Source organism: Tachypleus tridentatus, chromosome 1 (genome assembly GCF_004210375.1).
Source record: "Tachypleus tridentatus isolate NWPU-2018 chromosome 1, ASM421037v1, whole genome shotgun sequence".
NCBI lineage: Eukaryota > Metazoa > Arthropoda > Merostomata > Xiphosura > Limulidae > Tachypleus > Tachypleus tridentatus.
Genome location: NC_134825.1, coordinates 54,839,577 through 54,973,723, shown reverse-complemented (window position 1 = coordinate 54,973,723; position 134,147 = coordinate 54,839,577). Strand labels below are relative to the sequence as shown.

At 33.0% G+C, this 134,147-nt stretch overlaps 3 protein-coding genes across 19 annotated transcripts; 2 read left to right on the top strand and 1 right to left on the bottom strand.

The window, feature by feature from the left end:
* Positions 1–465: 465 nt before the first annotated feature.
* LOC143249175 (uncharacterized) lies at positions 466–59,385 on the top strand. 3 transcript variants are annotated; one of them, XM_076498653.1, is made up of 4 exons: positions 466–723; positions 17,358–17,414; positions 34,400–34,801; positions 50,794–59,385. In XM_076498653.1, exons 1-4 carry the CDS (start codon positions 654–656, stop codon positions 51,429–51,431), a joined length of 1,167 nt encoding a protein of 388 aa, XP_076354768.1. In that variant the 5' UTR covers positions 466–653; the 3' UTR covers positions 51,432–59,385. The 3 variants fall into 3 exon arrangements, with proteins under 3 accessions (XP_076354768.1, XP_076354753.1, XP_076354760.1); XM_076498638.1 differs by having other exon boundaries at positions 468–723; positions 34,400–35,107; XM_076498645.1 differs by lacking the exon at positions 17,358–17,414 and having other exon boundaries at positions 469–723; positions 34,400–35,107.
* A 9,908-nt stretch (positions 59,386–69,293) lies between these two features.
* On the top strand, positions 69,294–101,537 carry LOC143249163 (E3 ubiquitin-protein ligase znrf2-like). 4 transcript variants are annotated; one of them, XR_013027617.1, is made up of 7 exons: positions 69,294–69,484; positions 76,223–76,550; positions 84,765–84,860; positions 89,848–89,953; positions 90,438–90,514; positions 94,710–94,774; positions 100,148–101,537. XR_013027617.1 is itself a non-coding variant. In XM_076498624.1 (6 exons), exons 2-5 carry the CDS (start codon positions 76,232–76,234, stop codon positions 90,493–90,495), a joined length of 579 nt encoding a protein of 192 aa, XP_076354739.1. In that variant the 5' UTR covers positions 69,294–69,484; positions 76,223–76,231; the 3' UTR covers positions 90,496–90,514; positions 100,148–101,537. The 4 variants fall into 4 exon arrangements, 3 of the variants coding, with proteins under 3 accessions (XP_076354739.1, XP_076354721.1, XP_076354731.1); XM_076498624.1 differs by lacking the exon at positions 94,710–94,774; XM_076498606.1 differs by having other exon boundaries at positions 94,710–101,537.
* Positions 101,538–102,592: 1,055 nt separating this feature from the next.
* LOC143249135 (docking protein 5-like) lies at positions 102,593–133,786 on the bottom strand. Of its 12 annotated transcripts, none has more exons than XM_076498498.1 (8): positions 133,627–133,786; positions 128,047–128,179; positions 110,388–110,494; positions 109,443–109,665; positions 108,550–108,666; positions 107,182–107,371; positions 104,598–104,745; positions 102,593–104,092 (listed from the first exon to the last, which is right to left on the bottom strand). In XM_076498498.1, exons 3-8 carry the CDS (start codon positions 110,451–110,453, stop codon positions 103,844–103,846), a joined length of 993 nt encoding a protein of 330 aa, XP_076354613.1. In that variant the 5' UTR covers positions 110,454–110,494; positions 128,047–128,179; positions 133,627–133,786; the 3' UTR covers positions 102,593–103,843. The 12 variants fall into 12 exon arrangements, with proteins under 12 accessions (XP_076354613.1, XP_076354624.1, XP_076354642.1 ...); XM_076498509.1 differs by having other exon boundaries at positions 128,047–128,175; XM_076498527.1 differs by lacking the exon at positions 133,627–133,786 and adding an exon at positions 130,514–130,639.
* Between the last annotated feature and the right edge of the window lie 361 nt (positions 133,787–134,147).

The window sequence follows — 134,147 nt, the reverse complement described above, 5'->3', positions numbered from 1 at the left end:
CAGCAGGGTACAATATTGTTTTTAAAAATATAGTATGTATATTACTATTATCTTATAACAAATAAAAATTATCATTTTCATTATCAGTGACTTTTGTTCAAATTAGTCCACTTCATCAGCGTTTATCACCTTTTTTTAATAGTGTCAATTTTCTTTTTCAAATATTGAGAGAAAATAATAAAAAAGAAGGTCAACTTTCACTTTTGAAGCTTTTATTTGTTTTTTGTTAAACACAGCTCCACGTAATGGGTTACTGTGCTCTGCCTTTGTGTATATCTAAATCCGATATTTTAGTATTACAAGCCTGCAGACTTATTGTCGACTCACCAGTTTGATCTTTTTAAAATAAACAGATAAATATTTCTCCTTCTACAATTTGAAACTTATATAAATAAAATCGTTATGTATTTGATCGACTAGAGTAAATCAGATAAACTATCAAATGTGCAAATTCTTCCCAATACCACTTCAGATATGTAGTTCTCCATATTTATTAAAGCGCTCTGGAAATATACATTGTAAAACGTAACGAATTATTATATAAATATATAAAGGTTTTTTTTATAATTGCGCCATATAAGATCGAAATGTCAAAATAAATTTGCATAGCTTTTATCGCACAAAATTAGGTGGCAGCATAATTAAAATGTAAAATGGCTTCTACTTCTACGCCTGAACATGTTGTTTGTACACCGACTTTTGTTTTTCCAGCAATCTTTCCAGGTATGCAAATATAATTTGTTTTATTCATGATAGTTTTATGCTTTTTGGTATTCATATGTTCATTGTAAAATAACTATTTTGAACTTCGGTATTTTTTAAGTATCGTATTATGTTTTGAATTTAGCAATTACTTACAATACTAGTACTGCAACTGTAGTAGTGGCACTGGTATTACAAGTGTAACACTTGTGAAATCTAACTAGTTCATGTTAACTTCTTTTAATTTTTTAAACCAGGGTATACTGTATAGCTTTTTTATGCTATGAGTTACCCGTTTTGAGTAAAGTATTGCCGTTAAGAGCAGGAATATATTTTAGAAGCCCAGTACAGATTTTTTTACTAACTTTCTTTGTAGTGTGGCTAGGTAGTAATTGATTGGGTTTTTAAATTGTAAGCTGAGTAGCAGGTGTCAGTTATCTACATAGTGGCCACACATACTACAACAGGTGTTTGTTAAGATTGTACAGAATAAGGTACACAGCCAGAACTGTTTTTAAAATGTTATTTATATAATAGCCTTGTTGTTGAGTTTGTACTGTTAATATGAAAAATAACATACATTGGTTTTCCATAATATGTTTTAGGATGCTAGTAGGACTATAACAAAAGGCAGATTTTAATTTCAAATCTGTGATAATAATACCTTGCATAATTTACTTGTGACTCACTTTATGTTAGGAGTTAATCCTTTTGTTTTATAGGTAATCAACTTAAGTATTATATTCACATGTAGTTTTAAAATATGTTACATAGAACAGCAGTTATGTTTTTATATTTTTAAAAAGTGCAGTGTTAAATGTATTTGATGCTATGTGCAGTACTTATAGTTACACACTCGGTTAACTTGCACTGTATGAACACCCTGTTGTAGCTATTTAAAAGAACCACAGCTGTCTTAAATCTTTATTTAACAACCACCTTTTCAAGCAGGTAAGCAGGTGTAGTCTTTTTAATGTAAAATTGTTGATAATTAAACATTTGTAAACAATAAATAAATGGTAAACATAAGAGAGTAACATTAACCATTTTAATTAAAAAATGGATATAAACATCCAACTACAAAAAAAAGTTACAATACTTTGTTGTTCTCAGTTGTATTTTAATAACACTGTTGATAAAATAAATGTTTGTCTTGTACAAAAGTGTCAGACAAATTAATAAATAACAGTTACTGATAAGAACCAGAACAGAGTAACGGTAACAATTCATATAGAAAATTAATAACAATCTTACAGTATAACAAAACATAGAGAAACAACACAGATGTTAAAAGAATCTGTTATTAAAAAAAAATTCTATTGTGTGTAAGCATTCAATACATTTTATTGAAACTATGCATCCAGTAGCATGTCCCCTTGTGCTTCACCATTATAGCCTGCTACAATGCACAAAGGGTACCGTTATGTATAAAGCCTATTACTTAAGTCAAAAGTTCAAATTCTTTTTCATGAGTTACATTTAGTTTTTGAATACTATTTTAAAATAAAGTGGTTTCAATAACAATAAGAAAAAAGAAAATCTAACACTACCTGAATGTTTTATGATCCATCTTAATACGTTTAAACTATCAGGTCATCCCATAAGTAATGTCCAAAAAATTTAATACAGAAAGTGCATCATCATTTCTTTGTAGAAGGTTTTAATGACTGAAATATGTAGTAGGATGTGTATGAAAATGTTCAGACAACTGAAAGAAACTAATACAACTCTTTTTTTAGATCATTAATCAATTAAACCCTTATGAAAATGATGTGTTTGAGGAGTACATTAGGCATATAATGCTTTATGAGTTTAAAAAAGGCAGTAGTGCAGCAAAACTACATGAAACATTCTAGGTATTTATGGTGAAGAGTCTCTCAATGAAAAAAAATGTTGAAGGTGGCTTCAGAAGTTCATATCAGGTGACTACAGTTCAAGTGATGCACCACATTCTGGTCATGTTGAGTTAAATGGCAACTTGCTGCTGGCTGAACTTGATGAAGATTGTGTTGTAACAGTTGAAGAACTAGCACAGAAGCTTAATTCAACCCATTCAACAGTTCACTGTCATCTGTAACAGCTTGGAAAGGTAATAAAACGTGGAAAATGGGTTCCCCATGATTTCACAGAAGCCAACCTTACACCAAGAGTGGACATTTGCACTCTCATGAATGTAACTTGCATTTTTTGGACAGGTTAGTGACTGTATATAAAAAAATTAATATTTTGTAAAAATGTTAAGTGTCGCAGACAATGGCTCAGTGTAAGTAAACTAACTAAAGCACAGTCTAAAATGGACCTCCACTCTAGAAAAGTCTTGTTAAGTGTTTGGGATATTGTTGGTGTGATCCACTTTGAGTTGCTGCAACTCAATGTAATGAATGCATCAGATTTCTCCTGTCAACAGTTAGAGCGCTTCATTGTTACAGTGAAAGAAAAGAGGTCTGCTTTTGTTCACTCATAAAGGTGTTGTGTTACACTAGGATAATACATGGCCCCATACAACAAGGATCATATCTGCAAAGATTGAAGATCTAGACTGGGAAAACCTCCACATCCTCTTTATTCTATAGACCTTGCCCATCTGGTTATCATCTATTCCAAAGTTTGCAGACCTACGTTGATGAAAAAGAGCGTGAAACACATGAAAATGTCAAAACTACCCTTTCTACATTCTTTTCCTTCAAACCACAAGAATTTTATAGAAGTGACATTCAGAAGCTTGTGAATCATTGGCAGGAAGTAATTAATAATAATGGAATGTACATTATTGATTAAATAACATTAAAAGTATTTGAAATCCTTTCTCTTTTTCTGAACCTCAAATCAGACATTACTTAAAGGATGACCAGATATCTTTGAATTTCTGGCTAGCAAACAAACCTTTAAACACAAACTAGGTGCTAATGTCCATATAATGCTTCTAAGTAACATCAGTATAATGAAACATACATGTTCTTTACATTCTTGAAAATGAGAAATTTATATGCAAAAACGGCTCGTTTGGGTTGTGAAAATATTTTACATAGAAGAGCGTACAACGTTTAGACCTTCTTTGGTCATCGTCAGGTTCACAAAGAAAGAGGTAACTGACGGAAGCTGACCACATGTTTGAAAGGGGTTGTGTAACTGTGTGTCGAAATGTAGAGGGCGGTATTAGATGTTTGAATATATAATTTTATTTATTTATTATATAATATATATAATAATTATATAAATATAATATATATAATAATTATATAAATATAATATATATAATAATTATATAAATATAATAATTATATATATATAATTATATTAACAACCCTTTCAAACATATCAGCTTCCCGTCAGTTACCTCTTTAATGAACCTGATTAATGACCAAAGAAGGTCGAAACGTTGTTCGCTCTTCTATGTAAAATATTTTCACAACCCAAACGAGCCGTTTTTGCATATAAATTTCTCAACAAGTGGGTTTCTCGACATCACTGATTCTTGAAAATGATTGTGTTAAATCTGTTTGAAAGCTACTAAAATTTTTTTCTGATCAGATTTTTAACCTGTAATGGCTATAGGATACAGATCTATTTATTACATTTTACTGTATTATTTATTTTTGCTGATTTTCTCTCTAATAATTTAATAGTAAAACTTTCCTTAGAGCTATATCTAAGTGTGGTGTATTTTATTTTTGTCTTTTGAAAGTTTCTTTAATCCCATGGTTTTTAAGTATAACTTATTCTTAGCATCTGTTGCATCCTATTAATTCCACATCACTTATTCCTAAATTATTTCTAACTATGTTGAAGTTTTAGTATTGTTTAATATGCTGCAAATGTACTTAGGCAATACTTGTACATTTTAATTAAGATTAAGCTATTTCAAAGTTTATAGATTAAATTGTAGATAAATCTAACATTGAAATTCTCTATTCACTGATGCATACTGATATTATTTATTAGTACTACAGCTACAACATTATAATGTATACTACATCTCTAGTTACACTTAAATAATTCAGTAATGGACTAAATTGTCAGCAGCTACTAAATAATAATAGAAACAATAATTTTGATTCTTCATACTTAGCTAAGAAAATTACATTGGCAAACATTTGGAAAGGCTAGTTAATTTGATTTTAAGGTGATTGGGAGGAAACCAAAGGATTTTGTTAATGGAGTTTAATCAAACTGGTCCCTTGTTACCAGTGGTAAACCTCAGGAGTTTGTGTATGGACCTTTACTCCTTCTTATATGCATTAATGATAGAGATAGGGATATAATTGGTAAGTTAATAAGGTTTTCTAATGATTTACAACTCTTCAATGTTTATTGAGGTATTACAGCACAACTTGGATCAGTTAGTAGTTTGGACAAATACTTTAGCAATGTACTTTAATAATAGCAAATACAAAGTGTTGCATTTGGGTTATCATAATTTAAGTCATAAATATAAATGGGGGAAAAAGAAAAAAAAACTTAATCTGACTGGAAAAATGGATCTTGGTATTGTGGTGAATAAGTCACCATCAAAGCAGTGTTCTGTTGCTTCTTGTAAAGTTATTATAGTTTTATGGTGTATTTATAAACATACCAATTACAGGGCAAAAGAGGTAATTGTTGCATTAGTTAAGCTCACTTGGAATACTCTGTATAGTTTTGGTTTTCCTTGTCTAAGAAAGGGTGTTGACTTACTGGAAATAGTTCTGAGTCAAGATTTTAGGAAGGAAGGGATAGGTTTAAAATCATGATGATCTCAATGTTGTTGTTTTTGTTTTTTGTGTGTGTGCTATATTATGAAGTTAGTAAGATGAGGGGACAACAAAATGGACCTGTTGGTCTGTTTAAGCTATCACATCCACTAAACTTAAACTCTTATCCTTTAAATATTTATTAAACTTCTTTTAGTTTACTGCCTTCACCACATTTGAAAGATTCTCATTCCAAAGTCTAACCGTCCTGTTTGCTAAGGTACCTGGGAATGTTTTTTTGTTTTATTGAAAATGTATCTCAAATGCTAGAAAAAACAGTTGAGGGTCTTGAATAAAAATAAAAAAAAGTAGAGACAGAAAATTTTAAATTTTGCCAAACCATGTTGAAAGAAAGAATGAATTGTCTGTCTTCAGTAAACCAATGTATGGTTTGGTGGTAATGGTATAGTGTAATAAGAATCATTCGAAAGAATATCAACTTTTTTCTCTTCCTTATCTCCTGCATGTATCACATTTATTACAGAATATGCATTAGCTGAAGATACAGTCTCTGTAAGTTTTACAAGTTTTTGAAGATTTGCAGGTAATTGTGCAGGAGCCTACATTTACACAAGGAAAAACCTTTGCCAAACTAAGTTATTTAATGAAAAACAGAAATTGTATTGCTAGTTTTGCAAAAAGGTGTGGCCAGCTGTTGCAAGGAAATATTTTATTTCTGGAACATTTTTTAAAAAATACTGAAAAAGTGTGGTCAAAGCATAAAAGTTAGAGGGGATGTGTTATGACACTGAAATCAATGCAGAAAAAAGTTGCAGAGAACTAAAAATGAAATTCAATGCTGCATATATGATTGCACTAGGAGAAATTGCCATTCACCAAATTTAGTTTTGTGGATTGCTGTCATAAACAATGTTTTGAACACATCTAAAATATGTGACAATAATATAGTATGTGCTAAATTTATTGCTGTCATTGGTGATGAAATTAAAACATTTGCAGAAACAGTTTCTGTTTTGACATTTCTGTTGACTGCAGAACAGATGTAGCTGTTGGTAGTGAATTATGTTTTAGACATAGCTGAATGAAATCATTATCATGCTCCCAGAAGCTTAAGTACAACCGAAAACATTGCTTTAGAGTTTGACAAAAAATGTACAGATCAGTGACAAGAAACTGAGTGTTTTTGGAATAGATGGTGCCAGTGTTAATATGGAAGTTACAGATGGGTATGTGCTTTCTTGTGCAAGTTCATTGCTTGCTGTGTAAACTTGAAGTGGCAATGTTATTGTTTAAAGATAGGTTCCAGCTGGTATAGAAAACCTACCACTTCAGCTCAAAAAGCAAATGCAATTTGAAAGCCTTTGAAGCTTAGTTAGGCTGTACAATTAGGACATATTTGGCTGTTAAAATAGTGTTGGCTGTCCCACATTTATTGGGCATTGGTAGCTCTCAGTTAAGTCTGTCAGTGATTTTATTTGTATTTTGCAATGGAAACATACATTCTGTTCAATTCTGTTCTTCCAGCTGGCTTTGAGGTTGCAATTGAGGTGATCCTGAACATTTTGGAAAGGATTTAGATTTGCTTTTTCCTGTATCTTCCTTTATTCTGTTGGCTTCTCAGAATGCCACTTTGGGAGCAGCTGCCTTGGGCTTCTTCAGTTGGTCCATCAAGTGTGTTATGTTTTGAGTCTTTCTGCAGTTTTTTTGAGTCTGGATGAAAGGTCTGGAATATTGCAGTTTATGCAAGAAGATTTAATGCTCAATTACATGAAGGGATAGGTGTGTCTTGTCTGCCATGGTTATTAGAAATATGTGATTTAGCCAACCACCACAAGGTGGAAACATATTTCAATTCTCAAATAATGCATTTGTTCTTGGAAATTTGGGATTATAGCTGGATTAAGTCTGTAATTAAACTGAATAGATTACAACTTTTCAGAATTTGTGTCATCCTGTATATGGTGCTGAATTATTTATTATCCCTCTAAACTTTGTAGATAGACTAAGGATCATCACATTTATTGATGACAAGTTGGGACTGTAGTTAACATGCACATTGGTTCAATTGTCAGTTTCTATATTCATTTCTCTTAATGTCTCAACTTTCCTTGGATCCTACAGGGGATTTAGGCCCCTGACATCAGCCCTTCAGTCCCTTTGAATATGAACAGAATCTGTTCTGGATAAAGGTTCTGCCACTCCATCAGAACAACATCAGTGGAGTCTGTGACAATTTTATGCCTTTGGGATCTGTGGGATCTCAGTCCTGAGAATTCCTGAATGTGTGATAAATCTCATAAATTCATGGACATTACAGGTCCTTGGGTCAGCATTGATCATTCAGCTTCACATCTTCACCATAATTATCCACCCATCCGATAGTGTTTCTACCTTCTAGGGCTATTGGTTTTTTGTTGGTGTGAGGGCAGGAAGAGAATCCTCCCAGTGTTTTGAGGGTTTTAGTCCCATCTGTTTATCAGGCCCAAGAAGACAGAACATTGGCTTTCAGTTCTTCAGTTCTCAGTTGTTCCTGTCTGTGTCAATTTTGTAAATCCTCCAATGTTTGTAAGTGAATCATTCCTCAGTCTGAATTGGCATATTTTACTAGCAACCATTATTTCAATATACTTTATATAGATTACAACAGGATCTGTGGGAATGAGTTTTTCCACCTGAAGGCTGACTGGGATGGTATTGCTGTATTATACCAGACTGCTATTCACGGACTATCATGAGTAAAGCATAAGCAGATCAAGCTCATCCCTGCTAATCATTGGGTTGAATTATTCAGGATCAGTTTGCCTTAAGAAATTTAGCAAACTTTGTTCACCTATTGCACTGTTTTCAGAGCACTGTTTCTCAGGGCACCCCCATGCACATTATCTCCCATCCCCTAATTCTACTGGTGGATCCAGGAAGTCTTTAATACACTCATTTTTCAGTTGCTGGGTAGTGGGCAGAGGGAATTCCTCTACTCTTGGAGATAAGGCCAAAGTTGGGGACCCTGGATATTTTTTTTTTCCACGTTTCTAGGAGAGGCACCAGCCTATGCAGGAGCCTACTCATAATACTATTTCAGATTTAATGCTAAGCTATTTGCCTGGGTTGATCAATATTTTTATTATAGCACTATTATTTGTTTTGTCTTATCTAACCTTAACTAACTTAGTTTTATATTCTTAATTTTTTGTTATTTTTACATAAAAATAAATAAAGAACGTGCCTGAGAAACAAGAAATAAAGTACGTACCTTGGCTTCTTTTGCTGTTGATTCAATGAAACTTAACCCTACTTTTTTATGCTAATGGTAGTAGTTGCTAAATGTTTGTTTATTTAAATAATGCCCTAAATAACATTGAATAATAACAAGCAAAATGTAGGCAATGCCCAATAATTACCACAGTTTCTCTGGCTTTCTATCTCCCCAACAAGAGCCTTTATAAATTCATCCAAGCTTACCAAGCAATTTGTGTGAGAAGAAAACTTGTATTAAAATAGGAATTAACATTTTTCTGTACAGAAAACAAAATAATGTAATATGTCGTATGATTAGATGAAAACCTTAGCTTTCTAGTGCTTAAAAATAATATAGCATTAAATGTAAACAAGTGTTGTTGTCAAATCCTGAAAGCGAGAATGTGACAGTGTGGCAAGAAGGGTCTGATTTTCTAGTTGTTGAAGGCAAAGAAGAGTTTTCTTCATCTGAGTGATTAAAATACTATAAGAAGTAATTTATATTAAATTTCATACTTCTTGGAAGGATGGTAAATACGTCAGAGAAGAGGGGATGCCTAGAAAAGCATATTTTCCACACTAGGAGAAATTTAAGATCTTTTTATTTAATTCCTGTTTAAGAACTTAAAACTTATTTAAAATTAAAATATGGATGTCTTAACAAAGGGTTAAGACTTTAAATGTTGGATTTAGTTGCCATAATGTGTTAAAAAGATACTGAACAATATATGCTAATTGCCAATCAATTTAAATACTGATTAGCAGTTTATGCTAATCAAATCCACCAAATTATTTTTGTCCCCTGCAATTTCACTTCAAAATTTTGTTTTATTACATATTTAATTTGTCAAATAATTCGAGCTTTTATGTAAATGTCTATAATCACCATTCTTTGTTATCAATAATGAATTTTTGTAAACTTGATAGGTTGTATTCTTGCCTGTGATGATAATTTTTTAAATGTTTTTATTATTTAATTTACCATTAAAAAAATTTACTAGTCTATAATCACTGTTGGCTTTTCTTTCACAAAGTTATTACTTGCTGAACTGTGCTAAGTGTTTATGAGTACCACGTGTAACTTTCTGGGAGTGGGTGTGGTTGGAGTACAAAATTTACCAATTTGTAGCTTACATCTATGAATGTAACTGTAATAATGATGTGGATCTTAATGTCTATCCACCACTTATCAGTGCAGCCTCTAAAAATAATGGATCTTTAAGGCATTAAATACTGCAACTGATCTTATAAGGTTTACCACCAAAATATTGAAACAGGCATAATTTTTAACACAATTATAAAATATCAGTAATATGTTAATGCTATTACTAGGTACTTATTTTATCTTTTTCGTATAATTTCGTATGTCTTAATCTTTCTTAAATTCTGTGTCACTGTAGGTTAGATAAATTATATCATTGAAATATATGTGATGGGCTACCTTATGGCTTTTCAAGACTTCTGGCTTAACTTCCTAGTACATCTCAGGAATTACTACTTCTGAAAACTTCTTTCTTGAAGGTTAATTGTGTATATTGGATTTAGAGTGGTGACAATCTTTACTTTCAACAATGAGATAATGCCTAAAATCATTTTTACTATGAATCTGGTCATTCCACTTGAAACATCACTCACCCTCTGTGATGTTCACTTGTATTTTTCACATTCCCAGACATACTAATGATTATCTATTAGGTTGTTTGGTTTCAGTTTTGATTGCTAAAGCTTGTATCAGCAATGGTACTGTCACAATACTTATTGGATGAAGATTGAACTTTACTGTTTTTATATGAAAAAGTTCATTTTTCATCAACAGTGGATAATATCTACAAATGTATGCTGTTAAATTTGAAGTTTCATTGCTAAAAGATTTCACAGCTGCAACATTCTCTTCAATTATATTATCAGATTTCTTTTTTTGACTGAAAATTACTGTCAGATATTGTTGTGTTCTGTATCAATTCATATTGCTTTGTTTACTTTGCTAAGTCATGGCAATTGTGGAAGATACAATAAGTACAACACATATTCTTGTAAAAGCAGAGGTATTCTTTAAAATTGTCTATTCATGTTTTATTTTCTTAATAGCTTGAAAAATGCATTTAGCTTCATAAAACTTGCAATTTTTTTTTCACTCAGGATTTTTTTATAAATTCCTCATCTGTGAAAATTATTAAAGTTCTGGTATAGCTCATTCATGTATTAATTTAAAATCTGATGGTTATGTTGTAAACATGGGAAATTAGTAAATATAAATTATCCCATATTATCAAATACAACAGTTACTGTCAAGTAAAATAATTAATGTGATTTAATTAATTTTATGAAACTAGTCAACTAATTAAATCAGTATTCTTGGTTATTACTGTTTTTGATTATCCCAAGTATTTAAGTAATTGAAATATTGTCATTATGGTGTCTCATTATTATTTTTATTTAATTTAAACTTGCTTAACTTAATTGATAGGAGTATTTTTGGTTATTCTGACAATCCATATTAATAATCAAATAGGTGAATGTAATCAGTTGTCACGCTCTACTAATCACAAATTGTCACATTTGATAGATATGTGCTAATGTAAGCACAAAACAACAAATCTCATTCATGTGCCAATGTGAACATTAATTACTGCTGTTTCAGATCAGATCTTCTGAGGTTTAGGAAGGTAACTTGTGTTATTCATACACCCTTTAAAATCACTACATTTATACAAACAGTTTTGTGAGTACTTTTATACCTAAACATACAAGAATTACTCTTGTTTTAGGAGAAATGTGTATAGAGTACTGTTATAAATTTTATTTTGCTCTTATATAGTTTTGATTCTTTAATAAACTAACTGTTACTGTATTTTTTATATGTAAAATTCAGTAAGTCATCTTTCCCCAATTAACTTTTAGCCAACTCCACCACCCATTTATTTTTTGTGTAAATAGAAAAATGCTTTCAAAAACCACATATCTGTTTCTTTCAGGCACTGTTATAGGATTAAACACAGAAACAAAGATATCGTAGCAAATAGTGGAAAAAAAATTCAGTCAGTAGAATTGAGTGCTGATTATGGTATATCATAATAAGAATAATATAATTCAATCTAGTATTGTAAGTTTATATATTGTTCAAGAGTGGTGATAACATTTGTATAATTTGATATGTTATGTTAAAAGCTACCAGTTAAATTTCTTTGTGATATTTTTACTGCACTACAATAAGTTTTTAGGTTTGATTACACATTCACTTTTATATATTATTTCTAACAAAGAACAGAATTATATGATGCATAATGTAACAAACAGTAAAAATTAAAAATCATACTCTTTGTAGTAATTGCATTACATCATGTAAAATCTTTTGCTGATTAGTATTAACTGTACCTTCCATAAAAGGAGAATACTGTGAACTACATAAACATTAGTAACATTAAGGACTAGGACAACTAAAACTATTTCAACTATGTAGTATTCTGGTTTTTTAAATACTTTTTTAACACAAGCAAATGGTAAGTTGTTATTAATGACTCTGCAAGGCTGCTTATCCTTATTCCTGCTGGTACCAGTGATATTGGTGTATATATTCTCAGTTACTTGCCACTGGGATTTTGAGAACATGTTTATATCTTAGTGCATAAAATGTTTGCAAGCCCTTTTTTTCATGTTTTCTTTTAAAATGTAGCTTTTTAGTTGTATTTTTTTTAACACATTTTCAAATCATATTGACTATGTTTATTGTGCCGTAGACCTAAGTAGCTAACTGATGAATGATTGTCCATGTGAAATAACTGTTCTACAAATTTTAAGCTTAAAGCTTTGTTGATTTCAAATGCATTATCTGTGTCTGCTAGGTTTCTCAAACAAGATGTCATTATTAAGCCTGTATTTTGCTGCTTCCTTTTAACATTTTAAGAATTTCCTTTGAGAAAAGTTTTATTAAAATGGGTGTAAATCTATTTCAGAGATAATTTTGCAGGAAATCATATGATGTATACAAACACACACACATAATATGTGTATCTTAAAGAGTGAATAAAAAAATCAAAAATAAAAAAATCAAAAAGGAATCTAAGTTGATTATTGCTTTAATAAGATTTCTCCTTCAGTAGAAACATGAATAAGAGCAGAGGGAAGGTAGATATAAAGGAATAGCAAGATAGCATGAGTCAATAAATGATAAAATTATGAGAATGCTGTTAGTTACTTAATATGCTTTTTTTTTCAGTATGTGCGAATGACTAAATGATTCAAGAGCTATATTTGATAGGTTAAAGAATTGTTTGGCTTATGAGCTGCATGTTCTTAATCCCTGACCTGTAATAAGACTATCCTTCACATAATATTCTTATTTCTTGTAGTAGTGTATGCTTAAAATGAATTAATGTGCACTATTAAAGGTTATCATTTTATCTTTGAAAGCATTAGTGTATGTTTTTGATGTTCAAGTATTTTGTTTCTCGTTAGCCATTTTGATTTTATTTTTTAGAGTTTGCTTTAACCTGAAATTTGTTTATGCATTTTTTGTCAATTTTGCTTTAAAATGAACACAATACTTTAGCGTCTGTACCTGTTGAAACCTCTCTTTGTTTGATTCTTGCCTATAGTTCTCAACCCACAGTTATTCTTCAGTTCTTGTGCAGAAATGTTTATCTTTCATAATTTATTGAACATTTCTAAAGATTTTTTTCCCACAGACTTGATAAGTTTTATGATTAGATATTTGCTTTCATATAGACTGAACTTATTTTTTTACATGATCTTGGGACCATTCTGGTGCTTCTGAGTGAACTGTCTGCTGCTGTTTGTCATTTTTCCAGGTTTGATTTCTTTTCCTGATGATAATGTAAAAGTCTTTCTGAAATCTAGAAGTTTACAACTTTTTCGAAAAGAAGCTATACAGTTAATTATTAGTTCTCTTTCAAGAGTTTTTGTTGTTCTTTGGTAGTGGCAAAGAAAATGTACCATGACTGTATATTAACTAAGCAGTGTTAGAAAACAACCATCTCTTTGTTCAGATTTCCTAGATTTAAAATCCTAGAAAGAAGGAATATAGGAAAAAGATACCTTGAATTCAAAGGTAATAAGACTAATCAAAGAAAACTTTAGGTGATTATAGCTCCTTGGTGTATACATTATAATCTGAGGGTCGCGGGTTCAAATCCCCATTGCACCAAACATGCTTGCCCTTTCAGCTGTGGGGCATTATAATGTGATGGTCAATCCCACTGTTCATTGGTAAAAGAGTAGACCAAGAGTTGGCAGTGGGCGGTGATGACTAACTGTTATCACTCTTATTTTACACTGCTAAGTTAGGGATGGCTAGTGCAGATAACCCTTGTGTAGCTTTGCACAAAATTCAAAACAAACCACCCTAATTAATAATGCAAATTATTTTATTTGGATTCACATGCTAATGAAGTTGGTTTCAGATGATCTAAACACACAGTGTAAGAACTAATAACACTACTCAACTAAATTATACATCAATTTAAAGCTTAAGATGAGAGGAAAAGCATGAACCTAATACCATAAATTTCAGACTATCACAGAAGAAAAGAAAAAAATATTTTCAACACTACAAATCAACCCTCCACTTACAAACCTCTCATAGTTAGGGTGTAACATTTTACAACCTATGTTTTGCATTGAGTTTGTGTCAAAAAGAGGTTGCAAATTACCAGGACTTCTGTTGGTAGAGTGGTTGCTATGGGAGCATTTTAATTTTTGATTTGTAATTGTTTGTCTGTACTATTTTTGAGGGGTGTATAGAAGTGTTTTGCCAAAAGTCCAGATAATGGAAGGGTTGCATACCATCTGCCCTGAATCTATGTGTGCCCAGTTGGAGGAGTGTTCTGCAAGACCACTTGAAATATCTTTATGATGTGTGTGTGCATTCACTCATTAGTCTGGACTACCATGTAAAAAATCTAGCACCAGAAAAATGTTCTGTCCACTTCTCTATCTTGTACTTGCTGTCTTTTAATGAATTGGGTTTTGTGATTACCCTTTGCACTGTTTATGATATCAAACTGAAGGACTGATGGAAATCTGTACACTTTTCTTTGGGTCTCCCCAATGCCAATTTTCCATTACTTTTTGAGCAGAGAACTGAAGACCCTTGGCACTTGCCCATTTCTAACTGTTGGTACAGAGAACCATGAATAATCCTCACTAGCTAGGCTCAGTAAGTAGGGCTATACATAAGAGTATCAGTATAATGATAATTGCAGTGATGGTGATGCTGTTAAGATAGTGCTGGTCACCCCTTATATTTTTCATTTGTGCTTCTTATGCCCTTCTCTTACAGAGAAGTTTATGTTAAGTCTATTCAGTAGAGTTGAGGTGAACACATACCATGATACTGTGCTCTCATCCTGAAAATGGTATCTCTTCAATAAGGTTATCATAAGCATACAGTATATGTAACTGTACTGCATGCAGCATTGTCTGTTCAGTTCAGTTCAGTTAATGTGTGCACATGATATACAAGTCACAAAAGTACGAGTACAATGTCCTCTTGCAGCTGGAGCCTGTTCTGTAGAGTCTGATGGTAATATTGAGGTGTGCACACAAGGTAGGTCTGAACATGCTCCATCCATACTACACTTGTTGGTTATCTGGTCACTTATGTACAAGTACTTGGATGAATATGTTCTCATTCTGCTCACCCCTGCATACAGGAGGCTTGTTTGCCTCTTCCTCCTTTCATTTATGAATGAAGAGCATACCCTTGATGAAATAAAATGTGATATCCCATAGGTGTGTCTGTATGAAGCTTCTGCCATTCAATGTCACATTTTATGGTTCAAGTAACATTTGCATCAGTCTCTCCACTACTACAACATGGGATTCTGGCTATTTTGTGTGAAGAGGGAAGTTACTGTCTCAGAATGTAACAATTTCCTTACCTGAAAGTGTATTACCAATATATATCTCCTTACATTTCCCACCCATCCTTCCCACTTTTGGTGCACCTTTGTTTTACTTGCTTTGCTAAAGAATGAAGTTACCAAGAGTGCAAGTTGATAGGGGGTACTATTGGGTATTGAGATATTTCACACACACACACACACACCCTATTTTTGATGGGCTTTTTTCACATGATGGCATCATCATCAATGTTACAGTTCATGTGAAATTAAGTGGGAGTTGCCTCAAGTCTAGTGGCATGCAAATCTCTATAATAGGCATGCTGTGTATCAGAAATACACTTTTAAGTAAGGAAAATACCTTTTTTCTTCCTTTTCATTCTACGAGTCATGCTGGTCTGGATAGGTAACTTCACCCCAATGTGAGCAATGAGCTAATATTTCAATTGCAAAAAGTCTCTGACTGAAACAACTTTGTTGAAAAATTTTATCATCTCTTATGATGATTTCAATAGAACCTATTAGCTTTTTCAGTACACTATATGCTATTTGTGCTCAATATCCTTCAAAAGAGATTTTGTCTGTCATTTTTTTGGAATGTTTATAGATTCATTTAATTTTCAAAATAATCTACCAAATAAAATCTAGTCTCATTCCATATATTTTTAACACACACACACATATTGAAGTTGGGCAATTAATTGATTACCCATGAGCATCAATGATTGCTGTATAATCATCTAACTGTAGTTAGTGGTTCTTATCATTAGTGTTTTCAATTATTCCAAATATCAGAGTAATTAAAATATTGTCATTATGATTTCTGAATATTATTTTCTGTTAAATCAGGATTTTTCAGCATAACTGATTAGTGTCACAACTCATGAAAATAATCAACTAACCAAAGTTAGTGTTTCCAATTTTTACTATTTTTTTTATTATTCCAAGTATCCAAGGTACTACATACTATTGAAATATATAGGAAACTAGTATTGTCACTCTATAAAGAGAGATACTTTATTTATAGTTGATTTAACCAGTACATCTTTGAGACAAGCATAATTTTCATGCACTGGTCTGTCTTTGACATTTGTAGATATCCCAGTTTATTCTTCTGAATTCTAGGAATTTTAACCTGTCCATTCTTATCTTACTTCTAAGCCACCAGTTAGGTTTGTCATGTAGTTATGTTAGTTTTTTTTCCATTATGGACTTCACTTTGGGAACATTTGTCTCATCTTTTTATTTTCCATAAACTTTCAAGCCTGGGCAGTTTTTGCATTGGTAGTTATACTGGGCTTTGATATTCATATATCACTAATTTTCTGTATTAAAAGGATGCTTTCCCCTTTTACTCACTTCCTTTTTAGCTTTGTATTCTGACTATTACAGATATAGAAATTAAAGTGTTTAGTTCTAAATTTTAATGAGTGAGATTTTACAGATTTATCGCAAAGAAGCACACCCTCCATTCTACACTACTTTCAGTGAAGTGATGTTGATCATATTCTGGTTGAAAGCATTGAATGGGAGCTAAGGTTGGCTTGGCAATCAACATGTCAGAGAAAGCTGTTTTGTGTGTGTATATATAAGTATACATATATTTGTACAGAGAGAGAGAGAGAAGAGGTGTGTATTTGAAATTAACTATTTCTGAAAGTGGCAAAGTCTGAACAATGATTGAGGAAATATTTCTGTGTTTATTTGATTACTTCAAATGTTTTTGTTTTAGCAAAAAACTTGTATGTTGCAATCAGTATAATTTTGAATTAGTGTAAATTTTATATTAAACTGCATCTTTGCAAATTTGAATGCTTATTTCAAAGTACACTTATTTAAAAAGAATAAATGTAGTTTTTGTTATATGTAGGTACTGTTGATGCAATGAGAGCAAGAGGAACACAAGGCATAAGTATTGAAAAATATGGTAATTAAGATGTATTTTTATCTGAATTTAAAATATCACATATTTTATTATAAATATCTTAAAACTGTTTTAGCATTTGTAACTAATTTTGTAGTTGTTACATAATGGCCAAAAATTTGGAGATGACATTTATGTTGTAATAATATAAGGTGTGAAATTTATGGATTCTTGTGTTCTTATGGGTTCTTATAAAACTCACTGACTGTCTAAAATTAATAATCTCTACTATTTGCTGTTTAAAATCAGTCTTTCATACTGCATGCATGATGGATGGCCAAGACATTATATGCCCTCAAGATATAATTGAGGGCATATAATAAAGTTTAAGCTCCCTAGCCATGAGAAAAAAATTACAATGACATCTGCATCTTTATGTTTAGGTCTGCTTTAGAGCCTGTTTCACTTCTTCTGATACTATTTTTCCCTCCCACTGGACCATTTCCTACCACTATAATTGGCACTGCCAATGGTACTAGAACAACCAATGAAAACATCAAAGGTTGACCTTGGAGACTCATGAAGTAGAAGCCAGTAAAAGAGAGTAAAGAGGAGGAGGAGGAGGAGGTTGAGTCAGATATAGTCAATGAGGAAAGAGAACTGTGCAAGTGGGTAGATTCAACTTTGGATTATAATGATTTAGGAAGGTTTGCAAAGAATCTTACCTTTTGAAAGCGAGTCAAACAAAAGTCTAATAAGATGGTTAGGGGTAGAGAGACATGATACAAAAGGGCATCCAAATCCTAAAGATCCCAACAATTTAGGAGACAGATTGGGAGAGAGAGAGAGGGTTAGAGTGGACAGATATGCTCCACTGATAACCTCTCAGGGAAATGATTAAGGGCTCCAGATAAAAAATGAATGAATGAACAGAAGAAGAGAGGATAAGGTGAGGCAGAAAGAATTGGAAAAACATGACGAAAGTATTAAGATACAAACCTCACTGATGTAGAGGAATATTTAGCTGCTAAAGTCCAAAACAGGAAATTCAGATTGATGGTAAAGCAAAACAAGGGCTTATATATTTTGTGGGGTTCAAGCCATTCTGAACCCAGAATGTATTTGGTCCACAAACTTATTGGCATTAACTCCAATGTCAGGTGATAGTGGGAGAACAGGATACTGGTCCAAAGGTGTTTCATTTAACCCTGTGACTTGCTACTACTAATTCACTAATCACTCTTATCATATTTCATTTCCAAAACTAAAACTAGTGGACAAAATTGGCTACAATTTATAAGAATGTTCATAAAAGATGTAGTTTCAGAAAAGAAATTAATTTTGAATTTTTCTACTATTTCAATTAAAAATTCATATTTTGATATATTTATTTTTACAGTTATTAATATAGTTATTTACATGTCATCTTGTTTATAACCTTTTAAAATTTGGATGAAAAGTTAAACTTGCAAAAATTAAACCATTCATGTTTGATTTTTAAAATAAACATACTTTTCAATTTTAGTTAATTATGTATTAAGACCTAAATACAATTTAAATATATCATATTCAGGAAAGAAAACCGCCATACATGCTATAGTCAGTAAAGCAGATACAATATGAACAGCAATTACAACTATAAAGAAAATTGTATGCCAATTTCAAATTAACCATTAATAAAATATAGTGTAAACAGAGGTCTTTCTAATGATTATATACACTTGTTTCAACTAACCTTGTACATTGTAGATTTCAAGGCAAAGTATAGAATACAGACATGGCAACCATCAAGGGTTGGAAAATTTATATCTGTTTCACAGACAACCCAGTTTGCAAACTATAGATCTCATGACAATTATGTCAAACAAATGTGTTTAGTGTGTAAAAACTCCTGCACATTCCAGCTTATATGTCTAAGAGGAAGAGGTGCAAAAATTGAGAATTTTCAAAGTGCATGGATCACATGACACAAAAACTGCATTTTAATTTATTTTTTGAAAGGTTTCCTTTGAAACAAGGTAATTAAAACTTAGATAATATAAACTTTCAAATCATTACATGTAATACAATATTAATTTCATTTTCATATATTGACAGTAAAGTTGTTTAATTAAATTTTAAATGTAATGCAGTACTATATGCAGAAATAAATTTAAAAATGGTGCTGGGATCTATATGGTTAGAAGGAAAGGATAAAAATCAAAGAAAATGAGAGACAAAACATAACAAAACTGGTTATTTAACTTCTTGAAAGTCTGTGTGCATTCACTTGAACAACATGTGACTGTATGGCATGAGATGTGGGTAGATACAGACTGTCAAAATCATTATCCTCTTGTTCAAGCAATCCTGAACAAGGCATGTCAGGATTACCTGGCATATCTGAAGCCTACGTAAACATAGTCAACTCTCAGCAAGCCAAGACCATAACATCTTTGCTCATAACTGTAGACCCAAAGCCATTGTAGATTGTGTTAAGCAACTGTGGTAGTAGCGACTCTGAATTTATGATAACAAAGAGTGGAAGTAATAAAAACTCGACAGAAGGAACTAAAAAGGTTAAAGAAATGAAATGTAACAACTAAAAAGAAAACTAAGTACTCCATAAAACAAGTAAATGATCAAAATTCCATGTGTAAAACTCAAGTGAAAAACATGTCTAAATACCACAAGTGCTAATCAAGGAGTGAAGTTGATCTAAGTTGCATAGAGAAAGTCAGATGTACTAGTTTTTGTTGCACTCTTGTTGGTATAAAAAAAAATCTACTGTTACCTAAATATTGAAAAACAATAACTTTAGAACAGACACTTGCAAAAATGTTTCAGTTTCTTTTCAAACTGTCTGCTTTTTTGATGTTGCATTGTTGAATAGCTGGCCTAAGCAATTTCTGTGAAGCTGTGTGGTTTGACAAAGAAACTCAGGCTGAGTCACCAAAGATTAAGAATGATGAGCATTTACATAAACTGTTCATGTTTGTTAGTTATTTTTATCTTCACTACATCAGTCCAATGTGAAAGGCAAGTAATGTTTAGTGCTGCATGTAACACAGATGCTTTTTTTTTCTTGTTTTAAAAAATGCTTATATAAAGTCTGCAAAAGTTATTTTCCACCATCACATGAATTTGTACTAAACTTAGCAAGTATGGTTCTTAAGTTCAAACAAGGACTTTGTTGCATCATATATTGTAGAGATTGGTGTTTTTTGAATGCATTTTATTTGCTGTTGTATGTTGGAAGAAAAATAAATGACATTTAAGTATTTATTTGAAAATATTTAATTATATATACATATGTAATGTATCATGGGCCCCTTTGTTTCTGTACTTTACAAAGTAAGAACTTGTCTTTCTACTTACTTACATTAAGGTTGAATTAAAACATTATACAAAACAAAAGACAATTCAGGAGAAGTTTTATATAATTTCTGAAAGTCATTTAAATATATATCACTGATAAACTGATCTTAACATATGAAAAGGAACATATTTACATTAAAAGTGTATTGGTCAAGGAAGATTTCTATAAAAAAACAATGTTTCAACACAAAACTTATTTTAAAATAAGAAAAATTTTAGAAAGTATTTGTCTATTTCCAAATAAAAAGTAATTGCCTGTATGGGAAAATAATGTACACACAAACAAAACTATTAAAAAGTTGTAACATATCAGAAAATATTTTACATTTAAACAAAAAATACTCACTTGTGTCGAGAACAGTTTTACGTAAAACTGTATAAGGTAATGAAAAGTTGTACAGATTTGCATAAATAATGAATTGGAACATTATTAATATACATAAAGTGAATAAATCAATAAAATCTTGTACAAAATATTTGAATTTTTTATCAAAGACCAAAATTCAAAGGACATGTCCATGTTTTTTTTTACTTGCATTCAAAATTTTAATGAACTACTGCTTTATGAATTTATGTCAAGTTTAATATGAAATTGTAAATTATAATTTAAACTTTGTATTATATTGAGATAATTTTATAATAATAAATATTAGAAGAACAGGAACACATTTATACTCGTGGTGTGTTGAATACAGCATTGGTTAAAATTAGATGTTCATTATTTTATAGTATAAGAAAAATAAGTTTAATAACTTATTTATAAACAGTAATAATCTATATACTAATGGAAATGTGATTATATATTACAAAATACTAGTCTGCTAAAACAGTCAAACAGGGTCACTTTGTAAAGACTAAAAGTCAATTTTTTATTGGATGCAGTAACATGAGTGCATGTGCATAGCGTCAATGCAAATTATTTAATGTCAGTCAGACGTGAGTAGATGGTCAATATAATAGAAAAGTAATAAACATATAACATTGAGACTTAAGCTACTTAAACTAAACATTTTCATTTTCATGTTATAATTTTTAGTCATTATAGCATGAAAAAAAGCATAATTTCTGTTTATTTCCTTCTGTTTTTGTGATTGTTACTAGGTTGGTCAAACTGGCAGATCCCACACATTTAGACTATAGAATATAAAATATCTTACTAAAAATGTTTGAAATGTATTCAAGTTTTTTTTTATCATAACGTGAAATCACTTTGCACTCAGGCTAGTAACAAACAGACTGTATTTTCACAAACAAATCTTTAGAAAAAATATTTCAGTAAATAATCTGCTTTTTCTTGTGTACAAAAAAAACTTGTAATTTTTATTCTGTCTCCCAAACTTTGTGAAGGTAGAGATACTGCAGTTATTGTATAAATACTTAATGTGTGCAGTTGTGTTCACAAACTCGTATATATTATTCCATGCCTGTTGCAAAAAGGTTAATAAAAATAAAGTAATTAGCAGAGGAAAAAGAAACTGCAGAAACTTCTTTGACAACAGCACTAGTATTATATTCTTCAGAGTGTTTAACATAGAAACTTACTAGAGTTTACACTTCATTTGGGTCTTGTTTGTAAGACAAAATTTGAATCTTTTCTGATCATGTTTCTCAACAAGTGTGGGGTAATGCTTTCCAACAATTAATTTCAGAGTGAAGAGTCTGGAACAGTTCTTGAAAGTGGTTCACTTTTACCAAAAGGAACTGATCTACTTTGAAGTAGAGGTTGAACAAGCTGATCGACAAATCCATTGGTTGGTTGGTTGGTCTGCATTTTGTAAACTATGTGAGCATTTTCGGTTGTCAAGTCCAAAAGTTGAAACCTCAGTGGTCACAGTTGGCATAGTATTAGAATGGAGAGTGATACGGGCATAAACGTCTTGTTTGTCAGTCCTCTTTACAGTTGTCAAATTTCCACATTTAAAAAAATGTACTTCTCCTTTGCACAAGTTTGTAGCTGCCAGTTCCTGTTGGAAATACAATCTGTCTTTCCTATATATTCCATGAGCATAGGTTCCAACAGACAATACTTTGTCAAATAAGTAAAGGGAAAGTGTAAAAATTTTCCTTGACAACCCTGTGTCCTAGTCTATTGTTCTTTTCCATTAGTTCTATCTTAGTGTTGTCTGTAATACGTCTAGCTTACATTTGTGTCTTTGCATTTTTATATTTTAAATTTGAAACAGTATCTACTTGCAGAATTTGCCAGGACTCACAACTTGATATCCAAGTGGATGGGTTTCTTGGGTATGTACTGAAGGAAACCAATTCTACATTTTATGCCTAACATTTGGTCATTATATATATAGTTCTCTGTCAGGAGAATTTCAGAAGAAAGTCAATGAGTAGGTCTTACTTTGAAAAGTTTATCATGGTTAGGACCAATTTTAGGTAAAGCATTGGTATTGTTATTGAAATGTATCTATGAATAGCAAAAAATTTATCCCAAGATAAGATATTAGTAAACCCAGGAGTATGAAGAAGAGAATATAAAAACCATTAGTCAGAAAGATAATTAAATTTGTTTGTTTTTTAAACTAAAGTTTTATTGTCTCCAGTAAACCTATGTCTCGTTGATGATAAATTGTATATTTTCTGTCATAAATAAACTTTTTAAAAAATCATTATAATCTATAGCATAAGCAACCTGTCGGGAAACAGGTTCACCTCTGATAAATGTAGATTGTTTACTTCAATGATTTCTCTCCACGTCCATGTATCACTGTAAGAGAAAGGCCTCTGCTGCTTGGAAGGAACAGCTTCGATGGAACTTTAGCTCTCTCCTCCTTGTCCTGACTCTTTGCAGTAGTGATGGTTCTTCAAGACCATCTTACATTAGTTAATTTACACCAGCTGCATCCCAATATCTTTACAAGACAGAAACAAGAAGAACTGGGTCCATATTTTATGGGTATCTACTTTTGTGAAGAACTTCTTTTGGAGATATTACAAGAGAAGGATTAACTTCAAATGAAGTTCTTCATCAGAGAAAAAAATATGTTTGAGGATCTCGGTTTCCTCCTGTGTTGGAACCTTCTTCTGCAGTTTTTTGCTCTTAAGGTCAGGTTCCATTTCTAGAAGGAAAAATATGAGGATTTACAACACATTTCCAATTTTGTATCATTATATATATGTTATACACTGTATAACATCAAATTTCTATTGATTAGAGATTCTTTATATATTATAAATTATGATTACTTGTTTGCTGGTAATACTATATAAACACCCAGTTTAACTTGCAGTTGTATGGTGAGTAATTTGTGTCTTAAGTTGCAATCAAGAAGGTTAAGCCAGGAATAATAGCCTAACTAAGATGAGTCATATTTATATTAGTAGAAACTAAAATTTATTGATTACTGTGTAAGCATTGTAATGTAGGAAACAAAATGTCCATAAGCACTTACATACATCTACACCAACCATCCAGGAATATTGCCAGTTTATTGGATCAGGTACAACTTGTACTTTCTACACAGCCATGTAATAAATATTTTCTCTCACTTTTATGAAGTGTCTTGGACAATTCTTGTAGCAACTACTATCCTGTAAAGAACATTTTATAATACTTTAGACAATTGTCATTATAACCATTATACCAACAACTAGTTGATAAATTCTATCCCACTGTGTTTTCAAAGCAGGTAAAGTTCTGGAAACTGTGCTTCATAAGCTTATTTGATATTGACAGTGATAAACTGTGATAATACCTAAACAGGGACTGATTTATTGCTTTATATTTAGTAGGTTTCTACTTCAGCTGCTAATGGTAGAATAAACATAGGAAATAAGTGTAAGAAGATTATAAAAAACTCAGAAGACTTGATTTAACCTTTACTGTTTATACTGAAAAGAACAGAGTACTATTCATTTTGATTTTCTAGTTTCTGAGCCATCTGCTAGCAATAAAATAACTGAAGAAAATATGTGAAAATGTGAGACATGTAAACTCTGACAATAAGTACTTTGAAATTTTGTGATCAGTATAAAAACACTACACATTTTAATTTTTCCTGCAAAATCTGTACTTTCATTAAAGTTTGATTACTTACCTACAACATGGAAAATCGAGTGTAATGTTGTAGCAAAAAAAATAACATTAAAGTATAAAGCTTTACTGAAAATAAACATGTTTGAAATTTAATTATGAGGATTTTATTTTTCATTTGTTTTCACTATTTGTTGCTATAAAAGTAATTAAAATGATAAAAATAAAAACTTTTCGATAAGATAATGAAAGGAAAATAATAAATCTTCATGAAGTACACATGCTAGCAGCTTGTGCATTCTCTATTCAAAACTATAACAAGATGCACATTAATGAGCATCATAATTTTTCAACTTGTGGTGTTTTTAGTCAGACACAGCTCAAAGGTCAATACAACAAAAATTAATAGATATGAATAAATTTATACTGTTACAAGATTATGCTATTTAGAATAAACATTTATGGTTTCCTATTACAATTTGCAGTTTGTCTAGAAATAAAATAGGTAGTTTAAATGCATTTATGTTGGTTTTGATGTTAGTTAAATCAGTCATCATATAAGAGTTAAAATTTATAAAATAAAATATTAAATATAAAGTTTTATGCAAATATCATTTGATCATGTAGGAGGATATGCAGGTTATGCAAATGAAAGTTCACAAATTTCAGATAAAGAAAAGTATTTACAATCTTAAAATCAAATTTACTTTTCATGTTGAATAGTTAGCATTCTGAAAGAAGTTCATGAACAAATTTTTAATAAAAAATCCTGACACTTAATACCAGACCCTGATAATTTAGTATATGGAATCATTGTAATGTTTACTAACAGTCTCAAAAATTTTGTAGAGATTTGCAAACATCATCAAAAATCATCATACAGTTACTCTTTTAAATAATTTTATGGTTACGATCTGGGTGTATAACACCCAGGCTGTACTGGTAGGGTTAGCATAAAGTATACAAACTTCTATGGTTAAAAAGAAAAGTGCAATCATATATTGAAGGGTAATAAGCATTTCTTTGCATCTCTGACAGTTCAAAATTCACAAATGCACATAGGTATCAGAAATAGTAGAACTTTGTATTAAGAAAGTAAAATTATATTGCATTTAATAAATAGTAGTTTTGTTGTTTGGCATGACAAGAGTTTAAAATCATGTGATAAGCAAATAAGCACACCTATGAAATTTCTATCCAAAGCTTTAGAACAGTCTTAGCAGTATAAAAAAAAAAAAAAAAAAAAATTGAGTAGAGGAATTGTTGATTTTTAGGGTTTGAAGTAAAGTGTGTTAGATGTACGAGACTGTTTAGGCCTTATTATTTAATTTACTCTGTGAATTGATATTTAATAATTATTTATGACTTGTCATAAGTGAGTTGAAGGTAATTTCTTTAAAAGCAATAGTTATGATAAGTTGCATAACTGTAAAACCATGTATGTTGTAAGTGCATTTCAGTTGCATTATTGTTGCTGCTTAGTTATTCTATTTTGGTATTTTTCTTGCTATCTAAAGTATATTATAGAGTTGTTCACAACACTTACAGAAACTCTGAGGCCTCAGTGGTCAACATAAATATAGGTGACCAAGTAAGTGCAAATTTCAAAATAAAGAAGCAGAGAAAAAGTCAGAAGTTCAGTCAGAAAAAAAAAGTTAGAAAATGTAATGTTAGCTGACATGTGAGTGATTTGCCTGAAGAGATTATATCTTAAAGTGAGTTTCACAGTTTAATAAAGATGAGAATAATTTATCTTATCAAAGGGCATTCTAAAATTGAACCCATGTGTGTGAACTTTGACAAAAAGGAGACAGTTATCTAAGGCTCTAGATACAAATATGGTAACCAACAGTTATAATGGTGACTTTGAAGTGAATGTTTCTCAGATTGTACTGTAAGAAACATAGTAAAGAAGAATAGTTTGTCTTGTCAGTTGACAACCAATAGTTTAACAAAATTTGTTTTACATGATTGATTTTTTTACTAGATCATACTTAACAGAGGATAATTTTGAGCAGCCACTTCCAGCCTCTTTTCTTCAGTTGCATACTTGAACTTGTAAGGTTTGGGTGGTCTCTCCTATGCAATTAACTCTGTTCCTTCCCCTTTAAAAGAAAGGACAGTGAGTTACTACATGGTTTTTCTCCATCTCCTTATATTGGTGTTTGTGCTGAGAGATTTGCCACTCAGTTGCTTAATGGGATAGCTATGCCTTGTCCCCCTTGTTTATCAGATCAGCATACTTTGCTTCATCACCACCAGGAAGTGGCCTATGTAGATTCTCAACAGACGGGGACCCCCTTTTGGACCTGTGGGGGATCTAGATTGGAATGTGTGATCACTTTAAACAGGCCATAGTTTTATGGATTCTCCTAACTCTTAAGACTGTCCTGAGGTAATTGTTTTCCATCCATCTTTTGTCAGATTGTTTTCTTTTATTCTTTCTTTGGTTTCCTGGCTGGTTTGTTGTTGGGATTTATAGGGTAGAAATGCCTTGTTAGAAATGGTTTATCATCTTCTCCCCTTAGGGAGTTAGGATAAGCTGCTTTACTTCATCCCATGTTATTTGCTGGAATTCCAGAGATGTTAGAATCCCAAATTGATATTGCCCATTTACATTCTTTATCATCATTTGCTTCTAATCATTTTGGCTCTGATTTGGAAGAAACGGCTTGGAGTGTATCGCAATCCCTTCCTTCAGTTTACAGGTCTTTTGGTTCCCATACTAGAGTCCATCCATATTTTTGAGGATCTTCAGTTTGAGTGGATCAACAATAATGACATCAGTAACTAACCTGGGAGTGGAGGGAGAATGAATACATCACTTTCTGGACATTTGTAATTCTCTCATCAGATATCCATGGTTACTCCACATGCTGATTTCAGGGTTGGTGTTTCTTTTTATATCACCTCTACCATTATTTGCTCAACCTGTTGCTTTTTCACCTTCAACAGATTCATGGTGAATGGAGCTCCATTCTCAAGCCATAAGAAAGTTGTTGATCAAAAAGGCAGTTACGAGGGCTGATTCCATTCTTCCAAGATTTTATTCCCATTTTATCCAAGATGACAGGAGAGTGGTATCCAACCATCAATCTGTCTTGACTCAACCAATGTTTAGATCCTCCTTTCTTTACAATAGAAAAGCTTTTCTCAACATACAATGACACTTTGTACAAGAGCTCTAAATGACCAATTTTGATGTTACTGACACATCTCCATATTCCCATTACAGAATTTTCCTGAATGTGTCTCAGGTTTGCGTGTACACAAGGGTCAGGTGCTACATCTCTGGGCTTTTCCTTTAAGTTTTGCTCTAGAATCTTACCTCTTCTGAAGAGTTGTTCAAGTTGTCCTGATTAATTACATTTCTTGAGCCTGTGCACCCATTACTGTATGGATGACTGGCTCTTTCTGGCTCCATCCTGGTAATTAGCAGAACAACACTCAAAGTTTCCTATCAGAAGCCACATAAGCAGGCTTTTTTAATTGGATTGGAGAAATCTGTTTTCGTCACCAATGCAATATCTTATCTGTTAGAATGTGTTTTTGAATACTAATTTGCATTTAATCAACCTTTCTTAAACTTCAAACTATGGAAAGAGCTATGAGGCCTTTACTTGGTCTCCTCATACTGCACAGATAGTTCTCTCTCTTTTTGAGGAAGTGATCATCTCTTAAGCTTTCCCCTTGGTGCAGATTCCTGTATGTGTTGAGGGGACCTCTCAGGGAAGGTTCTGTTATTTATGGGATCTAACATCCACCCACATATTTGCCATGCATGGTGGCACATGAAGGAAAGGAGAGAATCTTGGTGGTTGAGAGGTCCAACCCTAACACACCACTTTGGCTTTGAATTCTTGTAGACAGGCAGCTTTGTGGTGGCCCCTTCAGTCAATTGGTTAGTCCATTTGGGCTGGATGAACCAAGCATCAGTGTTGGATGTTCTTAACAAGTGTTGTGGACATTGTATCTGATGCTGGTGTTTGAGTATAGTGCTCATGAAACCCTGGCAGTGTTGCAGTATCCTTGTTTGGCATTGCAGCGCATCCCCTTGTAGAGCTTCATGGTGAGTGGGGTCAGTGAGCACCAACACATTCTTTTTTATTATGGATCCTCCAAATAACTTTAATAAAATAGTGAAAAATCAGTCCACAGGTAAATGATCATGTGTTGAAGATTCTGAACAGCAATCTTCAACATCTGTAACACCTGTACCTCATTTTCTTATATTACATTCTCTTTCAGACAACCCTTTAGGGCAAATGTCTCCCTTTTTTATTCAGGAGGGACTAGAAGGACTTACTGGCTCTCCATTGTCAGTCTAAAAGCTTCACTCTTGTGACATATTGGTGGAAACATCCACATCTAAACACAGTAAACTCCTTTTACATTCAACAATTAAGGATATAGCCATTGAGGCTACCCCTCATGCTACTTTGAATTTGTTATGAGGGGTTATTGTTGAAAGGGATTTGAAGAACATCCCTGAGTTGGAGATTCTCGCTGGTTTCTCCACCCAAGGAATTTCTGCAGTGAGGCATATCTCCACTCGCAAAGATGGAATTATGATGCCAATTAGTGTCCTCATTTTAACATTTACATCACCATGTCCACCTGCCAACATTAAGGCAGGTTATCGTAATTGCAACGTATGACCATACATTCCAAACCCTCTCAGATATTCTAATGTCAGAGGTTTGGTCACTCAGTGATATTACATCATGGTTCCTTGACATTTGCTCATTGCAGTGGCAAGGACCATGATGCCTGTGAGTGTGAAACAGACCCTCATTGCATCAGTTGCAATGACTCTCACCCATCCTTCTTTTGTTCTTGCCCTAAGTGGTTGGAAGAAAAAGGGGTGCAGTGTTTAAAGACGATTCAAAATATTACTTACCCTGAGGCTCGAAAGTTGCTGTCCACCACTTCATTTCGGACGTATGCTGCTGCACTTCATTCCACTACTACAGTGGAAGTGCAGACAGATCTCTCTGTGCTTCCAAAAGAATCATTCTCAAACCATATGAAAAGTCTGTTGACCTCCATTGTTAAAAAAGATTACGAATCAATGTCAATGCCCAACTCTTTCCCTAACATTCATTCCAGCAAACCCCAATATTCATTTCCTTTGGTTTTAGGTATGGGCATTTCCTTGGGTGCATCTTCTTCTCCTGCCCCAAGGTTTAAAACAATCATTCATTCACGTTTTAAGTCACTGGAATCCTCTTCCAACAACAACAACCTTCCCAATTGACCCAGAGAAGGATCCATTGAGGTTGACAGGCCTTCTTCAAATAAAGAGAAAGAGATGCTTAAAAACAGAAGGACTCTCCACCCAATTATCTTGCACATAATTAAAAGTGACCACCTTGATACAGTAGAACATTTAAGTTTTATGTTCTAATCTGGAAAACATCAAAACACTGACTGCTTCATACCATCTTGTATGTCTTTTCTTAAAGAAAATATTTCTGAAACCTGCTGATACAGTCACCTTTTGGCAGATTTCTGTGTACAGAAATGACAGGCTGTGTGCTGGACGAGTGTATGTAGGGGGGGGACTGTTGGTTGATCAGCATGTACCCACTTTGTCTTTGCCATTCGACACACTCTTGGAGGCCATAGCCATCCGTGTTTCCTTTGGTCATACCATCACTGTTTGCTCTCTCTATCTACTTCCTGAGGAGACATGTGATTAGTCAGAGCTTAATGCTCTCATTGAACAGTTGCCATCTCCCTTTTTAATCCTGGGAGACTTTAATGGACATAATCACCTTGGGGAGGTACTAATATTGATGGGAAAGGTGGCTCCTTACAGAAGCATATACTTTCAGATCACAACCATTCTCTTTTCAATACTGGTTCTAATACTTATTTTCATGCACCTAATCAATCCTTTACGGCTATTGATCTCTTAATTTGCACCCATTCACCATTTTCCCACTTTTCATGGAGGGTTGATAATAATCCATAAGGCAGTGATCATTTTCCTATAATTTTGAGAGAGACTGGCCGTGGTCAATGTCCTGGTAGAAGCTTTGCCAAGTCAACTGGCCCTCCTTCACTGCTCTTGCAGAACTTGATCCTGCCATCGTCTATAAGCCATCAGTAGATGACTGACTGTATTATACAAGCAGCTGCTTAGTGTATTCCTTAAACCTTGACACGTTTTCCACAATATCCTCGTCCATGGTGGAGTCGTGCCTGCCAGATGGCACTGAAGATTCAAAAACAGGATAGGGATATTTTTCATAGGTATCCCACATTCTCGAACTGCATCTCTTTCCAGCAGGCCAATGAAGGTGCTTGGTGGGTAAAACATCAAAGCCAGAAGGAATCTTGAATTAAGTTCACAACCACTACATCTACCACCAGTTTCAAAGTCATATAAGACAAGATTCCAAAGGTCAGTGGGCAATATACTTCTGTCCCCCCTTTTGATCTTGCTTTCTAATGGCCAGGAAGTAGTTGATACCCTGGGCATTGCCAATACTCTAAGTGAAAGCTTTTGTCAAGTATCAAGCACTTCTGCTTCCTCCTTCACCATCTTAGCCATCAGGACTTGGGCAGAGCAATCACCTCTTTCCTTTTGAGCTGATTGTCTCTGACTATAATCATCCCTTTACACTGGTGGAACTCAAACTGGCCCTTCATCGGTCTGGCATTCCATCAGTCAGACCTGATGATGTACACTACAAAATCCTGTGCCATCTATTTCCTGCTTTTCTTGTTATTTCTTCTGATGGCTTTTAACTGACAGGAGAATGCTTTTCCTGATTCCTGGCACCAGACTATTGTCTGGCCTTTCTCTAAGCCTAGGAATGGTCCCAAGATTCCTTCAACTTACCATCCAATTGCTTTGATGAGCTGTTTCTGTAAGACCTTTAAGAGGATGGTTAATACTTGTCTTGTTTGGTTCCTCGAATCAAACAACTTCCTCTCACCTACCCAGTGTGGGTTCTGACAACAGCTATCCACCATGGACCACCTGATTCGACTTGAAATACCAATCAGAGAAGCCTTTCTCAAACAACAACATCTTGTATCAATATTCTTTGACCTTGATAAGGCTTATGATACTACTTGGTGGTATGGCATTTTGCCAGATCTGCATTTATATGAGTCACATGGTCATTTGCCCATTTTTAGTTTAAAACTTTTAATGGACAGGCAATTCCAAGTTCGTGTGGGTTTGACACTTTCTTGTTCTTTTCTACAGGAACTTGGAGTCCCTCAAGGCTGTGTTTTAAGTGTCATACTTTTCAGTATAAAAATTAATGCTATCACAGAATATCTCCCTCTTACTGTTGAAACGGGCTCTGCGTCGACAACTTTTATATCTCATGTCAGTTGTCAAACATGAGGTATATTGAGAGGCAGCTATAGATTGCCCTCAATTGTTTACTGAAATAGACCACAGCTGATGGTTTTAACTTCTCTTTTCTAAAATTGTTTGCATGCATTTTTGCTGACAATGGGGTATTCATCCTGATCCTGAACTCTGTATCAGTGAAATTGTGCTTCCTGTGGTCCCTGGAGACAAAGATTTTGGGGCTTGTCTTTAACTCTAAGCTGACCTTCATACTACACATCAAGCAGCTACGAGTCAAACGTGCAAGAGCACTGAACATCCTTCATGTCCTCTCTTCCACCACTTATGGAGTGGATCAATGTTCTATGCTAAAGATATATGGTGCTTTTATTTGATCAAAACCAGACTACAGGTCACTGGACTATGGCTCTGCCAGAACCTCCTCCTTGAAGATGCTGGACCCCATTTATCATCATGGACTTCAGCTTTGCACCAGGGCTTTCTGCACTTCCCTAGCCCAGAATTTACACAGGGTCTTGTGAACCTCCTCTACACCTCCACCATTTGAAACTGTCTTTACTGTATGCTTTGAAACTTTGATCCTTACCATAGCATCCCACCTGGGGTTGTGTTTTCCTTCCTCATTGGGCCATGCTTTTTCAGAAGAGGGAATCTTCCATTGTTCCTTTTGGCCTTGAGTGAAGGCATAGTTGGATGAATTGGGTCTGTCCTTGGATAGCTTTGATGTAATCACTGGTCAGCCCATTCCCACCATGGCTTATTACAAATATCAAATTTAACCTTTCTTTAAGTCATTTCAGAAAAGCAGATAATCCCAGTTGAAGTACCATCTGTTATTTGCTGAACATTTTTCGAACCATTTTTCCATTCCTATTTTTATGGATGGCTCAAAATCAGGTGACTGTGTGGGCTCTGCCAAAGTTTGTTGTGGTTTGGTGGTTGCGCACAAAATCACCTCTTCAGTTTCTGTGTTCACACCTGAACTGTATGCCATTTCTCTTGCCCTGGATCACATAGATGCTAGGCAGTACTCCAGCTGCACTATTTATACTGACTTCCTTAGTTCTCTACTGGCCCTGGAATTGCTTCATGTTAATTCTCACCCTGTTCTTGCCAATATTCAAAACTGATTAGCCCAGTTCTCTTTAACATCTACTTTTATCCAGTTTTTCTGGATACCAGGCCACGGTGGTATTCGTGGGAATGAGCTCACTGATACCAAAGCTAAATCTGTTTATTCTGACACTGTCACTGCTGGTGCCTGTTCCAAAAATGTACTATGGCCCTGTATTCAAGGCTCAACTCTGTGCAAGTTGGCAGTCGACTCGGAGTGAGCATTGTGAAAACAAGCTTTTCAAAATAAAACCCTTGGTTGGATTTTGGCCATCTTGCTTTTGTAAGGATCGTAATTAGGAAGTTGTCCTAACCAGACTACGCATTGGTCACAGTTTTTTAACTCATTGTTTTCTTTTATCTGACTGATAAACCAATGTGTTGTCTATGTGATACTAGAGTCACAATATGCCACATTTTACTGTCTTGCCATCATTACAACGCTTAATGATACCACCATTTTAAACATGTTTTGTCCCAAGGTTTATCCATAACATTAGACAGTGTCATTGGCGATGTTGACACTGTCTACCTTACAAATCTTTTTAGTTTTTTGAAGGCCATTAATCTTTTTAATGCCATTTAAGTTTTTACTTCAGAAGTTAGATCTTTTTTAATGTGATTCGCTTTTAAGAATTAAAGTACAATTGGTTTGATTTGGAATTAGAAAATGGCTGTAACATCAAATAACTCTAAACCAGGACTAGAAAGTCCAATTTCAGGTGTCTAATGCTGATGTTTGAACTACCTGTTATTCTTCCTGGTGAGTTTTAATAATTAAAATTATGCTGCAGAAAGTCCTTTACAACTTTTATTACTGTAGTTTCTCTTTTACTGCTGTAAACTAGATAGAAAATTGGATTTAATGCTATTTATCTTTTTAATTCAACAGTTAAACTTTGTTTTGTTTTACTTTAAATAAATATTAATATTTTTACTTTATTTGCACCATGAAACACCAAACCTTCAAGCTTCTCGTTCCTCCTCGTTGACTCTTAGTAAGGTACATTAAATCTAAAGTAGTGAATGAGACAGTTATAACTTAGATAGTGAGTTTGTTATTTAAGTCAGTTTTGTAAATAGTCAGATATGTTTTGATGCAGAAATAAAGATGAGAATTATTCGTGGAGTTTCTGCTAAATGTAGTTTGTGTGAAATTAAGCCAAACAATTGAAGAAATAACATTCTTGTAATTAAATATTTTGGTGATTGGAGGATTCTGGTTTAGTTTTTTTTTTATCTTTTTCAACTTTTTAGGTTTTAATCCACATTCACATCTGACTAATCTTCACCCAAATAGTGGATCCTCAGCAACTTCTCCTTTAAAATCTCAAGAAATCCAAAAACCCACGACTTCTAGTCATGGTTCAGATGTAAAAACCCATACCCTTTTTGCTAACAATGACTGTGCCACAACTAGCCGAAACTTTATGGTAGTTGCTAAGAGCGTCTCTACATCTGCTGCTTTCCCAACTGTTGATCCATGCAAATTGGTTTCTGCAGCATCAATAGTAGCAGCTGTAGAAAAGCAGGAAGACATGAGAGACAAGTTATGGCCCTGTCCAGCATGTCAGGTCTCTTTCAAGACAGCATCTGATCTCCAAGCACATCTTTCTCATCACACGAAAGATGATAGAACAACTCCTTGTGAAATCTGTGGTAAGTTTTTTATTTCAGCAGAAAGAGTCAGGATTCATGTACGTGCAGTTCATGGAAGAAAGTCTTGTTCTTGTGATGTTTGCGGCAGTGGATTCAGCTACCGTTGCAAGTTATTGGACCACATGCGAACCCACACAGGAGATAAGCCATTCCACTGTGATGTCTGTGGAAAAAACTTTTCCCAGAAGAATCATTTGACTCGGCATTCCATGATCCACACTGGGGAACGTCCCTACCCATGTGATTTTTGTGGAAGAGGTTTCTACCGGAAGGATAAGCTATCCCGGCACAGGCGTATACACACAGGTGAGAAACCATATATCTGTTTAGCCTGGGTAAAGCATTCTTCTGCAGGTATAAGTTAACACATCACATTAAAATGCATTGTGCAGAAAAGCCTTTCACTTGTGCCATTTGTGGAAAGATATTTGCTGAAGAGAGAAGTCTGAAGAGACATAAATGCTACTCTCCCCATTCACACAATTCCAGCTACCTCAAGTACTGGATGGCAGTCCTGCACTGTAGGCAGAATTCAGCACTATCATGGCCATGTGTTCAGAACCAGTCTGACCATACCAAACCAATGGCCTGACCATGTCCAACAGCAGTTCCAACAAAAAACTTTTCCATCTCAGTCTTGCCACCAACAATGTGAAGCAAAATCTGCAACAAAACTCTAACCATTTCATATTCTCTCCCTACAAGCACAATTGTCAAAGTCCTCCACCAGGGAGTCAGTGAACAACTTCAGCTTTCATTGGAAATACTTATTAGTATCAAACCTAGTCAGGCTCACATTCACTTGCATTTTCTTATTATTATTGTTGTTGTTTTTTTATCATTTTAGTAGTAGGAACCCATTAGATCTGATCCTAAGTGTAATTAAGCATGTATTGTATGTAAATACATATACATACATACATGTATGTTTTTAATTTTGCAGACACCATTCTTGAGGTGTTTAAGGTAGTATCATACACCATTTATTTGTAAGATCATAAGATAAGATAAGTTTTATACGGTAATTAGTTTATTTCTGGGGCTTTTATAAAAATATACAGCTGCTATTTCATACAGCTGTATACATATTTTATAACTTATTATGGCGTAGAGATAAGAATCATATCTATTGAGTGTATTATGATAATGCAAGTTAGGTGTATTACTCTGTCCTAAATGTTTCAATGTATATGGTGGAGTTTCTGTGTTATTCTTTAAAATTCTGACTTTCTTTACCGTGCACTAAATATATGTAGAAAACAATTATCACATTTAAATACCACATAATCAATCATTTAATGAAACTGAACAGAAGTACGAAAGGAAATTTTTATTTTGAGAACTATTTCAGCTATTACATTATTTTTTCTTCAATTAGAATACGTAAGAAATATTTTTTTATTGAGTAAGTAACATTTTAAAGTTACTGTAATTGATAATTCAGCACTTAAATATCATTAAACATTAATTTTATAAAACTTAATAGAGTGTGACATATTTCATGTATAGTTATTAGTAACTTATGATCAACAGCTAAAGAAAAAAGGCTACATTTGTTCTTGGTTGTCCAAGAATTTTAAGACTTTTTACTGCTCAGGAAGCACAAAGTGGCTTAGAAACTACAGCCAAATGGCTAAAGGCACAACAGGATTTTGAGCCAGTGAAACTTTTGCAGTTAACATCTGAAAATTTGATCTTCCAGGAAAAAATATTATTCTGTAAAAAATTGAAAAAGTACAAGATAAATTCTGTGTACTGACTTTCTGTTGATGTCGGTATTTCATTGTTTGTAGCAAATAAATTGTAGCGATACGATTTTAAAGTTGTGTGTACATGCTGTATTGGGTAATACAACAATTTCCTCAATTACAGTTTATCATTTTATACTTATATGAATTATGATGTTGAAGTATGAAAATGAGATGAGGTAGCCTTAGTTAAGCCATTTTACACTTGACCATATCAAGTTTCATTTCACAGACAAGGCTGTGTGTTAAGTTTTGTTTGCATTATCAATAAGACTAAGTAACTACTTGAATGTACAAAGAAAATTGCTGAGAACTTCTTGAATGTCTAACTTCAATATTTATATCAATCTGAACAATATATATAACAGGTTTATAATTTAGTTCAATTTTTCTGCCCCTCGGTGTGGATTCCTGTACATGGTGAGGGGACCTCCCAGGGAAGGTTCTGTTCTATCTCGTTACCTTCTCTGGGATCTAAACATCCACCCACGTGTTTGCCGTGCGTGGCGACCCATGAAGGGGAGGAGAGGATCCTGGTGGTTGAGGGTTCCAACCCTAACACATCACTTTGACCTCGAATTCCTGTAGACGGGCGGCCTTTGGGTGGCCCCCCTTGGGTCACTTGGCTGGTCCACTTGGGCTAGAGTCAACCAAGTACCAGTGTTGGAAGTTCTCAACGGGTGTTGTAGACATTGTGCCTGATGCTGGTGTTTGGGTATAGTGCTCACGAAACCCTGGCGTTGCTGCATTGTCCTTGCGTGACTTTGTAGTGCATCCCCTTGTAGGGCTCCATGGTGGGTGGGGTCAGTGGGTACCGAAATTTTTTCTTTTCCCTATGGATCCTCCAAAAAATTTAAATAAAATTGTAAAAAAACAGTCAATGGGTAAGCGACCACATCTTGAATACTCAGAACAGCAATCTTCAACATCAGTAACACACGTACCTCATTTTCTTTCGGAAAAACCTTTAGGGCAAATGTCCCCTTTTTTTACTCAAAAGGGACTAGAGGGACTTGCTGGCTCTCCAAAGTCAGTAAAGAAACTTCGATCTGGTGACATATTGGTTGAAACATCTACATCCCAACACAGTGAACTCCTCTTGAATTCAAAGGCAATTGGGGATATACCTATTGAGGTTACACCCCATGCTACCTTGAATTCTTCACGAGGAGTTATTGTTGAAAGGGATTTGAAGAACGTTCCCGAGTCAGAGATTCTCGCTGGTCTCTCCACTCAAGGAGTTTCTGCAGTGAGGTGCATCTCCACTTGCAAAGATGGAGTTACACTGCCATCAAATACCCTCGTTTTAACATTTACTTCACCACGTGCACCTGCCACCATCGAGGCAGGTTATCTCATTTGCAGGGTTCGGCCATACATACCAAACCCTCTTGATGTTTCCAATGTCAGAGATTCGGCCACTCAAAGACATCTTGTCGTGGTTCCCTGACATGTGCTTGTTGTGGAGGCAAGGACCACGATGCCTATGACTGTGACATGAACCCACATTGTGTAAACTGCAATGGTTCTCACCCCTCTTACTTTCATTCTTGCCCAAAATGGTTGGAGGAAAAAGAGGTGCAGCGTTTGAAAACGACACTTAACATTAGTTATCCTGAGGCTCGGAAATTGCTGTCCACAACTCCATCTCAGACATATGCTGCTGCACTTCATTCCACAACTACAGTGGGAGTGCAGACAGATCTCTGTGCCTCCAAGAGAATCGTTTTCAAAACAAATGAAAAGCCTTTTGACCTCCGTGGTTAAAAAGGTTGATGAATCGACTTCCACACCCATCTCTGTTCCTCCCATACCTTCCAACAAACCTCAAGATCCATGTCCTTCAGTTTCAAATACAGGCATTTCTTTTTCTCCCACCACAAGAGACAAAACAATAATTCGTTCACGTCCTCAGTCACTGGATTCCCCTTCCAATAACAAAAACCTGCCCACCCGACCCAGAGCAGGATCCATGGAGGTTGAGAGAACTCCTCCGACTAAAGACAGTAAAGAAAAAAGACGTGGTCGTAAACCGAAGGGTTCTCCAGCCACTTCACCTACCCGTTCTTAAAAATGGCCACCTTGATACAATGGAACTGTCGAGGTTTACGTTCTAATCTGGATGATATCAAAACGCTGATTGCTTCCTACCATCCTGTTTGTCTTTCTTTACAAGAAACATTTCTCAAAACTGCTGATACTGTCTCCATTCGGCAGTTTCTCTGTACAGAAATGACAGGTTGTGTGATGGTCGAGTACATGGAGGGGTGGCACTGTTGGTTGAAAAACACGTGCCCACCCTGTCTTTGTCACTCAACACACCCTTGGAGGCTGTAGCCATCCGTGTTTCCTTGGGTCATACCATCACTGTTTGTTCTCTGTACCTGTCCCCTGGAGAGACATATGATCAATCAGATCTTGATGCTCTCGTTGAACAATTGCCATCTCCATTTCTAATCCTAGGGGATTTTAATGGACATAATCCCCTCTGGGGAAGTGCTATTATTGATGGGAGGGGCCGATCTGTAGAGCGGATGCTCTCTGATCACAATCTTTCTCTTTTCAATACTGGTTCTTCCACTTACTTTCATGCACCTAGTCAGTCCTTTACCGCTATTGATCTCTCAGTTTGCTCCCCTTCATTATTCTCCCATTTTTCATGGAGGGTTGACAGTAATCCACTAGGCAGTGATCATTTTTTGATCCTTTTGAGAGAGACTGGCCGTGGTCGATGCCACCCTACCTGCGTGCCCCTAAACTAAACTAAACTAACGTGGTAGGGGTTCAGTTTAGAGAGAGAGAGAAATCAGAAGAAGTCTCTCCCCAGCCGGGGTGTTCAGGAGCGTTGTGGTTCCTCTTCGTCCCCTTTCGTGGATTGTTATTAAGATTAAGTGGTGGTTTTTTTGGGTTTTTTTATTTATTTAATAAATTAATTATTGTTATCATTCTTGACTTTTGGGTGGAGGATGTCTCTCTAAATGTTGTCTTGGGTGGAGGCAAAGGCAGCAGCGGAAAGAAAGGCCGGGATCTGTCTCGAAAGGAAGAAGTTGAGCAGATGTGAACATGAATATGATTCAAATCCAGATCAAATCAAACGGCACGATTCAGGGTCTGGCAAAAGAGTTGCCTAGGCTGGGATCTAGAAATCCAATGCCTAAAGATTTTGATGTGGGGGGAAACGGGAGTGCCTCGAGAAAACCCACTTTCACAGGACAGGCGCCGAAAGTTCTGCCTGTCGTGTGCCCTGTATCTGAAAAAAAAAAAAAAAGGATTCACGTTAATGACATGGATTTTATTTATTTAGATTCTTTGTTGAGTGGATTGTGATTCTTGAAATATGTTGTAAGGTGATATGTATTTTGTTGATGCACTTGATAATTTGTGTAGTGATGCCGTTAGTTTGTTTCTATTTTCTGCTTTTAGATAATATTTGAGAGAAAGTTCTGTTATTCTATCTCTTATAGTTGGTAAATTGCTAATTTGGTGTAGATAATTTGTTGGCGTAAATGATGGTAGGCTGAATGCAGATTTTAATATTCTGTTTTGTTGCACTTGGATTTTCTGGAGTGTGTTGTTTGACATTGTATGTAACTTGACATCCGTACTCTATTAGTGGACGGATGTAAGCCTTGTATATTTGTATAATGGTGTTCGGTGCGCATTTCGATTGTTTACCAGTTATAGTCTTTAGATATGAAATCCTTTTCTGATTGATGAGTGTATATTGTTTATATGTTTTTTCCATGTTAGTTTTGTGTCGAAAGTGACGCCAAGGAATGTGATGTTTTTGCTCATGTTAATGGCTGTGTTTCCAAGTGATAGTTTTATTTTTTTTAGATTTTTTCTTTGCTTCTTTAGTTTTCTATAGAAGGTGATTGCTTGTGTTTTTGTTGGATTTAATACGACTCTCCACTTGTTGCTCCATGTTGAGACGTTGTTTAGTGATTCTTGTACGCGAGACATGGCCATTACTGGGTTTCTGGAGGTGCTCCAGATTGCGATGTCGTCTGCGTATTGTGAATTGTGTGTGTATTTTAGATTTGGAAAAGGTATGTCACTGACGAAAATTATGTATAGAAGTGGAGAGAGGACTGATTCTTGGGGCTCTCCTGCCGTTATATTAAATAATTTGAATATAGTTTTATTGACTTTTACTTGTGCTATTCTATTGGTTAAGAAATTTGAAATCCATTTGACTATCGTGGGATTTATTTGCAGGTGATTTAGTTTGTATATGATGGCGTTGTGCCATACGCTGTCGAATGCTTTTTTGACATCTAGGAATACCCCGATAATTACTTGATTGTTGTTGTAAGCTTTGTAGATTGATTCGGTGAGTCGTGTGAGTGATCTGTTGAGGTGATCTGGAAGGATGTTTTCGTCTCGCGAAAATGGAGGAGACGGTTTTTCTGGAGGCATTTTGAGTTTCTGGAAGGATGTTGTTATGATGGCGATTACCCGATCGAAAATGGAGTTTGTGAGGTGGTTGGAGATAATTTTTTTCAGAATAATCCATCAGTTTGCCTGTTGATTGAACTTGAGTATGCTTCTAGTGTCTCGCCAGGGAATCGTGGTGAGAATGAAGCTTGGTTTGTATTTATGAAGTTGTTGACATGGTGTTGGTGTTGTGTGTCGAAATCTACTGAGTTTAAATCGCTAAAAGAGGATTTGTAATAGTCAGCTAATAAGTCAGCTTTCTCTTCGTCCGTCCTTGCGATTTTATTGTTGTGTGTGATATGTTGTAGCATGTGATTTGTGTTTTTGTCTGAAGCAATACTCTTGAATTTTTTCCAGAATTATTTTGGATTGTTCTTGGTTTTTTCTAAGTTTTTACAGAAGTCATGCCAATTGTTTTCTCTTACTTTTTTAATTTCTTGTTTAATTTTTGTATTTGTTCTATTGATTTCTGTTTTAATGTGTGGATCGCGTGTGACGTAGTGTGTTCGTCTTAATTGTCTGCGTTTGATTATTAGTGCGTGAATTTCTGGTGTTAGAGTCCATTGAATAAGTGATTGTTTTCTTTTCGATTTAGGAATTGTGTTTTTATGGCTTTCTTTATGGCTTCTGTAATTTGATCAACGTAGTTGTCTAGTTCTGTTTTGTTATTTACATGTTCAATTGGATGGGGTAGGTATGAGTCCAGAGAGGCATTAAAAGTGAGCCAGTCTGTTTTGGTGTAGGTGTATGCGGAAGGAGTCACGTATGCCACAGCAGGGTGGCGCAGGTGAATCATACATGACATGGGGAAGTGGTCACTGGTGATTTCATCATGCACTTTAAAGTTAGATATTCTGTTTACCATGTCCTTGGGTGCGATGATGAAATCGAGTACATCGTATGAGCCGTTAGCGGCTGAGAAGTGTGTAGGTGTATGGTCATTGATTAGGTGCATTTTAATGCTAGAGATAAAAATTTTATGCGCGATCCTCTGCGTGTGTCTCTGTTACCCCTTAATTCTGTATGCGGTGAATTAAAATCTCCAATAATAATTGGTTTGGGTTTACGATTAACACATTTTTGAAGGAAGTTAATGTCGATATCTTTTGTTGGTGAGCAATATAAGGCTAGAATCGGAATAGTTAGCCGGTTGTTAAAGTGTATATTACAGAAAATGGTTTCATTAATGTTAGATTTAAAGGAATCTTCTATCAAGATTAAATGCGATATTTTCGTACTAAAGTAAGTTATTATACCTCTGTTGTTTTCTGAGTGAGGTATGCTGTGTGTGATGAATCCGGGGATTGTGGTGTTTTGTTTCTCTGTGCAAAGTGTTTCTGAAACGATGATCATGTTGCCGTTTATATGTTTGTTTATGTTGTATATTTCTATCTTTTTGTCTTTGAGATTTCCTTGGCAGTTGATGTGTAAGATTTTAATGTGTTGTATCATTGTGTTGTTTTATTTCCCATGCATGAATTTTGAGTGAAAGATGGTGTGGTTTGAGGTGAGGAAGGTTAAAATAATAACTTGCAAGGCTGCAAACAGCCTTGAGTGACTCGTGCCTCGATTCGAATGAGGAGAGATCACTCAATTCTATCAGCATTGCTAGCAAGTTTGTGGTGAAATCTGTGGGGTTGAATGCTTGTGTTATTTTCGGGCGTGTTACGTCCGCGTAAGTACATGTTGGTTGAGGTTTAGAGTGTTTGATTTGCGAGTCAGCTGGAGTTTGTAGTAAAGGTGCCCTGGTGGAAGCTAGATCAGGCAGACTGGTCCTCTTTCACTGCTCTCGCAGAACTTGATCCTGCCATTGTAAATCAGCCATCAATAGACGATTGTGTAGCAGCGGTAACTGACTGTATTACACATGCAGCTGCTCAGTGTATTCCTAAAACCTCGACACGTTTTCCACGATATACTCGTCCGTGGTGGAATTCTGCTTGCCACTTAGCACGGAAGGCTCAAAAGCGGGCCTGGGATACTTTTCGTAGATATCCGACACTTTCAAACCAGGTTGGTTTCCAACGGGCCCGTGCACATGCTAGGTGGGTAAGATGTCAAAGCCAGAAGGAATCTTGGATTAAGTTCACAACCAGCATATCTTCTACCACCAGTTCCAAGATCATATGGGACAAGATTCGAAAGGTTAATGGGCATTACAATTCTGTCCCCCTCTCGATCTTGCTCTCTGATGGTCAGGAGGTGACTGATGTTCGGAACATCGCTAACACTCTAGGTGAAAGCTTTTGCCGGGTATCTAGTACTTCTGCTTGTTCCTCCACCTTCCTGGCCATCAAGTCTTGGGCAGAGCGATCACCTCTTTCCTTTCGAACTGACTGTTTCTTTTACTATAATTGTCCCTTTACCCTGGTGGAACTAAAAATGGCCCTTCATCGGTCTGCCAGTATGTCTGTTGGACCTGATGATATTTATTATGACATGCTGCACCATCTATCTCCTGCTTCTCTTGATGTCCTTCTGATTGTTTTCAACCGAATCTGGCAGGAGAATGTTTTTCCTGATGCCTGGTGCCAGGCTATTATTATACCTTTCTCTAAGCCAGGGAAAGATCCCAAGATTCCTTCAAACTACAGTCCAATTACTTTGACAAGCTGTCTCTGTAAGACATTAGAAAGGATGGTTAATGCTCGTTTTGTTTGGTTCCTTGAATCAAACAACCTACTCTCGCCCACCCAGTGTGGGTTCCGTCGACAGCACTCCACCACAGACCACCTAATTCGTCTTGAAACATCTATCAGAGAAGCCTTTCTCAACCGCCAACATCTTGTATCAATATTCTTTGACATATAGAAGGCTTACGACACAACATGGAGGTATGGCGTTTTGCGAGACCTCCATACATATGGGTTACGTGGCCATCTACCCATGTTTATTAAAAAATTTTTAATGGGCAGGAGATTCCAAGTTCGTGTGGGTTCGACACTTTCCCGTTCTTTTGTACATGAACTTGGAGTCCTTCAAGGCTGTGTATTGAGTGTTACACTCTTCAGTATAAAGATAAATGCCATCACTGAATAACTCCCTCTCACTGTTGCAAATGGGCTGTATGTCGACGACTTTCACATCTCATGTCAGTCGTCAAACATGAGATATATTGAGCGGCAACTACAAACCGCCCTCAATTGTGTGCGGAAGTGGACTCTGGCGAGCGGCTTTAATTTCTCTCTCTCCAAAACTGTATGCATGCACTTTTGCCGTCGGCGGGTATTCACCTTGATCCTGAACTTCATATCGGTGAAGTTTTGCTGCCAGTGGTCCCTGAGACCAAGTTCTTGGGGCTTATCTTTGATCGTAAACTGACCTTTATACCACACTTAAAGCAGCTTCGGGTCAAATGCACAAGAGCACTGAACATCCTCCGTGTTCTCTTTTCTACCAGTTGGGGGCAGATCGCTGTTCAATGTTAAAGGTATATCGTGCTCTTATTAGATCGAAACTTCGATTATGGATCAATGGTCTATGGCTCTGCCAGACCCTCAGCCTTAAAGATGCTGGACCCCATTCATCACCAAGGACTTCGACTCTGCACTGGGGCTTTTCGTACCTCTCCAGTTCAAAGTATATACATTGAATCCCATGAACCTTCTCTACACCTTCGCCGTTTGCAACTATCTTTACAATATACTTTGAAACTTCATTCCTTACCAAAGCATCTCACCTGGAAATGTGTTTTCCTTCCTCGGTGGGCAGTACTTTTTCAGAACAGACGATCTGTCATTGCTCCGTTTGGCCTTTGTATCCAGGCGCAATTGGATGAATTGGGTCTGTCCTTGGATAACATTGCAGATTCCACAGGTTGGCCCATCCCACCATGGCTTATTACAGCCCCCAAATGTGACCTTTCTTTCAGTCACCTAAAAAAGGCAGATACTCCAGATTGGAAGTACCGTCTTTTATTCAATGAATATCTTTCAAACAATCATTCAGTTCCCATTTATACAGATGGTTCCAAATCAAGTAACTCAGTGGGCTCTGCTATGGTTTGCTATGGGTCAGTAGTTGCACACAGAATCCCTTCTACAGCTTCTGTGTTCACTGCTTAACTGTATGCCATATCTCTTGTCCTGGATCATATTGCAGCTGAACAGTACTCTAGCTGCACTATTTATACTGATTCGCTTAGTTTTATACTTGCCTTGGAATCGCTACACATTAGCTCACATCCTATTCTCGCTGATATTCGAAACCGACTGGCCCATTTCTCATTAGCAGCTACTTTAATCCAGTTTTTCTGGATACCAGGCCATGTTGGTATTCTCGGGAACGAGCTTGCAGACATGGCAGCTAAATATGTCTGCTTCAGCACCAACACTCCTATGCCTATTCCGTACATGGACTATGGTGTTGTCTTCAAGGCTTGGCTCCATGCCAGCTGGCAGTCCACTTGGAGTGAGCAACGCGACAACAAACTTTTTCAAATGAAACCCAAAATTGGACTTTGGCCATCTAGCTTCCGTAAAGTTCGGAAGGAGGAAGTTGTTCTCACTAGGCTACGCATTGGTCACAGTTTTTTAACTCATTTTCTTTTATCTGGAACTGATGCACCAATGTGTAGTTTGTGTAACACTCAAATCACTATCAGCCACGTTTTACTTTCTTGCCATCGTTACAATTCTCAACGACGGCAATATTTTAAACATATTTTTTCCCAGGGTCAGTCTGTAACATTGGACAGAGTTATTGGTGATGGTGACTCTGTCCACCTTGATAATGTTTTTAATTTTTTAATGGCCATTAATCTTTTTATTCTCATTTTAGTGTTGCATATTTATTCATTACACCTTTTTAATTGTGGTTCCTTTTTTACAGTTTTAATCTCTCTCCTTCAATTTGACATTGGACAATGGCCGGAACATTAAATAACTTGACACCAGGACTGGAAAGACCAACTTCAGGTGACTGATGTTGGTTTTTATACTTACCTGTTAGTCTTCCTGGCGGGTTATGATCATTACCATTCTGCTACAGATAGTTCTTTACAACTTTGTTGACTGGATGTCAACATTGGTTTTTTACGCCATTTTCTGTTTTAATTGCCGTTTTGCTTTTATCTTCAATTACTTTTACAAATTTTACTCAATTTACTTGACTTTTATCTTTTTACTGGACATTTGGCTACTCATTATTACGATTTTGCGGAGTGTCTTTTAAAACTTTTATTTTTTTACATTTTGATAATAGCTGCTATGACACATAACCCGGAACCAGGACTGGAAAGGCCAACTTCAGGTGATTGACGGTGGTTCTTGAACTTACCTGTTAGTCTTCCTGGCTGGTTATGATCTTACCTATATTGCTAGAGTAAATACCTTACATCTTCTTATACTCTGCCTTCTATCTTAACATTGTAGACTGGGTGTCAACATTGGTTTTGTACTTTTTTGTTTTACCTTCATTTCCATTTATGTCTATTACTACATTTATTTTTATTTTTTATTTTTTTTACATTTTTACCGAATGTCTGGTGCAGATAGCCTCGCTGCTTTGTGCCATAAAACACTAAATCAATCAATTTTTCTGTTTACTGTTGCTGTAAATCACATTACATAAAGATTGGTTTTTGGAACATATACAAAATTTCTATCACTGATGCTACTATTATCAAGTGTACAAGTTATTAAAGTAAAGAACATATTTTTACTGTTAAAACTTGCGTACTTGATAGTGGTTACACTGGTGATCAAAATGTCATATCTTTTCTAGAAACTAATCTTAATTACTGTAAAAGCTGTAAATTATTATAAAATACTTTATCAGTAAGTAAACTCATAATGAAACTTAAGTACTATTAATACTTATCTTTGAAGTATTAATCTCCTTTCTTGAAACACAAATACAGGTGTTATATATAATTTAGGTAACATTCTTAAGAATGTTTTGTACATTTATGAATTGCAAGGTTTTTACAATGAAAGAAGTTCTTTCTTCTACTGTGAAAAATTAAGATTATCTCATGCTTAATATATAATGTGAAAGGTCATTTTGAGAGTGTATAACATATGTTTAATTCCAGTCCCAAGGCAATATACTGTTTACAAAACAAAATAGTGGAGTCAGATATTTCTGGGATATTATGACCATCTTTTGTGTAGGTAGATCAGCATGCATGTTGTGAAAACATAGTAAAAATATATTTGTCCTGATTTTTATGTTCATGGAAGTTTAAAGTGCCCACAATATTTCAAAAACCACATTCTTCAAATTTAGCCTAAATCAAAAGTTTAACTTTTTTACATAAATAACTCATTTTTGTCTTAATGATTATTTCCTTAAAACACAATTTTTACTGGGGTTACCAATTTATTAACATTCTCAAAGTCAATATTAGTATGAAATTTATCACACTTGTTGATACTACTCTTCCATAGAATCCTCTAAAATTCAAAACTTTTTAACTTGTTATGAGTCTAATTACAACTAATGAAGGTATCAATTAAAATTAATTGTTCATAATTTGTTAATCTTGCAGAAAATTTAAGTTTTTAATTCAGGATATGAGGATGTTGACAGAAAGTGTGTGTTATCAATTTTCACATGTTTTTATCATTCGTAAGTAATGTTATGATGTTAAAACAGTTCATGTATATCTTTATCCCTGCTGTATTAATTATACATATAATATATTACTGAGAGCATACTATCAGATTGCAACATCATACATTTATTTGTTGTTAACTTGAAGGTTATAAGAAGTATTTAATAGTGTTTCCTCTTTCTATGAGGTTTCCAATTTTTAAAGATCAGTGCTACTTTAATTAATAATATTTGTGAGATTTGTGCTTTGCCTTTTGCCCTTACATACACACACACTGAGTATTGACACTAAATAATCCTAAATGAATGTTTTCTTAAATTGTATCATTGGTGAATTAGCTGCAGTTCTTTACTTTTATCATTTACAAAATTCAACTTTAATTTTGTTTATTTGGATAAACTGCCTATAATTATTTTTGGCCTATTACAGTTGTCATTCAAATGCCTTGTTCCATTAAAAGCTCATGTTTTGTCTTGTCTTTCCTCATTTAAACTCATTACTTACTTGGTTTTATGTTTTCTAAATTTTGTGTAATAAAAGTGGTTGTGACCATCTGACTCATTCATAACAAATGAATTTAAATGTGAAAAGCAGTCAACAAAAGTCCCACAGAGGTCAGAGTTTGAACAGGTTATCACAGCAATACTTCTAATAACAAAAATGCAGGTCAAATCCCAGCTCTTACCACAGTATATAGTCTTCTTCAGCAACTTGTTGAAGACAGAGTAGATTAGCAGCTGAAATATACAGTAATTATTAACACGTCAGTAATTTTTAATTCATCGTATAAGCTACTAACTATGATAATGATCTGTATCTGATTGTTTCAATTGTATCATGTGTATTTCATATCTCAAATATTAATTCTTATATATACACACACAATTTTCTAATTCTACCATTCTAAGCTGAGAATCTGTAATGACCTTTTTTTTCCCCAAGCCCTTATTTCAATTATATTTGTCAAAAGGATTTTTTTTCTTTTATGTACAGTATCAGTCACACTCTTTGATGCTTCCTGACTGAGACTAAATACAGACTCAAATTGTTTTTTATTTTATTGTTACTTTTCTTGAACATTTGAGTAGATGCGCTCTTTTCAAACTTCTCTCCTTTTGGCTTCAAATCAGTTGATATTTAACTATTGACTGGCTAGTTTATATCCATCTGGATCCTCTTGAACTTTTCAGTATTTATCCTTTGTTGTGCTGTATTCTTCCTAGCTTCGTTTGTAACATTAAACAAATATTTTTCTTTTTTATATAATACATTAAAGGGTAGAACACTGCTCCATCTATGCATTCTGCTTTTATATGGCTCATATTTTGGTCAAGATTTTTGAAACTGATCAGGAAATTCAGAAATCTATCCTAACAAAGGGAATGAAAATAGAACCTCAGGCTAATATAAACATCATAGTGCATTGACTTTTTAATGTTGTATATTGGTTATTTCTTTATATTCAGTTTCAATTTTTAATCAACTGTCTCTACAGTTTGGTTGAAAATTTTATTTATTGTTTGCATTTGTCTTTTGGTGCTGCTTTGTAGCAAGATTACCTAGTAACACTATGTAATACGAATTTTGTTCCTGGATAGTATGTGTTATTTCTTAATTGCTTAAAGTTGTAAAAGTACAGAAAATGGCCATTATTCCCTTCAAACTTTGCTTTTGTGACCTGGATAATGAAATTTAGAAATTAACCTATTTTCTATGTGAAAATGGACAAATTTGCACATTTTCATTTACATAAGGTCTGAATAAAACATTTGAATCAAGATTTACATATATTTATACTAAAGTTATACAAAAATGTTTAGAAGCGAGTAGTTTTTTGGAGATTTGCGACTGTAATGTAAATCACTTTCACGTATCAGCTCCCAAATATTGTCTCCCATCATGTTTTTGTTATAAGCTCCCAGGTCACAAAGCAAAGTTTGAAGAGAAAAATAGGTCTTTTCCATTTACTTTAGGCATAAGCAATTGAGAAATAACACTTTCTGCCCAGGAACAAGAAAAGGTAAAAAGTTTGTTAAATAGTGTAATGCATTCTGTTTCAAATCTTATACAATGTTATACAATGGGTTTTGTTCTGTACTTTGGTTCACATTAATTCATAGTACTGATTGAGAATAAGACAGTCATGTCATACAGAATTATAAGTAGTGGGAGGAAGCTTACTGCAATAGCTGTTACGAATATTTAGCTTCTTATACAGATGAATTTATCTATTAATCATTGAAGTATAAATTACATTGTTTTATATCCACTTTTGTATAACTTTTTTATTTTTACTGATTTGGAGATTGAAGTTTATGCAGTTAGATGCTGAAAGAGGAAAGAATTATTGTTGATGTTGAAAAAAATATATTAATTTGAATATTTAAGTTTTTTATCTTAATAAAATATAAGCTACTTCTACTTATCACAAAAGCTGTAAAATGTATTAACAGGTATATTATTAAAAGTGCATTAATTTCTTCAATATTCTTGATTATAATTTATTGTCAATACAGGGACAATCATGTTATGTTCATACTGTTTGTATATATTATGTTGATTTAGACTTTGTCCTCTCACCAGAGAAATGTATATGGAAATTAAATATTCAAATACCTAACACGTCATCTTTGGTACCAACCTATTGTCTAAAGTGCAGTGAACCATTCGTAAAAGTAAACCAATTTCTGTGTTTGTGTGCATTTAGAATTTTAAACTAGAATGTATAAATGCTAGCTGCACATGTTGTATTCTGCAAACTGTACTAAAATCTTATATTTTTTAAATTTATTATAACTGTATAAATATATGACAGGATATAGTGTGCTGGGCATAACTCTAGTCTTATGGTTGGTTTTTCCTAATGAATTTGGAGAAGTGTTAATACTAAACAGTAAATGCACTTTTTGTAGAAAATAAAAGTGTAAAGCCACTTTTTAGTAACAGTTTTACCACCAAATTCTTCTATTATTTGTTTTTTTTCCTTTTTTGAAATTTGCTCATTAACAAGTATCATACTTTGGTATACAAGCAAATGCTGGTAAATTATGCAAATATCTTCATCTTCTAATTCGTATCAAAATGCATTCTAATTGACTTTGAATAATAAATTATGAAAATGTAACTGGATTGAAAGATTTAGTCTTTTATATAATAATTCCATTCATATGTAGATACTAAACAATTTGTGCAGGCTTTTTACCAAAAGCTGATTATTGTTTTTAACATGACATTTGTTTTTATTTTCATAGATAAGCTTGAGATTCACATTCCTTCATCACAAGAACAAAAGTCCTGCTCTTGTGGCATATGTGGAAGTGGATTCAGCTACCATTGCAAGTTATTGGACCACATGCGAACCCACACAGGAGACAAACCATTTCACTGTGATGTCTGTGGAAAAACCTTTTCCCAGAAGAACCATTTGACTCGACATTCTATGATTCACACTGGGGAACGTCCCTACCCATGTGATTTTTGTGGAAGAGGTTTCTACCGGAAGGATAAGCTGTCCCGGCACAGGCGTATACACACAGGTGAGAAGCCTTACATATGTTTAGCCTGTGGTAAATCATTCTACCGCAGAGATAAGTTAACACGTCATATTAAAATGCACAGTGGAGAAAAGCCCTTTATGTGTGCTATCTGTGGAAAAAGATTTGTTGAAGAAAGAGATCTGAAGAGACATAAGTGCCCTACTCGTCACTTGAACAATATTACCTCCCAATGCCAGATGACAGTTCCATGCTCTGGAATCCAGCAGCAGCTGTCTGACCATCCTAAGCAACAGTCTGATCACTCCCAACAAGAGCAACCTGATGATCACACCAAGTCCCTGGACCAAAGTTTTGAAACTCAACCTTTTCACAGCCTTTCCAATCAAACCTAATTGGCAGTATCTTCCACTTAGTAGCTTCAACATACTCTGATAGCAGTGATTATCAACAACTTCAGACATGATTACATTCCTTTTTTCCTATTTTTCTTCACTCAGTCTCTCAGATGAGAACATTGTTATTCTACGTAGAAATTACCTGTGAAAAAAATTTGCAACAAGAAATTTATTTTTAGTTATAACAGTTAGTGAGCTATGGATTTTATGCCAGAATTCATACAATTAAGAAAGTAGACAATTTTATAAGAAAAATAAATTCAAGAAAATAAAAAAAACTTAAATGTTTTGTTAACTGTTTTTGTTTTTAATTTGTGGGCTTATTATACACTTCATAATACATAGTATGGTGGCTTTTGTTAGTACATTGTTATTCAAATATTTGTGAGAGCTAGTTATTGAATTGGATTATATAATGTTATGATTTTGTTGCAAAGATTTATTATATTTTACTCACCATGCATTATAAAATCCTATATTTTTCATAAGTAATTATTTGACTTAAATAATGCAATATCTTTTTACAACTTTGTTTGATTGAGACCAAATATGAGTAGTTCACCACTCCTGACACGGCTTTATTTTTGAGATATCAATACTCTTTGATGAATATGTGCTCGTGTGTATATATAATTTTGTGTTAGAAACATGAAAGAAACATGGTGCTTTAGTTATTACTGCAGTTTATCATTTTCAAATTTGAAAAAGAAACTTGCTATTGGTGGTGAACTATTTTTTGGCAAATTTAATTTCAGAGTTGTAGAATAGCTGCAGTGAAGTATTTACATGAAGTATTTTAAAAATAATTATATATCCATAATGGATACATTAGGTCTAGGGTTATTCCAATTGTTTGTCATGACAGGTTTTACAATTTTGTTTAATTCTAATAGATTTAATAAAATGACTGTTTTACAAAACTTTTAAGGTAACTTAGGTTACTTTGTAATTTTTAACACAAAATTAATTTAACAATAGGATGTAGTTTAATTAAATTAAATATGTAAATTTCATCATATTAACCCTGTTGCGATGGGTTATAGGCCATGTCATTATGTTTGTCGGTTTGCATTCAAAATTTATTATTACTTACAGGTTTATTTCTTAATATAAAAGAACACACCTAAATATTGATTTTTTTTTTTTCTGTGTCACATGGTATGTTCAATGAAGCATTGGTTCAAATTATGTTTGTGATGTCCAGATATGAAGTCTATGGTTTAATACAAATTAGGAACTCAAATTACTAATATTGAAAAGCATGAACTGATTTTTTTTTCTATTTGTTGAGATATGTCTTGTGTACTGGATCAAACACAGTGGCTATCTATGCCACCTCTTTCCATTTTTTAGAAATGATCAGTGATCAATTGAAAGCTTAGAATGGCCCCTTTGTAGCTTTTTCAGCCATTTTAAAGTTTTAGGAAGTGACTTTGTTCTTTCAAACCAAGATATCAAGCATGTAGGTAGTGTCTTTAGCCTGCTCAAAATTATTTATTTTTTATTGACAAAATACATCTGTCATCTGCAAGATTTGAAAAGGCTTAGCCACTTATGGCAAATAGCAGATGAGTACAAAAGTTGTCTTAACTAGAAAATATAATTGTTTGCTATACTTATTTATTTAATGTTCTATGTTTTAAGAAAAATAAGGTTAGAAACTTGTTTATAAATGGCAATAATCTGTATAAATATATAATGTATAATAATTGAAATGTGAATGTATTTTATAAAATGCTAGTTCACTGAAGCCCAGCCAAGATAGTTCACTTTGTAAAGAGTACAGTTCACTTTTATATTATTGGATACGGTAACATGCGCTGCACGTTCTCTGAGTTAGTGCAACTTCAGTAATGTTAGCCAGGCATAACTGGAAGGTCAATATAATAAATGTAGAATATATTGAGATTTAAGCTATTTATACTAAACATTGTATTTTTGTGTTATAAGTTGTAGTCATTATAGAATGAAAAATATAATTTATATTTATTTCCTAATTTTTTATGGTGATTATGAGGTCAGTCAAATTGACATACTCCACATTGTTGGGTTATAGAAAATAACAGAAAAAATATAAAGTTTTACTGAAAACGAACACTTGAAATGTATTAGGTTTTAGAGATCACATAAATAATTTGAGATTTTTGTGGTGAAGAATAATTTTATGCCGAGCCCATCGCAAAAGGGTTAATAATATTTTATGTATATGTATATTATTTTATTGTACACTATTTTTTCTTGTTCAATAAAAATTAGTTTTAAGAAATTTGGTTTTGGAAGATTTAAGTATATTGCTTACCTTTTGCTTTTGTACTTAGAATTAAATTTTTCATTGTTTTATGTTTCACTAATGCTGAAAGAAATCCTCACCAGCACTGATATTTACCATTCTGGCTTTAACAATTCTGTATACATGTATAACCTAAATATTTGTAAAATAGTAGTTATTGCTGCCCATTTTTTTCCCACATTATATCAAGTAAACTGTAATTATGTGAATAATGTGTTGAAGAAACATCAATATACAGCTTAAATGAATTCACAAAAGCTGGTGAAATTAGTATGTATTTAATTTGGTCATATGGCTAGAATGGTAGAAATTGCTTTCATGTTTTAAATGCCAAAGCTTGATTTTATTGTTGTTGTTCAGTTAATTAAAAATAAACTGGATAAGTTTTGGAGATATTCTGTCTTTTCTGTCAGGAATCACTTTGAGGGATTTGTTTTTGACTCAGTAAGTAGCACAAGATGCATTTAAAAAGATATGATTTAGTCCATAACTCAGATAGGGTGATTAGTACCACCTGGGGTGGCAAGTCCACATGCTTATATTTTGAAGACTAAGTATCTTTACAAGGCATCTGGCTAGAATAGTTTTTTGTATTTTTTCACTGCCTTTATATATATATATACCTTGTCTTCTGTGATTTGCAAATTTTAAGAATCTTCAAAGCAAATTTCATCTCTAAATATTAGTACTAACCTTCATCCAGTTTGCTTCAAACTTTAGCACCAGATAAAATTGTGTAATGACAAAAAGCTTGAAGTTTTATGTTGATATTTGTTATAACTTGGGAGTTAAGTGAAATAAAAATCTACAATTTCAAAAGTCCATAAAAATATACCTTTCAAATTCAATGTCTTGCTATATTTCAATAAAAAGATCAATTTGAAATGTATTTAAATACCAAACATTCACAGAACAAAAACTTTTTGTAGCAAAAAATCAATTACTTTGTCTAAATATATATTGTTTCAACTGAATTTCACATCAAAAATGTTATACAGAGTAGTCACAATCCAAAAATATTTCAAGAACCAAAAATGGTATAGTGGTAAAAATAAATGCAAATGTTTACTACTTGAACTGGTTAAGAACAAGGTGTTTGCACCTTCTACTGTTGTCATCACAAAGTTCTTGAATATTTTAATCATCATCATCATCATTCTGGTCATCAACTTCAGGATCATAAATGTGCTCTTTCATATTGCTGTCACTTTCACTACCAGGTTGCTGGTTGTTTATGCCTGAAGCCTTTGTATTTCTGTACATGACAATCTGTTATCAATACAAACACATGGTCTTGTTGTACATCAGTTTCTCATCATCTCACATTGCATTCCTCCCTTAGTGATACAAGGCTCTTCCAAATCCTCCCCATTCTTTGATTCATCATGAAATAATAAATTATTTGCATCATTATACTTTATTTTTACAAAGGTAATTAATGAAATTCAGTTAGTCTACAAAACAAAACAATTATTGTGTAATAATTAATTAAAGGTAAGTATTTGATCAAAAATATAAAGAAAAAAGAGGTAATTTTTATTTTCATAAAACAAAACTTAACGAGTAATTAAATTAAAGGTGATTATTTAAAAAAAAAATTGAAGAAAAAAACTTTGAGTTCAAAATTGTAACTTAATATCACATTTCCATTTAAATTGTACAACTTTAATAAGAACCTCGAGCCTTATGTTGAAAAACTAAACGAGAAAATCGATGAATAAAACAAGTCTTGAAGATTGCCATGCTCGCATATATTGATGCATCGTCTTTTTTGTCAAATTATTTGTAACAACACTGAAGGCACATTCAATCAAGCATGTGGTCAGAAATGGCAGAAGTACTTGCTGGACCTCTATAGCTAATTTGTTATATATGATGCTGACTTGGGGATCCAGCCACATCTTTTTTGAGGCATAGATTGGTTTTATGATGATGTCATTTTGTTTGTCCATCAACTCATCGATCCGATCAGAGTCTATAGCCAAACACTCATTGTTTTCACAGTTAAAAAAGAAATGGCAGAACAATCAAAGAGGGAAATTAGTTGTTAGAGATTGGTAAATCTATCATTCATCTCAACTTGAAGGTTGGAAAGATGTTCAGTGAGGATTCTCCCTAATTTCTCCTCTGGGGTCCAAGTGGACCTCTTTGAGAACCAACACTGTGCAAGAGTGGGAACATTCACACTTCACCAACTTAAGTACAGCTTTTGTTGCTTGGGGGTCCAGTTATTCAGAGAATGTATAAACCACATTCAGAGTTATTTGTCCATACGTAACTTGTCGGTTTAGGCATGTTATATCCTAGTGCCTCTTTCTGAATATTGGTTTGGTAATTTGCCCACAAACTATGTTGGAAGAAGTGGGTTTTGCAAGGGGTAAGTTGGCTAGAATCTAATTCATCTCTTTTGGCTACAAAGATTTTGGTAATGACATTGGTTTACATCTAGTGTTTGATTAGAAATGAGTCTTCCACCTTTGCAAAAAGTTCATGATATAGGATCCAGGAATGGCCACAGTTTTGTGTTCCAGATTTTATGTACATGGGGTGATGGATATCTCTGTTGAAGCTCAAACAAAGATTGAGAACATTGGTGTCCTTTGCTGATAAAATGTCTTATATCCTGCTGTGACATGTGCATCTTATAAAATCATGAGTGTTTTTCCTCTCTGTGGGATGACTTGAGATAATCTATCATTGTTATTTTAGCTTTGTTCAATTTGTAATATGTACTTCTGCATGTTACATATAGCTCTTTGTCAAGTATGTTGCAGTATTCTTTTTTCTTCCAATTGGTTGTCAAAAATGTAGTAAGACTTTTTTGTGTGTAATGAGCTGCACAAGAATTTCTTCACTTTTACACTTTATGACCTGCAGCAAGGCTCTGGAATTGCTTGCCATAGTTAGATTCTCTTAATAGATGTCTCGTAATACACATGAAAAAGATGTCAGTTCTGCAGGTAAATGTGCTTTTGTGTAAAAATCATTGATGCCACATATTCTGCTGGTTTCACAAAGGTCATCTTGTCTTTTTTCATCATTTGAATAATAATCATTTCATCTATGATACAGATGGATGGTCCTGCTATATTTTCTGCTATAACAAGTTCTTAACTTCTCTGCCAAAATCTGTATTGTTGGTCTTCCATGGCAATTCATGAAAAGTGGATAGTGATCATGGAATTGGATCCAATGGGAGCATCAATACCTCTTTTAATTTTGAGATTTCTGTTCTGTGTATTTATAATTATGTGATTAAACAATCTGTCTGCTTTAAGTTGCACTTCTTTTTCAATTGGTTTCATGTATTCTTTCCTTTTGTTGGGGTTAGAGAACTTATTTGTCTTTTATTTAGTCATTTTATCATGAAATTTGTAAGAGATTTGTGGTTCAAGTTGATTTTTTTTTATTCTTATGTTTTTTATTCTGTTTCCTGTGTAAAATTGGAGTTGATCTTTGACTTCAAAAGTTATTACTTTTCCTGTTGACAGACTGACCAAGTCCATTTGCTTTTCAAATGGATTCACTGAAATGTTTCCAGTATATCAGTTATAGCATCAACATCACTCCTTTCTTTTTAAATCCTTGATGTCTCCAGGTCTGAGAAAATTTGAAGCTATTTTGGTATGTCATAGCTCACATTTGCCTGAGACATTCCAGCATGTAGTATGTAATGACCATGCTGGGACAAAGAGTAAAACCTTTTGTGCCATTTAGGATTTGAGTGTCATTATATTTCTCTTCTGTTGCCTGATCCACAGAAAAATTTCAAAATGGATTCTGAGAGCTCTCCATCCTTGAAATGAGTGAAGACAGATGAATGCTTGTTTGGTAGTTGTTGCATGCAGGGTTGGTGCAACACTTCAAGGTGTCCTAGGCAAAACAGTGATTCAGCAAGCCTCTCCCCTCTCAAAAGAAAAGAAAGAAATACAAAACTTCATTTAGCTACCCATATATTCCTGGTAACACCACCCTATACAGTTTTTTATTTCAACTAATGACATAGAATTCAAGTGATGACAGTCTTTATTCCCATTTTTCATAATTAAACTTTTCTTGCTTTTAATTTTGCAAATGTCATATATATGTAACAAGCCTTCGTGTCTACTTGTTGTGCCAAGTCACGTTTAATGGACAAAGTAGTCAGACCAACAAGTCTTTTCTGAGTCACAGAACATGGAATGCAAGTTTTAATCACTAGTGACAGGAACTGGTAGGAGGATATGTAGAGCTATTAACTGATTGTGAACACTGTTGGTGAGTTTATAGGTAAATATAAGGTTTTGTGATTGCTTCTGCTTCAGGCATTATAATTTGTGCAATGAAGATCTCTGTCTCTACTGCTAAACTTCACCTTAAATCTAGGATCAGTGGAAGATGAAACACCAAAATAGGTATTATTATTATGTGTACTTATGAGACTATTTTTCATTTGCATAAATCAGAACTCTTTCTTTATTTGATTTTGTTTCATTTTCCTGAATGTCTAAAATGTCATTGTTAATGACATGCAAGGAAATTTTGACAGAACTGGTACTGACATAGTTTTTACCTGTTGGAAAATCACTCATGAGCACAGCATCCTACTCATGACTGTAAAGCATCAGTGCCCTATCATGTAGGTATGGAAATGTTCTGTAAGTTCTCAAACTTGGTTGATGTTCTTTAATGCTCCATCATTCTTTTGGTGATTTGCTGACATTATTTCCAGAAGGTGAGTCATTGCATCACCACACTGTACAGTTGCATATTGTGCTTTACCTGTGCTAATAACAACATTCTTTATCCTTCCAACTGTAGTAGAAGTGTTAACCATTTTCTTAAACACTCTCACACACCAATGGCTTTGTCTGTGTGTAATAAAAAAAACATTCATTGAAAAGATTATTTTTTTTCTACATTAATTTTATTCATCCAAAAAAACTGATGTTCTTAAATTTCTGTATTGAAACCAAAACCACTTACTGCATTTAAACTACACTGCAGTGCTGCTGTACACGCTTGGCCTAAATTATTAGCTACCTTGACATTTTGAATGACATGTAACAATTTTATAAGGGTATGAAGCATACAAAAATGTTTTAAAAAAAAAGTTTGAAGTTGTCCATTGATAAATTATTTCCTAATTCCATGCCTTTTTGAAGTTTTATTTCATAGATCACATGTTAGTAGGGAACTGCTTGCTATAGCCCCAGTAACCCTTCTTAGCTGTCCTTATCCTAGTTGAACATCTGTTATATGTAAACTGTCAATAGTATGGGAAATTTGAAAAGTAACCAGTAACTATTTTAAGTGAGATTTTTGCACATGAAATTGGTTTTATTGACTTCCAACATTCATATGCACAAGCGCACCAATTTGATGCGACTGTTATATGGTTTATTTTTTTACTGCCTTAAAAAAAACAGCCACTAAATGAAATAGTTTGAAATTTGAAATAAGCTTTCTGAAAATAATGTTGCTTCTGCAAATAAAATGTTATGTGTGATATTTGTAATTTTTGAAGATTCAAAAGAATTTCATTGTAATGTGTTTTAAGAAATAGTTAAGATTGTTTACCTTTATTGTTGATTTTAATTACTGAATTTATGTTTCCTCTACATTCCTTCCTGTATTGCTGTTAATAAAACTGTAAAATTTATATCTGTTTTGATCTGAAAAGTACGTGCTCTTTCACTGTGCTTATGAACACTAAGTATAACAAAAATAATTATATTTGAAAATCATTGGCACACTGACTTTTTTTTACTGTTAATTAGAATGCTTCATTTAACATATGTAATAAGTTTCAAGCCTATTTTTTATCACTTACACATATATTTTTACATTTCTGTGCAGCTATTTTCTTTGTCCATTCAAACAGTTACTGAGGTTGGTAAGTCCTAATGTAAATATACACCAACATGAGAGCCTTATTAGTGAAATAACGTGTGATAGGGTAAAATGACTTAACTAAGTGTCTCATCATGTTTCATGAAAACTATTTATTTTCCAATTTTACTATGACTTCATAATTCAATAAATTACAATATAAAGACAGAGCTGTTCATCTGTCATCAGGGGCATAGATCCTGGGGGGTATATATCCCCCCTTCATTTTAGGTGGGGGTATGGTGCATACAATCATCCCCTACAGTTTGGTCTGTTTGAATTGTTTTATTGAATCACAGGCCTATAAATTGTGTGTTTGTTCTTGTGATTCTCATGTTCTTACCAATCGAATTACATAATAAGGCCTAGATGTAGGCTTTTTCAGTAGCCGAAATGTACATTTTTAATATAGGCATGCTTCTAAGCTTTTTGATCTAAGTTTTAGTTTGTAACTTTGTAAGTATCAGTCAGTATGCCTAAGTATACATCCAAGTATCGTGGCAACAAGATTACTCTGTGACTACATGTCTACATCTTTCAGGTTCACATAATCAGAGATTACCAAATTGCAAATTGAACAGTCCACATAAGTGGTTGCAAAAATCATCTCCCCCATCGGGTGTAAAAATTTCAATGTCTCTGTCTGTCATACTGATATTTTTGCTGTCCCTGTACCAATCAGCTTGCAACTTGTATGAAATGATGGTGCTTTTTACCATAACAAATTTTATCTTTGAAATTCTTCCAGCCACAAATGTGTGCGTGTATAAAAGGGGTAATGCACTACTTTTGGCGTATAGTTTGATTTGAAGGTAGATTGAAAGAGGTTGAGATGACTAGTTAAGTTGAATTGGTCTTTGCATCACACACACATAGGATTGTTGACACACAAAACAGTGGATTAAATTCTCCATTACATTTGCGTGGTTGTCAAAGAGATACATTACAGCAACATCTTTAAACTTTGGTCAGTGAAAAGCCTCAATTATAATTTTGTAATAATGCACATATTTTACCTGGAGCATATATCAATTTTGAAAATACCCAAATTAAATGTGCTTCCTCAGCTCAACAGGCTAACAAAACCAAAACCAGAAAGACAGTTCAAAAAAAGTAAGACCCCTAAGTTCCTAATAAAATTCACTGCCTTTACCATTGCATTTAATAATTTGCAGGGTTATACAGTTGACCAAGCAGAAATATGTCTTTGAGAATCTCTTTCTTTTCTTGTATCAGCTTATAAGTATTTATCAAGAAGAACATTTGAAAACAAATTAAAAATATACAGAAGTCAAAATGCTAATCAAGTAATACTTAAAATGGATGACCAAATATACATAAGAAATGCTTGTATGTGAAATACTAGAAATAGGATAGGTATTATCTATATATGTGTTGTTACTAGATTATAGTTAAATTTTAGAAAATGTGTTCATGAAACATTTATTTAGATACAAATTTCAGAAGGAAAAAAAGTCATTCCTCATCATATGTGAAACTCACTTAACTTGTACATGATAAAGCAGTATGAACAAAAGTAAAATTAAGAAAACTCAGAATTTATTACTGTTTCTTAAATCTGCTGACTGCACATGTTACAGATTTTTACAGATGGAAAAAGAAGAAAAGAATTATTATTCTGTGTTTAGATCACTAGCTTTTTGCTTCTCAAAGTTGAGATTTAGGCAGTTGCATGACAGCCGAGTGTGAGAGAGTGATTGGCTAAAAATTCATAAAACTATACTTGTATTTCAGTTACTAGGTCAACTTACCACTACTGTGTTCCAAACTGTTATGATTTTCCTCTCAGGGGAGATTATGAGTGCTATATTATGCTAGGAAAAAGTTTTAAACATTTACAAATGTTAATGGTTTAGTTTGGAACACACTGATATCAGCCCAAAATCAAAGCTATTGATTTTTTAAATACCTGAAATGCATGGATTTTAGAGAAAGTTTTTTTTAAATAACTTTCAACCCTGAAAACTTTTGTTCTGAATTTGGGAAAAAATAACTATAAGTTAATTTTCTTGTCTTTTAATTCACTCATACAGTTACTGTAAAATATTCTTCTGATAATATATTATGTATTGCTTCTGTGCTGTTGTCTTCCTGATGTTTGTGGAGTATTTACATGTAAATCTATATACTTTGTCAAAAATTTGTCATCTTCAAACCAATTTTTAAACTCGGATGCTTTATTTTGTTACAGCAGTCTCATTCATCATACGTGCTGTATCTTGGTGTCTTTGTTATAACTTCAGTATTGATCCTGTTAAATGTTTTTATGTCTGATGGGATCAGTATTACCCCTGTTTGTGCTTTTCAAAAAGTTATTGGAAGCATGTGTGCTCTTCCGAAGTACACTTGAATATCTCATATCTGTAAATACTGAAAATTGAAAGACTGCTTTGTAATTTCCTGTATTTGAAGGTGATGTGATTTAAAAGGTACTGCATTACTGAAATCATTGATGCATGACTGTTTATATAATGAAGCAAAATAGCAAAAAAAAATAAAAAAAATGTAGAGATGACTTTCCATCCATTGTTCCACTCCTGTCATCTGAATGTTAATATTATTATAAAATTAGACACATATCTTTATATGAATGTATAATAGCAGTACCTTTTAAACATAAGTTAATTGTGTCTCGGATATTTAGGCTTTATATTCACAAACAATTAATTTATTTTATCTTCTTTCCCATGAGAAGTCTTTCAGGATTCCAGTTGACCTTTTATATGCAGTGGAATTTTCCATTTATTCAACAGTGCTAAAGTCTTCAGATCAGGAATGTAACTGTTATAGACAGAAAAAAATTAGTTTAAGCAAAAAGGTTATATTTGTAATCTGATATGTAATTATTTGCAGTCCAGTCTCCATTTTTTTATAGCTATTTGGTCTTATAAACAACATATCTCATTCTTAATTTTAATAAAAAGAAATTGATCAGAAGTCAATGAGAAATGATGACATATAACTAGACCCTTAAATACTTAAGTGTGATTAATGTAGGAATGCTTTAATATGCCTTAACACAGAAGTTATGATATATTTAAATGTGGCCACCATTTTTCTGGAGAACTAATATAAAATGGTGTACAAAAAATCACACATTTTATGGGAGAAAGTTACACATATTGAAATACGTTTAACAAACTAATAATATGAAAATAAATACATTTAATAATGAAATAACAAAAATTGTGTGTAGCAGTTCAAAGGATAGGAAAACCACAATCAATAAAACAAACTATTAGAATAGTTAAATTAAAGAAACTACTTTTCACACATAATTCTGTATCTTTTTTAGCATTACATTACAGAACCTGCTTTTAACAGTAACTGCCAATATGGTACTTACCTACTCTTATAGGATGAGCTTTTCAGAGCTATTTTCTGTATGTAAACATTTTATAATGCATGCCACAATTCATTTGAATCCCCCTATTGGAATCAGAGATCCCAACATGTCTTGTGTAAATCATTGTGTGTCAACTCTCTACCAATAGGAGAGCACTACTATCAGGTGACATATGAATCCCTCTATACATCATTACTGAACCATTGCTTCTCCTTTGAGTTGAAAGTTTTTCTTGTTCCTTGTTTTTTGAAGTGGTTTAACTTAATTTACTTTATTTCAAATTTTTTTTCACTTTATTATCAAAAGTGTTTGATTTAACCATGTTCTACAGTGAAAGATATCCCTTTTTTGTTTGCTATCAAGCATGAAATTCAAAGTCGACTTCACCACTTTGTGTACATCCCATTCATCTGATATCATAATTCAGGCATCCTGTCAGAGGAATATCAACCTGTAATATTGTCAGCTCCTCAAAGCTGCTCGGGTGAACTGGTTGATGAAATGAGAATTGGAAAATTCTTTCGTTCAATCTACCCAGTGTCTAGTTTATCTGGTTTTTCAACACCCATTGCAGTCAGACCCAACCTTCTATATAGCTCTGGTCTATGAAACTGGCTGCTCAGAATGTTGTCTGTGTCTTCACTTTCTGCTTGTGAGGGTCTGTTGCTTTTGGGGATGTGAGCTTTTTTGACTCCTCTTGTATCCCTTGGTCATGCTCAGTGATTCTTTCATTGGATCCTTTACTGCTAGGGATCCATTGGATGTTCCTATAACCCTTCCTGTATTGTGAACAATCTTTGATAATGGTTAGGCAAAGTTCATACATCAGTAGGTGTCATACTTACTTTTCTGTGGCCAGATTTACAATTGTTCACAGGTGTATTTCTTGGGGGCTGGAGTGTGTGGGTTGATAACCAAGAGGTTTTGGGTTGTTGCTATGTGGGAGAATGTTCTCACATATCAATGTCCTTGAACTCCTTGCTGTTACCATCTCCAGAGCTAGTCTGGTCATGATCCATTCTGACAGTGGTTACTCATACCCATCACCAATTTGGCACCTGGCCAAAATCCTTGTATTTTCCAACATTAGATCTTCTCTTTTAGGTATACAATCATCACGTTCATTTCATCACTGGGTGCTTTCAACCTTGTGATAAATCCTCTTTCCCAACCCAACTGACAGAGTGGCCCCCTTCATCCCCTTATTTTTTGAGGCTTTCCAATTTGTGGGGGTATTCCTTATATCAATGGATTTGCCACCACTCTTAATCACCAGTTACATTTGTTTTGTTAGGTGGTTCTCCAGAATTGGTCAAATTTCTTTATGTTTATCCTCCTATCTGATTACTTTATTGGATAATCTCCCTTATCCATACTACTGTACAAACTCCTGATTGCTCCTTATTGGTCTGCTTAACCATGGCCTCCTTCATAACGCAGTTAATTGTTCCTTCCCATTCCTCTACATCAACCCCAGTTGCTATTTTTGAATCTTGCACTCCACATTCTTCATCTTTATGCCTGGCTTTTTCCAGTCCCTGGCAAGGATATCCGATTTCTTACATCAGGTGGCATTTCATTTAACTTATTCTATTATTCCATCCTTGATTTGTATAAGCAGAAATTGAATGTTTTTCTCACCTGGGCCCTATCTCAGTGTGTCGCATCTTTTAAAACCATAGTAGCTGATATCTTCGAGTTTCTTAAATGCCTTTTTTGAGAAGAGCTCTTTGGTTTCCTCGATATCAGGTTATTTGGCAGCCCGCTCACATACTTTCCATTTTTAAGTTACCACAAAGTCTGTCTTTCTATTATACTTGTAATTTCGATCCATTCTTTCTTGATATGTTGACAAACTAGACATCCAATACTTCTGGATTGAGACAGTAAAAAATACCTCTTACTTTATCTCCCTTTGAACCCATTGCATTGTCTTTTTGTTTCTGTGTAGTAGGTCACGGAAAATATGTACAGGGTGTTTCCATTTCTATTCTGGGCATTCCCTCGTTTATTCTTATGACAGGGATGTTATTGACCTCTGGACGTTTCAGGTCAATCTCACGGTTGTGTGGGTTGATTGCATGCGATGAATATTTCTTGGATACTGGATGACTTATTCCCTAATTTTTTGGTCAATTCCAATCCTGTGTCGTGCTTTGGAGTCGGTGGTTTCCTCACATCCACGATTTTAGAGCTTTAGATGAAGTCAATATGGTTCTTATCTTCGCACAGATATTGATTTCAGCAAGAAGGTTTTGGATGTAGTTTACTTACAGAGCATGGTCTTCCATACTATAGCCATTCTACATCATGGGGCACATCTGTCATTACCCATTTTACTTCTGTGGGATTGAGTTTTTATATTTATCCAGTTGGGATCATTTTCCTGACTTGTTCTCTTCCATTCGGATGTGCTACTTTTTTCGTCATGTTTGTTTCTAACTGGTCATGGAGGTCAATGCCCTTGTTCAGAAATGGGGCAGTGCCCCTCCTCTGATCATCTGATCTGTTTCTTTTTTCTACAGAAGTATCCTTTGGGTGCTTTCAGGGGTATGTATGTTCTTCCCTTGCAGAAGTCCCTCCTTTTTATTGTGAAATTCCAGCTAAACTTCTTCAAGGAGAGATGTATCGCATGAATTTACTGAGCAATGCCCTATCTTTTAAGTGTACCTATTTCAAATAAAGAGTGAAGTTCGTGTAACATGAATTTAAGATGTTTTATTCACTTTTGAATGACGCCCCCCCCCGCTTGTACAGCGATATGCTTCCGGATGTACAACGCTAAAATAAGGGGTTCGATTCCCCTCGGTGGGTTCAGCAGATAACCCGATGTGGCTTTGCTATAAGAAAACGCGCACACACTTGTGAATGACGTTTTTAAAAGTAATAGTTTACATATTGAGTAATGCTAGAACATTAATTAATGACATTTATTTTGTAATTGAATTTTACATATGAAGAATATCTACATATAAATTATTACCAATAGAGATTCCACTATATTATTATATTTGAAAGAATGTTGTACTAGAATAATTCTCATGGTTTCAGCAAAGCACTGGGGCCTGGCGTTGCCAAGCGCGTAAGGCGTGCGACTCGTAATCCGAGGGTCGCGGGTTCGCACCCGCGTCGCGCTAAACATGCTCGCTCTCCCAGCCGTGGGGGTGTATAATGTGACGGTCAATCCCACTATTCGTTGGTAAAAGAGTAGCCCAAGAGTTGGCGGTGGGTGGTGATGACTAGCTGCCTTCTCTCTAGTCTTACACTGCTAAATTTGGGACGGCTAGCACAGATAGCCCTCGAGTAGCTTTGTGCGAAATTCCAAAACAAACAAGCAATGCACTGTGTTTGTAGAATGAGATATTTTACTGAAACTTTACCAGTTAGGTGTTATAGAAACAGATAATAATGTATATTAATTTTGAAAATCAAACAATGTTTTATGCATGTCGGTTATTTGTTACAGTTTGATATAGGGTAAAACAATAATTTTTATTTTTCACGACATTAATATTGTCAATAAGAAATAATGCTTTCACTCATAAGTTCTTAAAATTGTCTTACAAATTAAGTAATATGACACGTTACAGAGAAAGATTTAGAATCAATTGTTTAGAGTCAAATTTTACTCACTCCAAAACCGAACTACACTGCGCACCAGCCAAAAATGCTACCACTCTAATGAATATACAAATAGGGTCTAGATGATTGTTTTTTTTTATAGTATTGGTTACTCTTGTTAGTTGTAAAGCTACACATTAGATTATATGTGCTCTGTCCACAACAGGTATCGGACTTAGATATTTAGTATCATAATTCTGTAGACGTGTCGCTGAGCCACTGAATGAGGGCGGGATGCTATGTGGTTTTGTTAGGTGAAATGAAAATACTTTGGAGCTATATCGAATAAGTTCATTAAACATGAGATTCAAACAAGATATACAATTATGAAGTAATGCGAAAACGCTTATTAACTGTGACAATGCGAAATGAAATGAAGATACTGGACAAAAAGAAACATAGAAAATTAACAGTCTTTAATAAAACATTCAACATAAAAACAATGTTTGTGTGTGTACCTGTTTGGCTATGGGCTGTTGCTTCTCTACCAGATTAAAAAACAGAGTTGGTTTGTTTTGTTTTTGGAATTTCGCACAAAGCAACTCGAGGGCTACTGTGCTAGCCGTCCCTAATTTAGCAGTGTAAGACTAGAGGGAAGGCAGCTAGTCATCACCACCCACCGCCAACTCTTGGGCTACTTTTTTACCAACGAATAGTGGGATTGACCGTCACATTATAACACCTCCACGGCTGGGAGGGCGAGCTTGTTTGGCGCGACATACGAGTCGCATGCCTTAACGCGCTTGGCCATGCCGAGCCCCAATAGAGTTGGTACAAAAGTAGATTGTGAGCGCTGTATAGCTTGAGTTAACATACGAGGGCTGTTCAGAAAATACGCGGACTGTTTGAATTGCGCGGCTCAAGTTGGTTCCAGGGAAATCCGCTTGGTGTCGCTAGGTTCGTACAGATCAGCTGATTACGACACCATTTCCCGATTGCAGATATCTTCATTTGTGTATTAGCTACGCTGTTTTAAGTGAAGTGCGGTTTTTTCGTTTGGCGGATTTCAGAATGAATGACCTGAAGGAGCAACGACTTGCTGTGAAATCTTGTGTTAAACTTGGAAAATTTGCGACTGAAACTTTTGCTATGCTTAACACGGCTTACGGTGATGTTGCTATGAAGCGTACGGCATGTTTCAAGTGGCATGAACGTTTTAAGGATAATCGACAGTCCATTGAAGATGATGAGCGTCCTGGACGTCCTTCCACGTCAACTGACGACCCACATGTCGACAAAATCAACACCCTGGTGCGGGCAAATCGACGTCTGACTGTCAGGGAGCTTGCTGAAGGGTGTGGGATATCAGTTGGATCTTGTTACGAGATTTTAACCGAAAAATTGAAGATGCACCGCGTTGCTGCGAAATTCAGCCCTCAGAACTCGTGAGTTTTTGGCCAAACACTCGATCACTGTTCTTCCCCACCCCCCTACTCACCTGACCTTGCTCCTTGCGATTTGTTCTTGTTCCTCAAACTCAAAAGACCCTTGAAAGGAAGAAGATTTGAGACGATTCCCGAGATTAAGGCAAATGCGACGAAGGAGCTGGAGGACATTACAAAAGAAGCGTACCAGGACTGTTTCAACAAGTGGAAACACCTTTGGGATAAGTGTGTGCGTTGGGGAGGAGAGTACTTTGAAGGGGTCCCAGACCTGTAACTTCTTAATGAAGTACATTTTGTTTTATGACGTCAGTCCGAGTATATTTCTTTAACATACCTCGTATCATGTATTTAGCTCTTTAAATTTTATACAATAGGTGTCAAACAATCTAGCTTAAAAGTGTAAAAGAGTCAAAGATTAAAGTGAGAATTTAAACGAAATTAAATTTTCATCTGAATCATTAAAGACGATTAGTTGTTGTTAAGCGCAAAGCAACACAATGGCTATGTGCGTTCTGCTCATCACGAGTATCAAAATACACTTTTCAGCATTGCAAGCTTGCAGATTATTTACCACTGAGCCACTGAAGGGGGATTTCAAAACAATGGCCCGGCATGGCTAGGTGGTTTTAAGGCACTTGACTTGTAATCTGAGGGTCGCGGGTTCGAATCTCCGTCACACCAAACATGCTCGCCCTTTCAGCCGTGGGGGTGTTATAATGTGATGGTCAATCCCACAGTTCGTTGGTAAAAGAGTAAACAAGAGTAGGCGGTGGGTGGTGATGACTAGCTGCCTTCCCTTTAGTCTGACACTGCTAAATTAGGGACGGCTAGCGCAGATAGCCCTCGAGTAGCTTTGCGTGAAGTTCAAATCAAACCAAACATTTAAAACAGCGGAATAAATTTAAAACATTTTAAGAGCCAACGTGATCAAAATTTCTTTGGGCAGTTAAGTAAATTGCATTGAGGTGTATTGACCAGCTCAGTGACTGTGAAATTGCCATTGGTATTTGCGACATAAACAACACAAAACTTGAATAAAATGACTATTTATCCATGACACTGAAGTTTTATTAATTTTAGGACAATTTTACTGTTCAATTTTTAATATGACATATAATATTTCTAAACAATTATTTTAAATGTTAATTTGTTAAAAACCAATCCTATATGCATAAACATAATTTTTTTATTATACGATTTAGAAGATAAAGTAAGATCAGCTGATCCTAGTTGTAAATAATGAAGATATGTTAATCCGATTAGGTGGCAGAAAAACGTTTGAAATTTGCAATTTATTATCACAATTTATACTATGTGTTTCCTTGTAGCATAGCGACATCTGGTTATCTGCCTTGTCCATCGAGGGAAATTGAACCCCTGATTCTCGCTTATCAATCCGAAGATTTATTGCTGGCTCACCAAGGATTGAAGTTATGTTCGAAAAGACAACTTGTAAAATTAAAGAAAATAAACTAGAACGTGTGGGATAGCTTTCATCTCTGACAAATCGCTTTGGGTAAGATTAAAAACTTATTGTGATAGTATGAACATTAAGATGTATATATAATTACGTATATATGTGTGTGTTTAATTTAAAAGAAGTTACAAATAATATAAAACGTACTAGAATATGTCAAGTTAAAACATTTACAGTGAGGTCGCTATAATGCGATAGTATGATGTACTGACAAAGAGTTTGGAGTGTCGTGTTTTGTTAGATCAGCTGTGAATTTTAAATTAATGTTGCTGCTGTAAGTAACAGTATTACATACATTAGTAATACAAATTATTGTATAAGCTTACAAATACAAATGTTTCGTCAATGTAAAATAATTAAAATATATTGTTTTCTTTTGAGTTTTTTATACTTATCGTCATCTTTAATTTTATAGAACAAACATGATGATGATATGATTTATTATGTGTTTATCGTAGTAGAACAGTATCAAAGCCTAAATACTTAAAATATTCAAACTGAAAAGAATAACCACAGTAGTAAGCTACTAGGTACATTCGGACGCCAACGCGTTCTAAAGCCTTCTTTGATTTTACTTTTTTTATATTTTTATTTTTACTATTAGTAACAATGGTGTTAGTAACGATCACACCTTCAATAAAATATGTACTTAGTTTGTAGTAATTTTCAACTCACCATTTACTAGCTTAAATTAACGTAGGCATGTGATTAATAATAATTAATATGAATTTTAACTAAATTATCATTTACTTAGACATCCACACAAATAACATTGAGCATACAAGTGAAGCATGAAAAATAATGTTACAGTTTTAAAATTTAATTTTAAGTTTACTTAACCTTTATCAGTAAACCTGGGTGGACCCCAACAATAAATATTTTTAAATATATTATCATTTACCAGTTACATTTTTATGTAATTGTCGCATTATCATCCCCTGACACAAAAATAGTAAAACTTTAGATTTTGTTGCAGTCAGATAGCTTTTGTGAATAAAAAGTTACATAGGTTTTGTGTGAACCCCAAGTAATATACAGATTTTTAGCTCTGCGTCTTCATCAGGCATTGTGCATATGGATTCACAGAGGTAATCCATTGTGATAAATGGTGATTATGTATTTAGATCTCCTGAAGTGAAGTAATGCATGTAGTCTACTTCAGAGACATCTCCAGAATCCCTGTGCAATGATGAAAAGTGTCAAATCTGCCTTTGTAGATCTGGGATTGCTTGACACAAGACAGCATGCTGGTCAAGGTATTCCAGTAACAAAAAAAATGTTATCTTTGCCCAAGAATCGTGGACAGGGAAGTCCTTCATACTTGTACAGCATGTGAAAATTATGTCTGCGCTGATCACTCCACACCCAATGTACAGTGTAATGAGTGTTTGTAAAATGACTGGTAAAAAATATAAGAATCATTTTATGTTCACTCAGAATAAGTTTTGCTTACATGTTGTCCAAAATTTAGCTCTGAAATGAAGTTTGATGTAGTTTGACCCCCTTGGGTCCATTCAAGCCCCAAGCACATTTTTGTACAATTTGGTGTTTTTGTTATATATTCGAGAAATCTGTTTCTTCATTCAGTATTTTATTAGTTTTAATTGTGAGATGTCAATTAAGAGAAGAAGTGGTTCTATATTATCGAAATATATGTCAACGATAACAATTTTTGTATCTTAAATATGATAACATAATATAAGTAAATTTCATATTTTGTAATAATAAATCACATGCTATATACTCATGGTACTAAATCTTTCTTACAGTTTATCTGCACAATGCTATGAGAAGCCAGTATGCTAACTTTTTAACATCTAAAACATAGCTTCAAAATTATGATAATTAAATATATGAAGGATCAGTTTGGATCCCAGGTGTACTGAAAGGTGGATATTTTAACATGTAATGATGAAGGTTAATAAGTATATCACATTTTTTCATTCTGAAACTTTAACACTAGCAAATGAAAAATATTCTTTCCCATTTTAATGTAATGCAGGTTTTACTTGTGTTTCTTTTAATGTAAAGGTTTAAATATGTTTAATAAATTGGTGATGATGAGAAAACCAACTTGTAGAGAAAGATATATATGAAAAACGGCTGGTTTGGGTTGAGAAAATTTTTATGTAGAGTAGCAAACAACGAAGAAGGTCGAAACATTGTTCACTCTTCTACATAAACGTTTTCTCAACTCAAACTAGCCGTTTTTACATATATATGTTTAATAAATGTCATAATCTGATTTCTGTGTTTTTATATTGATAAAAACCTTTAATTTCTTTCATTAAAGTAGCTTTAAAACTATAATGTACAATCTTTTCAACAGGTAGCAAAATCTGTGATGCAACTACCAACTGGTTAATTCAGGTTTTAAATAGTACTGATTTGCACATTAGTGGCTAAGCACATTGTGTTTAAATAATTTTGGAGCTTTTTCATGGTGCTATAGTCCATGTTGTCATGTCTGGTCAATCTCCATTTGATGACCATGGAATTTTGCAGCTTCTAATGCAAAAGCTGATTTCACATAAATCCATTAATTCTATGTCTGGTGACTTTACCAGTTTGTTTTTGTATGGATTCCTATCTCATTCTTCAGTTGCTTGAGGTGTGCAACAATTAAATAGAAATGTTATGAAAGCAGCATATGTACACAACTTGTGCCTCTCTTCCAGACAAAGATATTTTATTATGCTGTGCTGTGGCATAAGGCATGTGGTCAGCTCTTGCCATCAGCCTTTGTGTTCATGTGTTTTTGCATGTCACAAGATATTATGCTTTGCTTAATTACCACAAATATACATGACTTAATGCAGACCTCTTTGTGAGTAGTTTTAGTATCCCATATTGATCTGTAATTCTTTGTTCTCAAGTGCCATTAAGCACAAAGGATGTCCTTAATCTGAGTTTATGAAAGAGCTCTTATATACCCTTCCCATAAGTGACCAGTGTTGGGTGACATTACTTGTGAAATGTTAAACACATTGTTAAAATGTATTTTTGGCACAGCTTGTTCCACCACTACTTTATATTGACTGTGGTTGTCACATGGCTTGTTAATTTGCATATTTAAAGTTATCATAACCTACTTGACCTTCTGTAGTACTAGTAATACCTTACAGTTAGAGTACTAATAGTAGTATCCTTAAAATAGAAAGAGAAATAGTTTTGCATTTCTTCTTCGAAACAGTGACTTTGAATTCAGACAATAGTAGCTTTGGGATAGATGTAACTTTGCATGTTCTTTATCCAGAATTTTAGCCCAGGGTTGTTTGTAATAAAAACAAATCCTCTTCCAATTGAGGTTAAAAGAATTAACCCACTAGCACTTGAAAGGAAGGCATTTTTTAACAGCTGATGTAACTGTATTTTTTTTACCTCAAAAGTGAGTCCCATCCTTGGATTTATCTCAGGACTGTGGGGTGAACACTAGCACCCGGGGCACTAACACTTACTGCAGCAATCCATATTTCTTCACCTCTGGGATTTGGAATTAAATTTGAGACCACTAAACAAACATGACAAACCAGTGCTCTACCAACCAGGCAAAAGATTAGCTCATTTATGTTTAGTAGCAAAGCACTTTTTAAAAACTCCAATTAATACAAAATCTGCTCTAAAATTCAGGTTTGTAAATGTGCTTTTGTTAATTTTTCTCATCAGATAACTAATCTGAGCTTTATATTTTTCATTGTGCTCAAAATGTTTTGTTACTTTTATTAGAATGCTTAAGTGTTCCAAAAATGTGATTCTGAGAATAGAATGGAAAGTGGAAGTGTAACATTATATCACTTGAAGATAATATAGTTTTTATGGAAACTCTTTATGAATGAGTATGTTTGAAATGACAAGAAATAATAGGTCAGTATCTGCCTATACTGTGTAAGAAAATTCACAATTGTGATAAATAAAGAGGAAAAATTATATGTATATATATATATATATATATATATATATGACTGTTTTATTTCTGTGATTGATATGTTTTGGACCCTTGGTAGAGTGTGTTCTGGATCAGGTAAATGAAAGCAAAATGAAGAGCAAATCAAAGTCTGAGTATACTAGATTTAAGAGGTGCATCTTTGTTTAACATGTGTGTTTTACACTTAGAAATCTTAGTTTGAGTTGAGATTGGAGTATTATCATTTTGATATGCTGAAACTTAAAGTTTAATGTGCAAGTTAGTATTCAGAATAAAGTATGTTTGTTCCTATGTGTTCCTGATAAGAAAATTTTAAACCACAATGAAAAATATCATACAGATTATGCAAAGTGTACTGTTCCATTGAGTATTGGATTAAAAAATTTAGACAGATTTAAGATGAAAATGGATTGGTGTCTTGATGTTTTTTTATTCACAGGCTAACTAATTACTGATTAATATGGTGTCTGCTATCATTGATAGAACATTCAAAGAGTGAAGATATGGGTGCTATCAGTAATGAATGATTCTTTACTTTTAGGTGAAGATTACCATTCATAAACACTAAACCCTTGATGCTAAAGAGAATTTATTGCTTTTCAAGTAGTGTTAACTATGTAGATATTAACTTATGGTTGAAGTTATTCTGTGATTAATTAATCTTTACAATGTATTAACTTGTGTTAATATACATATATATTTTGGTTTTAACTGGTCAAAGAATGCTAGTGCTTCAAAGAGGAATTTTTCATAGCTTTGTTTGATATATTGGTTAATATTATTGCTTTGACTTTATTATAGTGACATATGGTCTTAAAATAATGTTTAAGTTGTAAATTGTAAAACTCAGTACTTTTATTCTGTGTGGAAAATGTATCGAAATACAGTGACAAATAATATGAGCTCTTATGCTCTAAGGCACTGTAAACCATTTATTATTGTTGAAATTTTCAATTGTCATTTTTTCTATTTTTCTGGATGGGTTTCACTGAGATTTCTTGAATTTTTGTTTTCTCGCAGTGTAAATACTCAACAAAGTAGTATGAAATTTAGTACATACATCATGAATGGTATCTCTAACTTTGGCTTTAAGACAAATGTTTAAATTTATTTACTTTATCAGTTTATTTCATGAAATTTACACACTTTTAGAAAAACACTAAGAATACACCCTTTTGTATTATAATTTTAAAAAAATATTTTATCATTGGTATTATTGTTTCATTTTAATATATATTTCAACCTGGTGGATTTTCATTAAACTATTTTTTGTAACTTTATTTTGTGATAATATTTACCAGCATAAATGTATCAGTGATATGAGATACAACCTTTCAGAAAGGTGTAACATCATGTTAAGTATCACTATTTTTTGCTGACAGTATTCTTCTGTTCATTTTATACTTAATAAGTATCATCTGTTGTCAATAAATTATAAGCTTCCTTATTTATGTGAATACAATAAATTTAAGTTGATGAAATATTTTGTATGCTCAATAAGATTTACATGATGTCTTACATCGAATAAAATTGTCATAACTTAAACTATAAAAATTTTTAGAAATATATAAAAATTGCCTGAGACTAAACAAAACTGTAGCACAATTCCTAGGTAAATGGTTTATTCCTGTGTCTTCTGAACTTCACAGTAAATTCTGTTGTTCTCTGCAGGCACTGAATCCATTTTTTGTTTAACAAAACCATTAATTGGTTCTCGCACAGCTTCATTCACTATACATTGACATAAACAGTTTATAATATGCTCTGCTCTATCCAGTAGTGTATAAACTGTGTTTGCAGCTATTTTCAAAACTGGTCTCCACTATATTTATTTACACCCTTCTGTGACTTCACAAATTGTGGTACAAACAGAACCCAGTAATAATACATTTTAAGATCAGTTTTCTAAGCTGTTTTTAATACTAATATATCCTTGATTATAATTATAAAATGCAGAAGATGTAACCTGAAATCATTCGTACATATATGTACACAAGTGATTTTAAGTAAGTGTGTTCAGAGTTTCTAGGTTACTGCCTTGAAGAAACTGAGGCTTTCTTAAATATTAGATAACTCCAAGTCAACAATCAAATCAATTATACAGGGTGTTCGGATAGTCACTGTGCAGTTTTGTAATCATATTTTATTCAGTCTATTTCAAGCCAGCAACTGATAGAGGTGTTTAGAAACAAAATAAGAAGGATCCAGGCCTGTACTGATGCTAACGGGGGTCACTTTCAACATTGTTTATAATTGTCATTCATATTTACCTCCTATATTCTATATTGAAACATGTCTGTTAATAAATATATAAGTGCACAGTGACTTTCCAAACATCCTGTATAATGTAATTACATTAAAATTTGTAAAATTTTATTTCTAGTAATTTATTGACTATAAACAGTTATAGCATGCTTTATCACTGTATTAGTAAGTTGCATATATGTATCAAAATATAAATTAATCACATTAGATATGTTTGAATGAAATACTTCTAGCAAAGGAAATAACTGAGTGTTAACTCAGTATATTAAGAAATATTTAATAAAGGGTGAAACACATTTTCTGTTTAAGGATGCAATGAATATTAATACTTATTATTGTTTATATACAATCATTTCTTTGAGAGGGTATGTTACACATTCTTAAAGAGATTCAGTCAGTTGTGATAAATTTCAAGGGTATTGGACTAAGAAGGTGTAACTGTTAGGAAATCAATTGACAAAAAAAAAACTCTATATAAGAACCACCTCAGGAAATGTTTTTTTCACCTTAGGAATAATCTAGTGTGTTCTTTTTGTTTTGTTTTCATGCAAGAAGTATACTCAAAGTGTAAAAATTGTTCCTTATAGGTTATAATAATGGGATCAAAGCAGAGTTGTCATAGTTCTCAAAGTTTTCCACAAGGTGCAGATAATCAAGCAGTGGAAGTAATTTCTAACAGCCAAAGGACTGGTAGTAGACACAGCTCACCTTCTGATATAAGACAGCATACTCAAAGTCTTACAAGTATGATTAATGAGCAGTCTGGTCAAACTCTTGAATTGTCCTCAGTTCGTGGAACTATTGTAGGTGGTTCGAGAACACCTGATTCAGGCCTTAGCTCACCTGATGACATGCTAACCTTCACTGGAATGTTTTCTACTTATTCTTTACCTATACAGCTGCTCACATTGAATGGTAAATCAAATTATATTTTGTAATCTAAGTATGATTATCCATAGATATACAGTATCAATAGCATATGCATGTGTATGCTTCTGTGAGAATACATTATGGATTTTTTTATTATTTTTTTGCCTTTGATTTAACTGCCCCATGACCAAGCTGATGGAACTGCACAGGCAAATTTGTAATGGTGTCAAGGTTATTTTTATGAATTTTAGACAATTGTAGTTATGAGTGGTTAATCAAACTTTTAGTTAGGTTTTGAATATTAAAATAAACATCAAATTTACACTATTATTAAAAATTTAAATTTTGATTTAGTTACTACATAAGAACTGAGCAAGATATATGTACTCACAAAGTACTCAGAACCATTGATCTTGCTGTAGTCGTATTTCATACCTATAGGCTTACATAAAAAACAACAACAAAAAAACATTATCCATCTCAATATTGCACTGTGCACTAAAAATAAGTGATGTTAAATGAATACCAAGGCTTATCAGGTTGGCTAAGATATGATAAACATGGTTATGGTCTCAGAGCTGCTTATATCATCAGCTTTCATGAAAAATAATTTTTGTGATGTGAACTAGGTTAATTATACCTGGTAACAGAAACAGTGCAAGAGTTACTATGAGAACTTGCTTCACTAAGAACATAAATATACAAATATTTTAGGTTAACTAAGTTCAGTGTTTTTCACCTGACCAGGCCATAACTGATTATATTTATAATTGACCTGTTAGTAGTTAGCAGTTGTTTGTTATTTAAAAATAAATGTTCAGTCAGAAAACTTGTTTCCACATTTATTTCTAAAGTAATCTAATAAGAATAATCATAATTAAGATTATATACAGATGTCAGATGTCTGTTTTGTATTTCTGTGAGACTTAAATTTTGTTATAGTGTTTGGGTGTTTTTCTCTCACAATACGTGAATGATGATCTTAATTTATGGTTTGATTCTTTTTGGATAAATTATCTTGTTAGGAAATTAATGATATTTGTTATTTATGCAATTTGGACATGAATTTTCCATAAAGTATGTATCTTTATAGTTTTGTCGTGTAATTAAGATCTGAAAGTTAGTGTATGTGAGAAAAAAAATCAAGTTGTTTTGTGCATTTGTTCATAAGTAACATTTAAATTACTAAAAAAGATACATCTAGAAACAAAAGTACATGTTAAAAATATTGGTGAATTATGTTCCTATAAAATCAGCATATGAAAATCACAATATTAACTACTGATCAAAACAACTTACCATTGAGAGAATACATTTCACACAGAAGCTTATAATTTATTATACTATTCATACGCAGAGTGGTACACAAACTGAATAACACAGTTATAGGGTATTTTGCAATTTTTAAAATTTTGGGTTTTCTGTCCTAAATTCTACATCTCTGGCAATAGATGTTCCATGTCTGGATAGGCTTAATCTCTCTCTAATTGAAATACAGAACAACATTGTTCTGTACGTTATTTTAATTAAAGTTTTAATACCAATACTAGCTGTCTTTATAATACATTTTTACTTCAAGTGGGTTTCTCATCATCATGGACTAATCTCTCTCAGTATGATTATTCTTGCTAAAATTTTTCCCACTTCTACGATTGCACGTAACAAAACATCTTTGTGAACAACTTCTTCTCTGTTTCCCAGCCATTATATTTCTTCCTTTCCTGTCTGCCCTGTATGACAGTCAGGATCCATTATCATCCTGATTGTCTTCTTTCTCCTGATTTGGCAGTTGTTATCTCTCTTGCACTACCACCTTTTGAGGTTGTTTTGTTTCATGCTGTTGGATAACTCCTCTTGTGACTTATTTTCTTCAAGTGAACATCTCCTCTGGCTCTCTTCCATGGCTTTGAAATTCTCACCAACGAGATGGGGTGTTCCACAAGATTGCTTGAAGGTAAATAATGATGTGATGTTTTTGCTTTGTAAACATGCCTGCTCCAGACCATACCACCCATATACTGCATGGGTAAAGCAGAAAATGGATAACTGCACATTCCTGCCATGCAGAAATCAGTGTGATCTGCTTTTCAAAATAGGGTTTAGTGGTCACCCACTGCACTGTCTCTAGTGATGACATTCTTCTGGACTCTCTACCATGTATTTACCCTCTTTTCTTCCCATGGAGTGTGAGAGTTCTTACCACTTTTCAGTTCCAAGCTGCTGGGGTAGTTGACTCTTGAGGCACACTCATAATGGGTTCTATAAAATGACAGCTATAACCGTTCAGTCAGGAGTAAGGATGGTGGCATTCTGCCAGTGTAAATGAGATGTGGCCTCCAGAGGAGTTGAGCTGTCACTTTGATTGGGAGACCTCATCCAACTGCCTTATGTATGTCAGTACCTCATGGCCTGGTATTGGATTTAAAGTGAACCTGCCAACACAAGTTCTCACACAAAGTTGGCTTGTCTTTTGACACTGGAAACAGAACTATAAGACCAGACCATTCAAACAACTACAACAAAAAGGAAAAAATGGTACTCATTCTAAGTCACCAGTTCAACCCTTAATCATCAAAGCTTCACAACAAACCAGTAACCTGTCTGAACTTTACCCCTTTCCTGTCTCTCAGCCCAGAACCATGTGCCACACCTCTTTATGAAATGTACCCAGTGCTCTCATTACACTATGTAACAGAATTTTTACTTTTTCTTGTTCCTGGGCAGAAAGTGTTATTTCCCAGTTGCTTGTGTCTAAAGTAAATGGAAGACCTATTTTTCTCTTCAGACTTTGCTTTTGTGACCTGGGAGCATATAACAAAAACATAATGAGAGACTATATTTGGGGGTTGATACATGAAAGTGATTTACATTACAGTTGCAAATCTTAAAAAATTGCTCACTTCTAAACATTTTTGTTCATTTTTGTATAACTTTAGTATAAATACATCTAAATCTTGATTCATACATTGTTTTATTCAGACCTTATGTAAATAAAATTGTGCAAATTTGCCCATTTTTACATAGAAAATAAGTTAATTTCTAAATTTCATTATCCAGGTCACAAAAACAAAGTTTGAAGGGAATAATAGCCATTTTCTGTACTTTTACAACATAAGCAATTAAGATATAACACATACTATCCAGGAACAAAATTTATGTTACATATTGTTATTGACATCACCTCTGACCATGACATACCTGACAAATCCTTCTTCTTTATCCACCTACATTCCAGTAACATTGAAGATTCCACACAATCAAAAACTTATCTAAACTTGAACCTTAATAAATTCCTCATGAACACCTGAAGAATCAGAGACTCTGCAAAGCACTAATTCATCCCAGCACCAGCCTTCTCTTTGTCTCTTCAACTTAGTTCTTCTCACTAACTTCTTGTGGCCTTACCAGTGAAAATGGGTTTTCTTGAGGTACTCAAATTTCCCCTCACACCAAACTCTTGGCATAGTATTTATACATCCTCACTGCTCTAAAGGACCTCATGCCTAATATTGGCTATTTATTCATATTAGCTCCTTCACTAATCCACTTATTAATTCTATCAAGCTTTCAACTCATTCAATTTATTTATAATTTGCTCCCTATACCTTCACAAATCAAGCACATTTCACCTTTGATTCACAAGCAGGGTGAAGGAGGATTTGATTGATTTTTGAGTGCCTTAGATGACTGATTAGTTCTACTGAAGTAATTAATTTCACATCAAAACAACTGCTAGAGAGATATAGATGGTTATCTGTCTCCCTCCCTTGATTTCATCTGTATTTTGGGTCATGATGGTGGTACATGGGATTGTTCCAGTTTGTTCTTGGCTATCCCTTATTCTCTCTACTTATGTGGTGTTATTGCTATTTAGAAGGCCTCGGTCTGTTTCATGGTTGGGGGAACTGATTGCATGCAATATAAATCTTTTTTGATACCAGATGTAAAGTTTCTAGATCAATAGCTCAGAGCTTATCCTTTTGTCATGCCCAGAAGTTGGAATGGATTTCAGTTCCATAGTTCCTGGGATTGAGGGAAGACAATATGATCCTCATCCTACCCTCTTGTGGACTTTGGTATTCTACACAGAGGTTTTGGATGCAGCTGACTTACTGAATACAGTCTACCTCACTCCAACCACTCTACATCCAGAGGTGTATCCTTGTTTACCCTCTTTTCTTATTGTGGGATTATGTTACAATACCTTTCACTGGTTAGGAGTGCTTTCCTACAACATTCTCTCCTGCTTATTGGGCTTCTTTTCTTTCTGCCCTGATATCTTATACATTCTACACTAGGTGAAGAGTATACCTGGCTCAGAAGTGGTGTGATTGCCCTCTTCAGATACAACTTTCTCCTCTTCAGAGGTATCCTTTTGGGGAGTAAATTTGTTCTTCCCTCACACTTGTTCCTCTTCTTAATCAATGTAGGATTCTAGATAATCTTGAGAGAGTGTGGGAGTAACCTATCAGAAGTTATAATTTTTCTTTATATTGAAAATGTATCTCAGATAGGCACTTTCCTCTTCTCACACTTTCTATACTTCATCCTTGCACACTTTTGATGCTTCCATTTCCTGCCAAATTTTGAAGTAATAGTTCAGTAGTAGGTGCATAGAGGGAGCTATGGGACTGCACTATGGTCTTATTGGTGGAAAGGTTACACATGAGGATTTACATGAAATACAAGTTGAAATCACTTGATTCAAATGGGGGGGGAGCAGAAAGCTTGTTTGGCATGTATAAATAAAACCTTTGCATATAGGGGGCACCAGTGCATGAGAGTAGTTAATCTTGTGAAAGGAGAGAAGTAACTATCAGAAATATATTTTCAGTATAGAAAAATTATAACATCTCAAGTCTCACTCCATTTCCATCACATTTGTAAGTAATTGAACTAAGTTCAGTGATATGTAGTCAGTTTACATTTGCCAGATTTTCTGCTGCTTTTCATAATTCCCTCAGATATCAGTATGGAATAGAAATATGAAGTTTCTCTAAGTGTTACTTAGGCAAAGAAAAACCATACAGTTATGGTATTAACTGAGAAAATTCAGCTACTTGATAAGTTACAAAGCTGGATGAGTGTAACGTCCATAGGTTAGGAACATGGCATGAATGAGTCTTCAAATGTACCATTAGGAGGAGAAAAGAGAAAATTCATGCAAGTGTTAAGGCTTCCTCTCCTATAAGTGATAAACTTTCTCAAGTGCCTAGGAGGAATTAATTCATGAAAAAATGCAGAAACTATTGAATGTGTGGATCAGTGAACAAGTTAACAAAAAAGGTTATGTTGTTGTTGCATACCAATACATGAGAAAGGGCAGAGTTTATAGAAATATGTAGTCTCCAATGGGGTGGAAGTTCTGCAGATACTAGTGAGTTTCAGGCAAGTAACCCTTTTGCAGCAGGTCAGGGTTCAAAGGCCATGTCATCATGTTTGTTGACTTGCATTCAAAATTGTATTGAACTGTTATTTTATGAATTTATGTGAATAAGTTGGGAATCAAATTGTAGATTATAATTCAAACTTTAGTATTATATGAGTTACTTCTAAAATTAAATATTAAAAAAAAATTAAATATAGAATTTAGTCATGGTATGATGGATGCAGCACTGTTTGAAATTAGATGCTTATGATGTCAAAATACTGAGTCTGTAACTTTGTGCAAATTAGGAACTCAAATTACTAATATTCACAAGCTCCAACATAAAATAAGAACCTCGTATCTTTTTATTTTGCTGAGATACGGCTTATATACTTTTTCCATTATTTAAAACGGTCCAAGGTATACTCTTACTACACTATATGACATGTGAATAACCAATCAACACTTTAGAATATTCTCAGAGTGATTTTCTCAGTTATTTTAATCTTGAAAAAAACCTACCTTATTCTTTCAGTCCAAGGTTTCATGATGGTAGGTTGTGTCTTTAGTCTGCTTGAAGTTTCATATTTTATAATACCTAAAAATACAATTTAGATACTAATCTAAATAAATTATAGTGGAATTATATAGTATTAGTTTAGTTTTATTATTTTTTGATTATTCAACTGTATATATAAAACCTAAAAAAAAAATTTTGTTTGATATTCTCCATGTGTGAAATTTTAAAAGGCTTAGCAACCTATATTTAGCAGCAACTGAATACAAAAGTTGTAGTGAGAAGAGATAACTGTTTGCATTATTTCTTGATTTATTGACAGACCCCATGTAGTTAGAGTATAGAAAATAACATAAAATATAAAGACTTACCAGAAACAAATGTTTGAAATGTGTTTAAGAGGTTTTAGGAATTATGCAAATAATATTTGACATTTTTAGGACAAAGAATAGTTTTGTTGATCATAACATGAAATCATTTTGTACTCAGAATATTAACGAAAGAGACTTTATTTTCACAAACAAATAAAAATATTTCATTAAAAGATCTTATTTCTAGTATACAAAATACTTTTAATCTTTACTAAAAATCTACCACATTTTGTGAAGATACACATGCTGTGTTAAAAGTTATAGTGCAAACACTTAACATGTGCAAATGTGTAGATAACCTTGTGTGCATAATACTGACACTGTTGTGAAAGGGTTAAGGATAAAAGATGTGCCACTCAACTAGTATTTAATGCATATGAAATAGAGCTCTTTTATAAAAAAGATGGGCAACAGGACATACACCACCAAGGAGCAAAAGGTAGCATCTGGGTTTAAGGCTTTGAGAGATAGACTAACTTTACTTTTTTGTGGGAATGCATCAGGTAACTTTAAATGCAAGCCTATGTATTGTATCACTTTTCAAACTCGTGCGCTATAAAGCAAGAATAAACAAAATTTGCCTGTTGTTTGGTGTTTAAATAAAAATGCTTGGATAACTAAGATGCTATTAAATGATTGGCTGCAAAATCATTTTATGCATGAGGTTAAAGAATACCTAGTGAAGAAGAACTTTGACTTTCAGGTTCTTTTAGTTTAGGATAATGCTCTTGTCCATGACTCTGACACACTGCAATCAGCCAACTTTATGTGCAGGTAATATTTTTACTTCTCAATACTACATTTTTCTTGTAACCAGTGGACTAAGGTGCAATAAAGACATTCAAGTATTACTATATAAGTAATGTCTACCAACATGCAACCCTAATTATAAACTGTGGTGTTTTTGAAAGCATAACCAAGTTCTGAAAAGCTTATAATATTAAGGACTCTGTCAATATCACCAAAATGTCTTGGGACAAGGTGAAAGAGTCTACCATAAATGCAAGCTGGTATCACCTTTAGTCTGAAGTCATGAATGATTTCAAGGGCTTACCAATGATTGAGAAAGAAGTTATCAATATCATGAGACTCACTAAAGAAATTGGAGTGATGGATTTGATAATATGAAGAGTCAGGAGGTTGTTGAGCTATTAGAATCCTATTACCAAGATCCAATGAATGAAGATCTTGAGTTATTGCTAGCTTCCAGCAACAGTGAAAGTGATGAAGATGCTGAAGAGACAGAACCTGCTAAATCCATCCTCACAGTGAAGGCTGTGTCTGATTTGCTTTGCAAGGCAGATGAGCTCACAGAAATGGCTGTAGACACAGATCCCACAATAGAGAGAAACATTAAAAGTAAAAGAGGGTTTAATAATGGTATAGCAGAGAAATCATAAAGGAGTTGCAGAGGAAAGCCAAGCAGCTGAAAATTAGTGACTCTATTAAACCTAAGTCAGCCAATGTAATGCCTCCTGACCACATCCCATTGACTTTTCCATCTACTTCATTGGAGTTTGAGACTGTATTTTCCAACAATCCAGATGATCCATCTGTCTTAAAGTAACCTTTCAGCCTCCTAATCTATTATAATCATCATTGCAAGTCTTCTCATCAATGAAAAATTATCATCATTCACAGGTGAGTGTTAAAATAAAATGCTGTCCTGTACTATTTCATTTAATAAACTGCCATTTATGGGTGCAGGATATCACATATAAATGTTATTATCTAATGATTTTATATTTTTAGTTCATGTACAGTACTGTATAGGTAGGGCTTTTCATTTATATGTAAAAATAAATCCATATATAAGCATGTATTGGAGACTTGGATGCATTCCCATATCCCTATTACTAGCTCTAATAATGTCTTCAAAAGGAATATATAATATGATTATTACCTATGTGCATTAGACATATTAATCACCTTATAACAGATTGTTTACTCTCAAATACTTCTTAACACTCAGTATTGTGATGCTGTTTTGTTTCTTTTCTTAGGAATAAAATGTCCAGTTTGTTCTAAAATTGTTGTTTCTGATGATGTTGAGTACCACCTGGTTATGTGTCTAACAAAGCCAAGGATTAGTTACAATGGTGAGTCTATAGTTAGTTTACAAGCTCATCATGGAGTTTAAGCCTGAAGTTTAATAATGCCTTGATATATTGATTTTAAAACTATAATATATAAATATTTCTGACACAGTAGCTAAAAAAAAAATTTAATAGATAGTGTGTGCATTTGCTGCTAGTGATTATGCTGATTTTATAATAAGTCTTCAGGAATAATGGTGAGTTTAGAACATACATGAGTGCTACTATAGTGTGTGGTCTACAAAGATATTTACACAATAATGCCTTTTTTATATTATGTTAGATATAAATTATTTAACAAGAAATTGTTTTAGTGGATCATTAAAACGGTGATGTTGATAGTATCTGTGTGGATCACATACTATAATGTAAATATTTCTGTAGGCTTCATGTTATAACAGCATTGAATCGATTTTATTTCCTGTAGATGAACCATATGAGATTACAATACCATTGCTACTGATATTTTGAGTGTCTAGACTTCATTGAGCATAACTTCTTTCATCATTTCATGAAATTCTTTATATCAGTTTGATGAAATTGTGGGTTGGGAGGGGGTTACAAAACCACTTGTGTTAAATTATTTTAAGAACATCAGTTGTTTGTTGACATTGATCATGACAATTGTGTTGAAAGTACCAGAAAGTTTTAACTCCTAAAATGTAAGATCATGACCATATGCAATACTGAAAGGATTTTTTGTTTGTACTTCTCAGTTGAGTTGTTGTAGGCTGAGCAGCATTAATAGTGACATTGTATTGCATGACATCTGTTGGTTGAAATACATTGATTTATTCATTGGTCACAATTTACTCATACACAGTTTACTGGAAGGAGAATGGTGAATAATTGTTGTAAACTTCAGCAACTTTTCAAATAAGTATCAAATGAAAATTTTAAACTGTCAATTATGATAAGGACAGTAATAACTGCTATAAATTTAAGTGTTCTCAAAATAAGTAAAAATAATAGCTTGTTTGATCTATTACACCATGGCATACTGTGATGAATTTAAGTTATCTGAGCTTCAACTCTGAAAATAGTGTAATTGTATGTGCCAGTTTTTGCAAATTCCTTTTCAGGAGAAAAGACACTATTTTTTCTGTGCACTCTTTGACAAACTAGAAAACTTAGTTACTATACTATCTTATTCAAATCTGATACTTTTGCTGATTATAAATCAATATAGGGTATTACAAATGCAATAAGAAAATTTTTGATGTGAACTTTTGATCATTGATCACCTCCAAACATGGGATTTCTGATGGGATGGTAGTTACAATATTGCAGTACACTATCCATCACCAGAAAGTAATATATGGAGAAATAATGTATATTAGGTTTCATTTAAATGTAACAAGGAATTTTTTCTTAAGTTCAAAATATGCATATTTATGTTAATGTAACCAAAAATAAATATTGTGTTTAGATCCAAAATGTAAGGGGAGCTTTATTAGTTACTTGGGTGTCATAATAGAGAAACTTTACTGATAAAACCAATAAATGGAATATGCATTAGACATTCACAGTAGGATATGCAGGGTTTGTGTGTGTGTGTATATTACAAAGCAATGAGATGTGATGAATTAGTCTGCCAATTTGGAAGAGCTCCAGTGTGTTAAGTAGGTGTGTTTTCAACTAAGTTACTGTTTCTGATTCTGAAATGACAAAGTTTCCTGACAACTCTTTGCAGTGATGGATTAAGGGTATCTTTGGCTTTAGGTGGTAGGAGAAGAAAATTCGCTTCCCATCATAGATTTATTGATTTCTAGTGAAATGAGTAAACTTCACCGTATATATAAATCATAATGTTAAATATTATTATGTAAGAACATTTTAATGATATACATAGCCTTGTAACAGTGGAAACTATAGACAGATGTGTGCAAACACATTCACTCATTAATGATCATGAAGACAGCTTGATTAGAACCTGCATGCACTTGTATGAAGCTAGAATTGTCTTTTTGTGGTTTTTATTATATCTGAACTCATCAGTGAATTTTGAAAATTCTGACTTTTGAATATGTTAAATTGTGTGTTCATTATTTACAGATTGTTTAGTCAGCTTTGTTCTATTCTATTCCTGAACTCACTTATTTGTTTGAAGTCCAAAAATGATTGCTGCAATTTGATACTATCATGGACAAGTATATTCTAAACACTATCTCAACATTGAGAAATGTTTGGATAATGGCATACCAATGGAGATAGAGGAACATTTTTAACTCTACTTATTCTGTTGGTTCAGATTGTATGAATGAATGTCAAAGCTCTGGAATTGCCAATGTGGAAAACTAGATCAGCTGTTTTTCTGTTTCAACTACTAAGTTGACTTCTTGACATGAAAGGGATGATAGTTTAGAAAGGAATCCATATTTGGTAACAGCATCCTTATGTGAATCAAGACAGTATTTAAAATGCAGTAACAAGATGGTCAACCACTACAAAATACTTATTACTGAATTTGTCCTTTGGTTATAATACAGTATCCTTTGCATCTCCATCATCATGGCAACAGTTTCACACTTGGACATACTTTTGAACTGAGCTGTACTCACTACAACCACATAGTTCAACACCTTAGTCTTCCACTTCAACCAAACTTGTTCTCTGATCTTCAGCTATTTAGGTTATTTGAGGTTAGATCAAGTAAAATAAATAATAATATAATAGAAACTTTTCACCACATATGTTTGGAAATAGCTCATGTATAGAGTAATTTGAGAACATAGCAAAAGCTGCACTTGCATCAGTGACTTGTGGCTTGTAATGCCCCCTAATGGTTAGATACAGTTTAAAGGGCAATAAAGCAATAAAATTTAGCTATAAATAGATGTATGCTGTTCTGAGTTTATAACTATTTAGACTAGTATATTAAAAAACAACTATAATCTTGGACAAATCTTTAGTGAAAATACTTCATTTAAAAAAACAGATATTTTTTGTGTACTAATAACTTGTAATGTTTTCTAATTCTCTGCCAAATTTTGAGAAAGTACATATACTGTGTTAAAAGCTATAGTATTAAAACTATATAGTAGTACAAAATGGCAGAGACTATATAGAGAAAGTTAACATAATACGATATTTATAAATTTCATCTGATCAATACTTATTTCTTCATTTCTGTGTGGGTCCTCCTTAGACCGTGGGGACCCTAGCAGTCATCAAAACTGCCTAAGCTTTAATCTGTCATTTGCTTTTTAAAATAGTCATGTATAGTATATTTTCATTATTCCTCAGTGTCTGGTCCCTGATTTGACAAAATCACAGTGTATTATACTAGTACTGTTATTTTGTAGTACGGTGCTATTACTGCAAACTATAACTTGTTTTTTCTGTATTATTAGCCCCAGTTGCATTATGTACTGTATTACTGGCTAAACATTCTCTATCCCATCTGCACTTTAACATTTTTTTATCTTACTCTTTTTATAACTAAATTGTTTGCTGATGCTTATTCTCCTTAGTAAATAGCTGGGACATGTAGATTTTATCTCATAAATTGATGGCTCGTGTCCTTCTAACTGTGTGAGAATCTGCTTAACAACAACAATCAAAACACAGTTTGGTTTCTTCTTTATGAAGGTTACTATATTTTGCACAATACTGACCACCACATTTCAGATGCCTAACCCATCTAAGTGTAAACAAATACAAATATATATGTAGTAGTAGTAATAAATGTGCAGTTATAAAATGAGAACTTAAAATCATCATGTATAAATGGATAAAAGTTGTCAGAGACCATATAACAATGAAATGAAAATATCTTAAAATGTAATTCAAAGAAGCTGGAAGACTGGCTATACCAAAAATCTATGTAATAATGAGTGGTGAATAACTACACCTTAGCAATAAAATAGTATTGATGATAATCCATCTTTACAATCATACACAAACAAATGAACATATCTGAAATTATTACAGGGCTGGTTTTAGGTCTTGAACCAAACAACACATTCACTGCCTTCAGCCAAATATGGAAAGGGGCCCAGTAGTAAAATCAAATGAAGAATAAATAACCAAGTCACGGGCAAACCCACATAATTCAGAATGCTAATAACAGCAAAATAATATGTTAAATATGAAAGGTGAAATAAATGAACAAAAAATAATAAATTTATAAAAGGGTTGTTTCCTAACCATACAGGATCAAAAGCAACCTATTCTCCTCCTATGAATATAAAAAAGAAAGATAACAAAACAAGGACATTGCATAAATTACCATAGAAAGAAAACTGATTAAAACACTACATACAAGAAATGTTTAGCAACTATATGCAAACTGAAGTAACAGATAAAGATTCCTTCTGATGTAAAATAACAAACCTAGACAAATGTAAATATATGATCAAAATATCAAATAAATAAAAAAAAAATGGTACATTTGAGAACTTCATTAGGCTACAACTACCTGTTGAAAGAGTAGAAGATGATTTTTGGCTTCTATTTCAAGCTCTTCAGGTTCTTTTGTGCATAAAGCTCAAGCTGTGTGGGTGTTGTCAATAGAAATATGATCATATTAGCTGCAGAGTTTGTTAGGATTAGTTGTCCACAGGTCACTAATATGCAAACTTTTGTCTCTGTTGAGTTCAGGTTGGTTTTTACAGCTTTTTTGACATTTCTTAATCTTCAGTGTTGAGTTTTGTCTAAAATCAGATGTTAATCCCAATTTGTATGTTCTGTTTTGTAGTTATGATCAACCAAGTTTTTTTGTTTAGAGTTGTTGGTTGGTTGTAAAAGCTGTTGGATGTGTGATTGTATTAAGTTTTGTGATTATAAAGTATTGAAATTAACAAGTGTGCCTGTTTAAAAAGCATTGTTAGCTACATAAAGAAATTGTGTTGTACAAGCATCCTTTAGAGAAACAGTACCAAACTGTACAGCCTAATGATCAGGACTTAGAAATCAAGTTTGTTTTCCTGCATAAAATAAAATATTTGAATAAATGTTCTTGTAATACCTGAAATGTTTTTTCTTACAGAGGACATTCTGGCTGAAAACAAGGGAGAATGTGTAATTTGTCTGGAAGAGCTTCTTCAAGGAAATACCATTGCACGTCTTCCTTGTCTTTGTATATATCACAAAATGTAAGACCTTTGTGACAGATTTGCACCTTAAACATTCTGTGAATATCTTATCCTATTATTATATAATGTTAAAAGTAATTACAGTATATGGTTCCTTTGTGGTATATTCTTCAAAGTGCTACTTAACTATTCAGAAACATGGCCCTGAAGTTTCACTTAGCTGGAATAAAAATATCTCTTTGGAGTAAAATGTGAATGCTTAAAGAAGAAAATTAAAACATATTTTTAATAAGAAAAGATGATAATTTTCAGCTAAAGATTAGTTGTATTAATTATTTATATTAATACTTTCATAATCCAAACTACTGTTCAATATTGCATTGAAGAATTATTCAAAAATAGCCATTAGTACATAAGTCGAGCAAACATTAAATTGAAATAATACATTAAAAGAATATGAAGACAACAAAAGAAACTAAATGTTTTGTTAATGGTTTTTTGCTACAAAAATACTAATTAGTAATGTGAAGCTTTGTATTTGCAGATGTATTGATGAGTGGTTCCAAGTCAACAGGTCTTGTCCTGAGCACCCTAATGACTGATGTTTGTGGATATTAGGAGGTATTTCAAAAATAGTTTAAGTTTGACATCTTCAGAGTTGGACTTCCAGTTTGTACAAGAAATAGACTGGTTGAAACAAGTAAACGTTTTTTCTACCACACAAAGAAAAAAAAATAAGTATTGTTTTTGGGTGCTGTGCCTTTGTAATATAATAGTAAATAATTCTTCTTGCTGTAATTTGTTGTTGTTTTTTTCTGTTTTAATTGCAAAGTTACATATGTATATAGTCATAGATTGATGTCTGGTTAAGATGCCAGATTTTCATTTTATAGACTGGAAGTGTTGTCTGAAATGTGTATTGTTTTCTGAGTACCTCAGTAAGGAAAACAGTGTTCATTATACAGCTTATGCTGCTACAAGTTTTATTGTGTGTAGAACTCTACTGTTAACAGTTTTGTGTATTAAACTCTTAATTGAGCATTAGAATTGTTGTCATTAGATTATAATAAATGAAATTGATTTGGATAATGTTAATACAATACAATTTGTGGAGGTTTCCTCTATTATTATTATTACATGTAGTAGAATTCTTCATTGTGCTTTCTTGTGAAATATCTTTTTAAACTTCAGTGTGTAGTAAAGTGTATGAAAGGATGTTAATAAGCATTCTTTTATGAATCAGTTAAATATTACTAATGATGTTTATTATTAGTATTATGATTGTATTTGGTGAGATAACGTCTGTCGTTATTTCCACACCATGCTGTGGCCAGAATTTCCACATGATTTTTTGTGTAACATAATTTTTGTTTATATTTAAGCCTAATTTTTGAATTAAGTAATCATTTATATTACCTACTGAACTTGAAATATCAATTTTCATGATCAATGCAGTTTACAAATTGAAGTAATATTAAGTACAGTTTTCAAATAATAACTCCTCCATTGGGTAGTTTCATATGAAAAAATCATACAGTAGTAAATGTAATGGAAGCCATTGAGATCAAATTTTTTTACACTATATTTTATTTATTTTCATAAACTTAAACCATAATCATCTGGTATTGTAGTGAAATATCTTGTACATGGTAAATTATGGGATGTTTAGTTATTAACTCACCTTTGTAAAGTTGTACATTTTATATTATGCTAATGATACATTTATAAGCTTGTATACAAATGAAAATTGACATTTAAAATATTCAGAACAATATTGGCTTTCTGAGCTGACTGAAACAAATATGTGGACACATCTAAATTTTCTTATAAATATACTAGCCCACATTAAGAAATAAAAAATAAAATCTTGTTCAGCCAATAACTGCAACTTCAAGCAATGTCATTTCTCTTCAGATGTTTGAAAGTTGTACAAGTAAAAAGTAAACCAGCATCTCTTATGCCTTTTAACTTCAGAAGAGATTTTGAGGGCTTAAAGTTTTCAAGTTTTTTTTGTTCACATTTTTTGTGTAGTCCATCCAGAAAACGTTTTTTGGTTTTGTGGATTTTTTTATTTTTTTTTGAATCAGCTATTTTTCTTTATTACATCACAATACTCGCATAGTTATGTATACAAAGGAGTGCATACTAAATATACTTTGGAATACATCTTCAGCATAATACAGTTCCCTAAACTCACCTGAGAATTCCCAAAATTTTCTTTTGGTATTCTGTTAATTATTTTTTTAAATTATTATATCAACACTTATCTCTGCATATTCTTGTTGGTGCAGCATATGGACATTGGAACTTCTGTTTTGAGTCTTGGATTACTATTACTCTTCAAGGATGTTATTACCAGGCTACTGACTTATGTTTAGAATTAGAGCACTACCCCAATAAAATTATTTTAATAAAATGACTGCTTCATCTTATATTTTAGTGGCTGTATATTTCATCAGTAACAATTTTTCCATTATTGTGGCATTCTTTGTTAGGTGCTATTGGAGTAAGAGTAAGAATACATGTATTAGGGTCTATACTAGTGTGAAATTTTGACAGATTTGTCATTCAGTTCATCATATATTGTGTATTTTTGATATTGATTATGCAGTTCATCACATGTAATCCTGATGTGCAGTTCTAAATTAAACAATGCACAATTTAGAGAGGGCAGTTTCTGTCTTGTTAATAATAAATAAAATATTGCTTGACTTAGAAGAACATATTTTCACAGGAATTCTGTGGTATAACATCTTTGATTGAGATAGAGACTTCCAGTTTAAATGCTGCTTGAAAGGTTTTGGTTTTTAAGAGGGTGGCTGTAAAATGTAAGATGGCTACATTTTATTTCTGATCAGTAGTGCAAGGAATATCATTACTTGTGATTTTCTTATTTGAAGGAGTAAAACAAAAAAGTAGCACGGAATTACGTGTGTAACAGAGTTCACTTCTACACAATAAACGTGACACAGAAACTGTATTTACTAAAAGTATGAATTTGATAACCAGGAATTTTGATTAAAAAGCTACTTGGGCAGGTTAGTCTCTATTAGCGTTATTCATCTTTGTAATGTAAATTGGTTTTACTATAAATATAAGTATGCTTTTGAACTATTAAGAATCCTAATAGCAAAAGATTATAGTATATATTCCCATTAACAATGAGTAATAACACGCTAACAAGAAATAAAGAAGAAAGAGAAAGTAGGATCATATTGTCAATTTTGTTGATGATTATATTGTTGTTGATCCATGCAGTCTTGAACATTGCTTTATCAATAGCAAGTATAGAATGTAGGCAGTAGCCACCCAATCTGTGTGTTTTTTATCAGATTATAGGATGTCTAGTGTCTTGGCCACAGATTTCATGATGACATAGTACCATGTCAAGAATGCCAGCTCCATGACATTCAACTTGTCAGTTTACAAAAGTTTAATCAAATACCCCAATATAAAATAAATTAAACTGTAAGAAACAAGGTGAAATCATGTTTTAAAGAAAATTAATTAGTAAATTGCAAAATATGCAAGGATAGAAAATGCATTATTGGGAAACATCATAACTGTTTACAGTGATTAATTTAGAGAATACTAATTCTATATTCAACTGTATAGAACATAGTGTCACGTATAAGGGGGGGCATTATAATGTGATAGTCAATCCCACTATTCATTGGTAAAAGAGTAGCCCAAGAGTTGGCAGTGGGTGGTGATGACTAACTGCTTTCCCTCTAGTCTTACACTGCTAAATTAGGGATGCCTAGCGCAGATAGCATAGCCCTCGTGTAGCTTTATGCAAAATTCAAAAACAAGCAAACTAAAATAGCTATAAAGTAAAAGAATACTGTAATTATCCATGTGTCACATTTTTATCATAAATTCAGCACAAACATTTATGATGGAGTCTTCCCCTTTCTCATTATGAATCTGCAAGATCATCACCACTGCCTGATACAAACAGCATCATCAAGTTTGACTGAGGTAAATAAACTAACTTCTCAGGCTGCTGCTGATCACTAAGTCTTGTTTCAAAGTGCTTGAGACATTTTGAATGTTGATGTCAAAACCTTCTTACAGTAGGTGTCATTAGATTCGACCTTATTGATATTCATAATTGATACTTGATCCAACAAATGGTAAGCACGATGTTGATGTTGTGGAAGCTGATACTTAAGGCTGTTGTCTTTCTCCAGAATGTTTCTGTCGATCTTCAGTCATTTGTTTTATGGTTTTATTATCTTGTGAATGGCCTTCCCTGTTCTCTACTACATTGTTAGCCCAATATGCTCGAAAGGCTTTGACAGAATTTCAGCCATTATCAGTGGTGATCTTGAGAATCGTGTTCCTATTTCGAAACTTGAAGTGTATGTCATTTAAGGTAATGGCCAAAACATCAAAGGTGATTGAATCCATTAAACGCCTACTTGCCAATGCAGCTGATCGTTTCTCTAAACTCATGGGATCCAGTGAGCAGTCATAGCTGTGTCTCCTTGCTGTTCAGCAGTCTTTAATTGTTGTAATATACTTCATTCATTGCATTGACCCTATTTTTGTTCATAGATTCATCATCATTGTTGATTTTTGAGCAAATAATTTTCTTTGTAATAAGACTATAAAGACTGGAGTCCATGAACAAGGTGTTGGAATGCTAGTAACTCAATGATACTGAATGGTTGAAGGCTCTGAGCGATTAAGTTTGTCTTAAGCTTGTTGACTCTCTTTTATGTTGGAGTCCTGATTACTACATGGGACATAATCTTTGGCTGCTTGCTTGATGAGGAAGAATCTGTTTTCTAAGTCTTTCTTTTCTAACCAGGAACAGTCAACTCAGTGTACTTCTGGAGGTGATGTTGAAGAATGCATGAAAATTACAGACAGATAGTAAGAAAATCTTTTTTTTCTGTCTCTCTATTTTATCAAGTATAATATATTAAAACTAAGTTTATTTTGCTTTACTTGTACCCTTTTCACATTAAGCACGTTAAACTAGTATTAATGAAACTATGTTCCCCACCTACAAAACAGGGTGTATCCCTATGAAGTACATCCTGATGATACCCGTGTGTATGTGTGTGAGAGAGTATCTGAGTGTGTGTGTGTGTATATATATATATATATATGAATTATGTGTTTACATATTTGAAAAAATGTCACTTATAATCAGATAAAAATTAGGTGTTTTCACTTGTTGCAGAGTAACAATGTGAAATTTCTAAAGTTTGAAACATGGGTAGTGCTCTGAATTCTAACAAAGAAAAGTGAATAATAAAAATAATTTGGCAGCAGAAGGCCATCCCAGAGCAAAATGCTTTTAATTTAAAAACATCTATTCTGCAATAGCCATTTTTTCATGGTGTAAGTTTTCCCATTTTTGTATTTTTGATTTCATTGTACTGCAGTGATTGTTTTAGCTCATTATTAGTTGGAAGAGTAGGCATGTTCTGATTGATATAAACAAAAACTATCATCATGGCAACCAGTGTGACTTTTTCCAGTTTTTTTTCAGATGTATTGCCTGTAGTGATAGTCTTATAAAAGAAATGTAGTGGAGTAACAGTAGCTAATTTCTTCTTGATTTTACTTGAGTAAATATTTTTAGAGCACTTAAGTAATAGTAAGTCCCAAAAAAGCTGCTTATGTAGTGTAATAAAGTACTAGTACTTTGTCGCTTTCAAATTCCAGGATTGGTTACTTTTTGGGTACTTACAAGAGAAAAAGGATTTTTTTCCTCTCGTTACACATACCTTTTAACACTGTTATTTTCCCTCTATAATTTTTTGTGAAGAATTTTGTGCCTGCTGTTCTATCTTGTTCAGTTGGCTAATTTTCTCACCTATTTATGTTTGACAAACCTCAACCTTTAATATTGGGCTTTAGGACTACTTAAGTTTTTTCTTTAATGGGGCTTTATCTTGAAATTCTAATCACTTTTCCGTTTTTTACAGCTTAGTTTTGACTTTTATCTTCTCTAATACCATTAGACCTTTCTGGATTACAATTGTATCGGGATATTTCTGTGTTTTGGGTTATTGCCTTCTTATCCATGCAAGGATACCCAAAATAAGTATTCATTATGTTTAGGTTATGGTCTGGTGTTATGGTTATACTGTTGGTTTTGTAGTCATTCAAGAATCATTGAGATTTTATACCTTGTACCTTTGTGTTCCTGTTTTTCTCCCCAAGACATAATTGACACAGTAAATGGTCAATGTTTACAACTGCTGCCCCTTTTCCTGTTAGAGCTTTCTGTTGCTACATCAAGCAGTTTGTGAAGACTGTAATAACTTATGGATTCCATATGACCATAACAGGAGGTATCAAGTGTCACCATCTTTTTTTTTTTTCTTGGATAGGATGAAGGTTCTTTTTATTAAAACTTGCTCATCTCTGAATGATATGTTTATCTTTTGTAACTCAAAACAGTGATGATATACAACTATGCTTCTTATTGCTGCAACTAAAAAGCCTTTGAAACAATGTTGTGCCTTTTTTTATTTGCATGGTACAAAACAATGTATTTTGGATCAAACATTTGAATGATAAACTATAAAAATAATAATACTCAAGTCAAATGTTGAAAATAATCAGTCAATGAATAGTATGTTTGTAATTTTTAGTTCACTTGAACTTTTTTTTTTAATTTATATTCACTTGAAAGCAGTGGTCAGAAGTTGTATAATTAATTTTAGTTGTGTTAGGATTATATTTCACTACTGGTACAGACGTTCTGATTTAGATATTAAGGGATCTAGAGCCAAACGCAATTTTAAGACCCCTCAGGGCCTCACTTACTAATATAAACCATTACTAATATTATTTCCATCATTATTTCTAAGATATATTGTTTATCTTTGTATTTCAATATAAAATATAAATAGTAACATTTTTCAACACTTATATTTCAAAAGAGATGATGTGACATCAAGTTGTTTTAAAGTTTAGGGTGATAAATAAGGCCCTAAATAAATGCATGAGTATTGTGGTTGGACTTTGGGCTTCTGTAATTCAGACACTACTGGCTTATCTTGTATACTTAGTGAGGGTGGTAAACATATTTTAGAACAAAACTTCTCTGATATTTCTTAAGACATCATGTATTTTTCTTTTTTTTAGATACTTTTTCAAACTATTATTGACACTTTCTGCTCAGGAACAAGAAAAAGTAAAAAAGTTTGTTACATAGTGTAATCCATGTAAATTAAATGCCTGGATTAGGGCGACAATCTGAATGACCTTGAAGGACTAAAAAAGTAAAGAGGATGATGTTTTAAAAGCTTTGCATTCATGACAAACACTAAAGCTTATTTTAAGAACTACCATGTTCTTGTAAACAAACCTACAAATTAAAAATCTAGAAAACTGTTTGAAGCAAAAGTGAAAGAACATAAATCAACTTTGATATCTTCTGGTAAGTTAGGATAAAATCAAGGCATCTCAAACCCTCAAAAAACAGCCACTCAGGCACAGAAGCCAGGAGTTTATGGCTACTATTGGTCAGTACTTATATTTCATTCAACAAATCATGGTACTTATTTTTCAATCAACCTAAACACTGTATAAACTAATTAGAGACTGTAACACGTTGGCTTTTTAAATGTCTTCCCTTCCATTTGTCTTCCTTTGTAGATTTTCTTTGTTAAACAAAGTAACGTAAAACATTATACATGATACCACTAACCTAAAACGTAACAAAACTAAATGTCATCTGCAGTGGATAGAACCGTATAATCTGATGTTAACTCTTGAGTAGTTTATCATTTGTTTAAATGGTTATTTAAGTATAACATCATAGCATTCTCAGTTTAAGAAATGGACATTTCTTTTACAAACTATTGGGCTATTTAGTCATTATAAGACAGACTAGAAAGGAGATTTATTAAATATATCTTAATATATGTTGATACAAATGTTATGAGATTGAAGCAAAACAAAGTTCTTAAAGTTGTGTTAGAAGAATGAGAATTTTCCAAAAATGTAAATATGTTGAAAACGATTTTCTACTTTCATTTCAAATTTTGTTTAAAACAATCTGGTATTGTGGTAAGTGCATGACAAATCATTAACCATGCCTGTATGCCATAAATTGCTCACTTAACACATAAACACCTCCCTGTAGTGAAGTGTGATCTGAAATGATATGCAGCATCATTTTGATATTAATTGTATGTACTGAATGACCTCTTTTTTTCTCCATATGTCCTTCCTGACCTTGTTTTACTTTCCAGTATGGAAATTTTGGATTTTTGTTAATCTGTAAATGTAGTAAAATATTGAACTTTTTTTGTTTACTTTAATTAAGATTAACTGAGAAATTTCATTACTTTTGAATGGGCAAATTTCATTCTTCCTTCTTATGTCTAAGTTTGCATATGTAAAAACTATAGAGGGGTGATTAAGTGGTTTTGCTAATAAGTTAATTATGTTAAATTAACCAATTAATATAGTATTCTTCAAATTATGGTACACGTTAGAACGTTAGAATGAAAACAAAAGTTGGAGGTGAGTATTGCCAGCCAATTGCGTTCTTTCTAGTAAGCAGATCAAAATCAGTTAAACAGCTGATAATGTTACCATCAGCAAGTTCACTGGTGGTATGAATTGAACTTGGGATTCTCCAGTCATGTGTCCCCTCTCCTGAAATCATCAAAATGCTGAACAAATTTTAACCTTAAACTGTATAAGGGTAAAACTTGACACAACACTGATTACCCATCATGTAATTTTCTGTTTAACATCAAAGAAACATAACAGAAATGTTTTAATTACATACATAGTTGGAATAATAATAAAATTAATATTCAGAAGATCTAATTTTGATTAGTTGATTATTTTTGAAACAGTAGATTACTGTAGTAGATTCCATCTGATTGTTGGAATAAGTAAAAACGTTATTTTGGTACTAATTTTAATTAATTGATTATCTTCTTGGCATTGTTCAGTTTAACTATAATTTCATTTACTTAGTTTATGGACACTAAACAAGGTAATTGCTGCTCATAGGTAATTGGTTAATCATTTAAATTGACTTTCTTTTCATCCACAAGTAGGTGTCTTTTTCTATTATCAAAAATCTAGTTTTTTAAATTGCATGAGGAATTTACTGTAGTTGAATTTAGTCTCTTGTGTATAACATGCAAATGCTGTTAAAATTTTATGGAATTGAACCTTACAATTTCTTAAACAGTTTAATGTTGTGTGTTGAGATAGTATTAAACTTTAATATTGATATTGTAGAATAGTATATAATCTATCTATAAAGGTTTTGTTGTATGAATTTTCTTTTGTGAAAGTATGTGGTGATTAGGTTGAGGTTTTATGCCATAATTCCTTAGTAAAAATCCAGGAATGTGGTAAAACTATTAGTATATGATAAAGTTAAACATATTATCAGTTCTCTTATTAAGTGTTATTTCATCATCAAAATAGTTCCAGTGCCACAGGAGATAAGCTGTTGTTGTTCATTTATTTTGGTACTGTTGATTAAAGGTGGATGGTAATTAAAATGTGGGTGAAGTATGTGAATTTTATTTTGAAAAAATTTATTGTTTTTCTGATGTAGTTCTTGTGTGTGTGTGATTGGTAACAGCTCTATTGTCAAACTTGTTGATTAGTAATGATTTTTTTTATTGGAACCAGATGTTGTTTGGTACAAGCATTAGGTCAACACTTTTAATGAGATTTTTAAATGTAGGCAGGATTTTCTTTGAATTATTATACGAAGATAAGTAAAACTACTGTGAAAGAACTGTTAAAATTAAAAGTACAGGGTGGCCCATAAGTCCCTACCCATCCATATGTTATTGTGTTATATTCAATAATACTAATGATGAGTTGAAGGCAGCTGTTACTGCAGCATTTGGAACAATAACTCCTGCTATGTTGAGGAAAATGTCTCACAGAACATGGCATCGCATAATATTATGCAGCGAGAAGGAGGGACAGCACACAGATACACTGGACACGTAAGATATATGGATTGGTAGGGACTTACAGGCCACCCTGTAGATATCTTCAAGTTTTAAATGTTTTCTTTACTATCTAAGAAAGTTCCAAAAACAGAATTGCAATTTAGTAATGATAAGCTTACATTTAAATACAACATAACTTGATGATTAGAAAGAATCAAAATGGGAATAAAAGATTTTAAATGTTTTGAAACTACTGTATGGCAATTTTATTTGCTCATATATTGCTTATACCTATGTTTTACTAGATTTTGTAAATTGATTCTATAGTGTGTTTTTTTTTTTTAAGTTTTAGCTATCATGTCGTGTGAGGAAGGCTTTGGTGATATGTTCTCTACAGGGGTTTACTTACACAAATTATGCTCTTCCAGTAAGTTAGTTTAAAAATAGTAGAGGTAAGAAGTCAATTGATGGATGGGTTTTTGATTTGAGGTAAATCCAGTTTGTGGTTAAGTCTTAACAAATTAGTTCTGCATGAATAACAGAAATGCATTGTTTTCATTTGTTTTGTCATTCTAATCTGGACTTAAAAGATGAATTTTTGAAATATGAACTTTTTCAGGGCATTACTTTATCCACCAAATAAAGAACATGAGTTCTAAATCTACCAGTATGAAAGAACTAGTCAGGATTGAGAATTAACATAGCTAGTTTAACAATAGAAATATATGTAATATTTCAGCACATTTCTCTTAGGATTTGAACAGTAAAATGTCATATGTCAGATCTCTGTTATTTTTAAATCCTGCAGAATAAATTAAGAGTACAAAATTCCATATACAAGGAATATAATGTTGTAAAGCACATGATCTCAGGAAATGTCTGGTGGATTATTATCAGGTAACATGCATCGTAACATAAAATTAACTTTATGCTACAGAGATTTCAAAGTAGTGTGATGTCATGTGACAAATAAGCCCTTGTGAAGATGACAAAATTATTATTGAAGTGTATCTGTTTATAACATGTGGGATTTATGTATTTTAAAACTTTATTTACTTTTCATACATTTTAAAAAGTGAGACTTTACAATGTTTAGAATTAAGGATTTAAAATATTTTCTTCTTTATACACAAAGTGGACATGATGTTTAAGTCAAACTTGAATTTTTATTATTGGTAGACTTGTAATTTGTCACTATGAGAAAAAAAATACCATTTTATTAATATCTTATACACTGAGACTATTCTGAGTAACTGTTACGTACTGTATAATCTTCTTACATCATGTCTTTATCCTAGAAGCATCCACAATTTAACAAAAAGTTGTAAGTTTCAAAAGGGAGGCAATGCCTGCACAGATGAATCTGAACCAAGTGTATTATTTATCTTAGTTGTCCTCTGTCAAATATTCTCCAAAAGTTGTATTTTGTTTTCTTTAAACAAGTTGGATTATGCAGTTAGTGTTTATTATTTTACTGTGATACACGTTGTTTGTACATGGTTGTAATTTTTCTTATTGGTGTTTATGTGGGGTTTCCAATATTAATTTTGAGTAGTTATTTGTTAAAGAAAACTTGTGTAATTATTTAAGTAAATGGGTTTTTAGCCTTTTTTTCCTTGTTTTTTTGTTGTGTTTATTACAGATTGATTGAAAGCAAGTTTCTTTAGTACTAAACAATGTGAACAAAACTGTTGTCAAATCATCATTCAATAAAAATGTTAGTTGTTTTTCATAAATTTCTGAATGGTTATCTTTACAAAAGTGTTAATCAAAATTATAGCTGAATTACTTGTATAACACCTCAAAATTCATAAGTAATGTTTGGTTTATAATGACTATACATGTCAAGTAGTTGCGTACCAAATCCAATCTACAAAAGTATATTGAATGGTTGTGGTACAACAGTGAGCTCCTCTCCATGCAATCTAAATTTAGCCATTTAATGTTAGTGATCACACAAAACAAAGTTGGTTGTAATGAAATTTGAAATTTTAGTAAAATGTTTTTCTACTACTCCTGCTTTCAATTTCAGAGTAATGCAGCTTGTGCTCCATTAACTGATTTATGTTCATCAAAATATAGTATAAAGATCTTCCAATTTTAACAACTTATTTCATGGTAAAATAAAAAAGCAAATTTGCAATTTTAACGAGTCCTTTGTGCAAAGTAAAAGCATTGGAAAGCATCAAATATTTTGTCTTGACTGCCATTAAGATGTAAATAAGTAATACAACTCAATGTTCCCATTACCTTGAGCAAGAAAATATCTAGCAATCTATTAAAAATCATAAAGGTTTTGAAAGAGAAGTCTGATGCACTCCAAGGTGAAAACATTTTCTGTTCTGTATTTAAAACTATTTTTTGTAAGTGTGTTTAAATTACCTTTAAAACTACAATAATTTCCATGATCTAATGATTCCAGAGCTGAAAGATTGTTCTAGTATTTTACCTTGAACTTAAAGTGTTTGCTGTTAGCAAAAATTCCAGTTAGTTGCCAAATTTCATATTTCATCTCAAACCTAGCACAAAGCCCAGTGAGGGACCAAATATATAGTGTTAGAAGTACTTTAATATCTTCAACATTTGAAAGATTTAGATAAAGGGAGTTAATATGGAAAACCTAATTGAGATACAAAAACTAGTCCCTCCCCCAGCTGCTAATTGTATTTTATTATTTATAAAAGAAATTTAATTTACACTAATTAAGTCAACTTTTGACTGAGTTAATTAAAACCACGCTACCTGTCCTTAAAATTGTAATTCAATATTTAAACATATTCAAGGTACAAAATTTAAAATGTATACCTTTTAATCACTTTCAGTTTTGGTACATTCATTAAATTTATAGTAATTTACTTTCTTAAATATACTTCTTTATTGACAACTAGTAAGTCATTATCACAACCTTTTACAAAATATGCAAAATTATTTTCTCATGCAGCCTCCTTTAGGCACTTTCTAAGAGATGAGGTTAAAGAAAATATTTATTGAAGTCATTCTAAAATCATAATTGTAGAGCATTAATGTATTTAATACTTCAGTTTTATCATTTGTTCAAACAAGCTATATTACATACACAGATAATTGTGATATTTTGGAAATGTTTGGTGGAAAATATGTATAATCCAAACCCTCTTCAATTGTACACTTTCCTGAAAACGGTAACTTTAAAAAATGTTAATTCAACACAATTACCCAGATATTTCATTTTTAGTTTTAGAAATTATCAGAAGTTAGAAGTGACAGAATATTTATTATGACTTGAAACTTAATGGTTCATTATATGCAATAAACACATGAAGACAATTAACCATTTCCAACTCGAACACTTGAGCTGACTAATCAACATTGTTTAATATTTTTATACCTAACTCTAGCATAATACATATTGAGGGATTCATAGGTAGTCTCTGTGCAATCTATTTCAGAAGCATCTGATAAAAGTTAAATGCTTTGCTACTAAATTACATTTACCTTCATTGAAACATTTTGCAAGACAAAGTGATTAAAAGAAATCAAATATATATATATATTTTTATACTCACAGTTTTAGACTCCAAATTCTCTATATATGCAACAAATTGCTGAACATTCCTGTGAAACAACAAACTGTTGTCTAAAATTTATTATTTAATACCAAAATATAGGTATTAACATTTCAAAACAGTTTTTCATTTTTCTTTGTTGCACAAATAAACTTTTCCTTCCAAACAGTACTATTAAATATATATCCTTACGTTATTGGAGACATTTGGGTCTTCTATACAAAGGTTGATATATATAATGTATATTTATTAGTTCTTTCTTTCATTTCACAACACAATTTAACAAGTGATTTTAAAATTTAAGAATAAAGGTTCAGAAATATGAAATGTCCTGGAACAAAGAGCTAAACCATTTCGGTCAGAATATACTTACACCATGTAGTTATCGAATTTGTTTTTTTATATACAGAAATGCATGCAGTTTGGAACGTAAACCATAAGTGTACCAACACCTGAGTTCATGGTTAAGTGTTTGGTTCCATTATCCAGATACAGTTTTACTGGTCTTGTCTGTGCATGTTACAAGATAACAAATGTGAGCGAAGGCTACACTTGGAGGTATTTGCAAGGGAAGACCTCAAAGCCAGATCTTGTGGATTTCTGTGGTTGCTTTTGGGTGGTTCTGCAACTTCCTCATTTACTGGGGACTCTGTCTCACAACTTTCAGTGAGGGAAGATAAACCCTCACAAGAATTCACTGTATCAACTGTTGTGTGATAAGTTGACATTTTTTTGTACACCAACTCCTATCAAATACAATAAAGATATGGCAGTAAACAATATTGCAACTTTGAAGTTAAACCCTAAACATCTCTGTATTTTATATACTATGAATCTGCTTTATTATATCAACATACACCCTGTCAACGTTTTTATAAAAATATAAAAAAAATTACCACTTCCTTACTGGGGTGAGATGTTTATACTTCCGACTCAACCTATATATAGAGACAGGCAAACAATTCAGAAATGGAAAGGTATAGATTCAGGAATCCTCACCCTATCCCCTAACAATATTACTGAGGTCACGTACTTTGCAAATTTCATTCATATGCATCATACTCCCAATCATCAACCAATCTTTGGGGCAACAGACTTTGATCAATTGCCCATATGTTCTGGAAACCCCTACAGATGTTAAAAACATTCAGACTTCTGAACAAAAATAAAGAAATAGTCTTAATGTACCTAATAATTTTGTTGTATTCTTAACTAAGTAAAAAATGTATGGAGAATAAGTAAAAGATATACCTTGTCGGAAGCTTGAGATTTTTCCGTTTGTTTTTTCACTTTATAATGAGCTCTGGCTATAGCTAAAGTTGCCTGATGAACTTTACAATATATCCTTTCTCCTTCTACTGTGTAAAAAACAAACATCCCTTCTCCTGTAAAACAGTGCCTGTAAAAGATTACAGTGCTATTAGTCATAAAAATCTAACCGAATTCAGCATTCTTTGACAAATTTATCATCAGTATCAGAAGACTTCATATAAGAGCCATTAAAATGCACGAAGTTTGCTTTGTTGTTAATGGCATATAAAACACATCGCAAACTCATTATCATGAGGAGTTTTCTAAGATAAGTTGACCTACATGTCACCTAAAGTCATACTCTAATGTCCTCTTATTGCATGCTGATTAGAAGTGAGCAATCAGTGGTATTTGCTAATTGATTAATTGTTTAGTATACACACAAAGGAAAGAAAAAAGTGTGATCTGCCTTCATAAAACTTTTCAACTGCATTTTTCTAACATTGGTATTACTAATTTTCCTATTTTTATTCACATTACACTGCACAACAAAGTTTTTGCTTCTTGAACACTGTCGGGTGTTCCTTATATATTTTTGGCTGCTGATCACAAAAATCACATCCAAATTTGCCCATCACATACCATTTCATCGAAATCTTCAGTTTTGCTACAATGGAAAAATGATATCAGGGCAACTGGAATTCGTCAATGCTTGCTGACTACTGTTGGGCACTGCAACGTGATGCACCGGACATTGAATACAAACAAAAATCAGGAGCAAAACACTTTTAATTATATTGAACTTAATAGCATATTAGAAACATAAACACAATTAAATATGTTATTGCCGGTAAAGAGTTAACTGTCTATATTTCAGAGTTCCTACGTGATGAAGCAAAATTAAAACTATATTTGTGCATACCCACCTGTCACAATCAGCAAACACTTTTCAGGAAGCAAAACTTTTCAGAAAAATTGTTGTGCAGTGTTATTTTGTTGTTGTTTTTAATTATCTTTCATTTCACATCATAAACTACTTCTGAAAGTTGCCACTTTTTTTTTTTTTTTTAAACAAATAACCTGGACATTTCTTACTTATGTTGACTGAATACCACCACATAGTAGTCATTATATTTGTTTTTAGGTTAAAACACACAGCAGTTCCACACTGATCTTCTTTAAAATCAAATAATGAAAAGAGAAACATTTCATGATTATAATTAGAAATAATGAAGTAAGTAGCTGGTTAGCCAATTTATTTATTGTACTAATATGATAAACATAAGAATGATATTCAAAAAAGATTTTTTAAGTCTTAAGAATATTTAGCAGTTGCCTATACAACTTACTACACAGTAAACTTACCTGATATGATTATGGGCAAAAAAATGTTTACAAGCATTTTAACTCAATAAATCCACAGTATACCAATATATACCATTTTAATGGTGGTGAAAACTGTCTGCCAGCAGTTAAAGATTATATAGCTTTGTGCTTAACACCAAGGAAGCATAATTGCAATGTTTCAGTTTTCTGGGTAGTTTGGAACCCTGATTTTGAGTAGTTGGTTACTTTAAAGACACTAATTGATATAATATTTGCTCAAAGGCAATTAAGTAGTTCTTCCTGCTTTAATGCTCAGTAATCCAGACAGATATGAGCCCGAGATAAATTTAAAGATTCATATTTTTTTTTTTACATTTTAAGCTATAAAGATAATAATACGTGTTAAACTGTTTCTATCATTTCTCAGCTATTTCCAAAATTTTTTTCAATCTAAATCTTATCATAGAAATTGAGACAAGAAAAAGAAATGTTGCCATTAGCTCTTGCCAATTTTCTTACATAAAGCCAGCCATCCATTCCTAGACTTCCATATCTTTGACCACTTTCTACAACTTACCTGCATTTCTTCATCCCTAATAATTTAATTATGCTTATAATAGGTTCAAAGTAACTAATGACAAAATATAACTTTCATGTATTCATAGGGTATTTGATCACTCCAGCACTTACGGTAGTCCACGTGACAGAATAAGTAGACAAATTTCATGGGCTTTTTATTCAGATAAATAATGTACAGAATATTAACCTTTAAAATTAAGAACTTGTTTCTGTATCATTCTCTACTGGTGGAGTTCACATACTGCCTCATAAATAGTAATTTTATGTTTTGCTTGTAACAACATCTAGTTTAAAGAACTGACAAAAGGTGGAGAAATTTATCTTTTTCCATGTAAACTACATAGAAGATTTTCTGCAGTAATTATTGGAATTAATTGCAACATTGATGGTATTTCAATTTATATTTTATTTTATGTTGGTCCCAATCAGTAATTTAGCTTATTAACAAAATAACTTATGATTCCTTTAGTAATGTAATTAACTTTTTTTTCTAAACATTACAAACTACCACACTCCAAAACTTATCCAGCTGTGAACAGATTTGAAAAAGACTGCATTGAGGCATAACTAAATTTTATGGAGGTAACTCCTGAAATTATTACCAATAGGACAATAGCTTACTATAATTCAAAGTTAACCTAATCACGAATATATTTAGTGAACAATATAATCAACCTACCTTCCAGCTTCAAAGGTAAATTTTGTAAAATCACTTCCGTATCGCCTGAGAGCAGTTAGAGGCCAGGTTACTAATTTTATACGAGGATTGGTTGTATCCCACAAGTAAATATTTTCATGAGTTACTTGCAACAAACACTCTCCAAACACATCAAGTTTAGGAGTTGGCATCAGGTACACATGAAATTGTTCTATACAAAATAGATGGGTTTGTTGGACATTTTATAAAAACTTGTACAGATTCTGTGTATCTTAAGTTCCAAATGATTCTAAACTCATTAGCTAATGAAGCTAGAAAACATAAGTATAATTAAAACTGGAATGAAAACCTATTCTGCACAAGCACAAATTTCAAAACTTTTCTGTAAACTACTACACTATAAAGAAATACAAACAGCTTTAAAAATGTATTTGTTGTGGCATTTAAAATCTTGTATAATAATAAAATGGTGCAATATGAAAAAGAGAGAACAATTAGGTATTCAACTTTAAGAATATCTGAACATTATTATCAAAACCAAATATTTTTCAAAGTTAATAACACATGAAAATAAGTTTTATATACAAAATTTAATATTATTTGAAACTTAAATTATGACTTTAAAAATAAGGATTAAAATTTGCTAATATGATCAGGTATACAAATTTACAAACGTAAATTAACATGTAAAGCAAGATTATACATTCATTCCTCATATAATAACAGTTCTTTTATGACATTATAGTTTTTAAAATGATATATAATAATTATACTCATTTACTTCATGAATATAAATTTGAGGATAATGGATTTTTTTACAAGAATTAAAAAACTTCCAATGAAAAATATAAAAAGTTTAGGACATTATAAAAACCTTTAGCATGCATATTTTTGAAAGGTAAACCATTCTTGATCAGGAGCAAGCAGCTGCAGAAATAAAAGGCAACTGTCTGGTATGTTTTGTCAAAAGGCAACATGCTTCATAACAGTAATGGTATTAAAACAAAGTATCTAAATTATGCAAACCACATGACCAACACCAGTGTGGATTTGACAATAATTTAAAACACATGACTGTTTTTCTCATATCATGTACATTTAAACAACCAAAAATGGTACTGAAATTTATACATTGGAAACATAGGACAACATTATTTAGCTTTGGTTTTTGCAAAGAGAAATCTTCAGCTCAGAGATAAAAAATTTAGAGTTCTTTTAAATTGTATTACTATCTTTTACTTTGGTAAAGGTAAATTACTAGCACAGAATTATGTACAAGGGAAGTATTAAGAGTAAAAACAACTGGATGACAAAACTGTCTAGATATAGGTTAACATATAATGAGCTTCTCTAGTTGGAAACCACAGTCTACAAATCTGGCAACTTTACCTTGAAGCTCTTTCTGGATTCCAGGACTGAGAATGTCGGGTTCCCCAGTAATAAGGCCTGTCTGAGGTAAAAGACATTCTTGAGCTAAAAGCTTCACCCACGTGTCTGCTTCAAGATCTGGCATTAAAATAGTAAACATTTAATCTTAGCTTCCCCAGTGAGACAAGTGTAAGGTGTAAAATATCTGTAAGTAAAATTAAGTCTGAGAAATGGAAAGAATTATGGTAGGCACAAAAAGAAAATATTTTTTAATAATACTGTATCATCATGTATGTATATAATTTTGTGTACAAAAAAAATGAAGTGTTAAAGGCATAGGGTTTTTCATTCTTATGTAAAACTTATGACTTAATTGAATTAAACACAGTTTTAATCAATCATCTACATTTATCTTAAAAAGTACAAAAACAATTCATAATATTACACCAAGTAAAATATTTACTTTTCTTAAACCTATTTTTTACAAATACCAATATTTATTGTCTTGAACAGTGTTTCGTCCACCATTTTCAAATTCCTTTCTTTAAAAACAAAATAAAATGTTGATGATTTCTTATTCTGTGTACTGTTTTGTCAATTACTGTTCACAAACTTAAATTACTGCATGCTGTTATTTGTCAAGGTCATAATTACACATCTTTGAAATCTAGTTAAATATATTTTATATTAAACAACAATATTGACAAGGGATGCTGCCAACTCAAATATAAATTATTTTACAGTTTTTCATACTTTACATATACCATAATTTGACAGTGACAAAATATGGATGGTTGAAGTTTGGATGTAAACCAATGTAAGAATGTCTACAAATACCTTCATGGACTGAAATCCAGTAATACATTTAATCAGATGTGAAACATAGAAAAGGAAGACTTTAATGCTTCATTTACCAGAGTCAGAAGCCAAACATTTAGTTTCTGCATCCTGAAAACAGATTGAAAATGCATGCTTCTTGATACTTGAAGTCAAACGAGATACAACAGTTACAGTACTTAGAACAGCAACCTTGTGGCTCCCTCCACAAGAAGCTGTTTTTTCCTCTAGGTACTTTTCTAGTCGACGAGGACCCTTACTAGAAGCTCGCCGTAAAACAATCCATCGTCTCTGCCAAATCTGAAAGCAATAACAAGAGCTTGAAACTTTACTGTAAAAAACAACCATCAGTTTCTAATATCAGTATTATTACAACTAGCCCACTTCTATGCATACATACAGTTTAACTATTAACAACTGCCAAACATATTTAGTTTCAATTATCAAAGTATAGCTATAGTTAGTTACTCAATTTTCTTTACAAAACAGATTAATGGAACCATTAAAAAAGTTGTTTTTTTAATACACAAAAATATGGAAATATCTCAAGTGTAATTATTGAACATTTTTCATTTGTGTATGTGAATGGATGTTTGAGCATACCATACCAGTCATCAACTTGAACCCAACAAAAATTATTTTGCTGTAAAAATACAAGCATTTATTAATTATTGACAAAACATTAGCAACACTTCTCTTGCTGTTGCTCTTTCTATGTTACAATTCACAAACTGTTTTCTATATACAATAAAACATAATTATTTACTTCATAACTACTACCATCACATAACTGCATATCAACTGCTGGATGTCATGTTCTCAAGGTAAGATCTAACATTATACTAACTTTTATTCATAACAATACTACATAGAAAATTACATCTAATCAAAGAACAAGAAAAAGTCATTTTTTTAAATATTTTAAACTTCTAAATTATATATAAAATTTGTATTATGCCAGCATAACATTATATATTTCAGAGTGTTGTACATGAATCTAAATAAACAGTTTGTGTACTTACTCCCAGTTTACGACTACGAATCCTCACATAGCCTTGCTTAACAATATCTCCGATATCTGTAGCCATTTGTTTATGCTGTTAACACAGTATATGCATGGTTGTTTCACCTACGGAAAAAATGTTAAATTAGTTAAACAAGTCATACATAATGATGGTAATACACACAAAAAATGAACTTTGAGGTTTATACCATCACTTTTTCACTTTTAACAAGTCACTGAAAAGAAATAAAAAGAACTCTAAATAAAAACAATCTTAATGAACTCAAAACAAATTACTTAAACTTGCATGATTTATCTTAAACAATTTGACACTATGTTAAATGAACAAAAATAACTTTAAACAATTTTGATAAAATGTAATAACATTTCAATCAGATAATTTAACATATTAGAGATAGCTACAAGGTATTTAGCCATTAGTGACTTTAGATGATTTTCACCCAGCAAACAAGTCGTATAAAAGTTACAAGCCTTGACCTAAAAATCTTGTTACTGGTTAAAAAACAACTGCTCAAAATGAAAAAAAAAATCTTATTTAATATATGCATTTTAATACAGTTAAATGGTTTAATAATAATGAAAAAAATTACAAACTTAAACAAAATAAATTTTTAGAGTAAATTAATTATTCACATTACTTGTTTACATGGCTTAATTAAAAATATGTTTTAATCATACTATGTTCTGAACAAACAAACCAATGTACAAAGAGAACGATATCATATATAAAAATACAACATAAACTCATATCCTCTTTCATTTTATAACTCACAAACAAAAACTTCGATATGCATGAAATATTCAAACAATCCAGTTAGAAATCAAAATTTGTCAAAGGCAAGAATGCATGTACCCTTGAGAAAGTAACAAATGACATCAAAATTTAATTGGATGAATCATATCAACCATTGCAAGTCAATGCTTCTGAATTAAAACATTTCAGTCAACATAACAAAATTTAAAATTTTAAAAAGCTATCGATTTTCAATTTCTCCAAATTTATTCATTTAAACAAAAAGAAAACTGCATTCAGAACTTTTTTTTTCTTTTTACCAAAATTCAAACTTTTATTTTAACTGGAACATAAGCAACACACATGCTTCCAAATATCTTAATCATGATGAAATAACAAAGGTTATCATTATTAAGAACATTTTTAATACACACACACACACACACACACACACACACATATATATATATATATATACACACACACACACACACACACACACACTTTATTTGCACTGAGATACAGATAATAAAATATTTTAATCAAAATCTTTATTCCACAAATGTTAGACATAGTAATGCATGTTACATTACAAATATAGTTGGTATATAAAAAATACTGAATTACTCAATGGTCATATAAAATGGAAAATTCACAGCCATTGTAAAGCATATGAATTTCTACACCTATCCAACAGACAACTTCTCTAATACAGGTTTTATAGCAAACTATAATTTGAATTTAAAAAAAAAAAAAATTACCTTGGGTTTACAACTTGCAATAAAACTCTTATCTTTTCAACAAAAACATGTCAAGCAACAGTTATGCACTAATTCATTAACTGAGTGTGCATATGGTTGGTGCACTGAACCAACCCCCTATTGAAGAAGTAATGTTAGCTATAATTCTAAAACTACCAAGCATATCAACATGAACTCTTGCAAGCTTTTAGTAAAACATACAAATTTTTTGTTACACAAGTATCAATACTCAAGATATACAAGTGAAATGATAGAATCTGTCTGAATTAAACACAGAGTGCAAGGTGATGTTCTCATGAAAAATAAAAACATTTTTGTCCATAACAATTTTTATATTGTATTTACATCACCTCTAGAATATCCAAAATGTATATCTGCACTGTTTTTAATTATCTCTGTATATTGTATTTGGTATTTGCTCTCCTTCATAATGAAATGCCACTAAATCAGCAGTATTGCACAAATCAATAACTGACAACTCTGAAATCAAACAGATAATACCATGTTGAATGGTGCTGTGTAAAAAGTCGGACCATTCACATACTAATCCCCACCTGTGAACACTTAATACAAAGTAAGCCATCATGAAGTTTATATTATATTAGTACTACTCATTTTTACAGGCATGTTAAATAAGTAAACATTGTGCTTTTTCACTATAAATTCAAATTACTCATTATTCTTACTTTCATTGAAAGAATTTGTTGTTAGTATATTCAATATAGTTTCATAGTGCCGAGTCAAATCACTTTAATATCTTACAAAACTGTCTTTCTATTAATTTTATTCAAAAAATATATTGTTATTTTAATAACTGATGGAATTGTGAAATGTGAGTGAAAGTGACTTTGTTATAATGTATAGTAATCCACAAGTTACACTATGTTCTTAAGAATTCACTTCTGTTTACTTATGATTCATCAATTACCTGAAAATTTATAATACTTGAAGTTACATTATTCCTGTATGATACAAACAACACTACAAGTCTTTAAAGGAATTTGCTAAAACTGAATACTTTAGTGGCAGTCATTGCTTTCATTAGCATTACCAAATCTTGGTTAAATTAAAATTACAAGTTGAGTTGTGTTTTTGAGAAATATAACCCTGTACAAATTTAGCTAAAGGCTTAGGACAGAATCAGAGTTATTGAGGTTTAAAAAAATGCCAAGTATACTTCAGCCAAGATTGCTTAAAAGGGAAAACAAATGTTTACTTATATTTTTTCTGTTAGTTTGTCTTTTAAACATGAAGCTAAGGAAGAGAAGGTCAGGAATTTCAAATATTCAAAAATATTTGAATACTAGTAGTAATAGCTAAACTCCAATTAGGACAGTTTTATTTATCTAACAGATGACTGGCTCATAAAGTGGAGTTACTATTAGCAGTTCTAGAAACTGGCACTTCTAACTTGCAACAAAAGATAATGAAGTTTATAAAAATTAAACAAAAACATACCAAAGCTAAGCTATAGTTAAGGGATTACACAGTTTTTAACATTGCTCAAATACATCAATTTGAATTATAGTATTTTTATGCTAGTACTAACAGCAATAAAAAGAGATGAGGATTATATTGATCGTTTAAGAAATCTCAAATAAAAACCTTATGACAGAGGAAATAAAAGAATTCAAATAGTATGCATTACTTTTTTTCTCACAGAGAAGTGAACAGAAACAGATTTCTAAACTAACCAATTTCTTTAAAAGGTGAAAATATTTTTTTCTAAAATTCTTTACGTAGAAGACCAAGAAATTTTAGAAAACTCTAAGAACCTTGTACAGAATACAAATACTTGTCCTGATGAAATTTATTCTAAAATCATGAATGGATGGATATCACCAACATGGTACCTATGTTTAAAAAACAAAAGCTTTATGGAGAATCAGGATAAATTATAGACATAATAATTTAAGTTGTTTTATTAACATAATGTTGAAATCTAATGTAAGGACATTTAGAAAAATACTTGAAAAGCTGCTATTTAATCAAGTATTTTCAACATGTTTTCAGAAATGAGTTTTCTTAAGTATTTGTTCGATTTCTTAACTACCCTTTCTGCACTATGTAAAAGTGGAAATACTTAACCAAACTGCATGAAACTTACTGTAAACTAGCTAATGGATATCTAGTTTTAAATCTGAAAAAAAGCATGATTTACTCTTTCAAAATTCTGTTAATTAACACTGTTTGGAACAAACATTAAAAGTGCTTACTATCATTATTTGACTTTTTTTCTCAAAAATTTTAATTTATATACACAGTATGTTTTAACTTCATTGAAATTCAGTAATATCTCTTGAAACACTTCATTTTTCAACTGGCAATAGTTCATTACTTCTGGTTACCTGTGAACTTGTTTAACACAATGGACTCAAGTCAAGCTACACGTAGGTAACAGTATTTCTGCTCACAATATTCCTGGTCGAGATTTATTTATATCTAATAAATAAGGTATATGCCAAACACATAAATTGTACTGGTTTTAAACTTGTAGTCTACAAGCAGCTTTTTAAGTTTGTTAAAACTAGCCTATATTCATTTTTGAGAAATTGCATTTTGGTAACAACATTGTTTTGAAGTAACATGATACTAGCTATTTCTTCTATTACAATCATATATATTATATACACCATACAATACTGGTGGTTCAATGTTGGTTGAGTACAGCAGAAACTACAGAATGAAAACAATTAAGCAAACCAATTCCAAATAAATACATTCATAGAACTAGCCTAAATGTGGCCTATAATGCATAAAAATCTTTTCATAATATTCCGTTTTTTAATTTAACCATTCAAGTATATCACGTAGAGGAAGATTGTTCAAAAACCTTCAAAACATTGAATATTGGTTTAAAATCATTTCTAACTGTTACTCTAAATTCTAGAATAGACACATTAAAAACTTTTATATCTTTTCTTGAAGCTCACCTAGTGTTTGTTTTTAATGTTCCTTTAATACGAGAACCATAACTGCAAATATTACTTCAGTTGGAGCCGCACCACTATCATTTTCAGATTTCTCACTGTTAAACTTATTTTAATTAACACTCCTACGAAAAGACGTTTCTAGTCCTGATTTCCACAAGCCCGTTCCCCTGGCTATGGTTTCGCTAGATAGTAGATAGGGACAGTGGGAATCTCGTTAATCCATTCATTAACAGATTTAAATGGCAATTTCATTTAAATACAAAATTATTAGCCTAATATTAATAACCTTTCAAGTTGTTCTGGGGCCTATTAGGCCCCACTTTTCGTAGGAGTGTTAAATAAACTAAATCCGATATTCTCTTTATTCTTACCACCACAATCACTCACTCACCTGAATATCTGGGACTTATCAATAATTTAAATCACTATTTCCTCACAATAATAATCTCCTCGTAAACATACAAAACGCCCTTCACGAAATAACATACTCATAATATTGTGGGTGTTCGTCCTGAGATTACGATGCTAAATGGCTCCTCTCTGTACATTATAAAGGAATGTATTGACAACTGAAAATATTAACTTTTATTAATTAGTAGTAACAGCCATGTAAACAAGGTGTAGTACTATCCATCCTACTCTACTTTATTCGGCCTTTCGAGATGCTAATCTCAGGGCATACATGGAATTCAAAATTTTAGCCATAGCCTAGCATTAAATCCTGTATAAAATTTTAGTTATACTTTTTTACATTATCTGTCACATCATAACTATTTAACGTAATAAATTAATTCGAGTCCATTTCGCCAAAATGTTTCCAACTTCAAGCATTAGCGCTACCTGCTGGCTAATATACTGAAGTTAAATGTTATTGTTGAAGTTGTATTTATGTTTGAATAATATATCTCAGAAAATGATACTTATCCGTGCAAATATTCACTCTAACAACTTCTATAATTTTCAGTAAACGTCTCATAACCATTAGTTGTTGTTTTTTCAATGTTGTCTGAAAAATAAATTTTTCATTTTTATTGAAAATTTTCACTAAAATCATAAAAGCAAATTCAGAAGACAGCAAATTTGTTTGCAAGAAGTAACTATGAAATACTTTTTTATATCAAAATATCATATAATACGTCCAAATAGCAACATCTTAATCAAATTCTTGAAAGACGAGAGATTCACAACGAAGACCTTGAATTACTGTTAATTTGGATTGATTTAGTATGAATTTTGGCTGGAAATAAAGTCGCAAGAAAAAATCACATTATTTAAAATACTGAAACATAATGTAAAGTAATACAACAACGACAAAATCATTTTTAATTTAGTTAGTTATTGCAATAACAGCATTATGTGTAACATTATATGAAAGTACATGACATATACGTATAACACAACTTACATAACTGTTGTACTAGGATATACACGTAAATAAGGAACGAGGCTACTTGCCTCGTAAAGAAGAACACGGCTTTACCTCTAAAGGAACGTGGTGCCTAACCTGACCTCATATGAGATAAGTACGGATTACGAAACTGAATAGCCCCTCTTACATTTCGTACGTTATATCTTGGGTTTACTACCACATGATCTGATCTAAGCATTTCTTCGTTAAATTTCATAGTTTCATGCCTTTAGATCAAATAGCAATGCAAACATGTTAACTTGGCAAGTGTATTTATACATAATGCAGAGTTACGTGCATGTTTCATGTATATATGTGATCAAACGTCACATAAACGGGGGAGACAATTCAATAATTTAACCTCTGTGAACCTAGAAAAATTATAAACAAATATTTTTTAAATAGTGATTTTTTTCCCCTGCATTCAGTGCCAAAACACATTATAACGCTCCCACAGTTGAAAGGATGAGCATGTTTGGTGGGACAAGGATTCAAACCCCCAAGCCACAAATTGGAAACTAACGCCCTTGTCAACTAACCATGCCGACCCTTTCAGTTTAAAATATTTAATATATGTAACAGGATGTACTTCCAATGTACCAAGAAGTATTCATAAAAAGGAAGCTAACTGTGTAAATAAAAATTTTAAATAATTAATAAGTTAATAAACCCAATTTTGTGCATTCATACTCAGCATTAAATCCACATATTAGACCAATGCTTTATACACAATAGGAAACATGAAAGAGCGTAAAAACAAAACATTCCCAGATACTCGTAGCACTATAAATCATATGTAATAGTTTTACGATATTACCCCAAATGATTTTTCTTGTTCTCAGATACGTGGCACAAGTGAACGCATATGGAATTCTTTCCTGTTGGAGGAAATATTTAGCATTGGTAATAATAATCACACACTGCATTAGATTTCAATTTCTGGTTGTCGCGCTAAAATCCGTGGTTCTTTTCCCCTCGCGTATATAGCACAGATAACTTATTAGGAGCTTTGTGCTAAGTCAAACATTCTCTGATCAGTTGTTGGTCGATTCTAAGAATCATAGGTTATCTAATTTATTGTACTTTCGCAAGCCATATCATATATGGAACAAAAGATGTCGTTATGTTTGTTTTTGAAGTTTGCGCAAAACTACTCGAGAGCTATCTGCGCTAGCCGTCCGTAATTTTGCAGTGTAAGACTAGAGGGGAGGCAGCTAGTCATCACCACCCACCGCCAACTCTTGGGCTTCTCTTTTACCAACGAATAGTGGGATTGAACGTCACATTATAACGTCCCCACGACTGAAAGGGCGAGCATGTTTTGTGCGACCGGGGTTCGAACCAGCGACCTTCAGATTACGAGTCGAACGCTTTAACTCATCTGGCCATGGCGGGCTTTGTCGTTGTGATACAGTTTGCAATTTGTGTTTAATCACCTTAATGAAGTTAAAATAATTGTATGGAACAATATATAAAGACAATTTTTATATCATAAGTTAACTTACGCATATTATACATGATTCTAAGAACGTAAGGAAAGTGATATACTAGTCAGCTTTAATATATCATGAACATTTTCTAAAGGCAAATCGAAAAACAATTAAACTTCAATGGAATTGAAAAAAAATGTGAACATTTATATATTTTTGTCCATTTAAAGTAAGTTTTATTCTGTTCCTTTACAGGTGAATGAACTCTACAAGTGCTCAAGGGAAGTTGGAAATTGAGAGGTACAATGAAAAAGAGCTCTGAGCAAAGTTATTGCCCGGGAATACCCTGGCGCTACAAGTTTACTCAAGTATTATTATACGCTTAGTTGAAGAGTTCAGTGAAGACAAGGTCATGATGGTACGCAAGATATTTTTTTCCACTTTATTTAGGTGTACTCAAAACAATATTGCGGCAAGTGTGGTAAGAAAAGTATGTGTCATGTATATTTGTTACCTTTTCAGCGTACTCGCTTAAATATCTCTTGAGATAAATAAATGAAGTACCTCTAACATGTCTCTTATTGTGATTTTTGTGAAAATAATATATATTTCTGAAGAGTTTCAAATATAGGAAACAGTACCTCTATTATTTAGTTACTTCAAATAATTCTGAAGCACTTCGATGCAGGTGCCTAATATATTTCTCTGATGATTTGGCCGTGTAATTTTTGTAGATAGACTCTCATAACCCGATCATTAGGTACGTTAAGAATCTATTCAATTTATGATTATTATTAACGTTTCTAAATCAAGAAAAGCATCTCAAGACAAAGAACATATGCGATATTTTACATAAATAACAATGCGATATTTTTTCAGGGCATCTTGACATAATCAGCAAACAAATAAAAATACTAAAAAAAACTATTTTAGACTATAATATTCTACCTTTAACTACTGAGATAAAACAATTAAAACGTATTAACGCTGTCGTGATTAATTACAAATGAAATAATAATCTTACAACCATATTTGCATTCTGCATTACAGACGAGATTGAAAAAACTTTTGTCATTCGATCTCTGAAAATATTAGTTAAGCACTGTATACTGAAGGACACTTCTTAATAATAACACTGAACTAAGACGTGTCATTTGTTACAAAACTACATTAATCCAACACGTTTGTCATCAGTTGCATGATAAAAAACAAGCATTATCAGAAAATCTTAATTTTCAAAATGACATTTCTTATTGTATGTCTTTCTGATATCTTATTTCATCTGTCATTTTATGTCAGATTGTATTCGAATATCTCCGGGCCTCACATCTGAGAGCACGATAAGTAACAGGTTGTTACCTGATAAAATGAGCTTCATGTCAACAGTCTTTGTGTCATACCTTAATAAACAAGTGAAAAAAAAAAGCCTTTTTTGAAAAGGGTAGTGTATGTAGGGATAGCTCATATCAATCCTTCAAAAACAAGGCAAACAAGATAGCAGGGTTGGAATTTGCATCATACCAACATAATAGCACAGGAAAGAAATAACATATCATACATGAGTGTGAGAGAGAAAATTTAATCTATCCTATTTTTGTCTACTAACATTCTACTACATTGTGTACCTATGCTATTATGCAGGAATGATGTAAATGTCATCCCTACTATTTTCTTTGCATTATTTTTGAAGGATATATTAATAATCCTTCACCAAGTTAACATTTTTGAAGTTTTTCCTTTTCTTGTTTTTGATATTTTAAAATGACTACTATTTAATAATTCTTATAAATGCGGGTATTCCGTTTTAAACTACGTAACCTTAGTAAAATTGGTTGGCGCTACTGTTTTGGTTTTTGAGTAATAAAAAAGAAGCGGAAGAAAAAAAAACAAGAAATTCACAATTTTTGATATGATGTTTACAGACATTATCAGAACTTGTGACTCAGTCATCACTCAGATAATGTTATAAAATGAACCACTGTATGGTATTGCAAAGTTCTGATAACCTATTGAGGAGCTATTTAAAATACCATTTGAATGAACAATCGGAGCCATCCATACATATGTTTAATATATATCAGAAAGGCTTACGTCACTATTGTTCTTCACTCTTTTAAGTCGATATCTTTATTCAGTAACACTGATTTTTAAAGCAGCAATACTAATAAGCCTGTTAAAAGTTAAGATATTTTGTTGTCATATTACAGATCATGCAGTTTTATAAAATACTTGATAAAATCATGATTGAAATCCACAATCGTACTAACGTAAAACCACAGCTGAAGTTACAAGAAATGTTTTTGTATGAAGCAAAAATGTTTAATTATAATTAATCATGTAGGGTTTTAAAGTAGTGTTAATTATCAAATTCCCGAAACGTGTTCATTATGATAATTAAACTGCAAAAGGATATTAATAAAACGAGTTATTAATGCCTTTCTGATGGCAGAGAAACTTGACACGTACAATGCGAAACTGTAGAAGCCTCGAGTTGATAATACCCCTGAAATATTCCCTCCTTTAATAACTGAAGGAATGTAAATTAAATTAATTAGATTTAGGCAAATACGTTTTGCATGTTTGTCTCAAATAATATTATAAATTACTAAATCTGTTTAAGATTATAAAATAACTAAATTTTTCGTTATTATCTTGTCATAAAAACATTAGTATAATGGCTTTTATATTTTTACACACTTCATACTTTTTTTAGTCCCATAGAAATTTCGAGTGTTAGAAAATTGTACAATTGTGTTCTAACTATACTATATTGTCGGTAATAGACATCCCATGGTTGGAATGCTATTATTATATATTCTTCCTTTTTTTGAAAATCCTTAAGAGACTAGATAAAGCATGTACTGCTTAAAAATATAACAAGCCTAATACTAGTACATTATGATAAATATAATTAAAAGTATGCTTCGCCACTTTGTAAAAGGCGTTCAAAACCATAACAATTGTTTTCTTTATATTATTGGTCTGGAGGTAAGAAGGTTTTATCTCTACTTTTGGCCTGCATTGCCAAGCGTGTTAAGGCGTGCGACTCGTAATCCGAGGGTCGCGGGTTCGCATCCCAGTCGCGCCAAACATGCTCGTCCTTACAGCCATGGGGGCGTTATAATGTGACGGTCAATCCCACTATTCGTTGGTAAAAGAGTAGCCCAAGAGTTGGCGGTGTCCCTCTAGTCTTACACTGCTAAATTAGGGACGGCTAGCACAGATAGCCCTCGAGTAGCTTTGTGCGAAATTAAAAACAAACAAACCTCTACTCTTAGTACTGTTACGTTAAAAATTATAAATAAAATAAAGCCATATTTTGTAGCGTTTGTAAAATTATAGCGGGTGTGCACGTGAATATGAGTGTAGGGAGGGGAGCCTCGAAAACTGCATCAACGGTTATTACTGTGTATCGGGTATATCTTATGAATATGTGTATAGGAGTGAGTTGGTACAAGAATGATCAAACAGATCTGTGAGCACAAAAAGTATTAATTTTACATACATTGCACTGGCGTACCTCTTATGAGCTAAGTCCTACTTAGTCCTGCTGTCTTACCTGTATATAGGCTACTGTGTTGCACATCAGAATTTTATGAAAATAATATGAAGACCGTTATACATATAGAGAAAAAGGCTATTTTTTCTTCTTCTTCTCGTCACTACTTAATGAATTTTCCCATGGAAACTTTTGTTAGGTGATTCCGTAGTCTTGTGCTAGTTTGTTCTCTTGATCGTGTAGAAACTTAAAAGAGAACCTAAAGACTGAGTACGTGTACGAGAAGACCAACAAGTGATTGCAAGTACATTCTGAAAGAATTATCCCAGTTGTAGTTATGAGTTGTAGTTGTAGTTCTGAGATAAAAATATCTAGTTTCTAAAGATTAGAGATTCTAGTGTTAGGGTACTTGTCTCATCTCTACAGAGTTCTATGTTTATTTTGTGCTACATACAGTGTTTCTGCTTATGCATTATTTTAATCCATGTTTAGTCTCTTTTAAATCAACTCACATATTCAACTTAACTATGTAATATATATTATTTTGTATCTTCAGATGTTGTAATTACTTTTCTTTCATGAAGCCTATCAGTGTATCTCGGAATATCACAACAGCTAAGTTTACCAAATAGACAACAAAGCATTTATTTTGTCGTTCTAATAACAACGGGTGATTCAGAACCAACAGACTTCAAGAATGTGTAATAACAAAAAACTAAACAAAATATTCATGTATATTGTGTACAGTAAATGAGACTTTAAAAATATTAAACTATTTATAGCAATTTGATTTTACTTATGCAACAACTGCAACAAATCGAAACAAGCACAAGTTAAACAAACAAACAAAATCTCCATTTAGTGAGCGCGTTTCGTTATTTAAATGGTTCAAAGTCCATTGTAAACTTGTATCTGTTGAAATAGAGAGAGAAGGCATGCCAATTTCTCCAAAGAACGAAGATCGAAATCAGAGTATGATAATACGATACTTTTATGCCAGATAAGTCATAGTACGATATTACCACAATTCGTAGATTAATTACGTCAACAGTCATTCCCCTTATATATATTTAAGAGAGATAAACTTCCAATACAGACTAACTTGTAAAATTATCTGTAACAATCTCACATAATATATATGACCTCACTCCAGTCGGTATGACATTGCAATATAGCCAAACAAGTATAAAGTTTAATAACACATTCATTTAATATGTAAATTTATCTAAGCTAGAAAATTAACGTAAGCTTCCGGTTACGTAGTACATCCGGTTTAAAAGGATGTTATTAACTCTGTGCAGAACAGCTGCACTAAAATTTAAAAAAAAAAAGAAAAAAGAATATGCCTGAATTAAGATATACTCATGGAAAGATAAAACCTGACAATAGATAGGATTTCGGAAACCTATAAAGATCCATTAGGTATTTCACATCATGCAAAAGTTACTTTTCTTATAATTCTTGTTACAAAAACCTAAATAAAATATTCAGGCAAGAAAAAAGCAGTAAGAATACTGAGGTAAACAAAGAAAAATTATAATAAAAATAACACCTTCCAATATATAATTGTACACGTATGCATACAAATATATATATCACGTATGTATATATGATTTAGTCAGATACTTACTAATCAAACGTACGAGCTATTTAGCTAATATATTTCAGCCTTTTGCTCGAAGATATTACTTTATATATAAAGGATTTACATTACATAAATTAAATTCTTTAAGATAAAGAAGGCAGTATATAAATATTTATCGACTTAAAATAGACCCTTTCTCCTGCTAATGAGGTCCCTATCCATTGGTTTTCTGAACACCTTTTCCAACTAATGATCAGTGATGACGAAAAACCCACTTGTAGAGAAAATTACATGTGTTAAAACAGCTGGTATAGGTAGAGACCGAAGAAGGTCGAAACGTTGTTCGCTCCTCTACATAGTGCTTTCTCTATCCATACCAGCCGTTTTTACATACATAACCTTTTCCAACTGCTTGTGTACTGATGTTCTTTAAATTACTTTGCTGGCTTGAGTCCTTGATAATATACGAGTTATATTAAAATGTAAACAAAAGTAACTTCAATGTTGCAATTAATCCCAGTGACTTACTATTAGATGATCTACGTGTTTTGCAAAGAAAATGATTGATGTCTCTGAGTGTTTTTGTTCACTTCTTTACACAAAGTGTTGTAAGATGCAAACGAATAAAGTTACCCAAAATAATGCAATACGTGGACCTCACTGGTCGTCAATGGTATTTAGAAACTTCAAAACTTAAGGATTAAAAGATAATTTTAATATTTTTTATATTTCAAATATAACTTGCTTTTTATGCCTTTACGAATTCGTCTTCCCATTGTTTCAAATACACATATTCTACTTGTGAAACAAAAATGTGCTATTTAACCTATAAACTATAAAGTGCGTTTTAAAGGAAATTTGCAGTCAGAGATTATATTTACACAGGCAAGAATTAGCATATAACTATTCAATCTATCCTGTTTCTGTCTGTTATCATTCTATTGCACTGTCTACCTGTGCGATTATGTAGGGATGATGGAAATACTGTCCCTTCTATGCTGTTTCTATTGTTTTTGAAGGATTGATTTTAGCTATCTTATACTTGTATCCTTTTTTCTTTACTTCTGTACATAAATAATAGGGTAGAGTGTTATTTTACCATTAATTTTCTTACCTTTATTAAAAATAGTACAGTGCTTTCTATGTTCAACAAAAACTGTACATTTTTATTTTGATTACCTTTACGTAGTTCCTCACTGGAACAGCTGCAAGTCAACACCAAAATCAGAGGTTCGATTCCTCTCAGTGAACACAGCAGATAGCTCGATGTGGCTTTGCTATAAGAAAACGCACATACACACACACATTTACGTAACCTCACAAATATAGATAAAGTACACGTTTCTTGATTCTTGATAACGAGAAACCCACTTGAAGTAAAGGTTTTTCTTAATCTGAAGATGGCCTAGGAAGGTCGAAACGTTGTTTTTCCTTTTCAATAAAAGTGTTAATACCCATAACAGCCATTCTGAGATACAAAGTACACGTTTGTCTACTTTAAATATTTTTATAGTTAACTACGGGAAATGGTTAACATATTTTTGTTTTTCCTTTTGCATATAATAATACTCTTATCCGAGTTTTTCTTTTAGAAAACAGTTTTGTTTGCTTCGAATATTCGAACAAAGCTACACAAAGGCTATAGTCGCTAGCGGTCCCTTAACTTGAGTGACTAGTCAACTGCACTCACCATCATTCTGCCTACCTTTCTCTGAGCAAGTAATAGTGATGATGGACTACCACTTTAAAATCGTAATTACGGTACAAAATTAAGAGCGCATTTTACAGTTACGGAACGCAAACCACAAATCCTTAGACCCATAGATTTAGTAGGCCTCGCCGGGCCCTAGAATATATAGTTTAAGCTTTTAAAAACATACTTTGGACCCGGTGTGGCCAGGCTGTTAAAGCACTCAACTCATAATCTGAAGGTCGTGGGTTCGAATCCCCGTCCCACCAACCATACTCGCCTTTTTAACCATGGGTATGTTATAACGTTACGACCAATCCCACTATTCGTTGATAAAAGAGTAACCTAAAAGTTGGCGGTGGGTGGTGATGACTAGCTGCCTTCCCTCTAGTCTTAAACTGCTAAATTAGGGACGGCTAGCGCAGATAGCCTTCGAGTAGCTTTGCACGAAATTCAAAACAAACTAAGGAGACACAGGAAGTTATAAATCCTTTAAATAGTACTCAGTTTATATACCTGAAAGCATTCTAGACAATTTAATTGTTAAAGAATGTTGTATCTCTGCTTAGGAGGGTTTTAAATGCCCAGTATAACAGTATATAGTTTTACAGCTACATGGTGATGAAATATAGTGAGGTATGATTACAGAATTTACAGGGTGATCCAAAATTATCTTCCCATTTTAAAAGTTAACTAACGATACAAAATGTTATTGCAAATTGTTTGTATGTAGGGATGAGAAAAGATCAGGGACTAGAGAGAATTTGTGACGGGAGTAAAAATCTACATTACCCAGCCCTGCGTATATAGATTAGATGGTGGAATGCAGGAATAGTTCATTAATATTTTCCTTCCATCCGAAGTACTCACTAGTTTCAGATCTTTTTTTCCATCCCTACATCCCGATAATTTTGTAATAATTTTTTGTTGTTATTTTTCGGATATTAAAAAAAAGTCTAACAAGTGGCGCCATCTATTGATATATTGGTTTATTGGTCGATATTAATCAATCTGTTTCATTGCATATATTTTGTTCTGTAACTAACCTGCCATGGATCACTTGGGGCTCTAGGTTGAAAAGGCACATCCTAAAGAGCATTGAGGTGTTTTGGTGTGCGGGATAGAGGTAGGTGCACTGTGGTTTATGAGTTACAGTTGACGAAAAGGAAGATAAAAGAACGAGAACAGCACTCATCCTTACTTAGGCATCGCTACCGCACTACCTGATGATTAACTGAAGACATACAACAATGCAGTTTTCAACTTTCTATAGTTTAATTCAATCAATTTTTATTGTCATGTTTTTTATTGTTTTTTTTTTCACTCCAGTGAATAGTGTTACCTTGCAAAATGACAACCATGCAATAAAAGGTTCAAGGTGGGCTAATTCCGAGGCCTACGCGTTCGCCAGAGACATCATTCCACTAGACTTCTTTCTTTAGGAATATGTTAAGGATATCGTGTATCGCACACCTGTAACAAACATCATGGAACTAAAGACCCAGAAAACGGATGCAAATGCCACAGTAACTGTAGACATGTTGAAGCGAACGTCGACTGAAATCGAATATGGGTTAAACGTGCCGAGAGCCACGAATGGTGCACAAATAAAGATGTCTAATGACATGCCATTATTTAATTATTAAACCTTGAAATACTAAAGATAATTTTCGGCCCCTCTTTATTATATACAGCAAGTGTATACATATCCAGTAACTCACAATTTTAACGGAATGTTTTCCATTTTAACAAAATCCCGGATTTAATACAGATAAAATGGGCGAGATAGTCGAGACGTAATTTAAATGATTATAAAGAAAAGGGTTATTTAGAATCAACCAGTCTACAATAGGAACGGGCTTGGTTAAACACACGCTTCGCTTTATGAAGCTAATATCATATTTACCTACTCTAGTAAAACATTCATAATACACGATTTGACCTATTTATGGCAGCTTGCATTCCAAATGATACAAATTACTTCCTTGTCATATTCATTGTACATCGGTTCATTCAACACTTAACTTTCTCGTGCATGGGTCAAACTTTACAGCAAGCTATCTATATACAAGATGCGATACCATATCAGATTAATTTTCTCGTTACATTTTCACTCAACATGAGTCGAAATGCTTTAATAGAAACGTTGAGAAAAAGAACTAGTTACAATGAAGCAATGGATAGGTTACTTTCAGCGGCTGTTAGATTGAAACATCATATTAAAAATAACCCTGGCACTCTATTTGCAATTTTTGGTTCGAGAGATCGAAACATGGTAACGAACATGTTAGCCATGGAGCCATTATAATGTGATAATACAATATTCGTTGATAATAAGTAGCCTAAAATTTAACATTGGGTGCTGCCGGCCTTCCCGTATTCGGCAGTTCAAAATTAGAGACGGTGGCGGATAGCTCTGGCAGATTTACCACTAACAAATAAAAAGCTATTAAAAATTAGTATGATATTAACAATTTATGCGCTGACCAGGGTAATTTGTAATAATAATGATGATATTAGTGTTAAAACTAACCTTACACCTGTGATTTCGTTAAGTAATAATGTATAGCATATCCTGTTAAATACAATAATACATAATGTATTCAATAACTTAGATATGGACATGAAAATCTTGATTCTACTAGGTATTTACAGCATATCTGCGCGTCTAAAGATACAATCAGTTATAAATTATTTAAATAATAATAAGTTTAAAACAATTTAAAGCTTCCAGACACACACACACACACTGTATTTTGTATTGCTTACTCACACAGTGACCCTGTTTTTATTTATTCATATTTAATTTCACACCTATTGTTAGAGCGTGCGCATGCATGCAAGTGGGAACACACCAAAACTTGCAGTGTATATACTTTACGATACATCAAATGATTAACGTTAATTATACAAAATATAAACAAAGAAATATAAATATGAAACATTTATTCAGCTGCTATGAATTTCGACTTAGGTAAACACGCGTTTATGCATATATTAAATGAATAAAAGAATTAAACAAGTGTGTTTAAAATAAAAAAAAACAACAATATCTTGCTAATAAACCATCGAAAGTAAATAATGCAATATATGCCATAATTTGCTAAAAATGAAATAGAAATATGGAAAACGTCTCTGTCTCTCGAATATAAACAGTATCAAAAAGCAAAGGTAACTTGTGCTTATCTTGTTGTTCAGTTTCCATTAAAGATTGTTCAAACAAGGAATATATTTCAGCTTATTATGTGATCAGTTTTTAAACATTTATAAACAACTTTTGTCACAAAATAAATATAATATGGCTTAAACAGACAACAAATAACATAAAAAAAATTTCTTTGAAACTTCTAACAGATTTACATCGCAAGACTAGCGCGCATATCACGTTTTCATACTGCTTGCTATCACGACGAGATCTGTATTTCCTATATTTAACGTGTGTAATTACCTGTATTGGGATCGTACACAAGCTGTCTTTCTCACGTGACGAGGCGCCTGTTATCCCTCGAAAAAGAGCTCTGGAGTTCAGAGCTGGTGAAACAGTTTCGAATCCACGTGTTAACCACAAAATATTTCCCACACTTTAAACTAGAGTAGTTATAAGAGTAAGTTTCTTACCGTGGGTGGTGAAAGGTATGGTGTTGCTGATTGGATCCCTTTCCTTTTTATTAGTAGTTCAAAATTAGAAACGCAGTAGATGGCTTCGTAATCTGTCCTCAATTACAAGATTTTCTCACATGCAAGGAGCTAGCTGACAATAATATAGAACAAAGAAGACAACAGCATACAAAAAAGTTGGTTTAAACCTATACATAGAATTTGTAACAACTACTTAGCTAGCTTAGTTTCAACTTTCCAAAACAAAAATTAAAATTTTAGATGATGAAATAATAACGGAGCCTCTTAAGGTAATTATATCTTTTTTTTCTGATTTTAAAGCACGTTACACGGATATTAAGTAAACTGATAAAATGTTTAACGTGTCTCAATTCATTTTGTTTCACTATAAAACAAAACATTAGAGTTTTATTTTAAAACAAATTGGTTTGTTTGTTTTTGAATTTCGCGCAAAGCTACTCGAGGGCTATCTGCGCTAGCCGTCCCTAATTTAGCAGTAAAAGCCTGTCAAAAATGACAGCAACAGCTAAAACTTAAAACTATTACGTATAAATACACAGAAGAAACACAAGATTTCCTTTCCCAGGAACATGTTACATACTACTTCTGAATGCAATACATATAACTGAGCAAACATGCAAGGTGTTGGTACCTTTGAGTAAAAAATTAGTGATTAGAACATTCGATGACCATGTGATTACATACACACCTGTTCTTCTTCTGAGGAACTAGCTATCCTCGTCCCTACAGATAATTGTTATATTCAGTCTCCCTTAACAAATACTTTTTCGCAGTAATTAAACATTCATTGTTCTTTGTTGTTTTTTTATTAGAACGGATATGGCACTCACCAGTATCCAGATAAAGCTTCATAAGAATACACTTTCTCTCTGATTATTACGGTTAGACATTGTAAGCTTTAAAACCTGAGTTTTGTTTGATTTTGAATGTGATTATTGTCATAATATCCTGGTCTCCCCCAACTTAAATGTGGACAATGGTGTAATTATGCTTCGGCAATTGCGGAGAGGAGCGTGAAAAAAAAGGGTTTGACAGACTTCAGAACTGCTGACGAAGGGAATAAATGTGTATGGAGTTAAATTACTTTTTTACACAAAGGGACCCATTTGTTGTACTTACGCCATGGAATAAAGTATTCATGTACATTGATATCGAACAGTTAAAGTTTCCCCTATACAGCAGGTTCCAGAGATTTATTACTTATTATTCATTTTTGAATTTGGAAAGAAAATCTGCGAAATTATGCTATTTATTATTCCAGTTCTAAAAAGAAATGTATCCCTGTTTCAACATTCGGTTATTGTTATTCAACATTCGTTTATTATTAGAGCAAACTAGTTTATCAAAGTAAGTGAAATTGGGTTTTAAACTTAGAAACTTATTTTCACTTGGGGTTTGTAACGTGGTTGCTTTGAAACTCGAGAGTTTCTTGAATCAAAAAAATAAATAGAAAATGAAAAGAAATTAGTTTCTTTTTTTTAAACATGATATCAATCCAAAAGGTTTTTCTGTTGTTTTAAATTTTGTGCAAGGCTACACGAGAGCTATCTGCGCTAGCCGTCCCTAATTTATCAGTATAAGACTAGAAGGAAGGCAGCTAGTCATCACCACCCACCACCAACTCTTGGGCTAGTATTTTACCAACAAATAGTGTGATTAATCGTAACATTATAACGCCCCCGCGGCTTAAAGGGTGAGCATGTTTAGTGTGATGGAGATTCGAACCCACGACCCTCAGATTATGAGTCGAGTGCCTTAACAGCCTGGCCATGCCGAGCCAATCCAAAAGAGATAATATGTAGTATAAACGTATCTCTATTGACTTGTATCCAATTTGTTTTTCTTGTCACAACAAAGAACAATGAATGTTTAATCACTATTTTTGTTAAGGGAGACTGAATATAACAATTATCTGTAGGGACGAGGATAGCTAGTTCCTCAGAAGAAGAACAGGTGTGTATGTAATCACATGGTCATCGAATGTTCTAATCACTAATTTTTTACCCAAAGGTACCAACACGTTGCATGTTTGCTCAGTTATATGTACAGTATTGGATTCAAAAGTAGTATGTGACATGTTCCTGGAAAAGGATATCTTGTGTTTCTTCTGTGTATTTATACGTAATAGTTTTAATTTTTAGCTGTTGCCGTCATTTTTGACAGGCTTTTACGTTGGTATTCTATTACTTCTTACACATTTACTTAAGACAATATTTACTTCATTGTTTCTTACTCATTGCCGTAGAAAGCAATTTTGGAATGGTCAGGCCATTGCTACATTGACATTGAAATGATAATGCTATGAGATTGAATCTTCATTGATTCATCTGCAAATAGTGCAAATAAATAACGAAATGTATTGATTTAAAAGAAGCAAGTTTAAATCACAAAATGCAGCTATATGTACCACGTTAAAGTGGCCAGACCATGGCCTGACTGACCCTACCGCTTCCTGCGCCTCTGTTGCTGCAGTTCACCGCTGGGACAACGGTAAGTCTTCGGATTTACAACGCTGAAATCAGGGATTCGTTCTCCCTCGGTGGACACAGCAGATAGCCCGATGTAGTTTTGCTACAAGAAACAAAACACACAAAAACACTGTTGCTGCAGTGCGATCTGCACTCAAATTTACTTTATCTTCGCTCTCTCATCTGTAACTGTTGTTAGTTTTACACTATATTCCAGTTGAATATCTTAGGTGTTTCCATACACATAAATTCCTAAGCCTGAAAGACTTCACGCTAGACGTTCTCGCATTGAGTCATGAATCGTTTGAACGCTTATTTTATGACATTCTTTACCCCTTGGCTACAGCTGTCAAGTATGTCAATTTAGCAGACGCCCTATGATACAGAACACGATTGACTTTAGGTATCAACCCAGTAAAAATACAGTATGCCATTTCATAGCATGTTATTGGACAGCTGGAATCAGCTGCTTATCACGTCATTCCAAATATGTGAGCTGTGGTTGAAACAAATCATGACCATATGAGCAGGTTTGACAGTTTCAGTGACCATGAATCATATTTCCTATAGTCTCATTGGTCTCGTTTGTTTGTTGAATTCTACACAAAGCCACTCCAGGGCTATCCGTGCTAGCTGTTCTTAATTTTGAAGTGTCAAGAAAGGGAGAAGGCAGCCAGTCAATACCAATAACTGGTTACTCTTGGCCCACAAATAGTGGGATTTACTGTCACGTTATATCGCCCCCACAGCTGTAAGAACGAGCATGCTTGGTGACGGATTTCGATCTCGCGACCTGAACTTATTAGAATATCCACCAAATATTGGTCTATGATGAATAGCCTTTATTCAATTGATTTTCGAACAAATGTTATACAAATTTTTGAATATCTTAGTTTTAAGCAAAAACATGATAAACATTTATAGTAACAGCTTTTGACCGGCATGGTCAGGTGGGTTAAGGCATTCGACTCGTAATCTGAGGGTCGCGGGTTTGAATCCCCGTCGCACCAAACATGCTCGCCCTTTCAGCTGTGGGGACGTTATTATGTGACGGTCAATCCCACTATTCGTTGGTACAAGAGTATCCCTCTAGTCTTACACTACTAAATTAAGAACGACTAGCGCAGATAGTCCTCGTGCAGTTTTAACAGGTTTATATTTGTATTTACTCAATGGTCCATTGAAAATTTGTTGTTCATTATTTATACATCATTCGTATTGTCAACACACCATGTGTAATGTTTATTTACAGGCCCACCTGTAATCTTTTTCACAGCGAAATTCGCGAAAATGTGATATTTAAAACAAAAATAAATGCGCTGTCATACGAAGACTACATACAGACGACTGAAACGCCACTCCTTATACGGGTTTGTATTACGTCACGAAAATGAATCATACATGATTTACAGCAATTTAAATCTGAATGTAAACTCTTTCAAGTCATCGTCACGTCTTTATGCGAATCCAATTTTGGGAAAATAGAATAACCAGTGGGTGTGTTTAGCTAGAAAAGTGTAGTGTGTGGAGTGGGGGTGGAGCTAAACTGTATTAATTCTTTTCGACTTGGGTGTACTAAACGTCACACAGTTAAACTATATGTACTGATAATTATTATTTTTATTATAATATATTTAATATTGTACCACAAATAATAAATTAAAGAGCATTGCACACTTTTTGTTATAATTATTACAATTAAATAGTTTTAGTAAGTAATCATAGTTTGTTTTAATTTAGTGCAGTACAGCCCTATATTCTTAAAATTGAACGTAAAAGCAATTAAACATGTAGGCCTAATGTTCATTTTGGTTGCTATGTTACATAAGTTATAGTCTACTATATAATGTCATATTAGTAGCATCAGTCAATATCGTTTTGAAGTATATTTGTAATCATTCCAAAGACCTATATTATTGTTACCTGTAACTGAAGTTTTCTAATCTTTGGAAAAATTATGTCAATAATCTCGTAATAATATTACAGAAACAAGATGAAAAGATTGAATAACAATAAGGAAATTGAACCCTAGTGGTAGAAATGTTTCAGAATATCGGTCTATCCCCAGGGTAAGTACTTTGTTAAATGTGAGGTCGCATTGGTTTAGTGCTCGAGATATGCAGAACAGTCATTCTGTCACTAGCTCACCTCTAATTGTTATAGGTATGTACGTTTATTATAGCGATGTACAAAAAACAAAAAACATTTTATTGTGATAAAATAAAACCTGTTGAGTCTGAATTCGTTGCGACATCTCTTGACTGTATACTCAATTACGATTGTTTAAAATATAACCTGTCTGATCGTGTATTTGTGATACCTGTTTGTTCTGTTTACTGGGGTTTTCTCACTAATCGCTATATTCGATTTGTATTATTTGATTATTAGTACGTTCTGGCATGTACTATATTTAATTATCATGAATAAAAGTTAGTCGTATATTTTTCTTTCTACTTTCGTTTGAATCTTTCTGTATTTCATGAGCATAATATTTCAGGTTACCAAGCGACTATTAAGAAAAATCGCCACACAGATGACACGTGGTGACCACTGTTGCCGCAGTACAATAACAAAGTTTAAAGTATTATAATAATTATACTACGCACTTCAAAGAAACATCTCGAAAATCATGACAAGTAGCCATGATATCCAATAATAATTAACAAAGTGTTAACATAAATTTTGGCAATGTATTGACAAACCTAAAACCGTTTGAATACACAAGACTGTAATATAAACTGGTACTAGTAGTTGTAGATTAGAACTTTGAGAAGAAACAGAATTCTAACTTCAGAGGGCGTATGTCATCTTCATACATGGTATTTCTCCATCTGATCCACTTAAAATAAGTATTTCATTCACAAAAATTAGATGCTTAAATTGTTCATAAGTACGAAATAGACTGTTTCTTAGATTACAAATCATGTCCTTCGTTTGGTTGGGAGCTTCTCAGAGTACCACTCCCACGTACGTTGTTAAAACAAAGTAAACTAGCATTATAATTGTTTTTCTATGCGTATATATCTCAATACATACATCTTCTGTAGCTACGTATATGCATTACATAATACAATCATTCAAATGTACTTACCCTCCTAGAATACGTATATCCCTAGGTAAATACAATTTGTCACGTCTGACTACACGCACTTGTAATAGCAAATCTCACTCCTCTGCTGCTGAGAGTGTATAAACAGTAAGCGAAAGAGGCCGAACGCGGACGTCACTACTGCTTCAGGCTATCATCCACCTCACTGCACTAAGTAATCTTCTGGTAGGGACTCGTGGTCGGGCCAATATTACCCTAGTCGTCAAGGGAAACTCAGCTTGCCCTGGAAGCGGCAGATGACCTTGTGAGCTCGGCCCGTTTTGGTTGGATTGCTAACCTAAGGCTAGGAACCGGCTCACAGGGGTAAAAAAAAAAAAAAGGAATCGACATCGGGCCTGTTTCAACAATAGCTAAAGAATCAACTTTTTTACATATTGAAATGATAAACATTTAGCCTCGGGTTCTTACTGCTATCTATAAGTGATTGATCGTGTTTTGTTATTTGACAGACAGATTGCTTGTCAAATATCGGTAACACCCCATCCGCTCACACGAGAATAACG

Bases quoted from the DNA above. Each gene is read 5' to 3' on its own strand.
- LOC143249175 (XM_076498638.1), top strand. From the start codon at position 654: ATGGCTTCTACTTCTACGCCTGAACATGTTGTTTGTACACCGACTTTT. The intron at 17,415-34,399 runs GTAATTAAGATG...TCAACTTTTTAG, and splicing joins CATAAGTATTGAAAAATATG to GTTTTAATCCACATTCACAT. The intron at 35,108-50,793 runs GTGAGAAACCAT...TTATTTTCATAG, and splicing joins GCACAGGCGTATACACACAG to ATAAGCTTGAGATTCACATT.
- LOC143249135 (XM_076498498.1), bottom strand. From the start codon at position 110,453: ATGGCTACAGATATCGGAGATATTGTTAAGCAAGGCTATGTGAGGATT. The intron at 108,667-109,442 runs GTAAATGAAGCA...TTTTAATGCCAG, and splicing joins ATGTTTGGCTTCTGACTCTG to ATCTTGAAGCAGACACGTGG. The intron at 104,746-107,181 runs GTAGGTTGATTA...AATCTTTTACAG, and splicing joins TTTACCTTTGAAGCTGGAAG to GCACTGTTTTACAGGAGAAG.
- LOC143249163 (XM_076498624.1), top strand. From the start codon at position 76,232: ATGGGATCAAAGCAGAGTTGTCATAGTTCTCAAAGTTTTCCACAAGGT. The intron at 76,551-84,764 runs GTAAATCAAATT...TTCTTTTCTTAG, and splicing joins ACAGCTGCTCACATTGAATG to GAATAAAATGTCCAGTTTGT. The intron at 89,954-90,437 runs GTAAGACCTTTG...TTGTATTTGCAG, and splicing joins CTTTGTATATATCACAAAAT to ATGTATTGATGAGTGGTTCC.